The 141,871-nt window shown below is 46.5% G+C and overlaps 4 protein-coding genes, 2 long non-coding RNA genes and 2 pseudogenes across 22 annotated transcripts in view; 2 read left to right on the plus strand and 6 right to left on the minus strand.

Annotated features, from left to right (window-relative positions):
- Window positions 1–6,116: 6,116 nt before the first annotated feature.
- LOC118609995 lies at window positions 6,117–7,583 on the minus strand. The gene is made up of 2 exons (XR_004953629.1): window positions 7,242–7,583; window positions 6,117–7,080 (listed from the first exon to the last, which is right to left on the minus strand). It is a non-coding gene; the product is annotated as an uncharacterized LOC118609995 (long non-coding RNA).
- Window positions 7,584–7,607: 24 nt separating this feature from the next.
- BCL2L1 (BCL2 like 1) lies at window positions 7,608–50,851 on the plus strand. 9 transcript variants are annotated; one of them, XM_016148846.2, is made up of 3 exons: window positions 7,608–7,719; window positions 9,227–9,920; window positions 48,260–49,659. In XM_016148846.2, exons 2-3 carry the CDS (start codon window positions 9,357–9,359, stop codon window positions 48,395–48,397), a joined length of 702 nt encoding a protein of 233 aa, XP_016004332.1. In that variant the 5' UTR covers window positions 7,608–7,719; window positions 9,227–9,356; the 3' UTR covers window positions 48,398–49,659. The 9 variants fall into 9 exon arrangements, with proteins under 9 accessions (XP_016004332.1, XP_016004334.1, XP_016004333.1 ...); XM_016148848.2 differs by having other exon boundaries at window positions 7,618–7,719; window positions 9,245–9,920; XM_016148847.2 differs by having other exon boundaries at window positions 7,621–7,833; window positions 9,245–9,920.
- On the minus strand, window positions 41,931–43,935 carry LOC118609996. The gene is made up of 2 exons (XR_004953630.1): window positions 43,623–43,935; window positions 41,931–42,311 (listed from the first exon to the last, which is right to left on the minus strand). It is a non-coding gene; the product is annotated as an uncharacterized LOC118609996 (long non-coding RNA).
- Window positions 50,852–51,539: 688 nt separating the features above from the next.
- Window positions 51,540–51,658, plus strand: LOC118610541 (annotated as a pseudogene).
- Window positions 51,659–62,941: 11,283 nt separating this feature from the next.
- LOC107512889 lies at window positions 62,942–71,052 on the minus strand. 6 transcript variants are annotated; one of them, XM_016148855.1, is made up of 6 exons: window positions 68,631–68,705; window positions 67,519–67,600; window positions 66,067–66,231; window positions 65,127–65,258; window positions 64,543–64,646; window positions 63,305–64,208 (listed from the first exon to the last, which is right to left on the minus strand). In XM_016148855.1, the coding sequence occupies exons 2-5, from the start codon at window positions 67,598–67,600 to the stop codon at window positions 64,555–64,557; spliced, it is 471 nt and encodes a 156-aa protein (XP_016004341.1). In that variant the 5' UTR covers window positions 68,631–68,705; the 3' UTR covers window positions 63,305–64,208; window positions 64,543–64,554. The 6 variants fall into 6 exon arrangements, 5 of the variants coding, with proteins under 5 accessions (XP_036085436.1, XP_016004339.1, XP_016004338.1 ...); XR_004953631.1 differs by having other exon boundaries at window positions 63,326–63,422; window positions 64,050–64,646; XM_036229543.1 differs by lacking the exons at window positions 64,543–64,646; window positions 68,631–68,705 and adding an exon at window positions 70,961–71,052 and having other exon boundaries at window positions 62,942–63,422.
- A 13,289-nt stretch (window positions 71,053–84,341) lies between these two features.
- Window positions 84,342–85,537, minus strand: ID1 (inhibitor of DNA binding 1, HLH protein). The gene is made up of 2 exons (XM_016148856.2): window positions 85,010–85,537; window positions 84,342–84,794 (listed from the first exon to the last, which is right to left on the minus strand). The coding sequence occupies exons 1-2, from the start codon at window positions 85,430–85,432 to the stop codon at window positions 84,753–84,755; spliced, it is 465 nt and encodes a 154-aa protein (XP_016004342.1). The 5' UTR covers window positions 85,433–85,537; the 3' UTR covers window positions 84,342–84,752.
- A 22,506-nt stretch (window positions 85,538–108,043) lies between these two features.
- Window positions 108,044–141,871, minus strand: part of HM13 (histocompatibility minor 13) — a 38,704-nt gene continuing 4,876 nt past the window's right edge. The window contains exons 2-13 of one of the 4 annotated variants that reach the window (XR_001597428.2): window positions 137,931–138,029; window positions 132,943–133,025; window positions 127,554–127,642; window positions 125,738–125,823; window positions 125,508–125,633; window positions 124,666–124,723; window positions 121,692–121,775; window positions 117,114–117,150; window positions 115,228–115,330; window positions 111,240–111,325; window positions 109,328–109,530; window positions 108,044–108,469 (exon numbers count right to left, since the gene is read on the minus strand). Coding sequence is in view for 3 of the 4 variants with exons in the window: in XM_036229544.1 (XP_036085437.1) it covers window positions 108,370–108,469; window positions 111,240–111,325; window positions 115,228–115,330; window positions 117,114–117,150; window positions 121,692–121,775; window positions 124,666–124,723; window positions 125,508–125,633; window positions 125,738–125,877; window positions 127,554–127,642; window positions 132,943–133,025; window positions 137,462–137,590; window positions 137,931–138,029 (1,134 nt within the window). In the remaining variant the exon portion in view is untranslated. Of the gene's footprint in view, window positions 108,470–109,327; window positions 109,531–111,239; window positions 111,326–115,227; window positions 115,331–117,113; window positions 117,151–121,691; window positions 121,776–124,665; window positions 124,724–125,507; window positions 125,634–125,737; window positions 125,878–127,553; window positions 127,643–132,942; window positions 133,026–137,461; window positions 137,591–137,930; window positions 138,030–141,871 lie in introns of all 4 variants that reach the window. The other 3 variants (XM_036229544.1, XM_016148860.2, XM_016148857.2) reach the window with 3 other exon arrangements.
- LOC118610453 lies at window positions 113,281–113,399 on the minus strand (annotated as a pseudogene).

The following is a 141,871-nucleotide window of genomic DNA, read 5'->3' on the forward strand; positions in this document are numbered from 1 at the left end:
TTTTAAAAAATATGCAAAACAATACTCCTGTGGGTATATATAAGTAATAACATGTAGCACTTATCATATGCCAGGCACTGTTTGAAGTACTTTACACACATTAACTTATTTCATCTTAACAATAACCCTATGAGGTAGGTAATATTATCATTTCTATTTTATAGATTAAGAAAATTTAGGCTCAGAGAGGTTAGGCGACTTCACCAAGGTCACACAGTTTATCTGTGACACAGCCAGGATTTGAGCCCAAGAAGGCCAGCTCTAGAGGCCAAATTGATAACCACTGCCCTAAACTGCCTGTCCTAAACATGGGTGTATACACAGAGAGAAAGGTTTGGAAGAATTCAAAGAAAATGACGAGTGTGGGAACTTTCAAGGTGCAGAACTAAATTAAACTTGTGGACAGAAAAGATAGATCATTTGAGCTATATCTTTTAATTTTTTAAAAAGAATGTAGCCATGTATTATTTGTGTGATTTAAATTTATTGTTTTTTATAATGGAAGTCTAGTAGGGGAGAGATGTCCGCAGAGAGGAGGAGAAGCCAGTGGGGTAGAAAGTTATTTGGGCTCTTTAAGCTCTATTTTTAAAAAGTGAGAAAGAAGGAATCAACCCTTCCAAATCCACTCCTTCACACTGTGTCTGTCACTCCCTCTACCATTTAATCAGTCGTCACCAGGCCAGAACTCTGGACAAGCCTTCTAGCTCTGTGGAGGCTTCTACTTCAAAAAGAACAGATGCCAGCTGGTCACTGGCTCTAGGTGGCAATGTAACCATCAGATACCTCCAGGTGAGGTGGCTGTGATGACCCAAGGACACATCCCTGTAGAGAGCCAAGTCCCTGTAGAAGGTTACTGGTATAAGCCAATGGTGACAGCCATCAAAAGAATTCCTGGGGAAGGGGGCACCACTCAGTCTCCCACAGTTGCCATCCAACCAAGCAAAGAGAGCTCTGAGCATGTTTCCTAGTCTCTTCTTTTGTGGCTGACGTGGAATCTATTTTTGGGGAAGGATTACAGAGACTTTAGCACACTGTGATTAAAAGTAATAGACTACAGGAAACAACCCAAGTGTCCACTAGCTGATGAATGGATAAGTAAAATGTGGTAAATACATACAATGGAATAATATTCTATAATAAAAGGAATAAAATACCAATTCATATGGCAACACAGATGAACCTAAAATATTATACTAAGTAAAAGAAGGCAGACTCAAGATGACAGACATTATGTGATTCCATTTATATGAAATTTCCAGAATAGGCAAATTCACAGAGACAGAAAGCAGATTGCTGGTTGCCAGGGCATAGGGGTTTGAGGGATGGAGAGAGACTATTGATACAGGTGTTTCTTTTCAATAAGTTCATGTAAGATCAGTGGTAGGCAGGCTCAAGTGGTGCCTTTGTCTTCTTTTGGGAGTAGGAAGGAGGAAATCTCTTGAAATTCCACACTCTGCATTTACAGTGGTCACTGACTTATTGCCTAGGTCAAGGTTCTTTAATATTTCAGATTTTTCCATTTAAAAAGTATTTTTAAATTGCAAAATAGTACATGTTTATGATAGCGTCAGAGTATATGGTAGGTACTGTACTACTTCATTTAATCGTTGTAACACCCTTACCAGGTAAGCGCTATTATTTCTGATTTACAGATTTTAATTTATTTCTCGTTTAGGAAAAAAAAAAGTGCAGCTCGTGACCAGTATTAATTTAATTTTACATAAACACACTCTTTGAGGCTAAAGCAAATCTGACCGGTTTTCAATGCAAAAATAAAATATAAAAATTGTTCTTTGGAGTTATTTCTGAACAGAACTTGTCTCTAATCCTAATGTAACAGAAATGTATATGATAATCAGTATTTAATAATTTTTTGTGTGTGTGGTAAATTGCAAAGCACAGAACAACACAAAGCAGAACATTATATTCTGCACAAAAATATCACGTTTCTCTCCAGATCTTCTTGCCATTCTTGTCCTTGTGCGAGCAGCAAACTTTGCAGCCACCAGTTGGATTCTGTTTCCCTGATGTTCGGTGGTATGCTCTTGGGGAAATGTCCTCCAGACGAGTGAAGAGGCGTGACATCATCAGAGCATGGATAACCTCGAATATATTGCTGCCCTGACTCGTAATGCTTTTCCAGCATTCTTTCAATCAATGTTAGTCTAAAGTTTACATAGCTGATGGTGTGCTCAGGATTGTCTTTCCTGAACAGGATGTAGGAGCTCAGCACTGTAATGTTTAGATGATGGCAAAAGAATTTCTTATACCAAAACTTGTGCCTTTTGCATGCTGTTGGCTAAGAAGTAAGCGTCTGATCAGCCGAGCCCACTGCTCCTATGTTCTTGTTATAATCCTCAATGACACATGGCTTCTCAGTCTTCTCATTTCTCTTGTCTACTTCAGTCACAGTATCATTGCTGAATGTTGATAGCAATGTCACCTTCTGTTGCACCATTTCAGTACCATAAGTTCACCACAGAATCTGGCTACAGTTGTCCCCTTTGCCACCCTTTTTTTCAGATCATCCGGCATCTGTTTTCCATTCAACTGAGCTTTCTCAACTGCATCAGACCTGTTTTGATATAATTCTCTGAAAAGTATGGGAGATGTATGGCAAACTTTTAAGGGTAAGGTGAGGACTGTAATCCATGAGTTATCTCAGGGTAAATGCTGCAGCCACAAGCACGGCCAGCAAGTATTTTTAGGGCAAATGGGAAATGGGTAAAAAAAACTGAAGCTCAAGACCACACAGCACAGTTAAGATTTGCAGCCAGATCCATCTGGGTTTATAAACATGAAGTAAAAAGTGAAAATACCTTATTCCTCCCATCACATGCCATCACCAAGCCCACTCCTCAGTTTAAAATGAGTGTTAGAAGATGAGTGGGTATCTTTTAGAGATCTTTTAATGTAAATATTAGCCCTCATATATAGCTATATCTATATGTGCACATATATATGTACTTTTACATTTTTATATATTTATATTTGTTTATATATTTTCTACTTCTTGTTTTAAAAGTAATGCCATATTTGTAATATTTGAAAATATTGGAAATAATAAAGAAAAAACTATACCTAGCCTTTAGGGGCAACATCTCTGCTATTAACATTTTAGCATATTTCCTTCTTCTTTCTAAAAAATGTATTGTATTAGATATTGAGTAGTACATATATAAAAATACACATGCACATATATGTAAAAAGAATAACAAGACAACAAATTCCGTGTACACATGCACAATTTAATTTAATAAGAACATTTCCACGACCTTTCAAGCTCCCAATTTTATCCCGTTCCTTGGTTTACCCTGTATGCTGCCCTATTGGTGTGTATCTTGAATTTCAAGTTTATTATTCCTTTATAATAACATGAGACATAACATTATTATATAATAACATAATAACATGTCTTTATAATTTCCCACATATGCATATATCCCTGTATTAGCTATCTATTGCTGCAGAACAGATTACCCTCAAATTTAGCAGCTTAAATTTACAAACATTTATTACCTCATACAGTTTTTGAGGGTCAGGAATCCAGCTTAATAATCCAGCTTAATACAGTTTCTGGCTCAGGGTCTCAAATAAGATTGTAGTCAAACTGTCAGCTGTTGGCATTTGAAGGCTAGACTGGGGTAGGATTCTCACTTGACTGCTGGGAATTTTCATATTCTCACCACACGGGGGCCACTGCATAGGGTTGCTCACAAGACGGCAGCCGGCTACCTGCACAGTGAGTGATGAGAGACACAGACGACAGACAGACAGACAGACAGAGGTATAATCTAGTCTTGGAAGTGACAGATCATCATCTTTGCCATTTGCTATCAGTCACACAACTCTGGTAACAATGCGGGAGGGGATTACACAGGGGCGTGAGTACCAGCAGGCAGGGCTCTTTGGGGGCCATCTCGGAGAAGGCTGCTACCGCAAATCCTCAACAGATGTTGATTAGTTTTGCCTGTTTTCAAACTATAAAAAAATTAAATCAGACTGCATTATATTTTGCAATTTTTTTTCATGCAATGTTTCTGAGATCTTTCATACTCTGTGTAGCTAAGTTCTCTTATTTTCTCACTGTATCATATTACTGTGTATGAACAAATAGTAATTTATTGAATCATTTGCTATAATGGACAATAGGGTTGTTTCCCAATTTTTGCTATTCCAAGTAGTAAAGGCTGTAACATTCTTATACTTGTGTTATGCACATATGCAAGAGTTATTTTGGGGCATATATCGAAGGATAGAATTGTTGGGTCATAGATCATGGATATCTTCAGGTTGACTAGGTAACAATAAATTTTTTCTCTAAAGTTATTTCACATTCTTGAACCACACTCGATTTAATCAGAAGTTCTAGTTTTGCCAGTCTAGTAGTGTGAGATGGCATCTCACTGAGATTTCAATTTGCATTTTCCCTAGTGAGGTAGAGCATCTTTTTAGATTTAATGACCACTCTGGTTCTGTTTCTCTTTAGCGTCTGTGTGAGGGGGTTCTCCATTTTTGTCTTTATTATATTGATTTTCCACTCTTTTTCCTATGCATAGTATTATTTAGAGTTGAGATCATGTCACACATCTAGTTTTGTATACTTTTATTTCCACTTAACATTATACCATAAGCATTTTCTCATCACCTAAATCTCAGCAAACGAGTTTTTAAAACACTATTTTCCAATTTTAAAAACATAGTCGTTTAGATAATACAGAAAAATATAAAAAATAAAATAAAATCATCCATAATCTTACTATCCAGTAATAACCACCTTTTTGCATTCTGCTATAATTCCTTCTTCTATATTTTTCACATAATATAGATTTTTTTATAAATTATAATAATTCTCAGTATAGTTTTGTAACCTATTTTTTACAAAGTGTTATGTTTTGAGCATTTTCCCACATCATGAAATATTCCTCAATTACAATTTTAATGTGTGGATTTAACCCTAATAAAACATCATCCTGTTTATTGAACTTCTCAGTTTTAATTTTTCTCTCCTATGTTATAAATAACCTATGTTAAAGATAAATATTTAGCTGCATTTCACTACTTTAGATTCCAATCAAACATCATTTATCCCTGATCTTTCAAAAGCTGTTTTCAAAGCTCTTGATAAATATTGCAAAGTTCCTTTTCCAAAAGACTCTATTTACCTTTCCAAAATATAAACCTCTTCCTATTCTGTTTCAAAAGTGTGGCTGGCTCCTCCACTGCCTATTTAGTGTCCTGCACACTTGGATACACATTTACAGTCAGTTTCCTCTACCACCAAATCCCTCTTAGCCATCCGTTTATTTCTAGAACACACCATGGGCTCCCACGTTAAATCTCCGTGCTTTTTCTCATGCAGGGTGTTCCAACTAAAACGTCCCTTACTTCTTTTCTCTCCTAGACAAAATCCTATTCTCCTTTTAAGAGCCAGTTCAATGAATCCCATGTCTCTGGGCAGAATTGATATGCCCTCTGCTGGGCTCCCAAAACACATCATAGACTTCCATAATGTTAATTTTAACATTGAAATAATCATGACACCACAGGTTTTTAAAAATGAAAGCAGATCATGTCCTACCCTAGTTTAAATCCTTTCCACGAAACATGATAGAAAGTTCAAAAATGGAATCGAATACACTTGGGAATGTAGATTTATAATGGGGACATTTCAAATGAGTTGGAAAAAGATGGTAATATTGGGTAGCTATTTGGAAAAATTTTTTGGATTCCTGCCTCACACCTTACACCAAAGTGGATTTATAATGGAATAAAAATTAAAACCTAGAAGAAAACAGAATTATTTTTATAATATTGAACTAGAAAAAGTCTTCCTAAGAATAACATAGAATTCAGAAGCCACAAAGGAAAAGATTGATAAATTAAAATACATACAAAATTTAAAAGTTCCATGGTAATAATTAATAAACTGGAAAATATTTACAACTTATATGTAAATAAAATGATAAAAAATTCCTATAAATCCATGAGAAAAAAAGTTCAAGAGAAAGACCAACTGAAAAAGGACAAATGAAATGAATTCACCACAGCAAGACCCTCAAAAAAAGACTCATAAATATGAAAAATTGCTCAACTTCACTCTTACTAAAAAATAAATAAAAAATAAAAGTAACTCTTGGCTTTCATCTAATTGGCAAGGAGAAAAAGTTTTGATAATACCTGTGTAGTTCAAGATGTGAGGAAATAGGCACTCTCATACTTTTATTGATGGGAGGACAAACTGGTACTACTGCTATGGAGAGTGCTTTGCCAATATCCATTAAAACAAACCAAAAGCAAATCCATATACTCATTTACTGATAATTCCACTTCCAGGAATTTACCTAACAGATAAACTCCCTCATATGTAAAATAACAAGTGGATAAGTTACAGTCTTATTTGTCGTAGGAGAGGATTGGAAACCACCTAAGTGTTCCAAAATAGGGGACTGGGCAAGTAAATTATGGCATGTCTTTATAAGCTGTTGTGTGGTCATTTAAAAATTTGAGGTAGATGCAAATTGTAGAGCTCAGTAAAAAAAAAAAAAAAGCAATATATAGAAGCATTTATAGAAAGCTACCCTTTGTGTACATACAAATTTCCTTATGAAAATAACGACTGTCTCTGAAAGACTGCAAAGGAAAGGATTTAAAAGTGATGATGACCTCTGTGAGGGGGACTGGGAACTGAAAAGCAGGGTGGGAGAAGGACTTACTTTTTAATTCTACGTTCTTTGGTATGTTTTTAACACTCAGTGTTCTTATTAACCTATTTTCTGATCAATAAATTCACACAAAGTAAAACACTTTTCAACATTTATTCTCAAGTCCAATTCACTCCCATGGGCAACTTTCCACCCTCCTTTTGCACCACATTTGCCATCTCTCACTATCTTCCAGTCACATTGCTTCTTCAGTTTCTGGAACCTGACAAGATCTTCCTGCTTTGGGACATTTTCCACAAGCTGTTCTCTCTGCCTAGATAGGTATGCTCTAGGCTCTTTTGGTGGGTTGGCATTTTTTTATACTTCAGGTCTTGAGTTCTATGTCATCTCTTCAAAGAGGACGTCGCTGGCCACCCTACATAAACAATTGTTGAATAAATGCCTCTCTCCCTCACAAGGCAGAGAGGGCTGGGCTTACTTCCCTGACCACCTAAAGTAGCACCTTCTCCCTTCACTCTCTTCATGACAATACCCTGATTTACTTTCTTCATAGTCCTAGTCACAATTTGAACTTACCTTGTTTGTATATTTTCTTAGTAGTTTACTGCCTCTCTCCATCTCAAAGGTTTAAGGCTCCATGAAAGTAGGGACCACGTCTTGTTCTCAACTTTATCTTCAGCAACCCAAACAATTTAATGAATGAATTTATACAGCATATACTATGGATCATACACTCTTCTATGGGCTTTACAATTAACTCCTTTATTCCTCACAACTACTCAGTGAGGGAGATTGATTTTGACTGACTGAATGAATGGAAACGTTAATGTAAACGTTGATTTATTTTTGCGTCTCGGGATTTCCGAGCTCTACCGGAAGGGGCGCTCTCTCCCAGTCTAGTCTTTACGCCAGCCCTCAAGGCACTGCCTTTGCGTCTCCGGCTCGCAGGCGCTGTCGCGGCACCGGAAGTGACTGAGCTTGCAAGTTCCCCCGGTCTCTTCAGGGGAAACTGAGGCCCGCTCGTTCGGAAGAGACAGCGCGAGCCACCAGCCAGGTAGGCCGGCCCGAGTCTGCTGCGCCGAACTCGGCCGCGAAGAGCCCTCGCGTCTGGAAACAACCTGGCCGACAAAGGGGGAATGTGGCCCCCCACGACTCGCGGGGCTCGCAGGTGAGCGCGCCGCCTCCTCTGTGTGTGGCAGGCGTTGCACCCAATGGGAGCCCTCGCCGTCCCGCTTTCGTGCCGACTGGGCTCTCTTATTGGCTATGCCGGGGCGGGCCGCCGGGGGCGAGACCCCTCCTTCCAGAAAGGTCTAAGGGGCGCCCCTGAGGGAGAGCGGTTGCCTAGCAACGGGGCGGTGGCCAGGCGGGTACCCGGCCCCGCGCGCCAAAGAAGCCGCGAGGCCGCAGCCCACCCACCCTGGGCTCCGGAGAGGTGCAGCCCCCGGCCCCCAAGCCCTCCCGGGGGCGCCAGGAAGCCGTCTCAGGCCTGGCCCCAGGAAAACGTGGTCTCAGCCGTGGGTGCCCTCGAGCAGGCCTCGACCCTTCTCCCTTACCGGAGGAGAAGCCCAGCGCCTCACTCTCGCCCCGTCTTTGTGCAGGGCGCCGGCGGCCATTGTGTCCGTGCGGGAAATGGAGGACCCGGCAATCCCCCACTACCACCGCCGCGTCCAGGGCCTTTGGGGAATTCAAAGAATCCCAGCGGCGTTTCTAAGGGGTGCCCGGCCTTCAGCCTCCCGGAAAGGCCCGCGGATGGCCTTTCCGAAGTCAGACCGCAGATCCGAGGCGTTTCCCCTTCTCTCTATCCCTCATCGAAACGTTGAGTCCCATTGAGAAGTCCCTTCAAGGTTTCGGAAGCCTCACCCTGGGCGGGTACTTAAATAGAAAAAACAAACAAACAAAAAACAGAAAGAAAACCTAAGCCCCACACAGCCACCTCTGGGAGAGTTCTCCTGGCTCCCAGTAGGAGGCAGAGGGAGAGCCAAGGAGCGTGCAAGAGCGAGGGGGCTGGGCTCCCGGGTGGCAGAAGGCCGCCCTCGTTCTGGGCGATGGAGGAGGAAGCTAGCGAGGCGGCCGGTTCCTGAGCTTCGTAATTCCTGTGTCGCCTTCTGGGCTCCCAGCCTGCCGGGTCGCATGATCCCTCCAGCCGGAGCTGATTTATTTGCCAGCCGCCGTGAGGCCGGTTGAGTTACCGGCATCCGGGCTGCCACCTCCTCTCCCGACCTATGATACAAAAGATCTTTGGGGACTGCACCTGCCTACCGTCGCCTGAGACAGATTTGAATGTAGGTGGTGCGGGGGTGGAAATGGGGGCAGACTGCCCATGGGGGTGACTTTCCGAGGAAGACATTTAGGAGAAAATGGTGTGGCTGGGGTAAAGGAGGCTGGTGTGATGATTCAAACCCCACTCGTGCTTTTAATTTGACTTCATTGAAGTCTCTGGAAGCTAGACCCACACCTTCTTAACAGTAACAAAGAAACCAGTTCTCAGACCTGGAGGTGTAACGTACCTGGAGGGGTTGTAGGTTAAATTGTATGCATATTAACTTTTTTTTTTCCTGAAGCTCTTTCTCTCCCTTCAGAACCTTATCTTGGCTTTGTATCTTAGAAGACAAGCTCTAAGAGGAGACCAGACTCAGTGAGTGAGCCGGTGTTTTGGACAATGGACTGGTTGAGCCCATCTCTATTATAAAAATGTCTCAGAGCAACCGGGAGCTGGTGGTTGACTTTCTCTCCTACAAGCTTTCCCAGAAAGGATACAGCTGGAGTCAGTTCAGTGATGTGGAAGAGAACAGAACTGAGGCCCCAGAAGGAACTGAATCAGAGATGGAGCCCCCCAGTGCCATCAATGGCAACCCATCCTGGCACCTGGCGGACAGCCCCGCAGTGAATGGAGCCACTGGCCACAGCAGCAGCTTGGATGCCCGGGAGGTGATCCCCATGGCAGCAGTGAAACAAGCACTGAGAGAGGCAGGTGATGAGTTTGAACTGAGGTACCGGCGGGCATTCAGCGACCTGACATCCCAGCTCCACATCACCCCAGGGACAGCATATCAGAGCTTTGAGCAGGTAGTGAATGAACTCTTCCGGGATGGGGTGAACTGGGGTCGCATTGTGGCCTTTTTCTCCTTCGGTGGGGCACTGTGCGTGGAAAGCGTAGACAAGGAGATGCAGGTTTTGGTGAGTCGGATTGCAACTTGGATGGCCACTTACCTGAATGACCACCTAGAGCCTTGGATCCAGGAGAACGGCGGCTGGGTAAGGACCACGCCCCTTGTGTGTCCCTTTTCCTTGGCATCTGGTCAGAGATCCCCAACAGCCTTTCCTCATATCTTTTTCTGTTGTGCTGGGTGATTATATTGGACATGTTTAAGGAGACGTGACTAGCCTCATTGCACCATAGAGGTTAGCTGTTCTGAAATACAGATGACCTAGTTCTTAAAGGACCAGACATCTTTCATTCTGGTCACCCTCATGACCCCACTCTTTGATACTTGTGTTCCGGTTTCTCAGCAGAGGAAAACAGCCTGTGTGTTAATTTGGCCCAAAACCCTTGAGAGTGGGAAGTTAGCCAGTGTTCCCCTCACCCTGACATAATGGCTCACTATGTAAAGAGGTGATGAGTATAATGCCTAGAGAAAAAAATAAGTATCCGTGACCCATAAACTCTTCCATTCTTATTCCCCCAGGGATGTTGATTCTGCCCTGGGCTTCCCTCTTCCAGTTAAGTTCTCTTTATTTCAGGGTTTGCATATCTGATACTCTCAGAAAAGAGCATGACCAGGCAGGAGTTCCCATTGGCTTGGATGTCTGAGGATTGTCTGATTTTAGGGTAGGGGCCAGTTGTGTTTATGCTACACCCCTATGTTCATTTGCTCTAAAGTGTGTGCAACTTTTGCATGGTTGGCCTGTTTGTGGATCTCTTGCTGTGTCACGCATTAAGCCCTGGACTTTGTACCTCACTGCCTGGGGTCTGTTGGTGAGCTCCTGCTGTTGTGCCTGTTGCTTTCTGGCCAGGGCCCTGGAGCCTCTTCACTGAAAACTGTTTGCAAGCAAAGCAAGAACCCAGTCTGAGGGGGGGGGTCTATGGGACATCAAGATTTAGTGACTGACTTTGGAATCAACCTGACTTGGGTGCGAGTTCCAGCGCTGTCACTTAACTACTAGCTCTGTGACCTTGGACAGACAATTTTATCTAGAGCCTCAGTTTCTTTCATGAAAAAGATGTGGCAAGCCCTCCTTGCCTTACAGGGCATTGTAAATCTTGATGCTAATGTGAGCACAGTGACTGACACCAAGTTTGCTGTAGTAGTTGTTACTGGTCTCAGATGTACTTTCTGGGCCCAGCAGTCATGCTTTATTGCTTTCCCAGGGAGGGAGAATTCTCTTGCCCATCACCAAGTCAGGATGAGATGGTGGTGAGAGATTCTTCACCAGCGGTCATTGTAGGCAATTGTTGCTCTTCTACAATGAACTCAGTCCTATTTCCTTGCTGTCCCTGCCTACGGCAGATGCAGGGCTTATAAGAAGTATTCTGTCTCCTCAGAAAACCTCAAAATTTGGCAGGCTGGGGAAAATAAGTCATCTATTGAAGGAGCTGAGGTAGAAGGGGCCATGCACCAGGGACTCAGGAATGTCAAGAATGCAATTATCCTTAGGCTAGGCTTAGGGCGTGGCAGGCACTTCAGTTTACCACTGAGCTAGACTCTGAGTTTGCCCTGGAACCCCACCCTCTGTCTTATTTCCCTTCTTTGCAACTTTATCAACTATCCCCATTACCAGTTCTTGTAAAAGGCAGAGGGGTCAAGTCAGTAGAGGTCAGTGGACTGGGATGAGGTTTGGGGAGGTAAAGGTGGAGGGCTCTCTTGAGCTAAGGCTGACCAGACTTGAAAGTCATTCTGTAAATGAACTCCCTGGGAGGATAAATGATTAAATAGTTCCTGTTGGTTTGTGTGCTGACCTCTCATTCCCTCCTGCTTTGATTCTCTTTGGGGGCAAATATTTGTTCAGCTGATTACTGGAGGGACCTGATTGCAGTGCTTCAGACACACCCTCTGAAGGAAGCATCTCCTAGTAGAGACTTGGGCCATTTGCCCTCTTTGCATGATTATTGTCTTTGGCCAGTGGTCCTAATACCAGGTGGGTTGTTGCCAGGTATTAACAAAAGGCAATCTGGGAGAGGTGCCTGGTTTGCCTGGCACCAGAGACTTGCCAGTCACCCAGTGTTGCATGTGGAAAGAGATTTTAAACACAGCAGTGCTAGGTAAGTTCGTTAGAAAACTGAATGGAAAATCCATTTTTTCTCTCTTTGTTCAGGACAGAGCCTGTTGGACAACATGCCATATGTTACTTCCTCTTGCTGAAAGTAGGGTTGTGTGCAGAAGAGCCAGTTATGTCAGAACCATTTCTGGTCATGCATTCTCTGAGGCCAGAAGTTAAAGAACATTTGACTCAGAATCCTTTGGCTAGAAGGTGCCTACCCACTTCCCTCTCAATACTATCCTGTTTGAGCTGTAGACAAGCTGCTGCAGTGGCATCTCATAACCTTCTTGGAGGCTATAGCTGGATGATTCATGAGTGTAGAAGTTATGGGTCATTCCATCCTTGGATATACTCTAAGTTTAACAATTCTACAGGAAAGAGAAAGGAAATGAGCCTTTATGGAGTACATCTTATGTTTGAGACATTGTGTTAGGCCTTTTACTTATTGCAACTAAAATTTATCGAGCATTTGTTGTGAGACATGTACTGTGTTAGGTGCTGGCCATAAGCCAAACATGGTACCTTCCTTTATGTATTCCACACAATAACGTTCCAAGGTAAGTAGGTTTATTCCCAGTTCACCTGTGAAGCTCCTGGTAGCCAAGTGACTGGCCCCAGGTGTTCCTCAGCCAGTTAAGTGACAGAATGAGAATTTACATGCAGGTCATCTTGACTCCAAGGTCTAAACTCTTTCCATCCATATCAGGTTTTCCTAGGAGTAATAACGTGACCCCAGCACACTAACACAGAAAGCCAGAGATGCTCTTGGGCCATGCTCGCTCAGTTCTGTAATTTTGGCATTCAGGTAGATGCAAGAACAACAGGGTCTTTGTTAACAGTTGTGGGCTCCAAAAGGCTTGTAAGTAGCCTCAGTTTCTGGCACTGGTAAAACTCAAGTGGGTATTGGGTTTGCCTAGTCATAGTGGGCTGCTTTAATTTTTTTATTGTTAAAGTTCTCTCAGGACCTACCAATATACAAGAATCATGAGTACACGGGGAGAAGGTGGCTTGCTTCAGGTATATCTACTTACTTTATGATGGGTGATGCTCCGAGGACTGGAATTCCAGACTTGTAGCCACACCACCACCTGCCTGGAGTCACCTGGCAAGATGCTGAACCTCTTTGTCTCTTGCCCATTCATCTTTCCCACCTGTAAAATGGGATAATGATAGCCACCTGCCATAGCTTGACTCTAGTAAAGGATCTAGAACAAAGGCCCTTCCTGGGCCTTAATTGTTGGGTGGAAGCACCCTTATCATGAATAGACTACCTGACTCAGAAGACTAAACTTAGCCTCAGAGTTTCTGAAGAAATAAAGTCAGCCCTTGAGATATTCACCCAGACTGGTATGTGATGTCACCTTCCCTGAAGGGACAGAGTGTTTCTGGGGCTTTCTGATAGGAATGTAGATGGTTAGTGGTAAGGACCCTGGTGGGCCAGGCCATTTTGGAATTGCTGTCCCTGGAAGCCTCATAATTAGATGGAAACTCCATTGTTGAGAGGAGTGAACAGTGTGTGGGGGAGAAAACATAATTTAGCCTTTCCCAGACTGCATGGCTCTGTGGTCTTCTAGTTTCTATAGGTTTCTTCTTGCCTCTTCTGGCTTCTTTGGCATGAATACATTTAGCTAAAACACCTCACCAACCTTTGCAGATCTCAGCCAGCTGTTGGCAGATCTGCGGTTTTCTTGGGGGAAACCCCATTAGAAACCCCAAACGTGGAAATTTTTAGTAATCTCATTCAGGTCCCAAAGTGAGATAGAAGTGTCTTAGGGGCTCCCCCTGAAGGCAGCCAGTTCTTCTGGATATACATTTGCGGTTGCTCTTAAAATTCTGTCACCATCACAGGGTTTTCCAGACTTCCTAGAACTAATAGCCCAGCAGCCCCATGGAGCCCTTCAGCTTCTGGTAGAAAATTACCCAGGTATATTTTCAGGGGACCCCAGCGGAACTCAGAGGTTTTTCTTGACTTTTGTGTAGCTAGTCACCGGATTTGTTTGGGCTGCAGGAAGCAATTGTTAGCTGTTTCTTCTCCAGCAGGTATCTGTTCTGACGCCAGTGGGCTTTAGCATCCTCTTTTGTGCCCAGCCTCCCTGCTTTTTCCAGCACCCTCAGCCTTTCATCATGGGGCTTTCTTTTAGCAGCTGTGGTTTTGTCTGGTTTAACATGGATAGGTTTAGGGGTAATTCCCAGTGAGCTGCTCTTCTACAGAAACATAATCTGCTACTACCTTAATTAGTAGGGCCCTGTCCCCACCCCCAACCTCCAACCTAATTCCATGGAGTTCTCCCTGAGGACTTCCTCTCTTTTCTTTGAAGGAGTCATTCTGCGCCTGGATCCACTTGTCTTCTGTTCCTTCAGCTGACAGTCTGTCTTCCCCATTCCCTGTTGGCAGACCTGAGTCACACAATTCCACTGGGCCTTTTTGTTTAGCCTGGGGAAGAGAAGACCCAGGAGAGTATGCTCACCAGTTTTCAAATATCTGAAAGAAGAGGAGCTAAACCTTTTTTTATTGCTATAGTACCCCACAGAACTTAGATAAATGAGAGGAAAATAATAGTGGTAGAGTTTAAATTAGTAGAAAGAAGACATTTCTAAAACTGCCATATCTCTATCAGGTTTGGGAGCTTCCTGAGGATCCTTGTCTGTACTTGTTTATACATAGTGATTTCCTCAGCACTGAGCAGAGGTCTTAAGACATAGCAGGTACCTGAACTCAGGAGATGCCCATTAAAGTTCTGAAGAAGCAGACACTTATCAAACCAGAATAATAGTAATAGGAATTCCCCTTTAATTACTTAACAATCTAACGTTGATTCAAACGGTATTTACTGAACTCCTACTATGTGCCATGCTGTCCTAGGTACTAGGGGTACAACATTAAATAAAACTAATTTTCTGTTCTTGTGGAGCTCACCTTCCAGTGGGGAGAGACAGACAATAAACATGTACTGCATGTATACATATATATAGATACAGCTATAGAGACATAAATAAAGATAAACACACACATATACACATATTATTTTACATGTATAGATATAACATTTTAGGTGATAATGCTATGAAGAAAATAAAGCAGGGTGGTACATCAGGCTGAAAAAGATGACGTGACTTGCCCAAAGTTACATCAGGAGGAAGATGCAGAGCTTGGTCTTTTAAATCTGGACTTGACCACTTACTTGCTGTGTGATGTCGGGCAAATCTTTTAACTTGTAAATGGCTGTAATTACAGTGCCTTGTTCTGAAGATTCAGTATGTTAGTTCATGTCTTACTGCTCTCAGAAGAGTGACTGTTAAGGATCAGCAGCAAACAGCAGCTGCATCCTAGAGCTCCTTCAGTCGTATCATCTGGCTTCCCGTTTATTACATATTGATTTTTTGCAAATAGTGTTTTCGCAGAAAGAAACTGCCTTTGGAACCTTCTGCTACTTGGTTTCATCCCTGATGAGACTCTCAGGCCAAGCTGGAGCCTTACAGCTACAGGGCTTTTTGGGTAGACTCCAGAACTCCCCTCGGAACTAGAGGTTTTTCTCTTGCTCTTCAGGAAATGCCATTGCTATGACTTCCACGGACTGCTTCCTGTCCCAGCCCAGCAGCCGGATTCCAGCTGGCAAGAGCCTAGAAACTGGAAAGTAATGTCCCTAAAGGCTCCCCACTCCACAAACTACTTTTTTTGGATATGTCCCTCCCTTTCCTCTTGTCAGTTACTTTCTTTGTTCCTTCCTCCTTCATGCTTCACCTAGCTTCTCTCTCCAGCCCTGATCATCCCCTTCAGATTTAGAAAATGCATTTCTATTTAGTTCTGTCAAACCTTTCCCCCCTCCTTCCTCCACCCCACACTGGGGGGTGGTTAGAACTCTTGGATTCTCTCTATAGCTCTGTCATTCAGTAGTAGTTTTAGTCTTGGACTCCCCCTAGAGGGACTTTAAGCCTGTCATTTATAGTGCCTCGTGTCATCCATTAACCCTCAGTTCCCCTACGGGTCCTCACCCCACCTCTGCACAGAATGGAGGCTCCCGAGAGAGATCTTAGAGGTTTGGCACATATAAATCCTGCCTCTTGGAGATTGATGACAGAGAATAGAGTGAAGTGGAGGCTGTCACCCCCTCCCTCTGGTCACCTTTCAGGAGAGAAGCTAGAAGGTTGAAAACCTTGTTGGACAGTCATCTGAGGAATGGGAGCTAGCTAATTTGGGAGGGGATTGGAACACACTCAACTATGCCTCAGATCCTTTGTTCCGCTCTTGAAAGAGAAACATTCCACTCCCTCCTCCCTGGCCACACACACGTGCCTTTGTTCCCCTGAGTCAGGCGGCTGGGAACACCGTGTCCCTTCCAAGGAGCCTTATTGCCGCCCCAGAGGCTGGCCTCCTAGTCAGCAGGACTGAGATTTTTGCTCAGGAGCCTCCAGCCTTGTGTCCTTTCCGCAGAAAAGTTCTTCTCTCAGAGGCTAAGAACTTGCCTACAAACAGCTGCCCAGGGACTTCCCTGGAATTATTCCATGGGATGCCCATGTCCCAGGATTAAACAGTCCCTCCCTTTTATTCCACATGGTGATTATTGTTAACATTACTATTAATAGCACCGAACATTTATCAAGTGCTTATTCTTTGCCAACCATTGTTCAAAGTGCTTTACATGTATTAATTTATTCCATTCGCACAGCAACACCCTGAAGTTGGTACTATTATTATCCCCATTTACAAATGAGGAAACTGAGGTACAGAGAGGTTAAGCAGCTTATGCAAGTTAGCACAGTTAGTAAGTGGCAAAGCCTGGGAGGGTGGCTTCCAAGCTCCCACTTTTAAGCACTCTATTGTGTCCCTTTCCCCTACTGTACCAGTGTCTAGATAATCTTTGGCATTTGCCCAATGCTCACTGTATGATAGGCCTTGTACCAACATCTCTGTGCTGCCATCCCAACAACCTTATCATTATAGGCACAGATTTGGGAGGGCTCAGTGAGCAGGAGGTAGAGTCAGAATTCAAAACCAAGTCGCTCTTACTCCAAAGCCTGTGTTATCTCTAATCCTTAAAAACCCTACAAGGTAGGTGGTGTTATCTTCATTTTATGGTTGAGAAGGCTGAGGCTTGGGGAACAGTGACGTGCTCAGGGCCTCACAGACTAGTACCTGAAGGACTTGGCATTCAAACTCAAGGTGTTTGACTTCACACTTTACTATCTTATTAGTCTGTAGCATGATGATAATTGCTTTTATGTGCATGATAACACTTTATAATTTACCTGGCTCCTTTGCTCACATCATTTCACAAAGAGGTAGGTGAGATGGGTATGTTCAAGCCTATTTCAGGGAGGAAACTAAGGCACAGGGACTTATCCCACAGTAAATGGCAGGGTCAGACTTAGAATTGGTGTTCTCGCTTGTAAGGCAGTGTTATCAATGTTGCCTGCCATTCCTAAGGCTAGATTCATTGCCAGAGCTGTCTTCAGAGTTATGTTTCATTTGTTAAATCAGTCAACACTGATGAATGCTTTATATGTGCTAAATGCTAGAGACATTGTGGATACTACAGTAAGTGGGACTGGTTCCCACCCTTCAATGGTCTGTTTCTATGCCCCGTACCTTGGGCCTGGCTGGCGTCCTGCCATCTGATTTAGGCTGTGTACACCACCCATCTGTCCCTTTGCTCCCACACACGCCAGGCAGCGTTCATTCTAGTTAGAGTGTATTGATCACCTTCAGCACACCCATAGAGAAAACTCTGGACTCCGATTTGAAACTTAGCTTGATTTCTTGTTGGTGGCATAACACTAGGCAAATCAGCTTCAAATTCTCATTCATAAATCTGAGAGATAAGGCTTAAACAAGAAAGTGAAACACAAGAGTTTTTTAGTAATAATAACATACTCTGTGTTGAGTGCTGGCTCTGTGCCAGGTGCTATGCTTATGCCTTTGAAATAATCATCTTGTTTGGTCCTCACAATTGCTCTGGTGTGAAGTTGGAGAACCCAGAGCTTTAAGAGGCTCTATAACATGTCCACAGTAACACATTGTAAATCTTGCTCTCATATATCTGGTGCCAAAGCCTGTCCTCAAAACCACTGTGTCATAGCTTCTTTGCAGGGCCAGAATGGCTTATTTCACTCTGAGTACCTGGCACAGGGCCTAGGGTTGGGCAAGGGCTCAGCCAGGGTCTGCTCAATGAACATGAAGGATTGTTATTATTCGATGTGGCTTAGGCTGCCGAAATGTCCCTGTCCCTAAGGAAGCAAACTCATTTGAAGTGGTAGGAATAACCCCAACACATGTGTTGAATGGCTTAAGGCAAACTGTGCCAAATCTGTGTTGTTGACTCCAGAAGCAGAAGAGGACAGACCCTCTGGCCTCATCTTACAGGTGCCCTGGACCTCTATCAAACTAGCCCACTTCCATCATCAGCTACTCAGTTCATGACTCGGCCCAGAGGCCTCCACCCTCAACCTGCATCATCAGTGTGCACCCCTTCCCTCGAGAACTGCATCACCAAGCCAGACCCTCTTCTATGCCAATAGTGGAACATGTCGGAAAGGAGAGAAATCACTAGAAGCTTGAAAAATAGTTTTCTCACTGTGGCTTTGTATAATTCACATGGAGTCCTCAGTTTCCTCATCTGTAAAATGAAGATGACAGTCATCCCTAAATGAAGATAACAGCAATTATTTCTTTCTCATAGGCTTGCTATGTTTCTTCTGCCTGGATCACACTTCCCTTAGATCTTATCATTTAGGTCTCAACTCAAATATCACCTCACCAGAGGCCAGCATATATTTACATGTTTACTGTCTATCTCCTCCAGTAAAACCTAAACTCTGTTAGTGTAGGGGCTTTGTCTCATTTTTTCCTTCATCCTGTCAACATCTAGCAGTGTTTGACACATAGGAGTCACTCAGCAAGTATGTGTTGAATGAGGAGTGAGTGAGTGACTCTGTAGCCCACCCGGCACAGGCCCTGACATACAGTATGCTCAGTCAGTGTTAGGCATCATTGGTACCTCTTAGGCAGATGTGGGTCATGAAGGCTTTAAGTAGGTAAAAAGAATGTGGTAAGGGTGGGCTCAGTAGGTAAACACCCAGCTGTCTGATGGGTGGAATGTATTTGGAGCATTTGGGAGACAGGAGGCAGACTGGGTGAAGAGGGTCTTGGTTGTCAGTAAAACTAGTCATGGAAGAGGGTACGGTGACTGATGTTGGAGACCTCTTAGTAGAGGGCTGGGGATGGTTGACAGTAGAGCTGAGCCCAACACCAGAGGGATGCACGTAGGTTTCTAGTAACCCCTGGAAAAGAGAATCCCTTGCCAACCAGGGCTCAGCAGACAGAGCTGCAAGGGGATAAAAGCCAGAGGCACCTGTGACCTTCAGGTAGACTGCCCTGGTTGTTATTTTGGGGCTCTGGGCCAGGTGCAGATTTAAAGGCTTGATTGAAGCCTTTGGCAACTCTGGTCTCAGCAGGGTAAACATCACCTGTCTCCTGCCACCTGTGGCAACAATGCCAGAAAGGTACCCTGGGCAGGCCCAAAGAGTCCCAGCTTTCTTAACTGCCCTCCTGAAGAAATACCCCCCACCCCAGGAAAGGCCACTCCTTCCTTTCTGAAGGGCTCAGGTGCCAGTAAGGTGCCTCCTGCCCTAGAGGGCCCCAGTGGTTCTGGCCCATGGAAGGCAGGGGCGGGGCTCTGGGAGCCGTTGACAGCTGGGCCCAGCTGGGGGGAGGGGTCAGTTTGGGAACAGGTGCAGATTTCGGGGAGGGTGGGGCCTGAAGGGAAGTAGGGATCTTGGTAGGCTGCAAAATTTCCCTCCCCATCCCCCAGCTACAGCTGGCTTCTCCAGGAACCTGATGACCTAGTTACAATGCTTAGAAATTGTTAGCTTAGCTTGCAGTTCAGGGCTTTGCCAATCTTTCCTCTCTGAGACTTCTTGGGTCCAAAAGGTGCCTCGACATTCCCCCAGGGGGGTTCCATGTGAATGACATGCACCTGATCACATGTTCAGGCTTCTTGCCTAAGAGAGTAAAGAACCAATCAGGATTTTTTCCCTTCTTCCCTTCTCCCCTGGTGCATCTCTCTCTCCCTCCCCTCATCCTCATCCCAAGGAGGAAAGACTCCCCTACCCCTATTACCTTCTGTCTCTCTCCGGCGGGGGCGGGGGATTGGTAGGTGGCAGATGGAGGTCACAAACTTCTGCCCTGGGGTAGCTTGAGCATACCTAACCTTTCCTACTTTACCTTCCTATCTCAGTGTGATGTTCAGACCTGTTGGAAGGGAGTGTGGTGGGATCTGTTGGGGGCTCTGGAGGCACCAGCCCTCCAGGCATTAGCTGCTTCTGGTGTTCCTGATGTCTGCCCCTCCAGTGCCTCCCTGGGAGAAATTCCATCACTGTTAAGAGTCAGGTACAAAATTCAACAAATCAGTACTGAATCCTACTTGCTCTATAGTTATCCTTGGGCAAATTAGTCTCCCCCAGTCTTAGTTTCCTCATTTATAAAAAAGGGGATAATAATATATAATGCTTTTCTTGAAAGGCTTTTATAAGTATAAAAGTAACTGGTAAAATACATAGAGCACTCAGCATGGAGCCTGGCATACAGTAATTACTATTCAGTATGACAGCTACCATTACTGCTGTAGTCAAATTGCCTTCACACGTGATCAAGTCGCTGTGATCACTATTGGAGCTACTCTTCAAGAGCAAACTTTTAGGCTGACAGAGTATGTAGATATCTTTGAAACTAAGAGCTTGGAGATTTTAAGGTTCCTAAAGCTGAGAACTATGGCTCGTAATCTTGTGCTTCACCTTCTCTACCAGGGCCTGGAGTCATACTTTGTACACAGTAGGGGTTGGCCAATGTTGCAGGCTAGGCTTTTGGCAATGGAACATATTTTCTTCGATCTTTGCCAGGTACCTCCAAGGAACAGGGACTTCTGCTTTATTCACTGCTATATCCCTAGATCCTACCACAGAACCTGGAACACAGAAGGTGTTCGGTCATTATGTGTTGACTGGAAGACTTAATGAGTTGAGTATTTAAAGTGTGTAGGAGCACACCTAGCACACAGTAGGTGCTTGGCACATGTTCGAGTGATTAAACAAGATACTGTAGGGACTCTGGAGTTTTTCCAGGATGACCCACTCCTTGTTTACTGTGTGGCCATAAGCCTCTTGCCCAAGCTCTGCCTGTTGCCTCATCTGTTGAAGAAAGATAACACCCGCCTTGCCTCCCTCATGGGCTAGCTGCGAGGCCCAAGGAGATGATAGATGAAAAAGCACTTTGAAAACTATAAATGTTTGATCTTGTTGCTGCTCCTTGACTGAGGTCACAGTTATAGCTGTATCATTTCTTCATTCATTCTTTCAACTAATGAGCATTTTTTGAGTGGAAGCACTATTGTATCTTACTTATCTGACTTCATGAATTTAGGCAAGTTACTTCTCTAAGCCTGGACTTCTGTAAAGTGTAAATAATACCCATTTCACAAGACTGTTGGGAGAAAGACTAATAAGCAAGGCGCTTTGAGCTTATTGAGGGTAGAAACTGTTTCTCTCACTCACTGTTAGCTGCTATTAGGCCTCGCACTTGGAAGCTGACTGTTTAGTGACTTGAGTTAACAAATGTTCATAATGATGAATGGTGTGTGTTAAGTGTCCTGCACAGTGCCTGATGTCGAGTAAAAGCTCACCAAATGCTGGGTCTTTCCTTTTCCTCTCATGGTGAAGTTTGGTCATTTATTGATTCAGCCATTGGTTGCCTTCTGCAGTCAAATTACCAGGCAAGGCCAGGCCTCTGAGTATGACTCACATGAGAAGTAGAAATGAGTATTAACTCCTACCCCCCAGGATGGGAGCTCTGACCTGGCCAGGATCAGTGCTGCTTAAACATAAAACTGAGACACAGCAGGCCTTACCCCACACTTACCTCTAATTCAGAACAAGAACACCCACCTCTTTGTTCTACTTGCTTTTGGTCTGCTACTCAGCGAGAAAAATTTCCCTTTGCTTACAGCACCCACATTCCTATGGAACCCTAGGGGTTACCATACCAAGGAAGTCCCCAGGGAGTTACTTAGACATGGCCTTTCGGTGCAGGGTTCAGGGAAGAGTCCAAATCTAAGGCTCAGGGTCTCCTGGGACAGGGTCAAGCAGCAGGTGCAGGCATGAGGCCCCAGGCTGGTGGCTAAGTGATGAAACTGAGAGGTGTATGGGGCCAGACAAGAAGCCAACCTTGAGGAAATGGCCTGCCTGTCTGCAGGTGTCTGGGCACCTGGGGGCAATTTCCGGGTCTGTTTTACTTGGTCATAGTTCCAAATTAGTACCCTAAGCCTTAGTGAGTGGAACCTGTTACTGGAACTCCGATGGGTTACAAACCCATGGAACTTCAGAGCAAAGCCTATACAGTTGGCACCCAGGTCAGTGTCTTTGAATCCTTCTCAGACCCCATCAGGGTGAAAGAGGCTCTTCCTCGGCTCCACAGCTTCCTCTGTGGGGTCCCCACTGTGTGTTGGGCACTGTGCTGGAAGCTTTTTAAGAGGTTTGGATCATTTTGTTATTGCAGGTGTGAGCTGTGGGCTCTAGAGTCAGAAAGAGCTGAATTTGAGTCTAGGCTCCATCGTGTACCACCTGTTTGGTTATAGCACATTCCTTTCCTGAGCGTCAGTTCCCCTGTCTGAAAAATGGAGATAATACCTGCCTCTTAGAGGTTTTGTCAGGATGAAGTGAGATCATACATGTCAAGCTTAGCGCAGATGTTAAAAGTAATTTTAATAATAGCTAATGTTTATTGAGCACTTAACACTTCAGTGTTTCATATATGTTTGGTTATTGAATTCTCAAAATAATACCACTGAGATAAGTACTCTTATTATTCTCATTTTACAGAAGAGAAAAATGAGACATAGGGAAGTTGAGGAATTTGTCCAAAGATGCATAGCTAGCAAGTGGTGAAGTTATGATTTGAACACAGGCAGTCTGGCTCCAAAGCCCACTTTTTCTATTTCAGGATAAGGAGGGCCTCATAAATGTTGCTGCTGTTACTTTCATATCTAGCATCCTAGTTGTCTGTGGTTTTTGGTCTGTCTGCTGTATTCTGAGCTCAGTGAAGGCAAGAAACCCATCTTAATCACCTTGCATCCCCAGAGGCCAACATAGTACTCATAGTACTCATTAATATTTGCTTAATGGCTGAGAATATTCCCTCTCTTCATTAATCAATCAGTAGCTCTTTATCGACCATTTCCTGGCTAGATTTGAGCTAAATCCTGGGAGGAATGCAAAGTACAACTGTGCCTATGTAAATGGAAGATTGGGTGTGTGTGTGGGAGGGGGGAGCATTCCAGAGTACTGTGTCATTGGCAGAAACTTCCACACAGGAGGCAGAGACAATACAGGTGATTTAGGAATATTTTCCAAGCTGGGATTCCCACCCCTCCCTAATCGAGCTACTCCCTCCATTTCCTGCAGTACAAAGTGACATAGATTCCGGACTCTTGCTCCAGGCAGAAACGGATCCTTCTGTTTACTCCCTCTCTAGTGAGGAGAATGCATCCTCTTTCTTGCTCAGGCAACCAGTTCGTGGGAGCCTAGAATGACAGGGAAAAAGTTAGACATTTGGGGCTGGGAAAGGACCTTTAAAAATCACTCCTCCGCAACACTTCAGCCAGAGTGATCTTTTAAATACCAAGTTCAGAATTTATCACAGTCTTGCTTATAACCCTCCACCCACTTGGAATAAAACCTGGAGTCCTTACCAAGGCCTCTCAGGCCTGCATGATCTGGTGTACTGGCAGCCTCTTCATCCTTCATCCCTCTCCCCCTCTCTCTTTGCATTCAAGCCTCGGGGGCTCCTGCTGTTCCTGTTTCTTGGCACACTTGTCCCTCCCTGCCTTAAGGCCTTTGTAGTTGCTCTTTCCTCTGCCTGAATGCTCTGCCCCTGGTGTTTGCTTTGCTGGTTCTTTCAGTTGACTCAGCTCATAGGTCACCTCTTCAGAGAGAATCTCTTTGACTTTTGGTTTAAAGTAGCTAAGCTACTTCTAAATCACTCCAGTCTTTTACCTTCTTGTATTTTTGTCATAGCACTGAACTCTATATGAAACTTTCTTTTCGTTTACTTGTTTTTTGTCTGTCTCTTCTACTAGAATATAAGCCCTATGATTATAAGAACTTTAGCTTGTCCATCATTTTATCTCTAGTGCCCAGAACTGTTCCTGACAGGTAGTAAACATTTAGTGAATGATTTCAGAATGAATGATTGAACAAATGAACAAACCTAAGACATTTTCATTTTATACCTGTTGAGGCGTAGCTAAGAGAAGCTAATAAAAATTGAGGGTATTTTTTCACTTTACTTTTTGAATGCTAAGTGCCAAATGTGCTAAGTGCACTCAGTGATTTACATGCATTATTTTTGTCACTTATTTTTAATTATTACAATCATTTGGAAAGTCATCTTTGTACACTGTTGTAGCATTTTAAAGAAAACTGGACCAACTTTTATTTTTTATTGGAACCTCATTCTGTTTTACAAAGAATTGGAGGCAACTTAGGAAAATTTATAGAACCAAAAGGATAAAAATACCTAGGGGAGTCAGGTGGAAGGAGGGTATGGTTAAGCAGACAAGAACCAGAACTAAGATTAGTTCACAGAAATGGATACCACACAAGTCCCTTTGAACCGAGCAAAGTTTTTCTACCATTCTTTATGATTGATAACTAAATTATGCCCAGATTCTTAAAAGTGATGTTTAAAAAAAAAAAAAAAAACCCGGTCATACACATGACTTCAGGATTGTCACAGACTGCATGTGATAGTGCCAGATTTGTTGGCTTCCTCACTGCCTCATCAGCTGGGCTCCTGGACTGAAGCAGCATGATCTCCTTTTCTCCTCGTTTACCAGAGAGGCGAATTCAGCAGGGAGGAGCCTGGCCCTCTCCCCAACTCTCTCTGGACCCGGCTAACTTTGTTTCAAGGAGAGCCTTTTTCCCAAAAGATTTATTAACTGAAATATCGTCATTGAAAACTTGTTCTGCTCTCAAGACACTTCCAGTTAAATTAAAGAGAAAAGACATAATGCACATAAAACGAGATTTTGTGAAAGGCAGCAAAAATGCCAAATGCCAAATAAGAGAACCACTTCACAGAAGAGGTAAGATTCGTGCTGGGACTCACAACAGAGGCAGGGAAAAGAGGGGCTGGTGCACTTGACAGGGGTCTATGTGAACTGAGATGAGCAGGTTGGGATGGACTCTCAAGAGCCCCATAAGCAGTGGCAGGCCAGTGTGTTGTATGTGTGGAAGGGTCTCTCATACTAGGTGATAAAGCCAGAAAGGTCAGCTGGAGCCAGATTTGCGGGAGCCTCAAGTGCCAGGGAAAGATTCCAAGGCCCTCCTCGGCAGCCCTGGTATCCCAGTAGATAAGTCATTGCCAGGCACGGGTGCCCATCCTGGCTGCTTGTTGGTCCACAGATTCCCAAGTAGCAGTGCCAACACCTGAAATGGAGCCAGGACCTTGAACTGTTAGTGAGCAGAGGAGTAAGTATGGGGGCATTGTCACTTTGGCCTTTGGCCATCCCAGGTGCATTCACTCATTTGGTGATTCAGCATATGTTTATTGAGCACCAACTACAGTCGACCCTTGAACAACTGAGGATAGGAGGGGGAGTGTGGGAGTGCCAACCCCAACCAGTCAAAATCCACATAAACTTGTCAACCCTTTGCATATATAGATTCCCAGCTTCTGATCAAAAATACTGTGTGCCAGGCCCTGTGCTAAGTACAAGGAGTGCTGCGATGAATAAGATAGTCAAGGACACTGCTTTCATAGAACTCTTATATTAGTGGGGGAGACAAGTAGCCCGAGAAACAAACAAGATGATTTCAGATAGGGTTAAGCGATGTAAAGAAAATGAAACTGAGTGATGGAGTGTCTAGGGAAGCAACTTTATACAGGGAGGTCAAGGAAAGCCTCTCTGGGGATGTGACATTTGATCTGAGAGTAGATTAAGGAGAAGGAGCCAGCCTGGGAAGATTTGAAGCAAAGATTTTACAAACAGATAAGCAAGGCAGGATTGAACTTGGCTCTTCTGAATTTTGGGCCCATGTAGATACTCTGCTCTGACACTGATGGGCCCAGACTGGGGCCTTTATTACTCTTTGTGTTACAGATGAAGATCATCTTTCACATCTTCCTCAAAGAGATCCAAAAGGAATAATAGTGACGACTATTTATTGAGCACCTATCCCATGTTAGGTATTCTGTATGCATTTTCTCATTTAATTCTCTCACCTGGCCTGGGTCTTTTGACCCCAGTTTCTTTTCCAATAAGGTAACTGAGGTTCAGAGAGATGATGTTCCACGCCCAGGATCCTGCAGCTTGTACGTGGTGAAACCTGGATTTAGACCCAGATTGGTCTGGCTCCAAATCCAGGCTTCTTTCCACTGCTCCACCCTCTGAATAAATGAAGCATTGTTAGTTCAGGACATGCACAAAGCTGCTTTGCAAAAGGAGAGTTGGTGAAGCGTCTTGGAATGAGAGTCTCGAAGGGTACCTGCTGCCTTCCCAACTGAGAAGACTCTTTTTGTTCATCTGCAGGAGGGTGCCTCAGAGCTCAGGTTTACTACTGGCCTTTGGCAGAGGCATGTTCAGACTTAGCCTGCTGAGTATCCCCCCAGTTTCCTGCTTTCGCCATCTCAGCTGCTGGTCAGGAGGTTTGGGAAGGTGACATCATCTAGCTGAATCAGCTGCTGCTTCTAGACACATTAACAGGAACTGAAAGTCATTGCCCTTTTCTTCCCACTCTGCAGATCTCTTCCAAACAAGCTGGTGTGTGGGTATTTCACCTGTCCATGGGGTCTTGACTGGAACAGTCCTCTTGCTTTTAAAGATCTAGAAGGTACATTTTCTTGGAGAAAGCTGTCCTTAAGTCTTCTCAAGCTAAGGGAACAGAGAGTGCCCTTGAGGGATAGGAGGATTCACATCACAGGAGGGCTCCCATCCCTCTCCTCAACCTTCATTTAACCCTGTGACTTTGGCAAGAACTCCTGACCCTTCTGATCTCGTTTGGCTAAATTCAAGGCTTAGGTCCAGCACTGTAGGAATGGCAAACAAAATGTTATTTGTGGATTTTGAGGTTAAAGCATTTATAGTCTGGTCAAAAGGACAAAAAGACAGCTTAGATTTTAGAGCAGAGCTGCCACCACGCTATGATCTATTGGATATCCCCCTTAACCCAATTACCGAAAAGGAAAAAATAAGTAAAATATATTTTAAAAAAGAAAATCAAAAGAAAGTATTAAAAAGATGGCCCAGTGCTGAGTAGGACAGTGTAGCTTACTTGTTATGTGAATTTGCTTCTCTCAGCTTCACTGTTTTCATATGCAAAATGGATGTCCTTAGGGTATGTGGCTTCTTGGGCTATTAGAACATTACAGAACATACAAAGCATTCAGCAGTGTACCCAGCCCCCAGGGAGTGCTCAATGAATGGTAGCCCTGTAGATAGATTCTTAAAAGAGGGAGAAGCCATTGGGAAAGACCGGGAAGGCTTCTTGGAAAAGATGAACTTGGAACTGGACTTAGGAGCCCGTATAGGCTGTGAATGGTTGTTGGCTGGAAGCAGCCTGTTCACATGGGAAGAGAACAGACTTTGGATGCTGACAGCCTCCTGTGTAATCGTTGACAGGTGACTTTACCTCTTAGAGCCTCAGATTTCTTCTTTGTAAAATGTGGGTACTGTTGAACTTACCTCACAAGACTATCGAGGGGCTTAATGAGGTGCTATATTTATAATGGAAACTTCTGAGTAGAGTCCCCAGTATGTGCTGTTGCTGTTTGGCAGAAGAAATAGCCTAGTAAAAAGGCTGGAAGTGGGATATGAGAGGTCACAGCTATTGTTCATTCTCTCTCACCTGGACAACTCAGCTAGCCATCTCCCTGCTTCTGTCCTTGCCCCCTTGAACCTATTATCCACATAGCAACCAGTGATCCCTCTATTTTAGTAGAAGTCAGAACCTGTTGTCCTTCAGTTCAGAACCCTCCAGTGACTCTATTCATGAGAATAAAAGCCAAAGTTTATACAGTACAGGGACAGATGGAGGACAGTCCCCCAGAAAATGAGTGCCCAAGGCTCATTTCTTCTCAGAAGCAGCTCTGCTCTAGCTCCCATATCTTTGTGTGTGTGTGTGTGTGTGCGTGCGTGCGTGTGCGCGCGGATGACAGACACAGTGGTGATGGCACCCCCAGGACATTTCATAATAGTGACGGATATTGACTACTGCCTTGGGGCTACCAGAGGTCACCTTTGCTGAGAAAGCCAAAGGCACTCAGGCAGGCCTTCTTCCTCTCTGAATCTGAGTCATTTACTGAGATATGTTGGTCATTCATACATTTTTTCATTAACAAATATTTATTGAGTACTTGCCATGTGTTAGGCATTGAGGGATAGGTTGGGCTTACGTCATGAACAAACCAAAGTCCCTGTTTTCACTCCGTGAGCAAGGGCAGGATCAAGAGACCACTAAGAAGCTAGGGAGGTGATGATGGAAGTTTATAAGAGGGTAGAGGTGGGGTAGAAGCGGTGAGCAGTGGTCAGATATTTTGAAGGTCAGGCCAACTGGATTTGCTGATGATTGAATAAGGAGTGTAAGAGAAAATGAGGGAGAGGAGTCCAGGTTTTTGGCCTGAGCAACGGGAAGGAGCTTGCTGCCATTTAATGAGAAGAGGAAGATGTCATGGCCAGTTATGGTTTCCCATGAGGACTGTGGACTTGGACTGCCTGCATTCAAGTCTCAGTTCGCTTGCAGTCTGACTTAGGGTATTTAATTTTACCCAGCCTCAGTTTCCTTAAATGTAAATCTCTTGGTCTAGGCCATAGGCAATTGGGTGCGGGGTAATTGTGGGTAAATGGGGGTAATTGTATAAAGGGTTTAGGATAGTGCCCGGCATATAATAAGGCCTCAGTAAGAAAAAGTTAGCTGCTATCATTATTGTGGAAGGCAGGGAATCCCATGACCAAGCAGGCAGCAGGTCCCACCCCACCTCCCCCACCCTTTCAAGGAGTCTACCCTCCAAGGGCAGCTCAGACACCATCTGTCCAGCAGAGAGAAGTCACAGGGAGACAGCTTTTGGGGGGCATTAAATAGATGAGCCCTTCCCAGGAAACCTAATCTCATTCTCAGCAGGTGTTAATCCTAGCAGCCCCCTTGATATCTGAGCCCAGCCCACCCAGTTCCTTCCCCACCTCCACTCTTGAGTCCTAGACCTTCTTCCCCTTCTCACCAGCTCCAAGCTACCACCATGATACTTCCTTACCAGATGGAATGACTCTGACAGGAGGAAGCCACCATCCATCTGACTGGGCCCAATCCCTCACATGTATCAGGTGACCAAGGTCTTCAGGTGCCACCTGTTCAGAGCCACCTCTCCCACCCCCACCCCAGCATACACACGTGCCAGTTCCTGGGCGTGGAGCTTGATCCGGGCAGATCCAGGCTGGAGCCAGCTGGAGCCAGGGACTCCCACTGTGCCCCAGCTGCCGCCTGCCCTCCCACCCACAGGCAGAGAGAACAGGCTTAACTCTTTGAACACCACACATGTAGCCAGGGTTTGTGGTTGCAGTTCTGGGTCTGAGTATTGCACTGTTCCAGCACACTTTTTTTTTTAAAGAAACTTAGCGTGAATATATCTAATGCATACGTTTCAAAAATAGGAAAATGATCACCTGTTAACTAATTACTCAGTTTAAGAAATCAAACATTTGTGAATACCTTAGAAATTTCCCGTATGCCCCTCTCCCATCACAGCCACCCTTTACCCATTCTCCTGACATTCGAATCGTATTTATCATTCCCTTGCCTTTAAAATAAAGTTTGACTGCATATATATGTATATATATATTGTCTTTCATATGCTTTCAATTTTCATTTCAATATACTATGTGTATTCATCTGCAGTTTGCTTTTTTCATTCAATATTGTGAGATCCATTGATGTTATGTGTACACCTATAGTTCATTCATTTTCATATCCTTTTGTATGATTGTGTCTCAAGTTGTATATCCATTCTACATCAGTGGTTATTTGGGTGGTTCGCTTCTTTTCGCTATTTCAAACAATGTGGTTTTGAACATTCTGTGTGTGTCTCCTGCACATGCACATGTTCAAGAGTTTCTCCAGGGTAGTGGTTTTGAAGACTGTAGCTGAACCTTCAGAATTACTCCCAGGCTTGTTAAACTAGTTTGCTGGGCTCCACCCTCATAGTGTTTGATTCTTTCTGTTTAGGTTGGGGCCCTGAGAATTTGCATTTCTAGCAGGTTCTCAGGTGATTCTGCTGCTTGCAGGTCCTGGGACCACACTTCGAGAATCATTGCTGTAGGGTAAAAGGTTTATCCTGGAGTAGAAGTACCTGATGAGAGGTAACATCATATTGTTTTTCTATGAATTTGTAAGAATTTACGCCACCACCAGAAGCATATGAGTTTCCTTTGCTTTACGTCTTTGTTAATACTTGATATGGTCAGACTTTAAAATTTTTATAGAGCTGGTGGGTGTGAGAATGGTATCTTGTGGTTTTAATTTGCATTTCTCAGATTGCAAGTGGGGTTGAGAATCTTTTCTTACACCTATTGACCATTCATATTTTTTCTTTTGTAAAATACCTGTTAAAGGCTTTGCTCTGTTTTCTTTTGATTTGATTTTTTAGGAATTCTTTATATATTCTGAATACTAATCTTTTGTCTACATGTTACAATTGTATGCTTTCAGCTTGTAGTTTGTCTTTTGAATTTTTAAATCTACCTTTTGATGACTAGAATTCCTTAATTTTAACATAGTTGAGCCTTTTTTTCTATGATTCACACCTTTTATAGTTTGTTGAAGAAATCCTTCCTTAACCTATGGTCCTAAGTACATTAGTCTATATTTTCTCTGAAAGTTTTAAAATTTTGCCTTTCATTTTTAAGTCTTTAATAGATCTGGAATTGAGTCTTGTGTGTCACCTTAGTATTTTTGTTGGTGGAATACCTTTATTTCAGTAGGTTTTAGATGTCTGTGAATCTGAATTATTTATAACTTGAGTTGTACATAGACCTTATTATATACACTGCATTAATCTTTCATATTCAGCAAAGGTGCCCTCTTTGGGAAAGAGTTTTGATCACATTTAAAACCTTTCCAAGATTTTTGTTAGATTTTTCCAATTTTAGATATCATAATGGTATTGTGGATCTGTTTTTTTCTTCCTCTTTAAGATTCCTTATCTTTTCAGAAATACATGCCGACCTATGGCTGCAGTTTACTTCAGAATTTTACAGGGGTGAGGGAGTGGTTGGGGAATAGCATTGGTATTGAGTTGTTGAAGCAAAGGGATGGGTAATACATGGTGGTTTATTTTATCATTCTGTTTACTTTTGTACAGAATTCAAATATTTTCATAATAAAAAGTTAAAAATATCCAAGGACTATTTCCAGGGTTACTTATGAGGTAAAAAGCATCTTTTCTTATGTTTTATTAGCCATTTGTATTTCTTCCAGAGCCAATTGGGGCTCCATCTTTTTCCAGGAATCCCTGATAGAGTGTTCTTAGCATACAGATAGGAGATTAATTGCCAAGGAAAACAAGAGTGGGAAAGAAAGGTGGAAGAAGGGTGTTTCTCAGGCCTAGTTGCCAGCTCTTCCCCTGGAGCCTGACAAGCCCCACTCCCTCTAGGGCCAGGTTCCCTCCCATCCCTTTTATCTTCCAGAACTGTCAGGGAGAATTTTTATTTGACCAGAACCTTCTTTCCCTGTTATTCCTCCTGGACAGACAACTCAGAGGATAGAGGAACCTCATCCTGGTTCTCTTCTAGCACCCAGGGACAAAATGTCAGAGATGATGGCAACTCTAATGCAATTGGTCACATAATAGTGGTGTTATTTTGGTGCTGCTGGATGCAAATACCAGAGTTGTCATTTTTCTCTGACAGTGTAATAATTGGCCAAAGAGTCTGTCTCTGGAGAATCCCAACTGCTTCTCATGGGAGTCAGTCAATCTCAATCCCTCTCTTCTCTCTCTCTCTCTCTCCCTCTCTCTCCCCCTCTCTTTCTCTCTCCCTCTCCCTCTCCTCTCCTCCTCTCTCCCCATCACCCCTCTCTTCCCCCTCTCTCTCCCCATCGTCCCTCTCTCCCCCCTCTTTCACTTCTCTCTTCCTCTTTGATTTTTTATTTATTTTCTTGGGATAGGTATACATTCATGTGGTTCAAAATGTGAAAAGAACAGCTGTCCCTCTCCCACCCCTGTATCCCAGCCACCCAGTTCACTTCTTGGAAGAATAGACTGTAAATACAAGCAAACACATATATATTTCCCCTGATTTTTACACAAATGATTGTGCACCATGCACACTGTTTGGTACTTTGATTTTCTCACTTACCTCTTAGAGATCGTTCCGTATTAGTTCATCAAGAGCTTCCTCAGTCTTTTTAATAGATGCATAGTATTCCATACATGGTATTGTCCTCTACTTTGTCAACACTTTTTTGCAGGCTTTTGCAATTATAATAGTAATACTCAGTGAACAGCCCTGTATAGTTGTCGTGTGTGAATACAGTGTATCTGTGGAGAATAAATTCTTAGAAGTGGAATTGTAGGATCAAAGAGTGTGTGTACTTATGATTTTGATAAATAGTATTGCCAACCTGAGCCTGTATCTGTTTACAGGAGCATCTTTTCTTGAGCACCCCTGCCACCCTTGTCTCTCGATACAAAGATAACACTTCCATGTATCAAGCAAAATTGTTACTGCGTGCCAAGCACAGCACATTATCTGGTAGTATAGCCACCAACAAGAAACGTTTATAAATGAGAAAACTAAAGCTCAGAAAGGTTAAATACTGTGACTTGGTCGCTGACCCAAGCTAGTCAGTGGCATAGCTGGGATTTAAATCCAGGTTTGAAGCCTCTAACACCTGTGCTCTTAAAGAGCACCTTTGACTGCCTCTCAGGAAGAATAATATATGGTCTGTCTAACACAGATTCGAGAAGTCAGGCTCAGAGAGAGTAATTGGCCAAAAGAACACATAGCCGGGAAGCTATGGAGTCCGCATGGGAGGGCCACATATGTCTGATCTGTGGTATGGTCTGTACTAAGCTGCCTCCCTTCCTTTCATGAAGTTTCCAAATCTAATTAGGATTCCATCAAGAAAACTTTCTTCACCCTGAGCTCCAATTGCTATAGTCAGCCATACGTCACTTTTTCTTGGTGTGTAACTATTGGCTGTCAGAGGGCCCCATAGACATAACCCATCTATGATTAATATACTAATGACAATATAGTTGATACCATTTGTTGAGTACCTACCATATGCAAGACGCCATAAGGTGCACTCTGTTATATTTTTAACTCACAACAGTACTGCTTGGGAAACATTATTGTCCCCATTGTCCACATTAGAAAACTAAAAGTAACAAGTTATATAATAGTCCTAAGGTCATATTCTAATAAGGACAAAATCCAAATTCAATTAGACTCAGAAGCCCTCATTCACTCACTCTAGTGTCCGTGGGTTTCCCTTGGCTCTCTCTGCCTCTTCCACTTTTCTCTTTGTTTGGTGCTTTCTCTAGAGGTAAATCTAGCTCTTTATGGTCACATCGATGCTTTACAGGAAAGGGCCTATAGCTTCCATTTGCCCCATATCCTCTACCCCTAGTGTTTTAGACAGGGTAGCCAAAAAGTGGGATGCCACATGACACCTGAGGATTGGTGGGTGATCATTGACAGTGATGCTCCTCACTCCCCTAACCCCCCACCTCCCACAATACTGTTTCAGAAAGGACCCATCTCCCAGTCATTTAATGGGTGCTCTCTAACCACCTTTTATGTGCTCACTGTTGCAATGAGAGAGAAGAGGAATATAAAATAGAGGCCTACCTAGCTCTCAACAACTTAGGTCATGAGACTGCAAGTTCCAAAGTGAATGAAAGACTACAAGGGTTAGAGGAGTTCAGAGGAGAGAGGAAACATAATGTAATTATAATAGCAAACATCGAGCACTATAGGGTATGTAGGTCTTATGCCCATTTCGTAAAATGCGGACCCTGAATAGCCCAGAGTCATACAGCAAATGAGTGTCAGTGTCTGAACCCCACCACAACCTCTCAGGGGACAGCACTGTGGGCTCTGTGCTGGGTGGCCTGGAGGCTCCTGGTAAAGTTTCTCTGGAAGGGTGGACCTTCCAGAGAAGGGAGAGGCTGAGGTGTTGTAGAATGGAAGGCTAAGAAGTGGAGCCATAATATCCCTAAGATATTACAGCTCGTGCCTTCCACTCTCTTTTCCAATGTGGGGAAGCCCAGGCTTGGGCCGCAGAGTCATAGCACAGGATAAATAAGGTTTGTCCAGTGCTGCTTTTTGTCCATACATTATCTCATTGAGCCTCTGACTGTGCTAGGAAGTAGAGGAGAGCTTCCTCTTACTGTAGAGGGAACTGAGGTATTCTACTTTAAATTCTATCCATGCTGCCGCCACATTCCTATGGTGGGGAACACAGGCTCTACAATCAGACACACCTGAATTTGAATCCCACCTCCTCCACATTGTGTCTCTAGAATAAAGGTTTACAAATTAGGGCAATTCCAGGTAAAGAACAAGCCCTTTGGGAAGCAGGCATATGCTAAGGGATGGACAACATAAAGAAGCATAGAAGCATAACACCCAAGTTCTTACAGTGCTTTTTTTCAGTGCACTTTGGTTTACATATGAAGAAAGTGAAGTGCCCCCAGGGGTAAACTGACTTCTCTAGATCATACAGTGAGTTAATAAATGGCAAAGTTGGGATTAGAACTCGGTCTCTGGTCTCCTAAGAGAGGTTACTACTTTTTCCTTACACAGCACTGCACCCCTGAGGGGGTGCAGGGTAGAGTCCTAGGGATTGGATCGTAATACTTTGGAGCTAGAGAGGGCCTGAGAGGTCATCTGGTCCATCTTCCACACTTGGCAGATGAACGAAATGAGGCCCACGGTGTTTGACTGAAGTGTCCATCGCCAGATAGAGCAAGAGTAAAACTCACGTGTCCTGACTCTAAGGTCCCCAAGTCCTTTTTACACTGCCTTGCAAAACTTCCAAATTGTCTTTTTCTATGCAAACCTGAAGCCTCACTCCAAATGCCAGCAGCAGTTTACAATTAGAACAACTGGTTTGGGAAATGTGTTTCTAAATACTGTGTGTGTGTGTGTGTGTGTGTGTGTGTGTGTGTGTACGTACGTGTATGAGTACGAGTGTGTTTGTCTCTTAATTCTTTTTATTATTTTCTTAAATTTTATTTATTTATTTTTTAGGCGAGGCAACCCTTAGTTGACCTCACAGATTGCAAAGACCTTGTCAGCTTACAATCCCTTATTTTTTTATTTTTTACACCTGCAGCACCTGGTCTTCCTAGGTGGTCTCCCATCCAAGTACTAACCAGGCCTGACCCTACTTAGCTTCTGAGATCAGATGGGCTTGTTCAGGGTAGCATGGCCATAGATTGTGTCTCAATTCTTAGTAAGGATGATATACTACAAGTGGGGGGCATGTCAGTAGAGGACTGTGGTAGAAAAAAAAAATTTACAGTCTCTGAAATCTAAGGAGGTCCTCAAAGCCAGGAAACAATGTGGAGGCCAGCTTCCTTGCCTATCCCAGCTAGCTCACCACTTGTCCTGCCCCCCACACAACAGGTCTTTAAAAAGCCCAGCCTTCCCTTGGCAGCTGCATCTGGTGAACACCAACGGAAATCCCTGGTATTTTTCTTTGCATGCAACCAACCATGGAGATGTAGGTCAGGCATTGCTGGCCTGGCAGTTACAACAACTCTAGCTTTACCCCCTGCACCTGCAGCCATGTTTGCTGAGCCCAACAGGGGTGGGAAAAGGATATTCCCCTCCAAACAGGGATGGAATCCTCAAGAGTCTGTGTGGGCAGAGCTGGCTGAGACTTAGGAGGGTACTAGAAGAGACCATCTGGAATGTGGGGACTAGGAGGGTGGCTCTCTCTCTTTCTCCCTTAATATCTGATACCTGCTGTGACTAGTAGCAGGGTTGGCAGTGCCTCTGCTCAGCTCAGCTCAGCTCAGAGTCATCATCACTGATGAAGACTAGAAAGGTCCCATTCTCCCCCTGGTCTCCCAGGCCTGCACGCGAACCCCCACGCCTGTCTGGTGTTTACAGGATTGAAGTTGCCACCCTCTGGGACCTAGCCTGTTTTCATTTCTGCTCTCAGCTGTCTGGTCTCCATGGACCTCACCTACAGGTTTCTGCGTGCCCGTCCCCCACGATGCAGTCTCATGAGGCCCCCCCTAACCTCGTGCACTCCTCTTTGGCCTTTGTTCTCTTCAGCACAGCTGCCAGTTCTGTGCCTGCCCCTAGGGAGAGCTTTCCTGGCCCCTCAGACAAGCTTTGTTGGTCCAATCTGGCTGCACCCTTCCCAAGATTCAGTCTCTTTGTCTGCACCCTGGGGGTGTGGGGCTATGATTCTAAGACACAGAGAGGGCACCTGTGTGGCTGCTCTGGACTGGCCTTCTATTGGCTGGCTATTCTGTCCTGACCTTTTTCTTGCCCTGGGCCTTATGTATCTCCTTTGTAAAGATATGGGACCAAGATTGGTACATGTAGTATTGGTCTTCAAGATAACTTAAAGGTAATATGCAGATGGAAATTTTTATTTTAATAGCATTTTTATTTTGATTTCCATCTGTGGCAAATGATACTGGTTTTCTATTTATAGTAGTAATGATATATTGCCTTTTCATTTCATTTATTTAGCAAATGCTCAGTGTCTACTGTATGCCAAGCACTATTCTAGTTACTGGGGATATCTGTCTCCGCGGAGTTTACATTCTGAAAAGACAGAGTGATGGCAAGGCGGAGGGCCAGAGAAGCAGCTTTTGGTAATTGTTTTTAATAAAAGAGTGGTTGGGAAAGGCTTCTCTGAGGAGGAGGCATGACCTGAGGGAGTAAACTATGTAACAATATGTGGTAAGAACATTCCAGGCAGAGGGAACAAGTAGAGAGAGCTCAAAGTGAGAAGGATATGCTTGGCTTGTTTGAGGAAGAGCAGAGGACATGAGTGTGGCTAGAACAGAATGAGCAGAGGAGAAAGTGGTAGAAGGTGACGGTTTGTGTGCGCCATGGTGAGGCATTCTGGCTCTTCCTCTAGGCAAAGTGGGAAGGCAGTGGAATATTTTGACCAGACAGGATCTGACTGCTTTTAGAAAGACCATTCTGGCTACTGTATGAGACCATAGTGGGAGGTAAGAAGCTGGGAGACCAGTAAGGTGGTTGTTACTGGCAGAAAATGATGTTGGCTTGGACCAAATGATGGCGGTGGAGGTGGTAAGAAGTAGTGGATTCTGGATTAATTTTGAATATAGATCCAAAGGAACTTGCTGACAGAGCAAAACTACAGAGGATTTAAGGGTGACTCCAGGGTGTTCCAGACTTTAGCACCTGCAAGGACGAAGCTACCACCATTTACTAAAAAAAGGGAAAGATGCCGAAAGAACAGGTTTTGGCGGGGAGAAGATGCTGTAAGAATTTTCAATATATTTACTTGAATTTTTAAAAAGTAAGTCAGTTGATAGAAAAATGTTAATAATAACAGTAATGATGATACATGGATGGATAAGGCCAACACAGTGATGGCTGATATTGTGGATAAGAGTAGACCAGATGTGTCTGTGCTTCCTTCCAGCTCTAAAATTCTGCTTTGGTGATTTCAGATCTCACAGTCTCCCATTCATAAAGAACGATAACTTGAGACTCAGTCTAGACTGTAATCAATACAGAAGGAACAACAGGGGAGGAATCCCTTGGACCAGGCTCACTTGTTGTTAATTTGGAAAGACTTGGGAGGATCTTGCACACATCTTGGCCTCCGGGCACTGCCTCATTCACTCACTCACTCACTCACTCACTCACTCACTGACTCATTGAGCATCTTCTGCCTAGTAGGCCCTAGACACAACACAGATCTGATGCTCGCTCCCTCCTAATATAAAGCAAGCTATCTCTACCTCCACCCTTACCCTACGCCTGGCTTCTCCATGGCCCTGCACTTACCTGGAGCTTGGGTGATGTGTTTGCTGAAAGTGGGCAGCCGCAGCCCAGACAGACTGTGTCCTTTCCTTGGTCTCTGTCCAGTCCCTCCTTCCTTCCTTTTATTGCCGTCTATCCTTCAGAACCTGGGAGCAAATGGCTTTGCCTCCATGAGAGCAGAAATAGTTTTGTCTTATTGCATTCCTGTAGTTATCAAGCTGGAAAAAATTTATCAGACTCTTCTCCTGGTTTTTGTAGCTGAGAAAAAGAAGGCCCGAGAGGCAAGAAACTCCCAGAGTCCACATCCCATTCATTAGCAAATTCTTTCATCTCTGCTTTTAAAAATAAATTCTGAAACTGACTGCCTCTCACCAGCTTCCCTGGCTGGCACGGTCCTGGCTAAGCCACCATCGTATTTCTTTTGGATGACTGCATCAGCTCCCCACCAGACCTCTTGCTGCTTCCACCCTTGCCCCTGAAGGTCTCCACCCAGTGGCCAGAGGGACCCTGTTAAAACCAAAGTCAGATCACGTTCTCTCCTTTTCACAACCCCACAGTGTTCCCATGTCATTCAGAAGACAAGCCAAAGGCCTTAAATGGCCTTCAAGGCCCCGAACAGTCTGGCCTTTGGCTACTGCCAGAACCCATTGCTACTCTTATCCTGTCATTACTTGGCTTCAGGCACTCTATTTTCTTAACTGTTCCTAGAAGACCCCAGTTACGCACCTGCCTCAGGGCCTTTGCACTTGGTAATCCCTCTGCCTTTCCTCAGATCCTTGCAGTACCTGTTCCCTCACTTCATTTAGGGCTCTGATCTAATGTCACCTCCTCAAGAAGCTTTCCCTGACCACAGGTTCTAATCCTGCCTTCTTTTATGTTTCTCTCTAACCCCTTTTCTCGTTTATTTTTCCTTTTACCACTTATCACCATCTGACACCTTTAGTTGTTGCCTGTCTCTTCCCATTAAATTATAAACTCTCATACAGGTAGGAGTTTTCATATGATTTAGTCACTGCTTTATCCTTAGCACTTAGCATAGTATCTGGCATTTAGTGGGCACTTAATAAAGATTTATAGAATGAATGAGTGTCCAGAGCTAAGCAGGGCAGTTTGTCTGGTCCTTCCTGCAACCCCACAGGTCAGCCCACAAAGGGGTCATGGTCTATCTTAGGAAACTCAGCTAATAGCTCTACCAAAGCTACTTAGCATCACTTTTGTTCCTAAGATAATGACCAAATAATGGGAGGGACTCACTGCAAGGACTGGCCTTGCAAAGGTTGGGTTGGGGGTGGGGGAAGCACAGAGCAGCCGTCAGTACACCTCTCTCTTTCTCAACCCTGAGAGAAACAGGGGGCATGCCTCTTCCCTGTTCTCAAAGTTATCTCTGACTTCCAGGGCCCAAAATAGCAGATCCCCAGTAAATAGTGGGTGGGTAAAATGGGGAAGCCAGGAAGAGCGTAATAACATCCCTTTGCATCTAGCCTATGGCACTGACAAATTCAATATGCTGTGGAGTCAGACACCTCACTCAGTAACCAGTGATCTCAAGCAAAGTCTCACCTCTCTGAGTCTTAGTTCTGTCATTGGTAAGATTGCAAGATTTTGAGAATTCAAACAGAGACTCGGTAAATATTAGCTGTTACTTTTTTGTTTGTAGCTACAAATAATGAGATACACCATGAGACACACAAATGGGACTACTCATTTTTAGCTATTAAAAAAATAAACAGCTAACATTTATTGAGCACTTTCCATGAACCATTTAATTTTTGCTGCCAGGCCTACGAAGTACAGTGTTCTCACTTACAGAGAGGACACCGAGCTTGGAAAAATAAAGTCTTGCCCTCGATCCAGCAATTAGGCAGTCACAGTGCTGGGTTCAGAACACACTGTCATACTCCAGGGGTCTGATGGGGGAGTGGAGGGAAGTCAGTTCCCTTTTCTGGGTCTCATTTTCACATCTCTCTGAACCACAAATCATGGCACATGATTTATGGGTGGTCCTCATGCAACATCAGGTGGAACTGTGAGTTGCTACTGGGCCTCCTGGTGGTGGTGGTCTTCTGCAGCTTCTTGGTTCTCTGGGTGTTGACTGTGAACAGCAAACCTCCAGGCAGCCCCTGGCTCAGTGTCACCAGCTATCTACAGAGGACTCCAGCTTTCTTGGCCCCATCTCAGATAGCTTGCTGTTCTGCACCTTGAGGGGGCTGGTAGACTGGGGTGGAGATGAACAGGGGAGAAGACTAAAGGAACAGGAATGTAGGAAATGCAGCCTCGTGGGAGCCTTTGGCTCTGAGTTTTTGGTTACAGGAGTGTGTGCACGCGCGCGCACAAACACACTCAGATGTACAGAGGGGAAGGATGAAACAGAGATTTGTTCCCACCCCCAAATCCTTCAGAGCTGTTGTCTTCTGCTGTGGAATTCCAAACATTTCCGATCAGATAAAGGTGGCCGAAAATACCAGGGACTTGTCTGGACTGGTTGGAGGCAGTGCTGGGGTGAGGAGGTTGAGGCCACGGGGGCAGAGACCAGCAAGGGTGCCCTGAGTCACATACGCTCATTGCCCTTTTCCTCTAGAATCTTGAGGATTTGAAGGCAAGGCTCTTGAAGCTTTGAGGTGAAGGAGTATCAGACTCTTGTGGCAACAAGTCCTTCAGCTCCAGGATGTTGCCTCTCACCTTTCACACTAATTACTGGATCTTGTAGATCCAGTAAAGAGAGAGAACCCAAATAGTCACTTATTCATCCATATGTGAGTTACTTTCATCTTCCTCGCACTGCAGAACTAGTAGGAGCCCTTTGAGATGATCTCCTTTATTTTACAGATGAGGAAAGTCCCAGGCTTTCCCAGCATCCCAGACGGGACTGGACTCACCCCAAGCAAACCAATGATAAAGCTGGGACACGAAACTCATATCTGCTTTCAGCCCAGTGCTCTTTTCTTTACAGCGTGCAACATTGACCACTGCCAGATGAGAGAGTGGGGACAGCTTTGGGGAAAGGAGGGAGTAGCAGCTTTAGACTATGGAGTACTTGGAGTGATAGACCCCAGAGGAAAAAGAGTTTTAGGGAAGGGGCTCACCCCAGAAACCAAGCTCCTGGTCCTATAGGTTGTTATTGCAGTCTCTCCTGTCTGTTGACTCAACACAATGCAGAAGATGCCTTTTCCAGAACCTTTCTATAGCTTCCTATTCCCTTTCTGGGCTGGGAGAATTTATTTATTTGTGGGGGCAGGTGGCAGAGGGGAGTTGTCCTGGGTACCCTGCCCAATCACCTGGTGTCTCAGGTCCTTCTCCTGGTTTTACCAGGCAGTGAGGATGGGACTGAAGAGGGAGAAAATTGGCCTTTCTTCCCTTCCCTCTTTACTGTTTACGAGTAAGCCACACTCATCAACACCTTCTTTGGGCTTAGCACTGACTGGACTAGTCCTGAGGGACACAATTCATGGTAAAAAATGAGTAGCTCAGTAAACGTTGTGAGAGAGCTCAGCAGAGGGATCAGCATGGACAAAGGTCTGGGGGCCGAACAGAACACAGCATGTGAGGAATGAAGCAATCTGACCTACACAAAGCAGAAGAAACCCTGCAGGGTAGAATAAGAACAGTAATAGCTGCCATTTACTCAAAATCTACTAAGTGCTTTTCTAAGAGCTTTATATATATTGAATCCTCATAGTGTTCTTGTGAAATAATTATTTTTAATCCTCATTTTACAGATGAGGTCCACAGCCAAACATCTTAGTATAGTTGCAGGACTCATTGGGTACCTGCCTGTTCTTTGCCCTGGCAGCCCAGCTTGCGGAGAAATGGAAGTTAATTTGTCACCAGTCTTGGCCTCACCCAGATGGCGCCACCATTTTACAAATAAGGAAACTAATAGAGAGGAGCAGGACCTGGTCCCAGGGCCCTGAGCAAAGCCAGCAAAACTTCCTTCACCAGCCCGTGTTGCCTTCTTGGGCAGCCCACCATTGAGACAGAGTTGGAGAAGAGCAGAGGAGGAGAGAGGACCAGCACTAAGGCCCAGCCATCGAGGGGAGATAGAAGGAAAGAGGCAAAGGCCTCCATTAGAGCTGTCCAAAGATGAAATGTTCCACCAAGGAGGGAGGGAGCCCCTTATGACAAGTATATAAGCAGGGAATGCCCTAGAGAGGATTGTGAACTCCCACGGGTATGGACCGTTTGGAATGAAACAGATCCACTATGTGACCTGGATGCTCCACCTTTCTGAACCCCATCTGGGCAATGTCCATGTTAGAGATGAGTTTGAGCATCACGTGGAGGGTTGGATGGTGTGTTGTCAGGCCACTTTGGAGTTTGACTCTGTTTCAAGGGTGAGCCTTGGTTCTTCTCACCGTCGACACTAGAAGAAGAGTGAAAGGCTATGGCAGAATAGGGAGTCACCGGGGATGTGATGAAAGGGGATTGAGGTGAGGGAAGCCTCATAATCCAGGGAATGGATGCATATGGGCATGTGCAACCACCCAGGAGCCATTAAGTGCTTGAGCCAGACTGCCTGGATTCAGATCCCAACTCTGCCATTTATAAACTCTGTGACCTTGGGAGGGTAACTTGGACTCTGCGACTGAATCCTCATCTGTAACATGGAGAGTAATAATAGCACTCACTTCATGGGGTTATTGTGGGGATTGCGTTTATTTCTATACACAGTGAAGCTCTTAGCACATGGAAAGTGCTCAGTAAATATCAGCCATCATTCCCAGGGAAGGAGGTCATGAGCCCTGGAATGAGCATCTGTGCCCCCAGTAAATGTTTTTCTGAATTCTCTCTCTCTGCCTCTAAGGCTAGCACCGTGGTTCTGAGCTGAGGAGGTGGAGAGCCCACGTTCACACTGCCAGGCCCGATAGCTTTCTCGATTCCCCAGCTGAGGTGTTATCTTCTCCCTGCACAACCACTTCCTTTTCTGAGAAATGAGCACATCTGTCAGCCTTAGCTTCTTAGAACTAATGGTGGGGGAGGAGGCAGGGGAGGAGAGGCTGGCAGCTGACAGGGACAGCGTTGGAGATTAAAATGAAGTATGCTGTGAGGTTGCCGTCAGATATTCCCTAAAGCCCAGATGCCTTGGGTGCCCCCATGACACCCTCTTCAGCCAGTAACACCAAGGTCACCTTGCTTTACCAAGTGCTTTCATCCCCTAATCTCACCACCACTACCTTGTGCGTGGGCTCAAAGCAGGAGAAACTGAGGCTCAGAAGTAGAGAGGCTTGCTATGGTGCCCACAGCTAGGCTGGCTAAACTGAAGTGTCAGCCCCAGCAGTCTGGCTACCCATCCCACCGAGCTACCTCTCTGAGTTGCCCACATCCAGGCCCATGTTCCCCTGGGAAACCCAAGGGAAGTGGATTCCAACCACAAACCTCACTTCATCCAAGTCTCCGCCTGTAACTCCCTGCCAAGAGAGTGATAGTCCTCTCTGTTTGCCACCCCCACCCCCCGCCTTCCTGCCATTTTCCAGGAATCTCCTAATAAGGCCTCATTGGTCTGTCTGTCCAGCAGGCATTATCAGCCTCTCCCCCAGGGAAACTGAGGCCAGGAGCAGAAAGTGACTCTGCAAGTGATCCATGGCCCACCCATGTAGGGCCATAACAAAGCCAGTCCTGATGTCCCTGGTACTTTCTCTGGGCTGCTAGGAGCCCCTTTGTCTTCTCCACCTACCTCTTTCCCGAAATAACCAAACAGGAAGGAAGCGGTGGGCCTGGGCCCTCCAGAGTCACCCTAGAGGAAGGAAGGGCTCGTCTGGCACAGGCACTTACTTGTCCTCACTGAAGCCAGGACGGAAGAGTTTCACTTTCCCTCCTGGTTTTCGTCATATCCTTTTCCTGTGGCACCCAATTGTCAGCTGGCTGCGGGCCAGAGCTCATTCAGCTGGTGGCCTCAGGCCACCTTCCCTCTTCTACAGGACTCAGGACTATAGCTCCGGCACAGAATGTGAGGTTTGCTTCTGTATATGCTGGGACTAGAAACTGGCTTCCTCACTTACCCACTTTGGGCAGGTCTCAATATCTCTGAGCTTCAATTTACCTGGGATTAGAATGAGGACCTCCTTCTGTAACAGAAGTGCATGCACCTGGCCCACAATGGAGCCAGATTGTTGGTGCAGGCAACCCAGCCAGGTCACCACATTCACTTAGAATGGTACCTTCTGTGTTCCGGGTATAGTACCAGGTTCCGGAGATACAAGTGACAAAACCACACATGGTCTAGTTGGAGTTACAGGACAAAAAATAATCACTCAAGGGACCATGATTATGCATATAATCAGCAAATACGGCCCAGTCAGGGTAAAGTACTTTAGCTCAGTGTCTGGCACATAAGTTATTATTTTGTTGTTATTTAACGTGTGAGGACACTAGGAGTCAGGTGAAGTAACCTACTCAAAGTTTCACAGCTAGGAAGAAGTGTAGAAATGCAGGAGGTGAGAGAAAAGAGTGGGAATTAGAGGACTGATCCATTCAAGCAGGGGCTGCACTGCAGCCCAACAGGATGGGTGGTACGCTGGCACTTGGGCCACTGCCCCAGGGACATTGTTGTGCCAGCCTTTTTCCTGACCTCTCCAAGGTTGCAGATGGCTGCAAGGTGACCTGCATTATTCAGTCAGCTGCTTCTGGACAGAGATCTAGCCAAAGTCAGTATATATACCTGTCTGAATTGGCCCCTGGCTTCATCACACTTGATCCCTGAGCCCCCCAGATGGATGAGGAAGACTGACTCACAGACAGAGGGCCTCAACCTAGGGACACCCTGTCTCTCCTTTCCACCTCAGGGCCTTTGCACTTGTTGCTTCTGCTGGAACATGCTTTCTCACCCAAGATTATTGATCCTCCTTTGGCCACCTCTACCTTGTCATTCAGGTGTCAGCTCAAACCTCACTTCCCCAGAGAGAACTTCTGAAATTATTTTGTTTCTTATTCTCTCTGCTTACCACTAGGATAGTGTTTTCTCAACATTTTTTCCTTATCTCCACCCCCTAAAGAGTCTTTTTAGACATTGTTTACCTAATTGCCCTCCTATGACATTTGAATACCACAACTGTACTGTGTAGCTCTGCATGTGCTGTGGCCCCTTGGAGAACCACAAGCCACTGTAATATCCAAGAGTTTTTCACTTCGCCCCACTGGAGGTGATACCACCCTCACCAGGCATGCATGGACTAGAACACAAGTTCCATGAAAGCAGGAACTTTGTCTGTCTTGCTCACTGCTATGTCTCCAGTGCTGGGCTTGGAGGATGGTAGGTACTCAGTAAATATTTATGGTATGAATGAAAGTCCATAAGCCTTGGGTGCACAAGGAGACACTCTTCCCAGAGTTGAAGGAGGGACTAGTAAGGATGGTCTCTTGGAAGAAGGGACTCCATAGAGGAGTTTTGTAAGTTCAGTAGGGCTTGGCTAATTGAGAAAGGGAGATGCAGGAAGGGTGACCAATTAGAGGACACTGTGCTGGCAAAGACAGGGACAGGAAGCAAGGTGGAGCATGTGGGGTAGCTGGCATTCCTTGTGGCCAGGACTATGGGAGGTAGGACCTTGAAAGTAGATCCGGCCTTGACTTCTCCTGGGGACCCTGGTTCTTGTCTCACCATTCTGAAGGGCCCTGATGCCACGTTGGGGGACCTCAATTCCTCGTCCAAGCTCTACCACAAACCATCTGTGTGACACCGTAGAATGGGTAGGTGGGTTGGCCTTACTGTGAGGTCTGCCTGGCTAGGAGTCCATGATTCTCCCATGGGGGTCATTAGCCACTGCCTTTCCCCAGTGGCCCTGAAAACCTCCATCTGGATCCCCATGGTAGCAGTAACAGCTGCAAAGAGACACTTCCCTCATTTGCTCTCACCTAAGGATGCAGTCTCCCTGGCCTGGGTCTCCTGAAAGCCTTTGTGACCTCAGAGAGCTCCCTGGAACTCACTCTTATATCTTACCTCCCTGCCCGCCATGCCAGCTCTGGCTAAAACCAATGGGAGCCACTGAGGAGTGAGGGGGGGCTTATCTCTGCTTTTCCAGACGGGCTGCTTTGCAATCCTGTTTATTTATCCAAAGCAGCCGCCCACTGAGAAAATGGCTGTGTTTGTTTCCAAGTGTGTCGTGTGAACTGTGGGCTAAATATACCCACACCACTGCCTTTCGGGCACCCGCCCTGGAACAGCACGCCCCATTTTGCTCATGCTCTCTCTGCAAAAGCAATCCCCAGAATCCAGAGTCGTTGGAAATCCTCCTCCCTTTTTCCCAGGAGAAGGATCTCGTTGAAGTGGAGACAAAGGTTGTCCTGGTCAGGAATGCACGCATGGGGGCTGGGCAGGTCAGAGCCTCATTCTCTATGGTACCAAAATGAGAATGTTCCCTCCACCCTGGAATGACTGTTCCTGGACAGTGAGTGCTTTGTGCCCTTGCAGGGACAGAGCCTGTTTACTCCAACTCAGCCCTAGAGCTGAAAATTTCCTGTGGCTGCCAACCCTCTGCTTCAGCTAAGTTCCCATCAAGGGAGCCAGGCCTCTCCCACTTTGGCTACAACCCCATTGTCCCTGGTTTCTTGTGGGACATTTGGCCCCTTGGGATAACCACGGCCTCCTGGCCATGACCTCACTTTTCCCATGGTCCCCACAGCCCAGGACTCTCCTGCATCACATACTCATCTTTTTTGTGACTCCACCTGGACCTGCTTCTCTTGGGATCAGAAAAATTAAAACTGTAAGAATTATCTTGTCTGCCAACACCCATGGAGGCTAGCCAGGAGGAAAGGGGAAAGACAGGGAAGCATTCCACACTAGCCAGGCCTGAGCAGCAACAAGGCCAAGAGTTAGGAGGCTGTCTGCTGCTACTGCCCCGCCCTTCTCTCCCCAGACCCAAGCCCTACCTCGACCCCATCCCTACATCCCTTTATCCAGGACATTCAGTGTTAGTTAGGACAAGTCCTCCCCAGCCCCCACATAAAAGGAATGTTGCCGTGTAGCAGCACTCCCTTTGGAGCTGGGCAGTCCTGGGTTCTGATCCTGGCTTTGCCTTACTGTAAACTTCAGTTGTCTCATCTGTGAAATGAGGTTCAAATCTCTAGTCTGGGGATTCTATTGAAGGTGAAATGAGATAACAGTGCCTGGCAATTAGTAAACATGCAGTACCTTTGTTCTACTCATGTACTGACCACCAACTATGTGCCAGTTGGGATCAGGTGGAATTGTAAAGCCAGAATGTGAGCTCTTGGTGGAGAGGCAAGAACACAGGCTCTGCAACCAGCCAATGATTCGTTCCCTCCCCACACGCACACAGGACACTGATTTCTAGGTGCCAGACACCAGGCTTAGATTCTGGTTCCACCATTGACAAAGCTGAGAGACATGATCAAGTCCTGTCCTCAGAGGCCCAGCTTCCTGGTCTGTAAATAGGAAGAGACAGCCTGCTCTGCAGCATTGTTGGGAGGATTAAAGGACAGATGGGGTGGGAAAAGTCATCTTTAAAAGGTACTCAAGCTCTCTACTCCCTGCCCCACAGGCTGGCCCCACCCTGGGCTGGGTAATTTAACCCGAAGCCCCTCCCCCCCCATCATGTGCTTACCTCCTGACTAGCTTGGGGCAGAAGGCTGTGGCTCATCTCCTCCTGGGCCCAGTCATACCTCCTGGGGTGGGGGACAGGACCTCTTAGATCCATCCCAGTCCTGCATGGTTGTTACTTTATCTACTCTGCCCTGCCCACCCCTCAGCCTGCCCTGGGCTGAGACACCCTCCAGAGGAAGAAGGAGCCTCTAGCCAAAAGTCCCCAAACTGCTCTGCCTCTGAATCACTCTGGAAACTTACCCTGTCCCTTTTCTCTCCCTCCCTCTTCCATCACAGCAGTGGAAAGTCTAAGGCCTAGTGGTTCCACATTACACTTGGACTCTACTCCAAGCTCCTCTGTGGCTTCCAGACCATACACAGTCCAGCTCTCGCTCACCCCTGCACCCTCACCTCTCCTAACCCTTCCTATTCTGCTCTCTGCTCCAGCCATTTTGCCTCCCGTCATTCCCTGGCCCTGCCCATCTCTTTCTCACCTCAGGTTCTGGAATACCGCTTCCTAGCTGTCTGACTTCGGACAAAGCTCTTTCCTTACTTTGCACCTGTTTTCTCAACAATAAAATGGGTTGGTCATTCCCAACTGGAGATCTGGAAAGAGGGCAGCCCTCAACCCTTTATCTGGCCAGAGTAGGCAAGGGTAGCTATAGTTTTTCAGATCACTCAAGGCCAACATATTCAGATGGCCCCCCCCCTTTCTCCCACCCATGCTACCGTTTAAGGACTCAAACAGCACTTTTCCTTCTCTCTCTCTGCAGGACACGTTCGTGGAACTCTACGGGAACAATGCAGCAGCCGAGAGCCGGAAGGGTCAGGAGCGCTTCAACCGCTGGCTTCTGACAGGAGTGACTGTGGCTGGCGTGGTTCTGCTGGGCTCACTTTTCAGTCGGAAATGACCAGACACTGACCACCCACCCACCGTCGTCCCCCCCACACATCCCTCTTTCCAGCCACCATTGCCACCAGGAGAACCACTACATGCAGCCTGTTTCCCACCACCCATCACAGGGTTGGGCCTAGACTTGGTCCCCCGCAGTTAGTTTTCTAGAATCTACCATGCTTCAGTGAGAGCCACCTTCCCTCACACCTCAGTTCTCCTGGCCTCAAAACCCACTAATTTCCCCCAAAATCTGCCCCATGGATGCTGGCAGTTTTGGGGCGGGAGTGGGGGGGTGTGTTGTGGCTGGGGGCCGAAGCGTCCTGCCTACCCCTTAACCGCCCCGAGAATGGTTTCCTTCTAGGGAGCCGGAAAGTTTTCTGACCCTTTTTTCCAGAAAGACTAGATTGCCTTCGTTTTGATGTTTGTGACCTCAGAATTAATCATTTCTTATTCCCGCCCCCTCAAGGACCTGGGCTCCCCTTCCTTTCATCCCCACCCTCCAATAGCCACTTAGGGGCCACTTGTGACTAATTAGAGATTCAGGCTGCTTGGGATAAAGAAACAAGGACCAGGACCCCCTCCTCACCTCTGGCCTGGCCAAAGTCCCTGCCCCCAATTTCAATGTCATCCAGAGGCCTCTGTCTAGAAGCTAGCCCCAGCCAGGAGGGAGGGGGCTATAGCTGCAGGAAGCACCCCATGCCAAAGCTAGGGTGGCCCTTGTAGTTTAGCACTACCCCAGTTCCCTTCTCCCCTTCCCCTGGCTCCTTCCCATGATTGTGACTGAGGGACCAACTGGGCCCAAGACAGGTGCCCCAGAGCTGTTTATGGCCTCAGCTGCCTCACTTCCTGCAAGGAGATCAGCCTGTGGCATGCCTTGGGCTGCTGCTCATGGGGTCCAGGGGTTCAGGGGCCTTGGCCCAGAGGCAAAGGAGAGCTACAGGGAGCAGCTATGGGAGGCCTAGGGTCTTCCCTACCTCAGGCAGGAAGGGCAAGACGGAGAGCCCTGGTGCACGGGGTGAAGGTAGGGCTGGCTGGAAGGGCCAGTCCTGCTTGGCCTAGCAGATTGTGCCCTACCCCCCCGTTCAGCCTGGGAAGCCAGGCTTCCAGGTCTTAGCGGCCTGGCCAGGAACCTTTGAGGCTTCACTTTTTCCTCTGCTCCATCCATGGCCTGTCTCATCCCTGGGATCCTGGCCTAGCTCTGGCCACCCAGGGCTCTCTGCTGTACATATTCAAGACTAGTTTTTATTCCTTGTGAAGATGATATACTATTTTTGTTAAGCGTGTCTGTATTTATGTGTGAGGAGCTGCTGGCTTGCTGTGCGTGTGCACGTGGAGAGCTGGTGCCCAGAGATTGAACAGCCTGATGCTCCCTCCCCTTTCCTGGTCTGGGGAAGCCAGCTGGGGGTCCTGGCTCCTGAGGGGCACCTGTCCCTCTCCCACCCCCTACCCCACACTTGTTCCAGCTCTTTGAAATAGTCTGTGTGAAGGTGAAAGTGCAGTTCAGTAATAAACTGTGTTGACTCAGTGAACAAAAAGGGTCTGGGTTCTTGTGTGCTCTGAGATGAGCAAGAAGGAGTTGCTTGGCTAACAGGCTGTGGGACAGCAGGGTACTGGTGCTGGCTCTCCTGCCCCCAGGGGAGGGCCTTGGACAAGTTCTTTCTTTCCTCCGGGCCTGAGTTTCTCCACCTGTTTATTGACAGGGTTTTTACTGAGCACTTGCTGTGTGCTGGGCACTGGAGCTGTGTATGAACAGGACAGAGTTCTGCCCTCAGGAGCGGACATTCTAGTGGAAGAAACAGACAGCATAGTCCAGTGAACCAGAGCCCTTGCCTTTATGGAACCCCTATTCTCTTCGGGGAGACAGACAGATAAATACAAGGATAGCTGTTGCAGGGCAAAAGTAGAAACAGGATGACCATGAGAAGCATGGCAAGACTTGAAGGACTTAATGGGAAAAGATAAGAAAGGTCAGACTTGAGATAACATTTGAAGGATAGATCCTGCAAGACTAGCTGATGGATTAGAGATAGCTCTAGAGAGTGAGAGGAGTCAAGAGTGATTCAAGTTTCTGGAATGATGATGCCATTAGTTATAAAATGAAGCACATGTCTGAGGCCAGTGCTACCCAAGAGGCTCATTGTGAATGTTCTAACAGCATTTAATGTGAGACCTGGGTTTGGGAGTCAGGGAGGGCTCACTGGAAGAAGTGACCTCAGAGCCAGGGCCTGAAGGATGTATAAGAGTTAACTAAAAGAAGTGGGGAAGCAAGAAGAGTGGTCCTGGTGAAGAAGCAGCAAATATACAGGATGAACATAAGTTTTCTTAAGGCTGAAAAAAAGTTGGTGTATCTGGAGTTGAAGGGGCCTTGGGTCACAATGATGCCAGAGAGATGGGGTGAGGGGACTGAACTTGACCCTGAGAGCAACCGGAGACAGGAAGATTGAAGTCAGGAAGGATATGCCCCCCCCCCCAAAAAAAAAAAGCCCCAAAGCGCCCTCTGGCTGCTGTGTGGAGGAAGTTCTGGGGTGGGAAAAGAAGCCGTGGTTTGCTTAACGCTCCAGTTCAGAGAGTGTATCCTGGGCCGCCATTCCTGGTCTTTGGGCAAGTCATCAACCTATGCCCTACTTGTCCCTTCTATGAAACAGGTATGATGGCAGTACCCACCTCAGGTGACCGTGGTCAACACTGAATGAGATAACCCAGTGGAGCTTGAAAGAGTACTGGATGTTGGGTACTGGAGAGGGGGGGGCCTGCAGAGACCACCCCGCCATGAGACAAGTTACCCGGCAAGAGGGGGAAGGTATTCCTCACGAAGTTGCACGTGGCTGCGTCTGAAGGTGAGGTGGGGTCTGGGAAAGATCAAGGACTCCAGGGGCTGCGCTCCAGTTGGGGGCAGGCCCAGAGGCAGGGCCTGTTCCGCTTTCAGGAGCGAGCTTGACTGCCCCCTGGTGGCCGAGGCATGCGACCTGAAAGCCACTCCCACCCCAAGGTGCCCTCTCTCAGGATCCATGACCTGTCTCTCGCCTGGCCAGCTTTCCCACTGTCCTCCATCCTACCTGCACATCAGAAGGTCGCCTGCACTTCCAACCCTTGGATACTGGATTCAGAGCTTGCCATGGGCTCAAGGTCACCATTCTCCTTAGTTCAAGACCAAAGCCATCTACGGCTGTGCCACCCTGAACACGCCCGGTCTTATCTGATCTCTGAAGCTAAGCAAGGTGGGACCTGGCTAGTATTTGGATGGGAGACCACCTAGGAATACTGGGTGCCGTAGGCTTTAAAAATAAAAAACTTAAAAAGACCAAAGCCTCCTGCCTCCCACCCACCCCTATGCCCACAAAGCATCCCTGTCCCCTTACCTAGCCACTCAGGTCCCCTCCCAAGATTCATGATAGTCTTCCAGAAATGTCTTTTCACATACAGGCAAATGTATAGATATCAATATGTTTTGGTTTTTTTTTTTTTTTTTTTTTTTTTTGCACAAGCGTTAACACTGTGCCTTAACTTTCTACACCTAAATAATGTATCTTATAGAACAGTGTTTTCGTGTTCATATATGAATCCCCAGGTACTCATGGTAGCTTCATTCTTTTTTCTAGCTGGGTAATATTCTGCAAAATTTTAAACCAGACCTTTAACTCAGTAATTCCCAATCCTAAATGTTTATGGCACACACACAAAATACTGGAAAGGGAAAGCAGGAAGGGATTTCAGACTGTCTATATGGATCCTAAGGAAAAATTCATCTCACTTCTATATATCAGAAGCCCTCATCTTTTTGGTACCAGGTACCAATGCTCTTAAGAGAATCTAATGCCTTATGATCTGAGGTGGAGCTGAGGCGGTGATGCTAGTGCTGGGGAGCGGCTGCAAACACAGATGAAGCTTCTCTGGCTCACCTTCTGCTGTGCAGCCCCATTCCTAATAGGCCATGGACTGGTACTGGTCCACAGCCCAGGGGTTGGGGACCTCTGCTATGTATTGTATTTTATAATGAGAAGAATGAAAGACGACATATTTCCCAGAGAGGAATGAAGTATTAACTTTGATTAAAACATCCAAATACATTATTTTGAAATTTATTTCTTAAGAAACTTGATCTTGTTCCTGTGAATGCAGCTTTTTATATGAGGTTTCATTATCAAAATGGTTCACGCAATCCCTAACCAAGGCTTATTAATGATGATCTTCAAATTCTTGGTAGTCAACATTGACAAGAGACTTTATAACCTCAAATGGGTGATTTAAAAGATTTTAAACCATTTCAAAGCTTATAATTAAAATATTTAAATATGCCAATATTTCTTTGAGAAATATAATGCAATCAAATGGCTTTCAAATCCAAATGAACTTCATTTTGGGAATGTTTAAATAATGATGTGTTCCAGAACACAGGAAATGACATAAAGCTTTCAAGCTTTTTTTTTTAAAGAAAACTATAACATTAAAACTGGACAAGCCTGTATAATACAAAGGGAGGGAGAGAGGAAGAAAAAGAAAGACAAGGAAAGAAAAGGGAACTCTAGGCCAATTTACTTAGAAACATGCTGTTGCAGAAACGGTGCAAAAATCACATGAGAAACGAAGCAGCACAGGGAGGGAGAACCCAGGTCTATTATGCTGGGAGGTCCCAGAAGAGCTAGCACTCTGAAGAGCTGGGCCAGGAACTCAGTTGCAACTTTGTTTATATAATGCTTATTTGGCATGGGCTGATTGGTTAATTTGTCCTCAGACGTTGCAAACCGGGGAGTTGCTATGTATGGTTGCAGGCAGTTACAAAGAGTTATAAAGTGTGGGAGTTGCTATGGGGTACAGGCAGTTACATTTGTTGCTTAGAACAAGCAAAAGGAAAGATGAGTCTAGTTAATTTTGAGTAAGGCCTATATAGCAAGCATATGTTCAGAAACAGAACAAAGAGCTGATAAGCCTTTTGAGTGCAAATTCCTCTTCAATGCAAGCCAAAGTTCTAAGTATAATATTAACAAATCAAATCTAACAACATATTAAAAGAATAATACGTCATGACCTAGTAGGGTTTATTCCAGGTAAACAAGATTCACTCTATTAGAAATCTTTTGATGTAATTTATTGTATTGAAATATTAACAAAATCCTTATATTTCAGTAGATATCAAAATAATAATTGGTAAAATTTAATACCTATTTATGATTTTAAAAAATCTCTTAGTAAGCCGAGTTAAAAAGTAGCTCTGACTTTTTCATACGCTTCCAAATTTGTAAAAGTTTAAGGTGATGATTTGTACATTGCTTGTGCAATGTTTAAAAATTCACGAGTCATGCAGCAAAATCAGTAGCTTATAATCGAATTCATTACATAATGTCCAGCTCTCCATTTTTCTCTCTCCACCATCACAGCCTTTGTAATGAGGCAAAAATAAAATTTTTTCTTAATATGTATAAAATAATAGAAGTGAACTCATGATCTCTATAAATTTGTCTTCTTTGATTTTTAATAAATATCCATGCATTAAAATTCTGAGCATACAGAGGATTAAAAATTCCTCCTAAATTATTTAAACCATCCCATTTTAGTAGGTTCACACATAAATAATTAGCTTGAATAAATCCATGGTAAAGAATCTTGTGAATTCTTATGAAACTTAAATAGTTTTACTACAGAGTTTTAACATGTCAATCTTAAAATTCGAAGAAGTCATTTGTAAAACACTAAGATACCAAGAAAGTGGACATAAAGTAAGAAAAGGATCTTCTGAAAATAAAGAATATAAACATAATGTAGTGACCTAGCCAACAAGATGGTTTGTAAATTTGTTGCTGAGTGGGAAAGGAACAGGAAAGCTTGGCTCAAATTGCACTGAGGTAAAAAACAACCTCTCCCCAAGCAAAATAAGGCTGTGCCTTGTCCTATTGCATCGTAAAAAAAATAATAATAATAATAAAACTAATGTGAAGGCTCTTATTTGCCAACCATGTATGTGGTGGCACATGCCTCTGCAGCTGGTTGGCTGTCCCTGTTAGACACAGCAATCTCACCTTGGCTTCCTGCCAAGCTCCCTAGGCACCTGGAAAACAAATTTCTCCAGTGGCTTCATGGACTTTGCAGAGGGTCCTTGTGGAGGGTGGGTGGCCTTCCCAGGTGGGTGGCCACATGCTCTGCAGGTGACCACTGCAACAGATTTTCAGGAAGGAAGAGCCCAACCTTGGCGGTGCTCAGCTCCTCCTGGTGGAACAGCACAGGCAGAGGAGAGACACACTACTGTAGTAGTTAGGAACAAGACCCTGCAACGAGACAGCCTTGGGTATTTGGGTGCCCTTTGACAAATGACTTCTCTGAGCCTGAATTTCTTCACCTGTAGAATAGGGATAATTATACCTATCCAATAGGGTGGTTATGCAGACTTAATGCAGATTTTATGCTTGTAAAGTGTTTTAAGAATGGTATCTGGCACTATAAATACTACATAAATTTTATCAGGCTATGCTATCAGACCCCCTACTCTCACCATCAGTGCTCTAAGGACCCCTGAGGGGACTAATCCAACTGTCCCAAACTCTAACCTTAGTATGGATATCTCCCAAAAGCAAAGCCAAAAATAAGGATTTAATTTAAGTAGTGATCCCAAGGCAGTGGGGACAGTGAGGCAGTGAAGGACAAGAAGCCAATATAGGATGCAATGACAAGTAGATGGCCACTTCGGGCAATGAGGTTTCTTCCCAGGCAATGAAAGACCTATGGGGCATTCTAGGTGCAAGAACATGAGGTATTTATCCACCAAATCCCATCCCTCATTGGCTGAGGGCTGCTCCTAGGTTATTCCTCCTCAACATTTGGCACTTCTTGCCTGCCCCATGCTTGGGCCAAGCATAAACTTATGACCAAAGAGACAAGGCACCTGTTCCCTTGAATGAGACCTGTCCACCAAAGCTGCACACGACCTCTGAATGTGAGTTGAAGGCACATAGCTGAGGCACCAACACATCTGACACAATTTGTGAAACTTCGTAGCCCAGCAATTGGGACACTGCCTGAGGGAGGAACAATTAGGTAGTTCTCAACTTTTGCAACCCAGAACAATACTGCAATAAACAGCCTCGTTGTGTCCATCATTCTGCGTGCATAGGTGTGTATCTACAGGAAATTCAGAACTAGAATTGCTGGGACAAAGGGTATATGCGTTTCTCATACTGATGGAGACACCGAAAACTGGCATCCTTTGAAACTGCCTGTCTCTTGCACCCTTGCCAACATCTGTTAACACTCCAATTTTCGTCAGTCTGCTTGATGAAAAAATAGTATCCCATACTTTAAAATTTCATTTTCAAAACTCTAATTAAGGTTGGCATCTTTTAATAATTTGAAAACCATCTGTATACCTAATAAGTTAATGAATCTACAATGACCAATGAAAGCTGCAAATAGCAAACAAAGACAGCAAGGCATCATGTGCCTCCGGGCCAAAGAATACAGAATACCCATGAAATATTCCTGCCAAAAAAGTCAAATCTGAATCTGATCAAAGCCCCTAAATATAACCGCCACTGATGGAAAATACAGGGAACAGAGGGGCACAATAAATGATGTAGGAATGTCATCAGTAAAATGCAAACCGGGAGAAAATCCTCAGGACAAATGACCTCGCTTCTGTACTTCCACTTCTGGGAAGATGGAGCAAATGTATTTTTCCCTATTTCTCGTGCTAAGTCAAACTAAAAACCCTGGACATTGTATATAAAACAAGCATAAGAAAACTGACAAGTTGAGAGAAAGCCAATCCACCAGGGACCTCAGGACCTCAGGAACAACACAGTAGTGAGTTCCTTGGATTTTCTTTCTGCCTCAGAGATCCCAGACTTGGAGCCCAAGAAGTTGGATCTGGCTACCCAAAAAAGCCAATGGGCACAGGAAAGAAAAAACAGCCCCAATATAAACCTACTCCCTCTAGGCAAAGGATTAGGAAGGGAAAAACGTAGCAAGACAAAATTGTTAGACAATAACAGCTCTGCTCCAGCCAAACACCACCGAAAGAACTATGGCTGCACACGCATCAGCAAAGGCCAAGTGGGGAGCCTAGACTTCCACCTATATGAGTCAAGGTGACCTGACCCCCCCCGCCCCCGCGCCAACCAGTGTGGGGTGTTGTGAGATAAGGCCAAGGAAGCAGAGACTTTCATCTCCGACCTCCCAATACAAAAGTGGGTAAAGGGACATAAAGGATGATAAGGTTTCTACACTTCACTCAGTTTGGGAAACGGATGACATCAGTAGACCGCGAAAAGTTAGGTATACGTAATGTAATACCTATAGCAACCACAAAAAAAAGCTATACAAAGAGACATAGAGACACTATAGATACATTAAAATGGAATTCTAAATAAACAGTCAAACGATCCCCAGGAAGGCAGAAAAAAACCAGGGAAATGAATAACAGAGGACACACTGAAAACAAAAAAATGGATGATTTATCTTAACATATCAATAATTATATTAAGTATAATGGTCTAAATAACGAATTAAATGACAGATGTTAGTAAAATGATTTTTTGAAATCAACTCTATGCTGTCTATATCTTACTTTACAGGTTGAAAGAAAAATGATAAAAAAAGATATATCCCGCAATCACTAATCAAAGAAATGCAGCAAAAACTGATGCAAATCAAAATAGAAACAAATTCACAATTAATACCCTTCTCTCAATATTTGATAGAACAACTACATGGAAAAATCATCAATGAGAAAGAACTCAAAACACTATCAATCAAACAGGATCCAATTGACATTTATCAAACACTCAACACATTCTTTCCAAGTGTCCACTAAATATATACCAATACAGATTACATTCTGGGCCATAAAACAAACCTAATGAATTTAAAAGAACTGAAATCATACAAAGTATGTTTTCTTTGGAATCAAACTAGAAATCAGTAACGGAAAGAGAACATGCAAATCTCCAAACGCTTGGAAACTGAACAACACATTTCTAAATAATTCATGGGCCAAAGAGGAAGTCTCAAGGGAAATAAAAAATACATTGAACTGAACGAAATAAAAATACAACATATCAAAAATTGTAGGACACCGTTAAAGCAGTGCCAGGAGAAAAATTTATGCGTTAAATGCATACATCACAAAAGAGAAACAGTCTCAACTCAATAATCTGAGTTCCCACCTCAGGACCTAGGAAAAGAAAAAGAGAAAAGTAAGCTCAAAACAAGCAGAGGGAAGAAAATTATAAAGATAAGAACAAAAATCAGTGAAATTTGAAGAAATTTGAACTCTCAATTAAGGTAACTACATAGGTAACTATGAAAGTATTGTATTTTTAGTTTGTAACCCTCTTTATTCTCTACATGATTTAAAATATAAATGCATAAAAAATTATAAATCTATTGAAGCTAAATTGGTACCAACTCAAATTAGAGTGTTATAAATTCAAGATGTTAACTGTAACCCCCTTTGTGAACATTAAGAAAATATCTTTAAAATATACACAAAAGGAAGTAAAGAAATAGAGGACATAAGCAAGATTAGAAACAAATTAGACCTAGCAGACATCTATAGAACTCTTCACCACTAACAGCAGAATACTCGTCCTTTAGTGCACATGACATTTTCTTCAAGATAGACTGTATGTAGACCACAAAACAAGTCTCAATAAATTTAAAAGACTAAAATCATGTCATATATCTTCTCCAACCACAACGAATTAAGCTAGATATCAATAACAGAAGGAAAACTGGAAAATTCATAAATATGCAGAAATTAACATACTGTTAAATAATCAGTCGACAAAGAAATCACAAAGGCAATTAGAAAATACATAGAGACAAATGAAAATGCAACATACCAAAACTTATGGGATGCAGTAAAAGCAGTGCTCAGAGGGAAATTTATAGCAGTAAATGCAATGTAGATGAAATGGGCCAATGACTTGAAAAGAACGAGCTATCACGAGTCACCCAATATGAAACAGATCATTTGAATAGGCTTATAACTGTTAAGAAAATTGAATTTGTAATTTAAAAGCTGTCCCCGGCAAAAACCTCCAGGCTTGAATGATTTCACTGGAGGATTCTTTCAAATAGTTGAAGAAGAATTAACAGTATTTCTACACAATCTCTTCCAGAAAATAGAAGAGGAGAGAAGAGAATTGCATTGATACCAAAACCAGCCTAAGATTCAGGTTACCAACTGTAATCTTTAGATTTAAGGTGGATCCTCAATCCAAGAAATTCGAATAAATAAAGCTTTTATGAGACAATTAGAGAAATTTGCATACTGACTGGATGTTTGCTATTAAGGAAATATTGGTAAGACTTTTTAGGTATATTAATAATATTTCAGTTATGTATATTTAAATAGTCTTTATTATTTAGAGTCCCATACTGAGATATTCGTTAATGAAATTATTGACATCTGAGATTTATTAAAATAATTCAAGGGTGTGGGTAGGAAAATGAGTAGATAATTGTGGATGACAGAAGACATAGAGTTTGTTAAACTAGTTTTTTCTGTATGTTTGAATTTTTCCATAAGAAATTTTTAAGCCTTTTTTTCTGTAATCTTCCTGATCACGACCTTTGTTCACTTTCTACTGCATTCTTGTTTTTCTTACTGATTTGTCAGATGGATTTTTAAAACATTATCTCTCATACATATAAATACTTGTTAGTTCATTTGTCGTTTGAGTTTCTTCTTTTTTCACAGAAAATGATGGTATTACAAGGTATTTTGACCCAAATGTTTTGACCTGATAGATGTATTTACCCCAAGACTATTTTGACTGAGTTTTGAACTCAAATATTTTTATAAGTACACTAATCCTAATACAACAAACAGAGTTTTCTTGAACAAGCTGCATGAAGACAATTTAATTCCTTGCTCAATTATTTTACAACCAAAGTTAAATTCTTTCTAATGTTTCCTATTTTAAATTTAATTTTACAAAATTATTTTTCTCATGACAATCACTTGGTTTCATGAAGTAAATGCCACCATGAAAATTTAATTCTCCTCTGTCATTTTTAGTCTATATCTGATTTCATCGGTTTCCTGCCATTGTGTGTTGTCTGCTATGTCCATTATCTCTAATTGGTCCCATTTTTTTTTTCCAGGTCAAATTTGATTATCTAAATGTCAAAACTTTATTCTCTGTATTTTAGTCAATATCCAATTTAACGTGGTCAGCTTTAGTTTCTGTCGACTTGATTTTGTGTTGGTTATTTCTATACATCTGTGGTAGGTTGTGTTCTTTGCTCACAGTTTTACCTTCCTTCCCCATGCTTGCCACAATCACTCTGCTAGAGGACATGTTTCTGCCCATCAGTGTGGGGCGTGACTGTAAATGGAAGTCCACATTTTTCAAAGATGACCAAAACAATAATTCTCATCTCATATGCATCTCACATTTTACATTGTGACCTTGATGTATCCCCCTCAAGTCTGTGTCCTCTCCCTCTTGAACCTGGGTGGCCCTTTTTGTGAGTGGCTTGACCAACAGGGTTCAGCAGAAATGATGCTATGTGTCTTCTGAGGCTAGATTATAAAGATGCAAAACACTTGCCTCTGGCTCTCTTGGAATCCATTCACCATACTCTGAGGGAGCCCGAACTACCCCACACAGAGAGACCACCTGGGGATGTCGCGAAGAGGTGTGTCCTCGTTGACAGCTCCTCTATCATGCCATGATGATCCTCAGTACCACAGGGCCTTTGCACATGCTCTCTGTGCCTCGTATGCTGTTCTACCACCCCTTTCACCTAGATGATACTCAGTCATCCTTCATATCTTAAGTCTGAGGACACTTCTTCTGAGAAGCCCTCCCTGAGTTCTCTAGATTAGATCAGGTCCTCACTATCAGTCCAAGTACCGTGTACCTCGCCTTCTTGACCCTCATTTGTGCTATAATTTATTAGGGTGACCATCTGACTTTCCCCATTCCAGACTTTCAGATTCATGAGGACTGGAATAAAGTCTTATCACTCTATCCTCAGAGAGCCTGGTACATAAGGGCTGAGTGCAATGCATTCTAGGGATGAGTCAATTTTACCCAATACAGGACTCCTCTAATGTGCATTTTTTTTGCTCTAGGGCTCCCTGTTGGTCCGCCCAAGACTATCTCAGAATTGTTGTTCCAGTTATCAATTTATTGCCTTTCAGCTCCAAATTCACCTGTTAGTGCCTGCTCTATGATAATGAACTGGACCCTGAGCATGGCTTCCTTTTTTAAAACATAAATTTATTTATTTAAATTAGTTTCAACAATACAGTACATTAGTTAGACATCTATAATGTTCATAAAATGATCCTCCCAGTTGCTCCATACCTCCCCTGGCCCTCCAATTAGCCATCATATTAATACTAACTACATTCCCTCTTCCATGCTCCCTGTGCCCAACTATCACCTACTAATTTGTACTTTTTTAACCCTTCCCCCATTCTTAGTAATTCTTTGTATTAAACAGCCCCTGTTAAATTACACTCCAGTCACTCACTGTAGCCTCCTTGAAGTCCCACAGACATACAAACAAGAATCTCACCTAAGGGTCTTTGCACTTCCTGCTCTGTCTTTGATACAAGTCTTCTTTCCTCATTTCATTCAGATCTCTTAAATGCCAAACCCCCCTCCCCTCTGTCTGTTACCAAATTGTCCACTATTATTTGTGAGTCTATTTTTGATTAGTTTGTTCTTTTTGTTCCTTAGATACCGCATATAAGTGAAATCATATGGCTTATTTCACTCAGCATAATAACCTCTAGGTCTATCCATGTTATTGCAAATGGTAGGATTTCATTTTTTTAAAGGCTGAGTAATATTCCATTGTATTTATGAACCATAATTTCTTTATCCAGTCGTCTGTTGATAGGCATTTAGGTTGCTTCCATATCTTGACTATTGTAAATTGTTCTACCATGAATGTTGATTGGAGTGCGTAGATCTTTATGAATTATTGTTTTGGTTTTCTATGGATAAATACCCAGAAGTGCAATTGCTGGATCAAAGGTATATCTATTCTTAATTTTTTAAGGAACCTCCAGACTGTTTTCCATAGTGGCTGTACCAATTTGCAATCCCACCAACAATGCATGAAGGCTCCCTTTCTCCACATCCTCGCCAACACTTGCTGTTTTTTTATTTATTGATGATAGCCATTCTGACAGGTGTGAGGTAAGAGCTCATTGTGGTTTTAATAGTATTGCTTCCTTTACAGTGAGATGCTAAACTCTGCCAGCAGAGGGTGCTGGAGGGGACACTTCAAGGGAAAAAAGGCTTCTCTTTCTGGTTCTAGTACTGTGCGTGCGTGCGTGCGTGCGTGCGTGCGTGTGTGTGATCTTGCTCCTGCTGTGTGGTTGGTCAGGGGTGTGTGAAGACATCTGGTGGTGATCTGCCACAGCCATGAGCCCAATGTTTATAGTTTGTCAGCAACCTTGTAGCTCCCCAGCCTGGAGACATCTTCTTGCTACCTTTCTAATGCAGGTACCACAGACTATGGGCCTCACATCTGCAAAGGGGCCCCAATCCATTCCCCTGCCCACTAGCCTCAGCTCCCTTGGGCCTCTGAGGACTTCAAAACTTGCTTACCCAGTGACTATGGACCAGCTGTGGCCCAGGCAACCGAGGAAAACCCTCTGCCATTCAGTGGTCTTCAACTACACCTCCGATGAGGTCTGAATCCCAGTTGGGGAAGGCATCACCCTTCCAAATTTGTCCTTTCTTGGGCATGTTCCCTGGGATACCCTTTAAAGTTATCTTCGTATCTTTACTCTCTTATGTAAGCTTAGAAATTCTTTGTATTAAACAGCCCCTGTTAAATTACTACATTGTTTCTGGCTTCTGGTTGGACTTATACAGATACAGTACAGCGGTCAAAGGCTCTTCCTACCCAATCCTCCTTTCCCTCTCTCCTTCCACAAGGGTCAGGCCTGCATCGCAGTCTAAAGGTTCTCACCACCTGCCCCCTCTCTCCTGTATCCATCACAGGCATTATCCCCAACAAATCTCCTCACCTCTTTAATTACTTCTTGGCATTTGCTTCTCAGATGACCCAGACTGATAAAACTTCCCAGCACGCTTAGAATAAAGCCCCATGAGACCCTTCAGAATCTGCTTTTCACCCCAAGACCAACCTGCTCCCCCGACACACACCTTCCTACTACTCTCTAGAAAATTCCACTCGTCACTCACTGTAGCCTCCTTGAAGTCCCGCAGACATACAAACAAGAATCTCACCTAAGGGTCTTTGCACTTCCTGCTCTGTCTTTGATACAAGGCTTCTTTCCTCATTTCATTCAGATCCCTTAAATGCCACCTAAGAAGACTTCACCCAACACCCCCGATCACCTTGTAACTGTCTTTTTTGTTTTGTTTCTTCATAGCACTTATTACGATGTAATATGCTATATATTACTTACTCATTTTTCTGTCTCCCCCATAAAGAACTGTCTCCTCAGTGAGCCCAGAGACTGTCTGCCTTGTTCACTGCGGCAACCCCAGGGCCTGGATTAGTATACCCGGCACACAGTAGACACTCAAGTATTTGTTAATTGACTGAATAAAGGAGTGTCCTTGCCTTTTCTCAAGTTGTTCCCTTTACCTAGAATGCCTTCCCTTCTCCTTCCTGCCTTTCCTAATCCCACCTAGACTCAGTCCGAGCTCCTACTCCTCTAGAAAGCCCCCTCTGACAAGCTGAGATCTGAGCCCTGAGCCCCTGGAAAATGGTTTGTTTTTGCCCCTCACCTACTGTACTGCCTATTTGTAGGTATAACGTAGACTTTATGGCAGGCAAAGACTGAAATGGAGACTAAAGGCAGAAGAGAACAGGCCAGCTTTATTGGGGTGAAGGAGGGGGGGTGGGATGATCCACAGACTCCGGAGCCGGGTAGAGCTGCCGGGAGATCAGCCTGGAACGTGCGGTGCAGCGTCATTTCTTCCACTCCTTCTTTTCATAGTCCCACTGGGAGGCCAGGCCTTGCACCGGGTTGCCCTTCATATCCAGGATGCGCTGGAGCTGCTGGGCCTTCCACTCATCCGTCAGAGTGATAGGCTTCTTAGGGAACACTGCAAGGAAGGCATGGGGTAGGGACAGGGGCAGCTCGGGACCCTACCAGGCCCGCTGTTTCCCGCTGAGCCAGGTTCTCCATTCACGGGGTTAGAGTACCTGCACTGACACCCTGCCAATCTCCCCTACCAGCCTCCCTCCTAAAGTTCCGCTCCAGGGACCTCTGTGTTCTGACCCCAGCTCTGCCTTAGACTCACAGTGGGCCAAGGTCCTTCCCTTTTCTGAGCCTCAGTTTCCTCTCCTCTCTGTGGCCCAACAGTAACAAGAGTACTGGTTTGAAGTCGGATGGCATCCAAATCCCAGTTTTACCACTCCCTTGCTGTGTGATCTTGAACCAGTCACTTTATCCTTCTGAGTCTCAGTTTCCTTACCTGTCAAAAACAGGTCCTATCCACTAGGGTGAGTTTGAATGAATTAGTATTTATAAAGCAAGTGACACAATGTGAGACATATATTAAGTCCCTAATACATGCTAGCTAGCTACTATAATTATAATTACTGAGTTTGTTCCCACTTATTGGGAAGGGTCCGGGATGAGATCATTTCTTTTGCTTCCTAAGAGGATTGATAGAAGGAGATAGGGTAAGGGGATTCACTTCAAAAACCTGGGGAGAGTGATACTTAACCCAAAGGATGGAGCCAAGAGGCACTTTAGGTGCCTTCATGTGTGGATCAAGGAAGGCCTGGGGGCCAGAGCACAGACACTGCTCACATCTGACTTCCTGGTCCATCTGACCCTGAGGCTGATTCAGCCTGTTGGACCTCCGCCCCTGGTACTTTCTATCCTAGTGGGTGGACAAGAAAGAAAAGATCTTTATGGGTAGTTATTAGTACCAGACATCAGGCTAGACTAGAATTTTTCCCAAAGGCTCTCATTTCATCCTCATGCAAGGTAGGAATTCTCATCACACTTTTACAGAAGAAACAAGGCGAGGCCAACTGAGGTGAAGTCAAGTGAAGCTATTGGTCCAGGGACCACACTTTGAGAATCACTCTTCTGTAGTATGAAACAGTCAGCTAGGTACCCAGCTAAATACTACATTTCCCAGCTTCCCTTGTGGCTAGACATAGTCATGTAATCATTTCTAGTCAATAGAATTTAGCAGAAGTGGCGCATACAATTTCTGGATCTTAAAGAGGAGTGTGTCCTCCCTTTCCCTCTCTTGAGAATGTAGGCTTTATGGCTGGAGCTGGAGCAGTCATCTTGTACATCAAGAAGAAACCTGCATGTTAAGGACGGCAGAGCAACAAGACAGAAGGAGCCTGACATTGTGGCGTACCCTGGCCTTTTCTGTGAGAGAAGAACAAAGCTTCTATTTGTTTAAGCTCTTGTATGTTGGGGACTCTTTGTTACGGCAACTGAAACAATGCACTGAAAAAATTCATGGCTAATAACAGCAATCAGTAATGATACCTCATGACTATGTGTCAGGCAGTGGCCTACAGCTCTCTCTCATTAAAACCTCACAAGAGCCCTGAGATGTGGGCACTGTTAATCTCATTTTTTAGATTTGAGAGAATAGAGGCCCAGAGGGGAAAAGTCCCTATATTCCCACCCAGGCAGCCATGCTTTGCCTACATCTCTCTGGGGGACCTTTCAAAACTCTTCAGACGAGTTCCAGCATAGTTCCCTTGGCCGGTGGCTGTGGCCATAAGGGCATGCATGGCCCAGGGCTGCAGCCAGGTGAGGCACCGCCACGTACCGTAGACTCGCTGCCACCAAATAAGCAGAGCTGTGAATCCGCAGAAGAAGAAGACACCACCCAACACTGTCTTCCACTCGTTGGAGTGACGGTTCATCTCCGCAAAGGTCTCATGAAACTGGAGTCGGTACACTGGGGACAAGTGAGGGGTGAGGAGGCAGGGGCCTCCGTTGTAGCCATTCCAAAGACCCTGGACCAACTCTTGGTCTCAGGGACCTCCAGTTTCCCCCTCCCTGTAGCAGATACTGTTCATTTGGCAAATTCTTATTGAATATCTACTGTATGCAAAAGCATGGCCAGGGGCTGGTGTCAAGGCTACAGCTATCAGTCAGCCCAGGGCACTGCTGGTGGGCAGGACTGGGGGTCACACATCCCTCCCGCTTCCCAGACTCAGGCCTCTACTCCTCTGCCCACCTCGCCTGCCTCTCTCTTCCCCTCACACCACGCGGTGATGCCTAAACCTTCCATGCTCCCCTACTCCCGTCTCTCCCCATGACGTTCCCACTATCTAGCAGCACCCTCCTCCTCACTATTCAGGGCCAGTTGCAATGCACCCTCCTCTCGAAGGCCCTCCAGGATTCCATTTCTCTCTCCTTTGGATCCTCACAGCCTCCTGAACACACTTCGCCCTAGTCATAAATCCCGTATTACAGTATTTAGGTTTGTGCCAGTTCCCTCACTGGACTGGGAGCACCCTGATGGGTGATTCACTCCTGTGTCCCCAGCATCACTTCGCATTAGGCTGTACACAAATAGTTGAGTGAATAAAAGAATAAATGAACAAATGAGTGAACTTCCCCCCTCAGGTATGTACTCAGGTGTTTGGGAGTTTCTGGCTGTCTTGAATGGGGGCTCTCACTGCCCACTGCTCCCTGACAGGACCTTCTTTGCAAAGTCACCCCAGCCCACTCTCCCTGGCCAGCCCCACTCTGAGACCTACAGGCCACCTTCTCGGCTTGGCTCAGCTGGGTCCAGCTGCCCTTCTCCTTTTCCTTCAGGGCCCGCTGCTCGGCGTTGAGCTCTGTGCAGAAGGGCTCGTCTGGCATGGGGTAGGAGCGCTGGGCATGGTAGTTGGTATAAGGGGGCATCTTCCCCTTGCTGTGGGCTGCAGGCACAAGGGAGAAACTGAGTTCAGGCTTTCCCAGGGACATCCCAGCACTAACCACATTAATAGAGAGGGCTGCATTTGTTGAGCCCTTACTGTGCCAGGAGCCCTTCTAAGGCCTTCAGGTGAGTTGACTCATTTACTCTGCATCACTCTGAGCCAGGTGATTCTGTTATCTCTGTTTTACAGATGAAGAAACTGAGCAGCTGAGTTGCTGAAATTCACAGGGCAAGAAGGACCAGAGCTAGGGCTGCAATTCAGCCCCTCTGGCTTCAAATCTCATGTTCTCTGGGAAGATCTGAGGGGGTGGGGGCAGGCATGTCAGGCAGAAGCAAGAGGTGGGCAAAGGCTCAATGAGATGAGCCTGAGATGATATGTGTGAAACTACTCTGCAAACTGGAGGGGTCAAAGGCATGGCTTTGAAGTCAGCTGGGATTGAACCCCAGCTTCTCCCCATTCCCTTTACCTCACTGTGCTTCTACTGGCACACAGTAAATACTCCGTGAATTATCTTGATAAATAGAGAGATTGGTTTACTACTGGCTTCCATTCCTGGACACTTTCCCTGATGGCTAAGCCCTCAAGGGCTCTGTATGGATACCCAGAATAAGGCCAAGCACTAGGGGGGGTCTTGATAAAGCTTCTTCTGTTTATTGTTGCCAGAGATGTCTACAAAGAGGCTATTAGAACCACCTCGCCAGGATAGCATTGGAACTGCTTTGGGCAAGTAGTCTTGGCTCTTTTAATATCTAGGTATCTGTTTCTCAGTTTGTTCATCTGACAAATGGAGATAACAGCACAACATCAACTTCACATGGCTGCCGTAAAGTCTAAATGTGTTCATGTTTACCACAACTTGGGGGACGTAGTAAAGGCTCAAGAAATGTTATCTGTTATTATTCTCCCGAGGGTCAGGAAGGCCCTTCTGCTATCTCGCTGAAGTCTCTCCTGCTTTGGGCCTCTTTCTTCTGACTAGCACTGCCACTAGGGTCTGGAAAGGTCCAAGGTTCTGCCAGCACCCTCCACCTTAGAACACAAGGCCTTAGGGGCCTGAGGTATGAGAGCCGGGCTCTGGAGAAGCTTGGATGGAGAGGGCTGCTATCTGCTCGCCCTTTGAGCTCCATTTCCTGGAGGAATGTGACCCAGAGCCAAGGGGTAATATTGTAGGAAATAGTTTTGGGGTAGGCCAAGGGCAGCAAGAAAGGGTCAAGGGGCAGACTGCAGACAAGACTCCTGTCCCTAGCCATGGAGTTTGGCAAGGGAGCGGGGTGTGGATCCAGGTCTTACCGGTGCCTTCTGGGCTGTGTATCCCTCGCACTCCCAGTCTTCCTTTCCTCAGCACCAAGCTCCAGGCAGCTCTGAAGAACATCTGGGGTGTGTGTGTGGGGTTAAGTCCTGCACCTTCATTGTCTTCTGCCCCCACCCCTCAGGGTCCAGACTGAGAAATCATTTTCATGAGTGAGAATCTAGAATTCCAAGGTCACTCACAGGCCCCTGACTCTAATTTTATCTGCTATCCCTATGGGGGTAGATGGAGATTCTAGACGTTTGAAGCCCCCTTCTAGGACTTCCCTTCACCATCTGGGAAGTGGGAGGAGGCCTAATTCTTAAGGCAAGATCTGAACAGTTTGGGGCTGGGGGTCTGGGTTCCGCTTCCTGCCCCAGCTCATCCTGGCCACGCTGAGGAACCTCCCTCTGTTGTTTGCCTCACAGAAGAAATGGGGTGAGAATCCAGGTAGGGAGGGAGCAGGTCCTGGGGCTTCCTCTCTTCCCCCTACAAGGCCATCTGCCATAGTCTCTGCCAGCTCCTCTGGCCCCCACCCCTTCCCCCCTAATTGGCTGCCTACGTGCACAGAGAGCCTGCTCTGCTGGATCTAGCGGGGGAGGAGGACAGGATGAGCCCAACCCCCCATGGGGGCTGGGCAGTCTCAGAGTCAGGCATTCTATGGGGGTGGGGAGGACTTTAGCAAAGGACAAGGACCAAACTGAGTCAGAGGGAGGAAGAGGAGCACACATCTGCGGAAGGTAAACGGATCTCCCACTTCTTCTGGACAGAGAAAGCCCCACCACCACACACAGACACACATTTGTGAAAAGGGAGACCCAATAATTAGGAAGAACACATACAACAGGTGGTAGGTGTGAGGTCACCCCCACATCTGGGAATGGAGGGCTCCTCATCAGTGATAAGTGCGCAGGAGACAAAAGGAGTAGTCTACATTTGGGGAAAGAGATGGCGCCCCATTTGCGGACAGAGGATAATTCTCTAGGAGTCCTCAACTCTGAGCTGCCAGAAGGTCCCCTAACCCTCCTCTATGGCAGGGAGTACATGGTCAGGAATCCAAGGCGCAAGGCCCCCCAGCCCCAGCTAGGGAAGTGGGCTCTCCCACCCCACTTACCTCGTGGCTCTGCTGCAGCAAGAGCGAGAGCCGGGTTGGCCGAGTGAGTAATGGGAGAATGGGCAGCAGAGGGACTGGAGCGCGGGCGCCCTCGCCCTCCCCAGAGCCCGCCCCACAGACTTTCCCAGGGCCGCCCCTGCGTGGGAACGTCCTGCCTCAAAGGGGCGTGGGAGCGCCCAGCTCGCGTCCCAGGGGGCGCTCAGCCCACAGCCTGGGGAGAGGGAGCGCTAAGTGACTCCCTGCCCAGGAGGTCCTGCCTCTGAAGACCCCCCCGCAAACTGCACCCTGGGACACAACTGGCTGTGTGTCCTGGGCTGGTCCGGCCATCTCAGTTGGGTAGTTCCAGGAGCTGGATCTTCCTGCCTCCACATCTTTGCTTATTGCTGTTCTTTACATCCGAAATGCTCTCTTAGGGCCTTTGCAGACCCAAGTCTTGCTAACTTTGCAGGACCAGTGCCTACTGCTCTAAGAAGCCCACAAGCATCTAGAATCCTACACCCCCATCCCCCAAAGAGAGGTGAAAGATGCCTCCCTCTGTGGTTCTAATCATAGCCGGGGGGACTTCAGCAAATGGCCTAACCTCTCTGAGTTCCTGTTTTCTTTTCTATAAAAGGGAGCTAATGATAGTTCCTACCTCACATAGCTGTTGTAATTAAACAACACAATAGATAAGCATTAGGTACATTTATTTTAGAATTATTTGTTAAGACCTATTAGAGCTGACATTGTCTGTCATTTACCAGGTTAAATGCTTGGGGATATAGAGTCAAACAAAAACCAAACACAGTCTCTGCCCTATAGTGCTTACAATCCACTTCCGAGCACAGTGCAAAGGCCCAGGGGCAGAAAACCACAGATGTGTTCAAAGAACAGAGAGAGGCCATTTTGGCCGGTGTGTACAAAGGGGAGAATTGGAGTGGGGCTGGACCACCAAGCAGGGCCTCATAGGCCATGGTGTGAATCTTGATGTTAAAGATGGGAGAGCACCAAGGTAAGTAGACGAGTGGTGTGCTTAAATGGAACAGAGCATGAGTTCAATAAATGTGGCCTGAGATTGTTAGAATATAGATGGTGAACTGATGAGTAAAGGCTGTGGGTCCCTGCAGTGGCCTGCGACCAGAGCTTTCTAGGTCTCCCAGCTCTGGGCCCACAAGATATGTCCAGTGCCCACCCATCTATCAGGTTCCGGTAGCCCAGTGAGGCCATAGGGACCCACTCTGGCCGGTGTCTGGAAGGAAAGGGGCTTAGTCCCCAGAGGTAGATGAACCTAGAAGGGGAGGGTCTCAGGGGAAAGGGCTAGAGACACTCTAGAGTGGGCAAGGTTGATGCCACCTCCATTCTGGACCACAGCAACCAAAGACACAAAGTGGTGAGAAGGTACTCTAGGAGTCCCCTGGCTCTCCAAGAGACCCCCAGCTCCCAGGATAGCCATAGTTACTCCTGGGAGCTGCTCCTCCCCCTTCCATGTGACCAAGGGAATTCTAGATTTGAGAAAGCTCCAAGAGGACCACCTTACTTCTTGGATGTTGCCCAGAGTGTGCTGAAGAGTTGCCCTATGGACAGAGGACAAGTGAAGACCTTCCTTCAGGCAATCTGGAGAGAGCAGGTCTTGAGTCTTGTCATACCTTTCTGGGGCAGGTGGGTGCTGGCTGCACCGCAGTGAGTGGCTGATGTGTAGGCTCCACTGCTGCCTCGCTGATGACCAAATAGTGCCATTTCTAGGCCTCAGTTTCCCCATCCCTCCAGGGATCAGGACTCTCTGCTCTGCCCTGCCCTCTCCCACCACCACCACCACCTCCCACTTCGCCCTGTCCCCTCCCCCGCCCCTGTGGGAACTCCAGATCCCAGATGTGGGTGATGCTATGATAAGAAACATCTGTTGGGGAAGCTGAGGGGGATGGGGTGGAGGCGGGCCCCCACTGCTCAAGGTTGACAGGGCAGCACCACCTCCACCAGTATCTGAAAGTCCTAAAGGTGGGAATAGTCAGACTTTCTCATAAGGCAGGTCACTCAGGGGTTCTGAGGCAAGGAGTCTTCCCTGGGAAACTTGATGGGCATAGAGGGGAGAAGGCTCCAGATAGGGTACTACAGGCCACTGACTGCGATGGGCCCTACATGTGAATGCAGGCTGAGGTTGTGGAAACAGCAGGGATGGGAAGTAAGAGAGATCGGTCCCTTTCCTGCTGGCTCTGCAACTCTGAGCCCCAGCTCTCACTCACTTGATCAGATTCAGAAAGCCCCCACGATTCTGCCCAGACATGAGTCACGGCCTCAACATCCTGCTGGTACGACCGTCCCCAACCCCCACTCAGGATTCACGCAGGCCCCACCTCGGGTCCCCCATCCCAGAGGGGATACTGAGGAAGACCCAGACTTCATGCAGGACTCGAAGGCGAAACTACGAAGAAGTGTTGGACGAAGCGTCACGGACCTTTACCCCCAGACACTCTGGAGACCCCGGAACCGGTTGAACTTGGGGAGGTCTGCGACAGAAGGGGCGGGGCCAATAAATGCGGGGGTTGGGCCAGAGATGGAGGGTAGTGGAAGCCTGCGAGAGGGTGGGGAAAGGTAGGAATGGGCGGGGCATATATTAGGGGCGGGGATTACAGTGTGAGAGTCGGGCCGGGGTACCGGAAGGAAGCAAAGCACAAAGTTGGTGGGGCCAATTGGGCGGGGGCGGAGCCGGTGAACAGAGGGGGCGCGGTCCAGATTGAGGGCAAGTCCTAGCCTGCTCACCAGCAAGAATTCGGGCTGACGCACGGACTCAACTGAGGCACTGTGACTCCAAAACAGGCCTGCGGGGCGACAGGCAGCGCAAGCATGAGGGTGCCCAGGCGGCAGCGCAGGCTCGGAGGACGTCGCGCGAATACCCCCAGCTCCATGGCCAGGCCAAAAAGTGCTTATGCAACTGTGGACAGGCGGACCAGGTCAGAACCAGTGCCGAACCAGGGCTGCTACGGGGATGACCGCTAATGGTGGGTTTCCCGGCTCAGGGAACGAGCGCGTAGCGCGATCATGGACAGGTGAACGCCCTGGGCTGGATTTCGCTGGGATGGAACGAGACCGATGGCCTGGAAGATGGAAATCGCCTTTCGACAGGTCTGAACTCTGTGCACAGGTCCCACCCAGGACAGACGCCTTCCGAGAAGAGGGCAGGGCTGAGGGAGGGATCCGGCTGGTGGCCGCCGGGGCTGCATCAGCGATCGTTCCCTCACCTGGGGCACGAAGTGAGCGACACTCTGGGTGTTCAGCCGGAAAGGGTATTCCTTGCAGAACTGCAGGGGCGCTGTTTCGGGACGACCCCTTTCGGCTGTCACTCGTGGCCCTTAATCCCCGCCCTCAAGACGTCAGTTCTCTCGCCCCACCCACAAGCGGCCCTTATTCTAGGTCCTGGCACTTGCCTTGTCGTTCATACTACGTAACCTACGTCCCGCATCTCCTTCCTCCTTCCTAGGCCTCGAGGTGCTGTCATCCATCCCTGGCCCCTCGGACAGTCATGTTCTGTTCCTTCGGGGCTCCACCTGGTCGTCCAGCGCTCTGCCTTCTCCAGCCCTGTGTCCTGTCAGTTATCTCTGACCCCACCCGACCGCTGGCTTTTTCTCTACCCTGAAAGGTTCCCCCTCAATCGCTCAGCCCGGCCCCACCCCTTGCCCTGTCAGTCACCCGGGCGCTGCTTACACAAGCCACTCTAAACCCTCGCCCTGGCTCCACCCTTGCTCTTTCGGTCAAGTCTGGTCCCGCCCCCATGCAACGACCACCTCCCCTCCCTACCCCGCCCTCGCTGTCTTCCAGGCTGGGATCCAGCTCACCAGTTTACGCCCCAGACGCGTAACCGCAGATCCTCTGAGGTCCTGCCCTGTCAGTCAATCCTCTCCAACCCATGCTGACTCCAGCCTGGCCCCAACGGTCACGCAGGCCCCAACCCTGTCTGACGCCTGTCAGTCCTTTGCTTGCTCAGGTCCGGCCCTTACCACGCAGTCTGTAAGGGTATAGGCGGGAGTCTCCACGCAGAAGGCAACTGCTGCGACGGAGGAGGCGAAGGCGTCCCCCAAGCGGGACAGGACCGTGCAGCCCGCACGTTCTGACCGCGGTAAGGGCGCGGAACGGCCCGACGGATATCCGAACTCGCCAAGAGTGGATAAAAGGGTCTTGGGTCCTCATCACCACCCCCTCCCCTGAGCAGATGTATGCAAACGACATGCAAACAACTTCCCAGATAATATCAGGGACGCTGAAGCTGGGTTCCTGTGAGGCCCACGTCTAAGATTCTAGTCCCAGCTCCATCTTCTGGTTTCAAACGCTACCCCACCCCACCCGCGCCGCGCTTCCCCAAGACCTCAGTTTCCCCTTCTCTACAATTGTCAGTCACACCCAAGCTCCGCTTAGGGCCTGTGCGGGTGACGTGATGGTCTGAGCAGGGATTCTCCAAGAGGTGCCCACAACAGTGACATTGCAGCCAAACTATGGATTAGGCTATAGGTGGGGGTAGGCATCACTGTGAAGTCCAGCCTAATACTCTGCTCTGACCAGCAGCATCGCTACCAGAGAATAGTCCAACTTTGACAAAGGCTGAGGTGGTGAGATCCTGGGGGTCCAGGGGATCAAATCAGCCCTGAGGGGAGGTACTAGTCCATTCATATCAAGCTCTGGGACTCCTCACTAGCCTGAAATGGTCTTCGGCTTCTGCTCTAGGTATTCCAAGAACTTCTGCATCTCAGGCCAAACCCGAGGTGCACAGGGCAGGATGTGAGGTACCTTGGCCAAGGACCCAAGCCAGGGCCCTTCTCTCCCAACCGGCTCATAAGCCTGGAGTTATGATCCCTTGATGTGGCCCAGGAAGTTTATCATAATCATGTCCTCAACAATGTCTCCAATTCACATGCTGTTTTTACAATGTGACTGTCACACTCCTGCTGGAGGAGTGGGATCTATGTCCCCATTTTTTGAACCTGGGTATACCTTTATGACAACATTAACATAGAATATGGTAAAAATGGTGCTAGGTGACTTCCAAAGCTAGACCATAAAAATATCATGTACTCTCTTGGGACACTCTTGCTTAGAACCCAGGTGCCATGCTGTGAGGAAACCAAACTAGTTCATGTGGACAGACAATACAGAGAGGTCATGTGTAGGTGTTCTGGCTGCCAGCCCAGGTGAGGTGCCAGCCTACAGCCAGTCTCAACTTCTAGACATGTGCATCTCCAGATTCTAGCCACTAGCCATAGAGTCCCCCTCAGCTGCCAAGTCTTCCCAGCCAAGGCCCCAGACATTGCGGAGCAAAGATAAGTCATCCCTGCTGTGCCCTTTCTGAATTCCCTACCCAAGGAATTCGTCAGCATTAGACAGCTGCTTTATACACTAATTTCAGGTGATTTGTTATGTAGCGAATAGTAACTGGACTAGCTATCAAATGTTATTTTGATTTCAATATACCTGACTCCTCATTTGACTCAGTTGTTTCAGAACTTGTACAAGAAAGAGGGTGTTAGGTATTGACATGCCAAACCCCACTGCCCTTCAAATTTCAGCTCAAATATCATCTCAGAGAGACTTACCCTGGCCCCTAAGAAAGTGTATTCCTAATCACTCTAGAATTATTTTCTTCCCAGCACTTTTCATTTTCCAAAATTACACACATGGAAACACACAGCCTTCTTGGAAATCTACTCATTCTGGTCCTTCCACTTCCAGACTGGGGTAAAGTGAGATTTGGCTGTGCAATAAACCAAATGTCTGTGACCCCTGAAAATTCATATGCTAAAACTTACCCCAGTTTTGAGGAGGTTAGACCTTCGGGAGGTACTTAGGTAATGAAGGTGGAGGACTCATAAATTGGATTAGGACACTTATAAAAGAAACCCCAGAGAGCTCCTTCGACTCTTCTACCAAATGAAGTTACAATGAGAAGATGGCTATCTGTGAAGCAGGAAGCTAGCTCTCACCACATATGGATTCTACCAGCACCTTGATCTTGGACTTCCAGTCTCTAGAACTGTAAAAATAAATTTTTGTTGTTTATAAGCCATTCAATTTATTGTATTTTGTTTTAATAGGCAAACTAACTAAGGTTGTTAGATTGGTACCCTTACTATTTGTCATTGGTGCTATTATCAATGGTACTTTAAATTTTTTTTCAATTTCCAGTTGTTCATTGCTTATTATATAAAAATGCAATTGATTTATATATATTGACCTTATATTCTATGACCTTGCTAAATTCATTTATTAGTTATACTAGTTTGCTAGGGCCACTGTAATATAATGCCACAGCTTAAACAACAGAAATGTATTGTCTCACAGTTCTGAAAGCTAGAAGTCCAAAATCAAGGTGTCTGCAGGTTTGGTTCTTTCTGAGGGTATGAGGAAAGGATCTGTTCCAGGCCTCTGTCCTCTGACTTATAGATGGCTGTCTTCTTCGTATGTTTCTTAACATTGTCTTTTCTCTATTAGACTCTCTGTGTCCAAATTTCCCCTTTTTATAAGAAGACCAGTCATATTGATCTTTTCAAAGAGCAAGCTTTTAATTTTGTTGTTTTTCTGTGTCCATATCATTGATTTCAGCTCTTTATTTCTCTCTACATGGTTTAGGCTTAATTCGTTTTTCTAGATTCTGAAAGTGGAAGCTTATATTGTTGATTCGATACCTTTTCTCATAAGCATTTTAATTTTAATTCTATGGAATTAAAAAGCAATTTAATTTTAATTCTATAAAATTCACTCTTAGCTCTGTTTTAGTGCATCTTGCAAATTTTGCTATGTTGTATTTTCATTTTAATTCAGTTCAAAATGTTTTCTGATTCCTCTTGAGACTTCTCTGACCCATGGGTTATTTAGAAATGTATTGTTTCCAAATATTTTGGAGTTTTTCCAGACATTCAGTTCTTGATTTCTAATTAAATTCCACTATGATCAGAGAACATACTTTATATCATTTAAATTTTTAAACATTTGTTCAATATAAAAGGTTCAGAATATGGTCTATTTTAGTGGATGTTCCATGTGTATTTGAATAGAATGTGTTCTGTGTTACTATTAGGTAGAGTTCTCTATAAATATCTATTAGATAAAACTGGTGGATAATGTTGTTCGGGTCTTTAATATCTTTGCTGAATTTCTGTTTTTTCAGTTACTGAAAAAGAAATGTTGACATCCACAAGTATAATTGTAACTTTATTTCTCCTTTCAGATCTATCAGTTTTTGCTTTATATATTTAGAAGTTTTGTCGATAAGCACATACACACAGAATTGTTATATATTCTTAGTGAATAACCCTTTAATCATTATATAATGTCCTTGTTTATCCCCGGTGATATTACTTGTTCTGAATTCTACTTTGTCTGTTATTAATATAGTCACTCTTTTTTTTTTTTTAATTGGTGGTTCCATAGTACATCTTTTTTTTAAATCTTTCTTTTAATCTACCTATATAATTGTATTTAAAGTGAGCTTTATGTAGGCAGAATATCATTGGGTCTTATTTTTTTCACTGCAATACGACAATTGCTATCTTTTAATTGGTGCATTTTTGTAATAATTAATACATTATCCATAAGAGCAAATTTATGACTACTATTTTACTGTTTTTTTAAAATCATATCTTCTTTCCCCTCCTCCATTCCTCCTTTCCTGCTTTCTTTTAGATTATTTGATTTTCTTAGTATTCCATTTTCATTTATTTATTATTTTTTGACTACATATCTTTGTATTAATTTTCTCTAGAGTCAATGGTTTCCCTAGGGATTTCAATATACATACTTAACTTTTGATGGTGTATTTAGTGTTAATAATTTACCACTTCAGGTAAAATATAGAAGCTTTACAACTATACAGATGTCTTTACCTTCTCCCCTTCTATGTTATAGTTGTCATAGGTATTATATCTACATTCATTGAAATGCCAGAAAATGTTATGCTTCTTGCTTTCAAGGCATATATATTTTACAGAACTTGACAGAAGAAATATAATCTATTATATTTACTAATATATTTACCTTTTTGTAGCTCTTTATTTCTAAAGTTCCAGTTTTCTCTGTGGGATCATATCCCATTGGCCTGAAGGACTTCCTTTAACATTTTTTTAGAGCAGGCCTATTGATAATGTCTTTATTTTACTTTAACTCCTGAAGGATATTTTTGCTACAGAATTTTGGGTTGACAGTTTTCTTTGATCACTTTAAAAATGTTCTTCCACTGCCTTATGGCCTCTATATTTCTGATGAAAAATCTGCAGTCATTTGGATGCATGTTACCCTATTTCTAAAGTGTTTTGTTTTCTGCTTTCAAGATTCTTTGCCTTCTTGTTGGTTTTTGGCTATTTGATTATGAGGTGTCTAAGTATGGTTGTCCTGTTTGGAGTTCACCAAGCTTCTTGAATCTGTAAATTTATGTTTTACACCAAATTTGGGGAAATTACAGTCACTATTAAAAGATATTTTTTTCCTGCACCAATAAGGGGCTCCTATGACATGAATAGTAGATCTTTTGATATTGTCCCATATGTCACCAAGTGTCTGTTTAACTTAAAAATATTTTTTTTCTCTCTGTTCATTAGATTGGATCACTTCTATTGATCTAACTTCAGATTCACTGAGTCTTTTCTTTGCCACTTCTCTCCTGAGATTGAGACTACCCAGCAAACTTTTAAGCTCTGAGATACTGTATTTCTAGAATGTTCATTTAGTCATTTAGCTCTTTTTCTTTTCCTTAGTATAACTCAGGTGTTTTTTTTTTTAAGTCATTTTATTAATGTATAATCGACATACAAAAAGCAGTAGATATTTAATGTATACAACTCGATGAGTTTAGAGATAACTATACACTAAGGAAATTCTCACTAGAATCAAGGCCATAACTTTATACATCACCTCCAAAAGTTTTTCCTGCCCTGCTCTTTTAATATTGATTTCCTTTTTGTGGTAAGAGCACTTAACATAAGATCTACCCTCTCAGCAAGTTTTTAAGTATACAATACAATATTAACTCTAGGCCTTCTGTGGTATAGTAAATCTTCTGAATTATTTGTCTTGTATTACTAAGACTTTGTGGATGTTGACCAACGCTTCCCCATTTTTTGGTTCTCTTTTTATAATTTCAGTTTCTTTGCTGAGAATGTCTGTTTTTTTCCATTAATTTCTAAATAGCTGCTTTGAAGTCTTTATCTGACAATTCCGACATCTGTGGCTTTTCATGCCTGGCATCTATCGATTTTCCTTTTAGATTTGGTCAGATGTTCCTTGTTGAGTAATTTTCCATTATATCCTGGATATTTTAGGTATTACCTTGTGAGACTCTGGGTATTGTTAGAAGCCTCTGCAAATTTTTTTTTTTTTAATAGCACACAAACATAGTTAAGTTCACACTGCATGTTCTATGTCATCTTTTGTGGGTAGTAATTCTATATATGTTTTATTTTTTAAGATTTGCTATGCTGTTTCGATCTGCTAGGTGCCAGAGTTACTCTTAGGCATTGGTTTATATGGTGGTTCAGTAATTTTCAAAGCCTTTGTCATCTTTTCCAGGGTATGTTCCATCCAGACAAAGTTTGCGGTCAAGTCCAGGACTTGTGTTGGTTCATACACAGAATCAAAGGGTTCCCTTTATCCACCTTTTCCTCTCCAGGATTTTCTCCACATTCCCTGGCTGCCAGGGACCCCTTTTTTCTGGTCCTATAGTCATAAATATGACATTATCTTGGAGTTTCCCCCCCCCTTTGTATTTAGATCTTTAATAATATACAACATAATGCAAAACAAACAAAAGGGACTGATGTCTATGACTAGGTGTTATTGTGACATTCTCTCAGAGTTTTAACTGCTAGCGCTGTATCACAGTTCTTCGCCTGCCCTCAAGGCAAAGCAGCAAGAGAAAAGATAGAAAAAAGGGGGTTTGAAGGATTCCTGCACTGTTCTCATTACAGGGGCTCCTTTCCCATGTTCTTTTCTCCAGAAGGTAGGTTTTCTCTCTTAGGCCTTTTCTCTCAACGGGATTGGGAACTGCAGCACAGATGGGGCTGCCCTTGGGCGGGGCCAGGTGACAACAAAAGTTAAATAAAAACAATAACAAGAATTCTCCTCACACTCTTGAGCTCATGGGAATTCCTTTTCCTGGATTTCTGGCCAGAATGTTTAGACTTTTCTACAGAAGTTTTTGCTGCTGTGTCAACTGAGCAGTTTCCTGACTCAGGAAATGTGGGTCAAAGCAAGAAGATACAAGAAGAGCATTACCAGGAAACTCCCTACTGCCATAGTGGTTGTTTAAGTTTTGACTTTTCATCCCAACCTGCTCTCTGTTATTTACAAAGTTCTTCCTTTCGTAGTTACTTTTTCTATTTGAGCAGAGTGTTTAGTTGTAATCATTGGAGAGCTAGGCTGTACAGGCTTAGCCTTCATTAACCCCAGGGGCATACAGGGGCTTCAAAAAAAACTAATATTCTATTTTTGAAGCAGGGTTGCTGGTGTTTAAGTGTTTGTTTTATTATTCTCTTTAAACTGTATACATTAGTAATATCTACTCTTTTGTATGTATAATACATTTCCTAATTTATAAAAACATTTCAAAAATTTGCCCATTACCTCCTTTTATGGGGGCAGGGTAGGGTTCTCAGAGGGAGTGATCACACGGCAAGGAAGAAGAAAGAGGATGCGAGAGTGGGGGAAAGAGTAGCTAAAGCTCTGATCAGAGGAAGGCAGAGGGTGGAGATTTCTGAATTCGTCGCTTGCTGTGTACACATACACAGACACATTCACATACTAGACACAGAAATACTCTTCCAAAACGCACACAGGTCTAGATGCAGTTCCCAGAAAGTCCATTAGAAGCCGCCAAGGCACCAGTTTTCGCCGCCCTCAGGAATCAGGTCTCATTTCTCGCCTGCGCTAACGCACTTCCGGATCTTCCCGGAAGGGGGCGCCAGTGACCCGAGGAAGGCCTGAGTCCGCATGGCGCCCTCGTTTGTTGGTGTGCTAGTGAGCTCAGCGGCGCACTGGTCCACGCCACTTTCCCTGCCGCTCGAAAATCCAGGGTTTCAAGATGAAAAAACGAACAGCACCCATAGGCATGATTCTGCTGCGCCCCCCCGCCGCCTAGCCTTCAGGCTTGGATCCTGCTGTGACCACTCTGTATCTAAAGGGGAGAATATAGGTTTTTGGAGCCTATGTTTTTTGCAATCTTGATACAGCATTTTGCAGATTTTACAAGAACACACACCAAAAATCTATGAACACATTTGTTGGGCTCTTTCCAGATGAGGAGACTTGAAGTTTAAGCTCCAGTAATTTTGGGGTAAATTCACCTCTGCTTCTACATATGTGTATTGATTTACTGTCTCCTGCTAGAATGTAAGTTCCAAGAGGGCACGATTTTTATTTAAATTGTTAGCTCCTGCAGCCTCATTGGTTCCTAGCACATGGAGGAAGCTTTATAACTATTGGCTGAATGAACCAGTTGGGACTAGTAGTTTTCTAGGTAGACAGGACAATGGCTAGGCCTAGGGCTTGAGGAGTGAATGAGATCCTAATGATATCACTGAAACCTCAAAAAAAGACCATAACCTTCATTTAAAAGCTGAGGATTCCCAGGGCCAGGGAGGTGCAGCAAATGTCCAATCAGAAATGGCACAGGGCTTAGAACCCAAGTCTGCCTTCCCTTGTTCCTTCTTGGCCTCAGCTACCACCCTTCCCCTCAGCCACCCCTTGCACAAGGCCCTGATGCAACCCCGTACTGGCAGGGGCACCCCTCTTGGAGGCAGCGCTGAGGGAAAGATTTTGCAAGAGTTGGGGCAGGAAGCTCCAGCCAGAGCAGTCCCTGGAAGATAAGGGTGCCCCGCCCCTTGTGGGCCTCCAGGCCTTCTGTTCCTCTTTTTCCTTCCCTTCCCTTTCCCGGAAAGCAGCACAGGGACCCTGGCCTGGCCGTGACTCACCTCCTTTCCCTCTGGCAGCCAGACTGGGATCCCAGGCCTGCCTGTCACAGGAAAGACTTGCTGTGTGTGACACTGGGCAGCAGGGAGCCCTCTCTAGCTGACCGTTTCTGGAGCTAAAAAAAAGTAGTTGGCATGAAGAAAGGTTCTATAGTTGAGCCTTAGTCTCAGGAGGCAAAATGTGAGGGGCTCTTAGAGTACTCCCCTATTAAGACAACTTTGAAGTCTGGGGTGACTCAGATTGGCAGGTGTAAGGTTGGTGTATGTGAAGCACCCTCAATTCCTATGGAGGGGGGAGTGTGCATCCAGAAGTCAGGGCCTGGTGATCCCTCACCTCCAGGACAAAAGCAGACATGTCCACAGTTTGGTTGGTCTCTACCTGGTTCAAGAGCGGTCCCAGCTGTGTGATCTGTCTTCTTAGAACCAGGTCATGCAAGACCTGACCCAGGACCTCTTAGAGATAGATAGCTTGGACCGTTTCCATCTTTCAAGGCTCTGGCTAGATTTTTTAAAATTAAGAAATGCCAAAACAAAACATGGGTTGCGAAAATTGTGATATGTATCATATGCCTTACATTTTCCTGGTTTATGTGTTTAAAACAAAAATATATTATGACCATGTACGATTTCAATTTGAAATAAGATGAAAAAGGCTAAATTGGACATTCTGAGGGAACATGAAGCCCCTCATAACCCTGGTTTGGATCAGCCTAATTTCTAGAAAGTCTTTTAAGTTAATGTCCCAGCGTGGCGGTGGGTGGGTCACCTCACCTCTCTGATGCCTCCTTTTTCTCATCTGACAATAACAATGCGCCCACATACCTGACAGAGCTGGTGAGACAACCCCTTTAGGAAGAGCTCAAAACATTTAACACCAACATATACTAAATGTCCACTACGAGCCAGTCCCAGTGCTAAGCTTTCTATGTGCATGGGTTCAATTGATCCTGGAGGCCAAGTTTCTGAAGCCCATTTTCCAGATGAGAAAACAGAGGCTCAGACAGGTGAAGTGATGAACAGGGCTGATTCAGAGGCTGTGGTCTACCAGCCTCCCTACTAAAATGTTAGCCTATTATTACTGTCGTTGATGCTGTTATTGTGATTATTAAAATGAGCATCCAGCACTGCTCCCACACAGCTGTGAGGGTTAGACGAATTAATTTTTTAAAAGAGCTTAGTGTAGTACTTGGCACATGATAAGCACTCTATAAGTGTTTGTTAAATAAAGTAAAAAATACTTCATGTCTTGGGCCACAGCCTTGAGGAGGCAGGGTCCAATGTTCAAGAAACTTTGATCTGGTGTTTCTGAGGGCCACCACCGCTCCTTGCCTCACCCCATCCTGGAGGCGTTAAGGAGTTAATTATTTCCCAAGCAGGGGCAGAAAAGAGCAGTTTTGCGTGCTACACGTGCGCGCGCACACACACACGCACTCACACACTCACACACCAGCGGCTTCTGTCCCCCTCCTCCTCTCCCCCTGCGAGGCCAGGAGCCTCTTATGCAAGCCGCCGGCGCCCGCCCGTTCCCAGGCCGGGCTGCAGCTGCGGGCGGAGGGGCAGGGCGGGGGCGGCGCGCTGTTTGTCTAGCGCGGCCGTGCCAAAGGCGGCGGGCCCCAGACAGCCAGGCGCCTCCGTACACCTGGGGATGCTCAGGTTAAATAGCTCCGCATTCCTCGGGCCCAGCTGATGGAAACGCTCCCAGGCCGCCGCCGAGCCGGCCTCCAGATGGGCTGGGCCTGGGCCAAAGGGGAAAAGAGGGAAACGTGGAAGCCAGAGTGTGCCTGAACGGTTGGGTGGGGGGAGGGTGGCTCAGCCTCGCCACAGCCCTGTCCTCCCCTGGAAAAAGGCCCTACCGTGTGGGAGTGCACGCGGGGGACACGCCCCCACCCCCGTGGGTGGGCTTGCGAGTGGGGGCCCACACATGGGAAGGATTGGGTGCACACGTGTGCTTCTGAGGACACTCCAAGGACACAGAGGCGACAATTAATAATAATTTACAACTAGCAGACTCTACAGGCTAAGTGCTGTACTTCATTTATTCTCTACGATTGTGTGAAGTTAATGCTATAAAACAGCAGCGGGGTGGGGAGTTGATGGAGAGCAGCAAAAGACTAAATTATCTCCAAATATTGTGTTCTTTCATAAAGTTCCAAATTTGCTTGGGGAGGGGGTGGTACTTGGCTTTTCTGAAATTTTATTTTTCATTTATAGTTGACATACATTATTTTCAGGTTCAACATAGTTATTAGAAAAGGGGTGGTATCTACCTTAATTTTTGTACTCAACAATCTTTAAAAAAAATTTGTTTTTCATCCTCTCTGACCCTCTATTTCTGTTGTGAATCTGAGATCAGAATCCTGCCTTTAAGAAAAAGAAAAAGAATAAAAGAACCCTGCCTTTAGTCCCCACACAGGGATCCATGAAATCCTCTACGTAAAGGGTTGAGCATACAGTAAGGCTCGTGGTGCTAGGTGCTATTTATTTTATTTAACGGTATATATTAAGTCCTTATCCTCTCTGGGGCAAGTGCTCTGCTCTTGAGGACTCAGTTTCTCCCTGTGTAAATACATGAGAGCTGACCATGTATGGATACTTGAGGGTTGGTGTCCCCAGGGCCTAACAACTGCCAGGAAAGTTGTCACTTGAACTTGTGAGGAAGGGCTTGCCTAAATACAGCTGCCCTCACCACCTTAACCCCTGACCCGCAGAGACCCAGGAGTGCCAGCCTATCTACAGAACAATTACATTTAGGAAACCACTGTGGTTCTGCAGCCCCCAGACACAAACCCATCCATTAAGCCAGATCCATGCAGAGATGCCCACAATGCACTTAGGCAGAACGCACAAGCCCAAACAGCTGGAGGATGCACATTTATCTGCAAAACACACGTGCTTACATTTGCCCTTCTGCTTACACCTCCTGCATATTCCCAGGCCTGTACACCAACAGAGGATACAGCCCCATGGCCAGGGCAGCAGTGGTGGTGGGGGGGGGGGGGGACACTACCAGTTCACTCATATGCACTCTCCCACGAGTACAAACTCTCACATGTGTCCAGGCAAATAAGCCATTGCCAATGGCTTATTTTGCTCAGGAGCGGAGGACTTGCTTACTCCTCAGAACCCACACAGGAGCCCTGGGGGAGAGAGGCGGTTCCTGTGAGCTGCTGGCATAGTCAGGGCAGGGTGAGGGAGCCGAGTCCAGACCCAGAGCAGGTGGCCCTGCAGCTGTGCCCAGGATGGCCTTGCCAACTTGCTCACCCACTTGGACAAGCCTGGAAGGCCCAAGGCAGCCTGCTGGGACCCAGGGTTAGGCTACCCATTGGGGGAGGCACCTCCTACTGGGGAATGGGGCAATGGAAATCCTGTGTCAGACAAGCTGAGGCTCTGTGCATGTCTATGTCCCTTTCCTCTGGATCTCACTTGATCCGTCTTGGCAAAGATGCAGGTGGTCCAGTGACCTGGTTCTTCAACTTAAATAGCTTATTGAATACTCCAACCCCTAAAGGATCTTGGCAGCTTGGTCTGCAGTTTAACAACCAGATGACCCAGCTAGCCCAATGACCACTTTGAGAAACCCTAGAGAATTTTATGACACTAGGGAGCAGGAAAATAGCCAGGGATGGGGGAAAGAATAGACCTTTAAAGACACCGGAAACAGTTCAGGTCTGTAAAAGTGACAGTCCAGATGTGGCCTTCCAGTACCCCTCCCCCCAGCACCATCTGTGAAAAGGGTCAGGGGTCAACCCCCTCCCAGCCCAGGCCCCTCCCCTCAACCCAAGAACACTGCAACTTTACCATCTAAAGTATTTGTTTAATAACAACAACAGAAAAAACCCCACAGAACTATTGTAAAACAATATTCTCAGTCGGTGATCATTGTAATATACAATACAAAGCAATTAATTTCCTCAGAAATCTGAGAAGCACCAAACGTGACCATTTTTTAAAATGTCTGCTTTTCAAAAAATAGAAACACACGGGGGGCAACACCCCCAAGTCTCTGGTGGCTGATAAGTGTGGAGGGAGGGTCCGCCTGCCCTCATCAGTCCCCCAGCCCTGGGCTGGATCTAGCGAGCGCCCAACGGCCGCTGATCTGTCTTGTTCCTCCCCAGTTGCGGCGAGGCGCTTGAGAGGACCAGAAAGCACTTATTCCTCTCGCCCCCTGGAGGGCTGGGGTCCGCAGGTCCTGGAGGACCACGCTTCAGCGACACAAGATGCGATCGTCCGCTGGAACACAAGCGGCCTGTGAAAGAAAGAGAGAAAAGAGGTGAAATGGACAGGTTGGAGGGAACAAAGCTGCAAGCCACACCTTCCCCGGGAGACACGAGGGAGCGCTTTTCCTGATCTCCAGGTACCCGAAAGGATGGGGCGGACGTAGAGCCATGTCCCACCTCCCTCTCCGGGCCTCAGTTTCCCCATCTGTATTAGAAAAATGATATCGTCCAATTGAAACCTCACCTCAGCTGCCAGGGCGCTGATCTCGCCGTTGAGGGTGCTGAGTGGAGCCCGGGCGGGAAGCCCCCGGCTTCCGGGGGTCCCGACCTGAGATTCCGAGTTCAGCTCCAACTCCAGGTCCCAGATGTAGTCAATGACGTGCTGGAGGATCTCCACTCTGCTCACCTTGCGGTTCTGGGGCAGAGTGGGCACCAACTCCTTGAGGCGTGAGTAGCAGCCGTTCATGTCATAGAGAAGCACGTTGACCTGCTGCTCGTCCAGCAGGGCGGGCAGGCGCGCCCCAGGGCCACCCGCGCAGCGCGAGATGGCCACGCTCTGCTCCGACAGGCAGCGCACCACCTCGCCCGCGCCTCCCGCTGTCTTGCTGGCCTTCAGTGCGCAGCTTGGGCCCGCGGCGGCTGCGGCGCTGCCACTGGCAACCTTCATGACTCTAGCGTCGGGTAGAAGGAGGCAAAGTGAATGAAGGCGTGCACTCGCGGTGCGCAAAAGAGACACAAGAGTTAAAAAGACGGTTGTAAACTGCGCGATCTAAGCCTCACGGCCCTTTATTTATAGGACCCTGAGGCGGCCCCCCCCCCTCACCCCGAGGGGCGGGCTCAGACGTTCAAAAGCAGCCAATGGGCGATCTAGAGGCGAGGCCTCGAGAGATTTTGGGCCACGCCTCCTGCTCTACTAACTAGCCCTAGAGGAAAGGGGATCCGAGTCTCTGAAACAGAGAGTGGGAAGGCGCGGGTTGGTGTGGCTAGTGGAGGCGAGGGCTACCTTAGACTCCTCCGGAAGGAGGCAGAACCGATATTATCAATAATGAAAAGGTTTCAAGAATCACTTTTTCTGGGTTCAGTTCCTCACCTCTCCAGTTCCGTTTTACAGATGAGAAACTGAGGTATCGATGGAGAAGCTGCTGGCCCTCGGGTCGCCCACAGAGCTCAGTCCCTAGATTTTCGAACTCTATTAGGAGATGACCTTTGGGACCCTGATCTCGAGAATATTTGGGCCGAAATTTAAAGAGGTCACTCCTTTACACTCTGTTCCCAGGACTGTTCTCTGCCAGTTCCCAGAGAATGTTGCTGGTTAAGTTTCCTGGGACCTGGGAGACTTAACCAGACCCTTCGGGGTAGGAGCAATTAACCTGAGAATGTATCTTTCTAGGATTGGGGTCTGGGCCTCTGGTACCTGAATCAGATAGAAGAATCCCAGAGTAGGGCTGCATTTTCTAATCTACCATAAATTTTCAGCCCCTTGCAAAAAATCGCCAATTCTGTATCAACTAGTGATTTTTAATTTTTTCTCCCTTTTTTTTGGCTGCTTCCCCACCCCCACCTCTACCCCCCAAAGACCACGGATCAGGGTCTCCCACGGCGCGGCAGCTGTGGAGCTCTAGTCTTCCCCTCCAACCCCACCCCCACCCCCGCTTCCCGGGCTGGTCTGTGTCAGCGTCTGAACCAGCGGCTCAGACCGTTAGACGCCAGGCCCGTGACGTCACCCATTCATAAAACCGGGACGGGCTGTCAGGCTGGCGCCGCGCGGGCGGTCGCCATGGAGACGACAAACGGGGCTCCGCGCGCTCCCCTCAACCTCCGCCCCGCCAGTCACCTGCGGACCTTGGGCCGGGCGGGAGGCGGGGGAGGGGGTGCTGGGAATGCGTTCCTTGTGGGCGCGGTCGCCGGGCAAGGGTTACCTTACCTCTCCGCCCCACACCTGGAATCTTTCCGCCAGGCCCACAGCTTGAGCCTCTTGGGAGGTTTCTTCGCCGCCCCCCTTTCCATCCCCAGGTCCCCCTCTAGCCTGGAGAAAGAGGCCCGAGTTTCTATTGCATCTCTGAGGCTGGGGGAATTTAGTTGAGTCTCTGGCCCTTTTGAGCCCTAATATCTCCCTGGTATTTCAATAATAATTACACAGTTGACGATTTATTGCGTTCTCACTTCGTGCCAAGTAGGCACTGAGTGAAGAGTTTGCTTTTATCTTTTTCTAATCTCTGTCACAACTCTTGAAGAGAGGAACTGTTTGGTTTCTTTATACAAAGAAGGAAACTAAGGCTCAAAAAGCCTCCCAGGAGCCACAGTTATTGTAGTGGTTGCATTATTATAACATGAACACTTGGTTGTAATGCAGTCCCATATTATCAGGGCAGGCAGTCTGCCTCCAGACCACTAGATTGGCCAGAGGTAGGGAAACTGAGGCTTAGAATAGCTACCCAAGACCACACAGAATTAGCGGGGCTAAATTCTGTGGCTCAGGTAGGAGAGGGTGATTTTATGGCCTCTCCCCACCTCAGTAATTAATTCACTGCATATTAGCATGTTTCCTTTTCCTACACAAGTTTGGAAGAGAGGAAAACAAACTGATCCTCTTCCTCCACACGAGGAAACCAGGGAGACCAACTTTAGAGGAGAGAGACATCATCAATTAATTAGCTGGCTTCCCTCATCCCCTTAGGACACCCTGCAAGCTCTCCAAATGCCCTAGGCTTGTTTAGCAATCCTCTAATGATTGAAGAGAACATTTCGCTGTGCAGAATTGCTAAAGAATTGGAAGGACAATGACCAACAAGAGGAAATTAGAATATTAATTCATTATTGAGTCTTTATTAATGCTACTTGCTGGAATCAATTCCAGAGACACTTACAGACAGGGGCACAAAGATGTCTGCTCAAAGATGTTCACTGAGGTGCTGTTTGCAAGAGGGGAAGTTGAGGTAACCTAAATTCCATCAACAATTGAAATATATAAAGGATAAATAGAACATCAGTGCTTTGGAATGGCCCTGCAGCAGGAGAAGTATGGCGCTTGAGAGAGATCTATCTTTTATTCTACCTTTGGTAGAGGAGCAAGAGTTAGACTGGGGTATTAAAGTAGGACCTCATGTATGTAAAAATGCAAACATCCTCCTCCTAAGTACACATGTATCTGGAAATGAATTTAAAACGAGAGGAAATTATGCTGCGGGAACAAATTCAAACACAAGACTGTGCAATTTCTCTTACATGAAGTTATAGAGCAGCCACAACTAATGTGTGGTGAAAGAAATCAGAACAGTGGTTGCCTCTGGGAGTAAAGAGAGGGAGTTGCCAGAGAAGGGGTGTGAGGGAACTTTTTGGAGTAATGGAAGTGACCCATATCATAATGAGGTGTGGATTACATAGTGTATGAATTAGTCAAAACACATTGAATTGTATACTTTGGTACATTTCACTTTATTTAAATTATATCACTATAGAAAATATTAGAAAGAAGAATTAAAAGGAGGATGAACATTGAATCACTAATGTTACCACTGTGAAGAGGACTGAGGGGAAGGAGAGCAATGTAAAGTCAGAATTTCATGTTGATCTCCACATAGCTTTTTTATTTTTTATTTTTTTTCTTAAACAGTGTTCTTAAAGTATAATTGACATGCAAAAACTATATTTTAAAGTGTTCAACTTGGTAAGGTTTTTTTTTTTGGGGGGGGGGTAAGTTTTGATATATACCTATGAACCATTACCACAATCAAGAAAATGAACATATACTTCGCCACTCTAAAAGTTTTCTTCTGCCCCTTGCAATCCCTTCCTCCACACTTTCCCACCCAGTGCCCAGGCAACCACTCGCCTGTTTTCTCTATACTAAACTTTTTATAGACATGAAATACAGCACATATAATGTATAGATAGTTTATACTCTTTATTGTAGCTTTTTCAGCCTTGTTTCTTTAACTCAGCATAATTGTTTTGAGATTCATCCATGTTCATTCCTTTTTATTGCAGAGTAGTAGTAGTGTGTGGATATATCACAATTTGTTTATCCATTCACTTGTTGATAGACATGTGGATTATTTATAGTTTTTGGCTAGTACAAATAAAGCTGCTATGAACACTTGTATACAAGTGTTTATATGAATCTATGTTTTCATTTATCTCAGGCAAGTACTTAGTGATGAAATGGCTGGGTCACATAGTAGGTATTTGTTTCACTTTGTAAGAAACTGCTCAACTGTTTTCACAACTGGGTGTACCATTTCACATTTCTATCAGTAGTGTGGAGAGTCCAGGTCCTCCATGTCCTCTCTAATAGTTGATGTTATCAGACTTTTTCAGCCATTCTGATAAGAATGTTGTTGTATCTTGTTGTGGTTTTAATTTGTACTTTCTGAATGACTAAAGATATTGAGCATATTTTCATCTGCTTATATGCCTCTTATCTTTGGTGAAGTGTCTTTCACTTCTTTTGCTCATTAAAAAATTAATTTTAGATAACTGTAGATTCACATGCAGTCCTAAGAAATAATAGAAACCCCTTATATCCTTTACCCAGTTTCCCTAATGGTAGCATCTTCCATGACTACAATACAATATTACAAGATTTCATGTGAAATTCAGATTTCAGCTGATTGGCAAGTACTCATTTGTGTTTGAGTATTCAGTTCTACGCAGTTTTATCACATGTAGATTCCTGTGACCACCGCCATAGTGAATATGCAGAACAGCTTAATCACTAGGATCCCTCGTGCTATCATTTAATCTTTTGTCCAATTCTTTAAATTTAGTTGTTTTTTTATTGTTGGGTGTTTTTTAAGCTTGCTATTTTATTTTTGTTATTTTTCATTTTTATTTTTAAAGTTTTTTTTCTACTCTGCCATCTTGACTGGAACTCTTATATTGGGTTTTGAGAGTTCTTTGTATATTTTGAAAACGAATCCATTATCAGATATATCATTTACAAATATTTTCTCCAGTGTGCGCCTTGTTTTTTTCATCCTCTTAATGGTGTCTTTCGAAAAGCAGAAGTTTTAAATTTTGACGGAGTCCAAGAACCAATTTTTAGTTTTATGACTCATGCTTTTCTTGTCATATCTAAGTAATCTCTGCCTAAGCCAAGTTCACAAAGATTTTCTCCTATATTTTCTAGAGGTTTTATAGTTTTAGGTTTTACATTTAGGTCTCTGATCCATTACACAGATATTTCTTGACTATATTTTTAAACGGAAGTGTATTTGTGTACTACTTTGTGTAATAAAAAGCCAACTTGAAATGTTTAGCATATGTCCTTCTGGCCTGACTGCTGGTTGGCATGAGGTGGAATGTCAAAGACAACCTGCAGACAAATAGGAGAGAAAGAAAGTCAAGGGACAATTATGACCACTGATTAACATTCATGTACATCCACCTCCTGCTGGGTCCTGTGCTAGCTACATCAAGACTAAAACATTTCCTGCTAGGTGCCTTAGCAACACAAAGAAAGGGTGAGTTCTTCCTAGGAGGAAATCAGGGAGGCTTTCTAGAGGAGGTGACTCCTATGGGAATTCTATGTGGGAAAGGCACAGGGGTATGCCTGAATGAAGACATGTGAGGGGCACATATCTAAACAAACGTAAAGCTTTGACACTTTGAGGAGAAACTTTTGGCTGTGGAATAGTTGAAAGGGCTGGGCTTGGGGTCCAACAGGTCAGACTCAAACCTTTGTTGTACTGTGGGGCCTGGAGCAAGACCTTTCATTTCTCTGAGCCTCCTCTTCCTCATTGGCAAAATAAAAGAAGTTTCTACCTCCTTAGTTTACTGTGAGAAGTCATTGAGATTAGGGTCCCAAAGCACCTACCATGGTCTTGACACAGAGTAGGTAGGCGTAGATAGGAATAGTATCTGTTCAATTTCAGGCCAGGCCCCTGGAACCCATGTGACTGCAGTTTACTTTTGGGGATTTTTAGTGAGCTATGTGAGACCGGCTTTCAGACCCCCTGAAACATTTCCTTCACCGTGCTCCCCTCCAACTTCCCAATGACAGCCCCCTATACACATACCCATCTTAAGCCTGTGGGAAAAAGTTGGCTTCATTTCATTCCAGAAAGTTTCCAGTACTCGCAGGCATTGGTTTTTATCTCTTACATTTTTAAGGCCTGACAAGGAATTTACATAGACGCCTGTTTATCTTGTTGCCAAATGGGCATTTTTCTGGCCTTCTCTTTGGTAGCGTGACTTGAGCGTGACTTTTCCTCCCAGTCCTATATACAAGGGAAGGAGACCCCTCTTTTGGTGGCCAGGAAGTTTGGAGGACTTATTAAATAAACTCTTATGGTCTCAACTCAGGGTTCATGCTAGTAGCCTCTTGGGAGGCCCTTTATACACACCTGGCAACCTCTGATTTTCACAGCTGCTCCCTGGAGCTGGTAGCCGCTGTATTATTATAATGCACTATTTCACATTTGGGAATATCGGAGCCCAGAAAGAAAAAGGGACCAGCCCTTGACATCTTCAGATCCTGACTACCAGTGACAAGTTGTAACTCAGTTTTCTCCTCTGTAAACTGGAGCTAATGCTTATTCCTCTTGGTGGAGTGGTTGTGAGAGTGAAATAAGCTATGCCAAGAGGAGACCGCAGCACCTGGTGATGAATGGGAATGTCATTTCTTGATTTCTCTGTTACCACATCTCATTTCTGCCTTCAAGATCCCTCCTCTGGCTTCCAGGGCTCAAGGCTAAGACTCCCATTTTCTAAGCGCTCACTCTGTATCAGGCATGATTCCAACTATTAACCTAAGATAGATAGTAATATTATGTTTCCTTTACAGCTGAGGCCACTGAGGCTCAGAGAAGTTGAGTGGTTTGCTTCAGATCACATAGCTGGGATGTGGCATTGAACCTAAGCAGCCCAGCTCCTGAGGCAATGGCCGTGCGGGGGCGAAGGGCTTGCAGACACGCATGTCTACATTGCAGACTGCATCCCTGTTGACGAGTGTTCATGTCCAGCATGTTTCCCACTGCCCCTCCCGAGAGTCTTGGCCTTGCAGGCTCCAGGGCGGGCCTGCCCCGTGCCACGTGACCTGTTCTGGCCCTGGCCCGGCAGCTGCTCCCCAGATGTGCCCACAACGTGGTCTTCCAGCCGCCAGGCCGGCGCCTCTGGGCTGGGACTGCCGGAGCTGCGGGGGAGAGACCTTTGGCTCTGGCTGTCCCCGCCCCCCCCACTGTCCTTGTAACAGGAGACCACAAGCGCCCCCCTCCACACTCTACCGCAGAACTGTGAGCTTAGCCAACACTGCCTTGCTGCCCATCACATTGAGAATAATATCCAAACCCTTCCCCAGCCTGTGGCCCCTGCCCACCACAGCCAACCACATCTCCTGCCCCTGCCCTTCTCTTACCGGCCATGGGCGCTCCTTTCCTGAACTAGCATGGTCCTACCTCAGGACCTTTGCCTTTGCTATTCCCTCCGCCCAGACACTCATCTAGATATTTATAAGACTTCTTATTTTTCAAATCTCAGGTCAAATGTCACCTCCTCAGAGGCCTTCTTAGAACCTCCTGGGCTATTCACTTTCTTTCACATTCCCCTGGTCTTAATTATTCCTAGAATTTATTATCATCTGAAGTGATCTATTTTCTTGGGGATTGTCTATCCTCTTTCACTCCCATGCCCTCTCCAAGCTGCAAGCTCTAGGAGGGGAGGAACTAGGACTCCTTTGGTTCGCTGTGTCTCTTGAGCTGAGCACAGGGCCTGGCTCAGAGAGGGTAAGCAACTTGCTCAAGGTCACACAGCATAGAACTTAGAATGGAGTAATATATACAGGCATATCTGCTGAATTAATAAATTGTTAACTTATGTTCCTCAGTTTCCTCATGTGCAAAATGGGGACAAAATTTGACCTTACCCCAGAGTTAAGACATTTCAGTGCTCAGCACATGGTAAACACTCAGAAATGGGTGTTATTTTCCACTCAGGGTCTTATTTTCCATCCCCCAAATCCAGCAGAAGGCTGTAAATGGGCACATGAGGGGTATGGAGGCCTCAAGTTCTGTGTCCTTAACAGGTTGTGAAACTTCTGCCAAGTCTCTTTCCCAACCTGGACCTCAGTTTCCCTATCTGCAAAATGGGGACTGTCGCCAGCCCTCTATCTTAAGGGTTTTCTACTGGACTCCTGAGTCATTTCAGGGATATATGGGTCCAGGCTTGGGTCCATATTTGCCTCCCATCCTGTTTTTCAAAGAAGCCCCAGAACAATAGACAGCGAGGCTGGAGCCTGCCAGTCTGGGCTCCTCCCTGGTCTCCTGCAGTTGGAGGGGGTGGGGCCTTCCTGTGACCTTACAAAGGACCACTGCTGCCCTGAGATCTCAGGGGCCAAAGGGAAGAACAGAGTCAGGGCTCCAGGGAGCTCCCATCTTAGGTCACTCAGCACAGGCCAAATCTGTAAAGGCCACACAGAGCAACACGAATGCACACACCTACACAAACAACACAGCACATATATGTAAACTGACTCAACTGATGTATCTGACGGCAACACCTTAATACACACGACCAACAGAACGGCCTGCCCAAACACAACACAGCAGTATACCATTACATTCGATCAACACTGCCACCTCAAGATACACAACCAAAACCCAAACCTGCACAATCAACACATCAATAAAAATATAGAGACCAAGGAGGCAACATATCAAAACACCTGTCTGTCTCACCTAACAGAAACTCAATAAAGCAACACCCCACAATATTCTCAATAAACACAACATAGATATACACACTCTATACTGCAACGTACATTCACCAAACATAACATACACTTACACCCATATCAGTACTGCTCACACCAAGATGCGGACACACATGCCCACATCCTTAGAGAAAACAATCAAATGTAAATTGACAAACCAGCTTCTCCTATGCAGCTCCTCCCCACCATGCACAGACCTCCCAACACCCACCTTCACCAGATCAAAGACTCCATACCACCTCCCACCCCTTTAGGTCTTTTTAGATGTAGACATTACTCCCCAATACACAAACTTCAGAATCTTGCATAAGCCCCAAGGACACAAAACCACTCAACTACACCCACCCAGGAACTCATGCAGGAATATAGCCCTGGGCTCTGTCCAGGGCAGAGGTGTGGGAGCTGGTCTGACTCTGGAAGCCGCAGAGACTGGCACCACCAGCTAGGTGCACCCCAAGTCAAAGCCCTCTGCAGAGTCCAGCAGAGAATACCACCCATGCTTCAAGGCCCGTGTAGGACCACTGATGTGGAACAAGGGGAACGGTGCAAGAGGTTTCCAGTGGGGGCTTCGGTGGCTTCCCTCTTTGCCCACTGGCGAATGGACAGGAGGCTTCTGAGGCTCCTTTCCTCTGCCTAGTGCCCAGCCTGGCCCTCCCCTTGACTCACCTGCTTCCTATACACCTGGCTCTCCCTCTTGCCCTGGGGCCCGGAACAGGAACCAGGAAGTCTCTGGGTCTGCCCAGCTCCCTGCCCACCCCAAAAGGCCTGGAGCAGTCCCCACCCTCTCTGCTAACCCCAACCCCAAGTACTCTGTCACCAGGGGGTGGCACCTCCAGCTGCACCCTTGCCTCAGGTCACAGGTGTGGCTGTACTCAATAACTATGACTCATGACTATCCCTTAAGTCTTAAAACAGCGGTCCCCAGCCTTTTTGGCACCAGGGAAGGGTGCTCCTATGAGAATCTAATGCCTGATTATCTGAGGTGGAGCTGACGCTAGCGCTGCGGAGCAGCTGCAAATGCAGATGAAGCTTCACTCACTCACCCACCGCTCACTTCCTGCTGTATGGCCTGGTTCCTAACAGGCCACGGACCAGCCCGCGGCCTGGGGTTTGGGGACCCCTGTTTTAAAAAGTCTTATTATTTTTTGCCTATGCAAAGCAGAGCGTTTCTGGGTAAAAGGAAACTGACATTTCAGAAACACTTAATGAAAAGTGTTTCTCCTAGAAGACATTAGAGTGAGGTCCCTCAGAGAGCCAAAGCGCCCTTCGGTTAGCATCCAGTCCACTGCTTATGAGCTATGTGAGTGTAAGTCCCTTCATTTCCTCATGTCTCAGTTTTCCCATTTGTGGAAGTGAGGATGGTATGTGTAATCTATCTCTATGAGGATTAAATGAGTTAAGTCACATAAAGGGTGTAGGACAGTGCCGGGCAAAGTTAATATTCAAAGACACTAACTGTTATACTTACTGTGACTATTCTACCTCTCCTAGGGCTAACCCTTGTTAAATATTCGGGTATTTAACCATTGAATTACAGAACTTCAGAATCATTAAATGCTAACCATTTCATAAACAATTGGTGCACACCTACTTTGCACTAGGCACAGCTTGACAGAACAAGAAGCCAGGTTTGCGCTTCTGGGGAGCCATGGTCAGTGGGAGTAATCAAGTGGGAATAAACACCACTGGTCAGGTGGTCGGTTCCTGGGGACCCAGATGCCACGATATGTGGGCTGCTCCCATCCCAAGGCGGCACGCTGTAGAATTTTGAAAGAAGAGCCCCTTATCGTGAGTAGATGAAAAGTACCTTCTAGGAGCACGTTCTGTAGCACCTCTGTGCTCCCCACAGCCTGCTCAGTGGCCCTGCAAACATGGTCCCTGCATGGTGAGCTCACAGTCTGGTTGGGGAGTCAGTCACCTCCTAAGTTCCCAGTGCTGTGGTGTGGAAGCACAAGGGGCTATGGGAGGCATGGCCTGAGAGAGAGACCCCAGTCAACTAAGGAAGGTCAGGGAGGCCTTCTTGTAGGAGGAGGTGACATCCTAGCTAAGAAGAAAAATTATGAGGAAAGGCAAGGCAGATAGATGCTCCTGAGCCCCAGTATTGTACATCTGGGATGTACATAGGATACAATTGCCACATCAAACAGTAAAAACTTCAAAGTCTAATAACATAAAGTGTGATAAGGATGTGGGAAAACAACTCTCATCCACCTCTGGTGAGTGTGCAAACTGGTATGATCACTTAGGAGTTCAATGTGGCAATATTGAGTAAAAGTGACCGTTGGAACACCCTATGACCCAGCAATTCACTCCCACGGATATTCCCTGAAAGTCAGGCACACAGGATGTCGAAGACATGGGTGAAAATGCCGCAGCTGTGTCTACAGCAGGAACAGACCTAAAACTTCCTACTTGTCCAACAACAGGAGAACAGGGAAATAAAATGACAGTGAAATAGTATGCAGCTGTCAACAGGAATGAACTAGACCTGTCTGTATTTTGTTGGATACACGCAAAAATATGATTTTGCTCAGGGAAAATGCAGAATGACTTTTTAAAAAGTGTACATTTAAAAACAGACGAAGGATGTTAATACGTTTATGTGTAGTAAATGTATAAAAAGACATGGCCAGGAAGAAAACATGCCCAAGTTGTGATGTTAGTTAGGGGTATGCGGGAATTGACAAATGTCTTAGAGCAAAGGGCAGGGGGCCTGGTGACCAGGAGGCTAGCATTATCTGTACAGTAGTATTCTTTAGAGAAGATGGGAGGGGAGCAATCACAGCAAACTGCCCAAAGTCCTTAATTAGTTCTGGGTGGTGGGAATATGGTATTAGAAACACAAAACGCTATTTTTCTTGATAATTTTTACATGTCACAAAATAAAAAGGTTAGCAGAGAGAGAAAAGGGCATTTCCAGGCAGAAGGGCCAGCATAATTAGAGGTCTGGGAGCCAAAGATAGAGGGGTGCGCAGGGGAACTCTGGTGTTGGGTGTTGGAGGCTGAGGTGGGATTGGGTGATAGGCAGGTTGACCAATGGCCCTGGGAAAGGTGGGAAGAGCGCCCAGTCGCCTTTTGCCCCAGCAGCCTGGGCCTTGACTTTGGGCCCGGCAGGGCGGTGAGAGGCCCCACACCTCCAGCTTTGTTAGGAGCGTGCACCCATCTGAAAGGCATTCCTGGGCACGGTGCCGCACCTCTTGGGGACGCCTAGAGGCCGGACCAGCCGCTCTGGGCAGATGGGCGGCACTGGCTTCCCATTCTCGATCCGTGGGAACAGAGCCCAGAGGGCGGGGGCGGGGGCGGGGGCGCAGGCAACCGCCCCAGGGGAGCGGCTCACAGATGGGGCGGGGGCCGCGGGCGGCGGCAGATGGGTGCGAGGCTGGCCTAGGGCCGGGCGACAAAAAGCTACGGGCAGATGTTCTCGTCCAGATGTTCGCGGGATGGGGGTAGCCTGGGAAAAAACAGCTTGCTTTCCCGCCGCTCTCCCCCGATGGCTGCTTGGGGCGGGTCGCGAGCAAGGTGCGGCTGGTGTGGCCACTTCCAGAGGCAATGGGGAAGCAAAGAGCTGGGGACAGGTTCTAAGGGCGTCTCTTGTGGAAGCATTTTACCACCTGCTGCCCAGCAACCCCCACCCCAACCGTCCCACCCTTTTCTGTGAAGTACCAGAAAGATATCTCAGGAATCTGGTTTGAAGCTCGTCCCCCACATGACCTTCTCCCCACACTCTTATCATCATCACAGCAGCAACAATGATTTATTAGGTACTTAGCAGGGCTTTAAATCATTATCTTATTTCGCTCTCACAGCTTAGGTGTGCAAAAGGTGCTCTGAGTATCACCTCCAATTGAGGGACATTGAATGTGGAGGTCCCAAATGATAAGTGGCTTGGAGAAGGTCGCAGCAGGTGTGTAGCAGGGCTAGGGTTGGAATCCAGTGTTCTCGAAGCCTTCAGTTTCCGTGTACACCTCGTGTAGCTTCCTGTGTGCTAAGTGCTTTACAAACCTTACTCTATTCAGTCAACAAGTATTTGTGGAGCACCTACTGCAAGTCTGGCTCTAGGCCAGCACTAGCATATTATAGTAGACAAAACAGAAGTCTGTCCTGTGGAGTTTACATTGGGGTGGGGGTCACACAATGAACAGGGTAAATGCAATATATCTTGTCTCATCTGGTAAAAAATGTTATGAACAAAAATCAGTCAGAAAAGGAGAGGGTAGAGAGGGCTGGGGTGGGGGTGGATTGTAATCTTAAACGGGGTTGGGGGCAGGTCAGCAAAGGTCTAATAAGGTGATATTTTGGTAAAGAACTTGTGTGCTCTCACTTCCTTCAACTATTTGGGGAAAAGTATTCCAGGCAGAAGTCACAACCAGTGCAAAGGTCTGAAGCAGAAGTGTGCCTGGTGTATCAAGAGGCCAGTGAGACTTTAGTTGAATGAGCAAGAAGTAGGTGCTAGGAACTGAGGATAGGGAGGTGACCTAAGGTGGGAGGGGAGAGGGCATAGCTGGATCCCATAGGACACAGAGAGGACTTTGGCTTTTATTCTAGGTGAAACAGGAGCCATGGGAAGGTTTTAAGCAGAGGTGGATAGTGACCTGACTCATTGCACTGAATCCCAACAACTCTGATCCAACTTCTGCAAAGTTATTATCCCCACTGTGAGACATGCCTGTGCTTCTCCATTTGTGTAAGGACAGCAGTTCCTTTAGATCAGAGTTTCTTGGAGGATCCTTCGGGGTGGGGAGGATCCATTGATGCATTTTTTAAGGGAAAAGGATCTGCAACTTCTGATACATTGCCAAAGGGGTCTGGGAAGACTATATAAAGTGTTCAAGAGCAACCAATTAGAAACGACCTAAATGTCCATCAAAAGGAGAATGGTTAAATAAACCATGTGGCCTGGGAAATTATGAGATGGCACTTCTACTTCCAGGAATTTAGATTAAGGATATACTCAAATGTGTGAAATGATGTCTATCCAGAAAGAATAGTCAGTTGGAAAAAGCTCATATGTCCATCACTCACAGGGTTTAGTTGAATAAAGGCTATTTTCTCCATCTAAAGGAATACATGTAGCCGGAGAGAAAAGGAAGCTCTCTGTTATCCTGATCTGCTAAGGTCTCCAAGGTACATTGTTAAGTGGAAAAATGCAAAACAAAACAAGTTGCAGAGTGGTATGCATAGACTGGCACCACTTGTGTTTAAAATGAAAGAAAAAGAAAAAAATATCATATTTGTATCTGCCTGTATCTCACTAGGAGACTGGTCACTGTGGCTGCCTCTAAGGAGGAAAAGGGAGATGTTTGTACATTCGAAATTTTGTTCCATGGGCATGTTTTATTTATTCAAAAATGAAATTAAATTGAAATTAAAAGGAGAGGTCTGGACCCAGAAAAGATTAAGAGAGAGTGCTGTGTCCCTGGGTTTTTGTCCCGCTCTGAGGTCATCTGGTTTAAGGAGTGGGAGAAACTCATCTGGATCCATGATGGGTCCTGAGGATTGCTTACAGTCAGAGCCACCTGGGGCCAGAAATAACAACATTTCTAGAATTTATTATTTTCTTTAATAGCTTTGAGATCATTACTATATTGAGATATATATCTTATTATATTGAGATATAATTCACATATCATACAATCCACCCATTTAAATATATCACTCACCCATTCAATGGTTTTTAGTATAATCATTGAGTTGTACGATCATCACCACAATTAATTTTAGAACATTTTCATCACCCAAAAAAGAAATTCCATACCTATTAGCAGTTACTCCCCATTTCCCCCTACCTCTTGGCCCCTGGCAGTCACTAATCTCCCCCTACCTCTTGGCCTCTGGCAGTCACTAATCTCCCTATTTCTGTGTTTATAGATTTCCCTATTCTGGATGTTTTGTATAAATGGAATCACACAATATGCAGTCTTTTGTGACTGGCTTTTTTCATATAGCATAATGTTTTCAAGTTTTCTCTAGAATATACTTGTTAAATGCCCAGAGACCCCACCAAGTGGTAGTAGGGGTTTCCTCTGGGGGTGGGGTGTGGGATCAAATAGGGGACTATGATTGAAGGTGGATCCTCCTGTTTTGTTATATGTACTTTTGTATGATTTGCTTTTCCATAATAATGTATTCCTTATATTAAAGCTGTATAAAGTGACAACACATATCCATTACAGAACATTCGGAAATATAGATCAGCTCTAAACAAAATTAATGTAATCCTTAATCTTGTCCTTACATCTATAAATGCATAGAGAAAACTTCTGTTTGAATATTTAGGGAGGGGCTGAATTTGGGCAAGGTGCAGGAGAGGCAACTTCTGCACAAGGGAGCAGCAATGGTGGGATCCATAGATTTCCACAATCCCATTTAAAGAGGCAATGATCCGATTGTGTTACTTGCTATAACTGGTAAATATCCCTTCTCCCCGAGGCCTGCTGTGAATACCCTTCCCTTGCTCCCTCCCTAGTTTCTGTGACTTATCACAAAGTAGAATTATATATTTATTTGGGGAATCATTTATTTATTCTTGAGCATTTTAGTTCCTGGAGAGTATAAACCAAATAGGAATAACAATTCCAGTATCACTCAGTTAACAAACAAGCAGGCGGGAAAAGTTTGGAATCAGGCAGGCAAGGCCTGGCATACAGTAGGTACTTGATAAAATATAAGCAGTGTGGAAACAAATTCCATTACCAGAGAATTAAGATCTGTGTTTAATTTCTTAGTTATCCCACTCATTCAGTACTCAAGTTATTAAGCACCTACTGTGTGCTAGGCTCCGGTCAAGTCCCGGGGTGATAGAGATGCATAACATTTAGGTCTCCTTCCCTTCCTAGCTTCTGTAGGGATTTTCATGGTGCCTTTACCAGGATCATTATCTAATTAAATCATTGTGATAATAATGATGGCAATGATCTAATGCAGTCGTTAAGATTTCAGGCTCTGTGGTGAGGCAACACTGGATTCAACTCATGGCACCACTGCTTGGTGACTGCAGTGCTTTGGGCACACAGTCCATCTTCCCTGGGCCTCAGTGTCTTCTGCAAATGAGATCCTGGTAGTGCCACCCACAGGGTGAGGGGGGATGCATTTTGACAATGATGCAACATGTTTCACCCTGCCTACTCCAGCATAAAACGGTGGTGATTACTGACAGTTTATCATCCATCCCACTCTCCATGTGTCTACAACCCACAGTTCTTCAAGCCTGTCACTTACCACCAGTTCCATTGGGATCCTCTCAGCCACATTGGGCCTTAGGGACCATCACCTCCATTTTGCAGATGAGGAAACTGAGGGTGCAGACTGTTAAGGATGGTCAGGGAGTGGACAAGGATGCTTTCAACTGTCTGACTCCCAGGACCAGGGGGCAAGTGGGGCTGGGGGCAGGGAGAAAGGAACTTTTCTCTTCCACCCTCCCTCCCTTCCCTGGGAAAATCCAACAGGTGGTGGGCTGAGGCGCTGGGGGCCATTGTGCACTGGCCTGGGAGGGTCGGAGGGCCCAGTGTGTGTCTAGGAGAAGATGGATGCCTTCATTACCATGTGAATTCTGGGAAACTGCCGTTGGGGCTGAATGGTGGGTGGGCGTGGGCTGAAGGGTGGGTGGGGGACTTTGGCGTTCTCAGGCTTGGACCACACAACGGCTGGGAAGGGGGTCCCATGGAATCCTGAGAGACCCATTAAAAAAAAAAAACAGATAATGGGATTTCCCTTCTTGTTTAATTTCTTATTTTAGTCTATCTCCATCCTGTGGGGCTTAAAAGAGGCACAGACTGAAAACAAAAAGATTTTTTTAAAGGGAGAAAAAACCTTTTATTTCCCCTCTCAGTCACAACTTTCCCACCAATTGCTCTGAACATTTGGGCCTGAACGGTTAAAGTCCAAGCTTTTCCCAGCATGTGCACAAATCTGCATCTCTGTGGGCCATTTCCCAGCTTTATTTACTGAATGGCTTTTTCATTCATGTAAAATATGTACTACTTAAATCCAGGGTGATTAGCGGATAGTTGCTGAGCAAGTTGGGAGGAGCAGGTTTTAGGCACAAAGGTGTCATCAGTTTGGATGTAGCAGAAAGGACTGGTCAGTGTTTGCAAAGGAGGCAGGTGGTGGAATGAGGAAAAAAGTGATCCAAATAACAACAATAACTAGTGACTAGGTATCCTCATTTTACAGATGAGAAAACGGAGGCTTCCAGTTAGTTGGTCAAAGCCACAGATAGCAGTCAGAACTTTGAACCCTGTTCCTCTAACTCTAGAGTCTGTGCTTTTTCTCGCCTCCATGAAGCCAAAACAGTGGAAGACAACGGGGAGGCCCGTGGAGACACTGAGGCTGGGGAATAACACAGGTAGAGGGGATCACAGACCACAGAACAAGACCTGGGACACAGACTCTTACACACACATGGGCGGAAAGAAGGTCAAACCATACACATTGACCAGCTCATACAAGCAAAGGCTTTCTGAAAACCCTTTATAAACCCAAACACTCCCACAGTCATGCAAGATCTCTCTCTCTCTCTCTTACACCCCATCGCAGGCACGTGCTCACAAACACACACTCTTAAACACACCAAGACAGATCTAGACGCATAAGTATGCGTTCACAAACACAACCAGAAACGCATAAGAGTTCAATACCTGCTCTCACACTTACCTACACACTTATACAAACTCAACACAGATTCTCACAAGAACACACACTGTCACACTCACACCTAATTGCACAAAAACCCTCTCAAGTGGAAAGAAAGCACACAGGTCAAGCAGAGAGGGGTTCAGCCTCTCCCCCATAACTCCATACCTTGGCAGCTGGCTTTACCAACCTTGGCCCCTTGGGTTTTCTCTACCCTCCCCCCTCTCCACACACACACATTGTCTGTGTACCTTCTGCTCCCCACCCTCACTTCAAGGCTCCAGCTGGACCCTGGAGTAACCTGAGAGCAGGTGGGCACCAAGCAGCAAGGTATGGGGGGGGGGGTGCATCTGCTTGCTGGGGACAGGTACATGGAGGTCTTGAATGCAGCACCAAGGGGCTCAGCTTTATCTGGGTCCCTTCCCTTTTCCCCCCAGGGCTGGTCCCAGGCAGGCACAGGGCTGGGCCATTCACAGCTTTAGGGAGGGAAGGGCAAAGAGGGAAAGAAGGTAGGGCCCATTACGGACTCTCAAAACCCTCATTCGCTGCCACCCAGGGGTCTGCCTTCACATGCAGATTGCCTGTTTGCCTCACCTGGTCTACTTTAAAATGACAAAGAGGTTGGATGTTGTCTGAGTATTAGATTAGAAGACAACTGGCCAAAATGGGAAGAGGAAGGTTGTCGACTGTGGAAGCATTAATCGTTGTCAAAATAGTATCCACCAGTAGATGTGATTTGCATTAAAAAATACATAATAGGCAAAGAAAATATTTGTAATTTATGTTAAGGGCAGTAATCTCTGGGTGGCAGGAATATGCTGTTTTATTCATTTTAAAAAACATTCTAATTTTTTAAAAGGCACAGATGCAGTAGCTTCTGGATAATAAAGTTTTTCTAAATGAATTGCAAAGAGATAAGGTCTCATGTGAACCCAGAACTTGGAAAGGCTCTGATTGCTATGTGGACCAGTCCCTTCTCTGTGTCTTTATTCCTTTATTCAGATGATAGAGACTCACATGGGGTGTGAGGTGTTAAGAATGTAATGCATGTAAACACTGGGACTAGTGCTTGGCACAATAATAGTAGCTGCTGTTACTTTTATTCTGCCATGAAGGTTTCTGTTTACACTACCCAGTACAGATTGGACACCTCCTGGGTACCTGCTAGGTTGAGTGTGCATGAATCTTCTAGGCTGGCCCATGTCCGTATGCCTATAGGTCTGCATGTGCATATATGTGTACCTTGTACACACCCAAAGTGTATACATTGCATGAGGCATATTGAACTCACATGGGGGCATCAGGCACAAGGGCATGCAAACAAGATTACAGGTGTTTTGGATCTGAGAACACTCTGGGGGTTGGGAATGCTGTTCTCAGTTCTCTACCCCCAGCACTCTTATCCCATTGGTTCCCTTCAGCTCAAGGCTGCTGGGAATTAAGGCTTCTTCCTGGCACCCGACCAGACCCAGGGACCTTGAGAGGTCTTAGGATATTTTTAAGGCTGTCAGTAGTAACTATGGGTCGAACAACCTCCAAGGCAAAGGCAGAGGAAGTAGGTAAGTAGAGTTGGTACACCTGGGTTCATGGCTCAGCCATGCTACTGAGGGACATCTGGATGGTCCTGGCTAACCCCTCTCTGGCCAACTTTGAGTCCTCAGTCTCTCTTGTTCATCCATTCCTGTGGCCATTGCCCTTTTATCACTCAGAACATCACCATTAGTAGCCTGGAATTCTGTCCCTGGCTTTTTCCATTTCTAACGCTCAGAAAAGACTTTGTCAGTTCCCTGCTCAGAATCCTTCTTTGGTTCTCCACTGCTTCCAGGATAAAGACTATGCTCCTTCCCTGGCCTTGTCGGATTTGCTCACCTTTCCTCAACTCTCTCTTCTTCACTCTGCCGGCCTTTTCCCTCTACTCAAATGGGGAACCCTTCTTAGAAGCAACGATGAAGAGTTAATGAGAGAGGTGAGCTTCCTCTCCTCATTCTTCTTTGTATTTTATTTGGAGTGCAGCAAATTTGCATTAAGATCTCATCTTTGCCATTTTCTAGCTCTTTGCAACCCTGGACAGGTTTCAGATCCTTAGTTTTGGACGCCTCCTTTGCCAGATAAAGATACTTCTTTTTGCTAGGGTTAGATTTATTTTTATTTTCAATTGTATTTGTTTTTAAAGACATGTTCATTTGGCTCAAAATTTTTAGTAATGTACAAAATATACAAAAGATTATATATAGAGCAAAAATTTCCTCCCAAGTTCTTCCGTATCTTCCCTGGCCTCAAAGTTCTCTCTCTCTCTCTCTTTTTAAACATTTTGTAAACTCTTCCATAAATATAATCTATCAAGGACCTATTTACTCCATGAATATTTCACTCAGTCTTCACAGCCACTCATCAGGTAGATGAGGGAACTAAGGCTCGGAGTGGAGCAGCCACTGGCCAGGAACCACGTTGGTAACCAGTCAACCTAAAATAACGTGAGCGTGTCCATTTATGGAGTGCCTACTATGTGCCAGGTCCTTAGGACTAACCCAGACGAATAGAGTGCTCAAATAGAGTGATCTCCTGTTTTGGGTACTTATCTTGGTGCAGAAGACGATTCATTGCTTATGCCCCATCTTCTAGGTAAGAAAACCAAGGTACAGAAAGGTCACAGAATGATAGCACCCCCGTATTACTGATGGGGAAACTGGGGCACAGAGAAGGGAAGCGACTTGCCCAAAGAAACCAAGCTGTTGGCAGAGCCCGGATTGGAGGGCTCACACGGCCTTGCGCGTCCCTACACGCAGCCGTGCGGCCCCTCCCCTCCCCTCCGGTGGGCGGACCCAGTCAGGGCCCCGCCCCTGCTGCCGGCGGCTGCGTTCCAGGCAGCCCAGGCGGCCGTTTCCTGCCTGCTTTGCTGGGCGGGCGGCCGGCCCATCTGGCGGCCCCCGCGGGGCGGTGCGGGGAGGCAGCCCAGACTCGCTGGAGCCAGGCGCCGGCCGGCCCCCCTGCCCGCCTGCAGAGCCCAGGTGTGGCCGCGGCGGGGGAGGGGGTGTGCCTTCCTTCCCGCTCGGCCCTTCCTGACGCACCCTGGCAGGGTGCAGCACCTCCCGCCCCTTCTCAGCCTCAGCCTCCGCCTCCCACGACCCGGCCTGGAATCGAGGGAATCTGAACACTGGAAGAGCAGGGCCGGCAGGGAGCCACAGGCCTCGCTGGCCTCTGGTACCCACTCCTTGTGAGACCCCGGGCAAATCTTGCCTTTTTTGAGGGGTTGTTTTCCCATTTGTGTGAGGACAGCTGGACTCTGACCTCTTGGATCTCACAGGCTCTAACCTTGCCTCTTAGGGCCCCCAAACAGCTTGAGGTACCTCTCCAGTCTTAGGTTTTGTCATTAACATTGATTAAACGTTATCGACTTGGCCATTTCAAGTCTGTCTCCCCATCAAAACTCAGCTCCAGCTTGGGCACTTGCCCTGTTTCCTGCTGTGCCCCGTGACTTGCCTGGTGCCCAGCTCCTACCTGGTGGTGAGGCCTGAAAGGGCATCTCAAGGCTTTACCTCCAAAAGCTGGAGCCTTCCCTGGGAGGTTCTTATCCATTTCACAGCTGAGGAAACAGAATAGAGTGGGCAGGCCTGTTCCAGTCTCATAGTGGCAGCTAGCCCTGCTTAGTCAGGCGCTTACTTTCTTCTCCAACACTGCCCTCAAGAAAGGGAACCTGGAATCCAGTATCCTGACTTATGTCAAATGGTGATCATTACGGTCTTGGAAGCCAGGCACCCTGGGTTCAAATCTCCTCTGGAGACTTAATGTCTCTCTACTTCAGTTTCCTTTATCTAATAAAAATGACGGTACCTACCTGTTAAACAATGTTCCTGAAATACACAGCATAATGCTAGACACACAGTGAATACAAATGAGACAGCATGTGACTGGTGATCTCAGCAGGGCTGGTCTTCCCCTTTGCAGCCCTCTCCCACCTACTAGTCAATCAAGGGAGACCAAGGCCACAGGGGCAGAACTTGGGGGTTTTGGAACAGTTTCCTAAGAATCTACCCCCACCCTGGGGTGAGGCTGGCACTAGGCCTACTCAGGGCCCTGCCTAGCCACCCACCCCCACCTCTCGGGCGTGCAGGCCCAATCCGAGCCCGGCCTGGTGCCATTTTTCCATGGGACTCTGGTGGTGGTGGTTCACATCTGGAGTCTAGACTCGGAGGCTCTGCAGGCCGGGCCTACCGCCCGGGCTGGGCCACCGCTGCCCGCTGTTTGCTCAGCTGAAGCTGGTTAATTGGAATTAGAGTGGCCTCTGCGGTGCCGGCTGGACGGGCGGGCCCTGGATGGCCGCTGCAGAGGTCTGTGGAACATCTGGCCGGGCCAGGATGGTCATTAGGTGGCAGGCACTCGGCGCCACTGCCACCTCAGCCTCTGCCGGGGGCCGGCGGTGACTCAATGAGGCCTTTGTGGGCCCTGGGCCGCAGAACCAACCGCACTGTGTGCCTGGGCTGCCTGCCCCATCTGCCTCCCTCAGAGGGGCCTTGTTCCAGGACCACATGGCCTCCCCTCTGGAGGCAGCTGGAGTCGGAAGAGATCCGAGAAGTCCCGGAAAGGGACCCCCTGGCTAGGAGAAGCCTTTGAGATTTCCTGCCCTTGCTTTCCCTTTTGAAGAATCCTAGTTCCAGAGAAGGTGGATGGCTGGCTCAAAGGCGCCCAGCATACCAGCCACAGTGACTTAGACCCAGGAGTCTAGAGAGAAGCTTCAGTCTTTGGGAACTTTGGAATTCGATTTGGATTGCTTTAGGCCAAGTCCATGTCTGTAGGCAAGCTGCCTCAATTCTCTCATTTGCGCAATGGGCTAATTCTATCATCCGAGCCCAATACTGTAAGAATTAAGTGAAATCCTGTACTGAGGTGCTTGATACATGTAACTGCTTGATACCTAGGGAGGCTATTACAATACTTTTGATTTTCTGCTCATATTTATTCTGTATGCACCTCCAAACTGCCTGGAAGCCACTGCTATTTTCAGCCAGTGAACCTGAAGCCTGGGCAACAGAATGCCCTAGTGGACTGAGTCTCAGGCCAGTGGTCACCTCCTCCCATCTGTTTCTCCACCCAGTGACCCCACACCAGGCAGGTGGATGAGGGCTATGCCCACTCCTCACCTGTTCCGCTGGGGGTTCTCTTGCAGGCCAAGGCTGCTGTCTTCTGCAAACCTTGGAGAAACCTGGCCCCGGGATCTCTAGCTTTCAGGTCTAAATGGCTTCTCAGAAGCACTAGGCCCAACCCCTCCTCACCCCAGCTCTCACAATGGCCCTGGCTCTCATGCTGTGACCAGCCTCACTGTGCAGAGAGAGATGGCTCCTATAATCAGAATCCTTCTGGCCTTGCAGTAGTCATTTTGGGAAGAACCCTGGGAATAGGAGTGATGGGTCCTCATCTCCAGGGTGACCTAGAGTCTAAGTGCTCTCCAGCTGAAGCCATGTAGATACTGGGACCTAGGAATAAAATCTAAATTTGTCCCTGGGGCCCACAAGGCCCTGACCATTTCTCTGGCTTTATAGATACTAGTCCCCTTGATGAGTGAGATCAGCCTTTTGGTCCGCCCCCACCATGGGGGTGGAGGGGTAGAGAAAGAGCCAGCACCTGTACCACCCTTGCTGCCCTCTAGTGTTGTGTGGAGTGTGGTGAGTAAAACTGGATGACTGGAGGGGCGAGGAGGGATCGTGGGCCCCCTCTGCTGGCCAGAGGGCATCCTTGGGGTGCTGAGCTGGCACACTGGCTAGGTAGGCCATGGGTGGGTATCCAAGATGAAGGGGCCCAGAGGTCAGGGCCTGCCTCCCCACAGGTTGCAGTAGTTCAGTTTCCAGGAAGGGGGGCTTACAGGAAAATTTCTGGGAGGGTGAGAGCTAGTAAACCCAATGCAAGATGCTGGGTGCAGAGAACCTCTCTAGGAGCACAGCGGCCTGCCCAGGCAATGGGATGAGTTTTTAATGTGAGGCAAAGTCAGTCCACAATACAAAAATCTAAAAATCAGACCCACTTTCCCACCTGGCACCTGGGGGAGTGGGAGAAGTTGGAGGCTTCCTTTGCCTGCAAGGGATGGGGAGGGGCAGAGGAAGGCCAGAGGAGGGGGAGAGGGAACCAGGCCACAGAGGCCTCATTGGCGGGATCCCTCTGCTCCTGCCCCTCTCTGCAGCTGCCAGCCTCTGGTGCCCTCTGCACGTGCAGGCCTGTGCTGGTCCATGCCCACCCGCCTGGTCCGACCCTCGGAAGGTCTGGTACCAGACGCATCATTTCTCCTTCTTCTCCAGCCCCTTTGATGTTGAGGCCTCTGTTCCCTCTTTGGATTCTGTTGCGGCTGCTGGATCCTTAGGATTTGACTCCTCATAACTGACCAAAAAACCAAACAATAAATAAAACATATTTAGAGGAGAGGGAGAGCAGAATCTTGGTGCCCACCATCCACAATCCCAGGAAAACCCCTGGGCTCATGAGGGACATCAGCCCCGCATCCACTGCCCAGCATCCTCCAGTGTGTGGCCACGCCCCACTGTGTGCCCTCAGATAGGCGGCTCTGCTCTCCCTGCGCCTTCTGGTACCAAGAGGTGGCAAAGTCAGTGGCAAATGGAGGAGAGGTTGGGCTTGGGCAGACCAAATGCAAGCTTCCTGAACCTTTTGCTGGAAACAGTGGGGAAACAAAGGGGTAGCCAGGACAAGGCTACCGGGGATGTGTGGCTTCCCAGGGCACATGGCAGGAGTCAAACAGCTCAACCCTAGAGCTGCAGGCGGGTGTGTGTGGGGGGGTGATGCTCTACTGGCAAGTGGCAAGGTGCCACTCTCAAAGGCGGACATCTTGGCTTAAGCGCTTATTATGGGCTCCACTTATTGAGCAACTGAGTTCATGCTAAGGACATTACCCACATTTCCTCACCAGATCAGCCCTGTGAGAAAGGAATGTGCCCACTTATAGATGAAGAAAGAGAGGCTCCGAAAGAAGAAAGTGACTTGCCCAAGGTTATATATGTACAGCGAGTAGTAACATTATCTACTACTGCATGACAAGGGTTGCTGACATCCCTTGATATCACGAGAGCCCCACGTGATTGGTCATAACACTGAGGTTTGGGTTTGCCTCGCTTCCTGGCCCCATGCAGTGACTGCCTGATGGTGGTGGAGGAGCTGCCTCTTGCCACCTGACCCTAACAATGCTCCCTGTACCGTACAGTGGAGCTGGGGTGTCTGCCCTACCTTGGGCCTCGGGGCAGTAGGGGGAAGCGGGCAGGTGAGTACCCGCTGGGCATTACATGGCGCTGGGATTCTGCGGGCGCCGGCGGCGAGGGCCAGCTAGCTTCTGCTGCATGGAGTCGGCCAGGCTGGCGGGGGAGCCCGAGACCGTGGGGAAGTGGGTGAGCCTTGGGGTATGAGGCAGGATTTCCGCCGAGGACTCGTAGCTGTGTGAGAGACAGACAGAAAGACAGAGAAAAAGAGATGGCAAGGAAAGGACTAAAGGGGGACAGACTTCTCTTCCCAGGAGTAGGAAGTGGAACCATCTTACTTTTATTTCTCTGAACTGTCAGGATCTCTGGAAAGAAGCTGGTATTATTTAGAGAATAAAAGAGAAATGATGCACCTATATAAGGGGATGCTAGGCAGCTGTGCAAAAGCACAGGATTTCCTAGACATCTGTGGGCTACTGTGGAAACATCTCTTAAATATATTATTGTGTGAAAAATCAAGATGCAGAATGTTCCAATAATGCCATCATCTGTGCAAGAATATGCATCCATATGTTTGCTCTTAGGTGCAAAGATGTCTCTGAATGCAGAGATACTGTGACTGAGCTGGCCTCTGTGAGGTGGCTGGAACACTGAGGGTACTGTCCCTCTCAGAGCTATGAAATTTTACCTATTTGAAAATAAATAAATGAATTTAAAAAAAGGGGGAGTGCTGATAAAGGGAAAAGTAGAACAAAGGATAAGGTGGAGAATTAGGGAGCGAGATGGACAGAAAGAGGAGAGAGACGACGTGTTTTTTCACCTCAACATAAGATGGGGCAAAGCGCCTATGTAGCCAAACATTTAGGGAAACCAAGAACCAATGGGTGAAGGGGGTACCTTCTGTTCTGGCTAGGGGTGTTCAGAATTTGACCCCATAAAGACACAACAGGACTGGGATAGAGGAGGTTACCTCAAGGGATAGGGTGGGGCTGAGACTCAATGAGAGCCAGCGAGTGAAGCTAGGTGCTGACCTCAGGGATCAGGTCCCACCCCTACCCCCAAAGCACCCCCAAATATGCCAAGTTCACCCAAAGACTTGTTTTAGAGTCCACAGAACTTTGCTAGGCCAGGGGATAAGGACAGGCAGGCTGGGAGCCTGGGGCTTCTAGGCAGGGCAGGTATGGGGGAGGGGGGAAGGGTGATTCACCGGTTCCCCTGCAGGCAGCCAGGTGCACAGAAGGCCCTGGCAGGTGCTTGAGGGACAACTTGAAGGCCAGGCAGGTAGAGCTGGGTGGAAGGCCCCTGAGTGGGCAGTTTCAACTGCAGCTGGCAGCTATTTCTGGGCCCTTGGCGGGCGGGGTTGGTGGTGCTGCAGAGCAGACACCTGTCGGAGTCACGCAGGCCTTGGGGAACGGGTGGAGCCGTGCACAGGGTGTGGCTGTGTGAACATGGCCATTGGGAAGGGGTATGAGACTAAGAAGCCAGCTAGCTGTGGGCTACAGCCGTAGAGGCGGCTGAACAGGGGGCTGACACTTGGTTTATAATCTGGGGCACTTTCTTCCACACTGGAGTCCCCCCATAATACTCCCATGTGAAAACTGACGTTACGGGAGAGGAAGGACATGCTTAGAGTCACAAGGTGGCACACCTGGCTGGGAACCTCAAAGTCCTGACATTAGGGCCTCGAGGGGGGAACTTCTACGTCAGTCCCTTCTAAAGACCAGCTGGCCTCTGGCTGTGGGAGCTGCTTAGAGAGCCTCGAGGTCTTGTCCTCCACTGGCTCCCTGCAGTTCACCACACTGGTTAGTGGAAAGGGTGAGAGGCGGGGCTGGTGGTGGGAAAATGTTCCTCTGGAGATGTGTACGAACAGCCCCAGCAGGCTCCACCAGCTGCCTACGGGTGCACCTGTGTCATGCAAGTGTCTGCCCCCTGCCCCCTCTTACCTGAACATCTCTGTCACTTCTCCCTTGGCCAATGCCACCAGGACGGGAAAGCCAATACAGGCGGGGACCAGGTATAAGAGGGCAGGCTGTAAGAGGACACAGGGTGGTGAGGTGATGCTGGGCAGGGCAACTGCAAGTCAGTGGCTGGGCCTGAACCCAGGGCTCTCAACTCCCAGGCCAAGGATGTTCTTCCCTGGGTGGGGGTGGAAGGGGGGGGGGAGGCAAGAAACCCAAAGAAACTCAAGTATGCGATGCTTTAACGGTGCCCAGGAGCCTGGCTGGCAGTGTCCCAATCACCCGGGACACTGGGTTCAAACATGAGACCTGGGTTGGTCTTATTCCCAGGGACCCTGCTTCCTGAGGCCTGAGGATGCAAGTTTGCATTTTTAACAAATGTTCCAGAAGATACTAACATAATATGACGAGGATGACATGGCTGCTGTGTGTGCAGCGCTTGCTTGGCCTGTACTGAGGTCTCCCAGCTGGCTCTGCTGGGATTCACACGCATGTGGACTGGGTCCAGAGCCTGTGCTGAGGCTCCAGGTGAAGCTGAGTTTGGAGGACAGGACAATTATACTAACAGCCCTTGTTCACAATGCACCTACTGTGTGCACTGAGCTCAGGCCTCCCAACGGTGTTTCAGTCCATTTCCACGTCCCTTATGACTGTCCTCCTTGTAAACAGAAGGCTGATGCTTTTGGAGAAGGACAGCCCAGGCCTCAGAGGTCTAAATGGTAAACTGCACATTGAACCTCAGCCATACTAGACACAAAGCCATTCTTTTCCTTGCAGTAACTGAAAGTTGAATGTGACTCTACTGTTTGACCCTCCTTAGCCCCGAGTGGCCTGCAGCCTCCTTGAGATGTAACCCCTGCTTCCTTTTCCACCTTCACCTGACCTGCCCTACTCAAGCTACACTGGAATCATTTCAGTCTACACTTCACCTCTAGCCTCAGGACCCTTTGCATGTGCAGTTGCTGCTGCCTGGGATGTGCCTTTGCCCGGATCCCTTCTTCAGACCTCAGCTCAGCTGGTACTTCCACGGGGAAGCCTTCCTGTGCGTGGACTCAGGCCCTCCTGCTGCACACACTCAGGACTCCTGGCAAGTCTTCAGAGCACTCTGGCAATTTGGAATGGAACACCCCTGTATTATGGACTGAGGTTTCTCCCCTGCTGGGCTGGGAACTCCACAGGTAGATTCCTGGCACTCAGAACAGGGCCTGGCAAATACTAAGCAAAAGGCGTCTTCACAGGTGCTTGCAGAGTTAAGAGGGTGTCTTGGAGAAGACTGGGTAGGGGAGAGGGTGAGGAGACACTACTCCTGAGGCAAAGCCAGACCCTGGCCAGGGGACAGGGCTCCATGGCCTCCTGAGCCTGACCTTCACATTATTTTTTAGTACTTGCCATGGGTGGGCTGTGAAACATACTATTTCATATTATATTATCCTTAAATCTACTTTACAACCTAATGTAAATATTAAGATCTGAGTTTTACAAATGATGCTACTGAAGTTCAGACAGGGGGCAATGACTCGAGCAAGGCTGCACAGGGTGTCTGTAATTTGGACCTGGGCAGCTGAGCTTCCCCCACTCCATCAGGTCTTTGCTATGAGCTAGGCTTCAGGCCATAATAGAAATCACGATGACAAAGGTCCACACCGAAACCTGTGAGAGACCATCAAAGCAGTACTGGAGCTGATGAGAAGGGCTCCCTTTGGAGGTAGTGAGTTCGTGATTATCAGGACACAAATCTATTATTTTCTTTCTATTGAAGGCACAAGGGACCCTCTCCAAAGAAAGTCAGTGCTAAAGAGAAGCTGGGACATACACTTCAGAGTGGTGAAATCGGGGTCAGGACACTTGGCTTTCTGTCATGACTTGGCTTTACTGTGTGACCACGGCAAAACCACTTCCCTCTTTCTCTGTACAATGAGGACACATCATCTCTAAGGGCCTTTTTTTTTTTTTTTTTTTAAGGTGAGGCAACCCTTGATTGCATGGAACTTGTCAGCTTACAATCCCTTATTTATTATTTTTTTTTACGCCACAGCACCTGGTCTTCCTAGGTGGTCTCCCATCCAAGTACTAACCAGGCCCGATCCTGCTTAGCTTCCGAGATCAGATGAGATCGGGCTTGTTCAGGGTGGCATGGCCGTAGACAGGAGTGTTTTTTTTTTGATAGAGGCTAAGTGAGTTGAAGACCGTATAGGCAGAGGAGACCCCTACCTAAGAATGCTGGCGCTGGGACTGACTGTGTCTTGGAGGGAGAGAGACCTTACAGAACAGGTTCCCCTTGTGTCCAGGATCCCCTTCCCAAGCTTTTCAGGAAGATGCTCACGTGGATGATGGGGTGAAGGGCGGGGCTGCTGCTGGACAGTAGCAGAAGCCTGGGGCCCGAAGTCCAGGGCTCCAGCGGGGACCTAGCGTGACTTACTGTGTGACCCAGGGAAGTCTCTTTTTCTTTCTGGGCTATAGTGTGCCCCACAAAGAGAGGACCACCTCTCTTGCCTCTGTCCAGCTGTGTGAGAGGGCTCTCAATGGAGTCCTATGTTTAGTCTAGCCAAGGCAGAAGACAAGCCTGCTACCTGGTGGCTGTAGGGGGAATGGCTCTGGGCTTGGAATCTAACGGGGGCTGAGAACTGGAGACCTCCAAGGAGTTTAAGCTTGTCCCCCAATCCAGGTCTAATCAATCACTCTCTGAGACCTTGACACTCAGCTGTAGAGACCCTGAGGCCATTTGGAGCAGAAGAGAATGAGAAGTATCTCCCTATTGGTTCTTGGTTTCTCCACCTTTTGTAAAATAAAAACACCACTAACATCTACTTTATAGATACTATAGAGATGTAAACATTGTAAAGACTAAATGAGATAATGAGCAAAAGGGTTCAGCACAGTGCCTGGCACAGTGTAACTGCTCAATAAACAGCTCTTGCGATGGGAAGGTGGTTCCTCTGGAGAAACAGCAACAATAATGACAGCGAATACTACTTGGGCCAGCATGGTTCTAAGTGCGTTACTGATATTCACTCATTTTATCTTCAAGTGACTCCAAGGTGACTACTATTATCCTCATTTTCTGCTTTTATTCGAAGAGGAAAATCAAGTGTAACTTCAGCAACCTGCCCAGAGGCCCGCAGCTGGCAGACAGTGAGGTCTGGATTCCCACAGGGGCTTTCTGAGTCTCTACTCTCCACTGCTTTCCCCAGGGCCACAGATTCAGAGCCTGGGCTTGGTTTTCACATGACATAGGTATGAACCTTGGCTCTACCACACCCTTGCCGCGTGGCACCTGAACTCCACTTTCCTTATCTGTTCACAACGACCCTCATGAAGTACCGAACAAAGCCTGGCTCATGGGAAGTGCTCTTATTTCCAGTAGAGAATAATCCTGTCTGCTCACTTTGCCCTCCCAGACTTCTCCTCTTCAGGCCAGTGACAACAGCTCTCAGCCCCCACCCCACCCTGGTTCACTCCGTTGCAGGTCAGTTCCCATCCTGGTGGGAGGAGGCAGAGCCTGCTTGAAGAGAGGGGGCTGTGCACCTATCACTCATGTGGTGGGGCAGGCACTGGCTGAAATATCTACCACTCACCCCAATCCTGTTCTTCTGTCTCCCCGAATACCAAGGCTGATAAGCCACATCCTCTCTTTCCTAGATTCTATATAGCTAGGTCCATGGGACATTGATCTGGGCCCATGAGATGTGGGCAAAAATTTGCTGAGAACATTCTGGGGACGGTTTTGCCTTCCTGATGAAGGCAATGGGCATGGCTGGGGTCCTTCTCCCTCCTTCTTTTCGCCACTAACGTGTGTGTGCTGCCTGAAGCAGAAATAGTTGCTTTGCAGCCACCACGAGTAAAAGGCTGACAGAATCATAGATCGGTTTGCTCTGATACCACTGGGTAGTGCCTACCTCTGTATGTGACAAATACACCCTAGGATGTCCCTGTTACTTGCACTGAAAGCATTCGTGATACACTGAGTGCTCACCTGGGCGTGCTTGAAGATGTGCATGATGAAGATGGTAAGGCCCAGGCCAAATATGTATGCTGCAAAGCTGGTGTAGAAGTAGGTGTGGGTGTTCTTCTTCAAGCTTCAGAAGGAGGAGGGAGAAAGAGAAGGAAGGTTAGATGCAGGCATCCCTTCTGAGAGGGGAGATAGGAAGACCCTGGAGACTGTGGGGTGCCTGACAGCTCTGGGCTGGAAGCCAGGAGTGGGGCGTGCACTCTGGTATGGCCCAGTCTTTGTGTCTTTGGACAAGTCACTTTCCTTCTCTCAGCCTTGGTTTACTCATCTGCAAAATGGGGAAACCACAGCCATTTCCTGGTGGTCATGAATATCAAGCACTATAAACCTAGAATAGTGGCTGTTAAGACTTCAGCCAGCATAGAAATCATCAGGAAAGCCTGTTAAAAAAAAAAAAAAAAAAAAAAAAAATAATTTTAGGGGCAATTTCTAGGGAGTCTGAGTTAATAGGTCTCGGAATCTGAATTTTGAAAAAGCCAGGTGAATCTGATACAGGCATATCATGCTTTGAGAAACACCGACACAGAAACTCAAAAGCTAAGTCATTACTTCTAAGCGTAGTGCATGTCACAGCTCTGTAACTGGTTGTGAATACTAAACAGATGCGGACTGTGTGGATAAGACGCCAGTGACTTCCTTGAGACAATTCATCTAAGATCAGCCCTAGAACAGCTGAACCACACATGCAGCCTGGCATTGCCATTACATGATTTCCCTTTACGGCACCGGCTCATGACCTCTGTGTGCCCCCAGCACCTGTCTGAAGGGGCTGCTTATCCTGCAAGTTCAGAGCAGGAATGAGATTCTGCCTCTGAGGCAGCTGAATCTGTGTTTCTAGCGAATGGCCCAGGGACTCTGGTGGGTTTCTCACTGTATCACCCCTGAACAGCCAGGAGCACAGAGCCAGCTGGCACAGACGTGCCTCTACTCATAAACTAGCCAAGTCCCCTTTGGAGGGGACCTGGCTAGTTTGTGTGTTCCAGAGGTCCAGAGGGGTAGGAAACAAATAGACATATGTGGGTGGGGAAAAGTTAAGTTTTACATGCAAAATGGATTTCAATGACTCTGGTATTGAGTTTCTCAATACCACTGTTAACATTATTACTGCCTTTGCAATTACTAGGCAGAGGAATGAAGAAAAATTCATAAACTACCTCAAAATTAAGTGCACACACAGCAAGCCCTCTACTGGAATGACTGAGCGCCACCTGCTGGTGGCAGCTTCAGTTGCTCAGGTGCATTAACTCAAGCGAGACCTTTCTTGTGTTTTAAGTGGTAACCCAAGCTGGCCCCCTTCTCTCTCCCTTGTGCTCACTTTCGACCATGCACTTTAAAAAAGTCTGAGTAAATAGTGGGCAGAGAACAGCTAGAGCAACTGGGACTCGATGACCTGACCCCCAGACTGATAAAAAATGATAATGAGGAGACTGCAGCTGGGTTTCCCTGAGAGCTACTGAGGTCGGCCTGTGCTCAGCACTCTCCAGACTTGCTTGATAATCCTGAAAAAGGAACTCTTGTTTACTAATACAAGGATGAGAAACTTTAGCTCAGAAGGTCAGGTGCACTTGCCAAGGTCACACGGGGAGAACATACTATGGACCTTTGGGGTTTAAACTGCCTGGCCTGTGGTTCTTATTTTTTGGCCACAGGCTCTTTGACCACTTAGAACATCAAAATGCAAAATGTAGATATAATCGGAATTGCTTTGGTTGCTGTGGGGGTGGAGGATCTGGTCCCCTAGTTACCTCCTCTGGGCTCCAGAAAACCACTGGAGAACCCCTGGAGAACCCTCACCTGGGGAAGACCCCTCACTTGTGAGGCCTGAGGGTTAGGAGTCCTAAGTAGCTTACCTGATGTCAAAACGTAGCAGCAAGGCGATGAAGATCCCTGTGGGGGAGAAAGCCAGGGTCAGACAGTGGCAGAGAAGCCAGTGCCTCAGGAGACGGAGCCCCTTGCCTGGGTTGGAGAGGAGCAGGGTAATGAACTAACATGCAGCTGGGTCCCCAATCTGGTGTTCTCAGTCATGGAGAAATCATCAAGGCGAAGGGTGTGGCCACTGCTGCCAACTGCCAGCAGAAATCCTGTTTCCCTACTATCAGGCAATCTAGAACAATGAGAAGGTCCTAGGATTTTGCTTTGGCCTGGAATCACGTTGACCAGGGACCACAGAGCACCATACTGTCACACTAGCTCCATCTACCCAAATGTTTATCGAGGGCTGCTAAATACCAGGTACCACAGGCAGTATAAGGGTATGCAAAACCACTGCTTTCACAAGCTCAGCCATGGGGATAAGGGGTATACATGCTGCTCAAACAGTAACCAAAGTCAGGTTAAGATAACTGTGAGAGGATGCTTCCTGTGTGGAAAGGTGTATTGAGATGAGACCCAGGCTGGAGAATGGGGGAGGATGAAGTAGGGCTTCTTTGAAGAAGCGACACTTGCCAGGGAGAAGGAACAGCTTGTGCAAAGATCCTGAGTAAAGAAGGCTCAGGGGGTTGGCAGGGGTCAAGATGCCAGTATGGTTGCAGCCCAGAACAGGAGATGCAGAGGATGGACCAGCCATGCAGGGTCCATGGGATCAAGGAGGAGCTGGGTCTCTATCCTAAAAGGGAAACACTGGAAGAGTTCTAAGTGGGAGAATAACCTAAACGGATCTTACAAAAGACCCCTGTGGTGGCTGCAGGGAGAAAGCAGGAGTAAGCAGACCATTAGGAAGCTTTGTGGGAGCTCAGGAGCGGGTGGTTAACTCTGTCTACCCACTGGACTCCTATTTGCAAGTCAAACCCCAGCCCAGGCACCCAAGAAGCCTGAGAGTCCTCTAGATAGTCTCCAACCTCTGTACACGGCACACACACCATTTCCATCTGCATCTGTCTTCCTGAATGACTGGTCTTTGGGCTCAGACAGGACAACAGCTGAATCTCACTTGGTTGAGAGGAGGCTCTCAAGAACCAAAACATTCTGCATAGCATTTTTCAGAGAACTAGAACAAATAATCCTAAAATTTATATGGAACCATACAAGATCCCGAATAGACACGGCGATCTTGAGAAAGAACAAGGCTGGAAGTATCACACTCCCTGATATTGAACTATACTAGGAAGTTACAGTAATCAAAACAACATGGTACTGGTAGAAAAACAAATACATCGACCAATGGAACAGAACAGAGTGCCCAGAAATAAATCCATGTCTATATGTTCATTTAATATATGACAAAGGAGACAAGACTATACAATGGAGTAAAGATAGTCTCTTTAATGAAACTAGACTACCTTCTTACACCATATATAAGAATAGACTTGAAATGGATTAAAGACTTAAATATAAGACCTGAAACCATAAAACTTCTAGAAGAAAACATAGGCAGTAAACTCTCTGATACTGCTACTAATAATTTTGGATATATCTTCTTGGGCAAGAGAAACAAAAGAAAAAAATAAATGGGATTACATTAAACTAAAAAGTTTCTGCACAGCAAAGGAAACCATCAAGACAACCTACTGAAAGGGGAGAAGATATTCACTTATAATTCATCTGATAAGGGGTTAATATCCAAAATATAAAGAACTCATACACCTCAACAACAAAAAAACAAACAGTTCAATTAAAAAATGGGCAGAAGGCTGAATAGATATTTCTCCAAAGAGGAAATTCAGATGGCCAACAGATATATGAAAAGATGCTTATGGTCACTAATCATCAGAGAAATGCAAATTAAAACCACAATGAGATATCGCCTCACACCTGTCAGAATGGCTATCATCAATAAATCAAAAAACAAGTATTGGCAAGGATGTGGAGAAAAGGGAACCCTCATACACTGTTGGTAGGATTACAAATTGGTACAGTCCCTATGGAAAACAGTCTGGAGGTTCCTTAAAACGTTAGAAATGGATCGATCTACCTTATGACCCAGCAACTGCACTTCATTATCCTGCTCCAAAGAAAAACAGAACAATAATTTGTAAAGATCTATGCACCCCTATGTTCATGGCAGGGCTACTCACAACAGCCAAGATATGGAAGCAACCTAAGAGCCCAACAACAGATGGATAAAGAAGTTATGGTTCAGATATACAATGGAATGTTACTTAGCCAAAAAACAAAATGAAATCTTACCACTTGCAATGACATGGATGGACCTAGAGGTTATTATGCTGAGTGAAATAAGTCAGACAGAGAAAATACCATCTATTTTCACTTCTATGTAGAATATAAGGAACAAAAAGAGCAAACAAATGGAAGACAGACTCACAAATACAGAGGACAATATGGTGAGGGCCAGAGGGGAGTTAGGGGGCTGGGAGAAAGGGGTGAAGGGCTAAAGAAGTACAAATCAGCAGTTGATAGATGGTCATGGACATGGGGAGCACAGCACAGGGAATGCAGTCGGCAGTAATGTACTGGCTAGGTGTAGAGCCAAAGGGGTGACAGAGTAATTGGGGGGATCATTTATAAACTGTATTATGAATGTCTAACCAATGTATTGTATACTCGAAACTAATAATAAAATAAAATAAAATAAAGTAATATGCTAAAAGAATCAAACATTCTGTGCTGCATGCTTACATTTAAAGAGGGAAATGAATTAGTCTTTACTGCAGACTGTGTCAGTAGCGGGTTCGTAGATGGGACAGTAGACAAATGCTGCCTTTCTGGGAACTCAGTGCTCCCTGGTGGCTGAATTCTGCCACTGTTCTCCAATGGATTAAAGGGTCAGAGCTCTGCCAAGAGCTTCACTCATCATAATGCATCCAGTCCTCAAAACAATGTCCTACATAGCAAACCATTCTTCTTTGAAGAATGTCCCTGAGGTTCTATGAGGGCGAAATCAACTTACATTTATTGCGACTGCTGGAAAGACTTAGCTATATGTGGGTATATACAGATATGCAGAGATGTCCCATGTAGGCCTCAAGCCCAGAGCTATGTATGACTAACAGGGACACTGGGGAAGTCTGTGTGGGTACCTGTGACACTAGGCTTCAGAGTGAGCTGAATGCTTTATGGGACTCTGTTTCTTCTGTCTTGTGGAGCTGCTTCTTCCTGGGGAAGAATGTCTCCCTGCCTCACAGCACTGCAAGTATGGAAACACCTGGTTTCAAGATCATATCCGTGTCCCTAAGGCTGTAGCAAGTCTCTCTGAACCTTTGTAAAATGGAAATGACTTCATGGGTGCTAATAGTAGCAGAGACAATGTATGGAGTACCGAGCACAGTGACTGGCACAGGAACAGGTGCTTGACAAATGGCAGCTATTGTGATTATCTTACTGTTGTGATGACTAAAGAGCAGTTGACAGTATAACCTCTTTTGACAGACAGACTTGGTCTGGGTCCTGGCCCTGCTCCTTATCCGTGTGAGAAATTAGGAGAGCCCCTTTGCTTAAGCCTCAGTTTCCTCATTTGTACAAGAGAGAAAGCCTCTGCTTTACTAACACACATAGCACAAAATAAAAGTATCACAACAGAAATGCCTGTACCATCCCAGGTTACTAGAACTGCTATTAATTTCCCACAGTGGAAAGTAACAGGCTTTTCATTTGTTCCAAACTTTCTTCTTTTAAGCAGGCACTGGGGTGCTTTGAACCCTCTGGGACTAGGGGAACAAGTACGCTCTTTGGATGTTCATTGCCCCTGTCACCAGGCCCAGATCTGTAGACACACACATCCAGGCCGCAGCCCCTGCAGCTGCCCTCAGAGTGGCAGCCCAGCTTTGCCCTAAGTCTCTTGACTGGGCTTTTGGGCTGCTGATGCTCCCAGGTGAGGCAAGGCCACAGCTCCCAGGGATATGTGCCCACAATCAGTCCTGCAGACAGGGGCACCTGTGCCCACATCCACAGGTGCCCTCACTAGCACCCACATGTAGATAATGGGTCAAAGGCTAGGTTGTGCAGAGAAGCAGGTGCGTGCCATGTCCTTCTGCCAAGAGCACACACATGGGAGCCCACATACACGGTGATGCCATATCTACACGCATAGGCATGTTCTCCCCTGAGCTCTTCCAGCACTGAGAGAAGAGGACCAATGGGATTCTGGTAGTTCTAACACGATACTTGTAAACATTGGCAAAGGGAGTGCACACATGTAGGTAAGAGGCGTCGGGTTCCTTTAAGACTATCATGAAATGTGCTTTTTCACAGAGTGAATTTCAGTCTGTTATATACATTTATTTTTGTAATTCTTGAGTAATGTCTGTTCACCCAAACCAAAAGCTTCGTGAGGACACCCTTCCTCACTGCTGTCAGGGCCTGGCACACGACTGGCATTCCGTAATGTTTACTGAGGTGGACTCTTTCGCCAAACCCTGGGCTGACCCTGGGGTGGGAGTGTGGCATCACCTTCTCTTTCCCACTGGGTAAGGCTGTCTGTTTCACAGTACTCCTTGATCTGGGGAATCCTTCTCCCACCCTGGCCCGGTCACCTGGAATGACGATGTCGCCGAGTCCCAGCATGGCAAAGTTGTCTGCTTCGAGGCCCTTTTCCAGCAGATCCTGGGGAAATACCACTGCAGGGGGAGGCAGAAAGGCAAGGGGTTGGTGAGAGCCCAGCTCACTTTGATTGCTAGCCCCCCACCTCTGTTGTAGGAAACTCACACTCCTGAATTTCTGGGTGGGGGCTGGGATAAGGAGGTGAGAGAATGCTGACAGACTGAAGGGCAATGTCTCCAACTGGAATCACAGCTGGTTAGAGTGCAGAAGACTTTAGAATCATCTAGACCAAAGGCTTAATGCCTTTCTTGAGCTATAACACATACCATACAATTTCAATGCCTTTATGCTGTGGAACACTGGTTAGATAGGATCGGTCCTAAAGCCAAGTAGATAAAAGGGATTAAGGAGCCCAAGCAGTGCTGAGATCTAACAGGCATTCTCTCTCACTATCACGGGGTATGAATAGTGGGGGCCCTTGTTCTGAAAACAGGGGGAGCCTAGGCTATGGATTCTCTGTATCTGCTGAGGGAGAAAAGGCCACACATCTACAAGTTCCTTGCTTAAAGCCCCTCATTCAGAATCTGGCCAGCTTGTTTGGATAAACACAGATTGAGAGAAATGCTTCCCTGTGTCGTTATGGCAAGAGGCAGCTGTAACTAAATTTTACCTTTAGGGCCTTGTAATAGAAGAGCAGTTAGGTGAGGGCTTCAGGGTCAGACTGCATGGGTCTGAATCCTGGCTCTGCTGTGTGACTTTGCATAGGTTACTTAACTGCTCTGTGCCTTAATTTTCTGACTTGTGAATAAGAATAGAACTAAGTCTATAGGGTTGTGGTAAAAATTAGGTGATTTGTACATTGTTAACTGCTAACTCTTGCTGCTCACGGTGGTAATGTGACCCAGCGCTGGCCAATGGTCTATAAGCAGAGGCAGCTGGGGGCTGTGGGGAAGCTTGTGCTTTCCTAATAAATGTAAAGATGTCTTTCCTTGTTCGCTTTTTCTTGCCTTGAATGCAGTCACAATAATTTACAGATCTCCTCCTTCAATCCTCTCAATCTTGGTAACATTCAAATCTGAGTGGCAGATGTAGAAACCAGGACCCAGAGAAAAGTCTCTTCCTTAAGGCCACACTGCCAGCAGGTGTCAAGTTGAGGATTCAAATCCAGGAAGCCTGCCTTGAGCATATGTGCATTTAACCACTCTGCTATACCGCCTCTGAGCTCCGCTGCTAGAAACTGGCCTTCTCCTCTGGCCAGAAAACCAGATTCTAAGCACCAGAAACCAAATACGATTGAGTCATTTCCCTGTTCTGGGCCTTTCAATGGCTCATCACTGCCTACTGGGCAATGTCCAAGCTCCCTGGCATGACATCCTTGGCTTCCCAAATCTGACCCCTTTCCTGCTGCTCCCCTAAACTCAGCCACATTCCCTCCCAAGTCTCTGCTCCCAGGGCACTCCATGCATTTTCCTGCCTCCAGCCCTTTGCTGAAGCTATGTTCTCTCTTTCTAATGTCCACACTGACTCTGCATGCTTGGTAAATGAGTATTCATTCATCCTTCATGACCCAGGAAAGCTTTTCCTGATACTTTGGCTGGGTTCACCCAGCATCTTGCTTCTTACTCTGGAGAACTGCCCTCATCTGACATCCTTGGTTCTGGGGGGCTGCCGATACAAATACTGTGCCTCCAGGTACTGGAGAGGTCAGTGGCCCAGGCCTGTCCATCCTGATCCTCCATCTCTCTGGTGGGAGTACCTGCCTCACGGGCCAAGCCTGGCCCCATATATTTATTCAAACCAAAGTTGGGAAAAACTTGTTCTCCTCTGGGGTTACTGAGCCAGGGCCACAGCATTTCGTGGCAGTGTGTGGCCATGAGGCCCTCCTCCTTCATGGAGAACACTCATCTGTAGCAGTGGAGGATGAGACTACGAGAAAGAGTTATTAATTGAGTCTCTGAGGCCAATTTCACCCCAACTGTCTGATGCTGTGAGCCAGTGCTTTGCACGGAGCTCACTGACTGTTGATACCTTCCCCACAAAAGCCTCCCCTTCATCCCTGCTGTCATGCCTGATTGAGTCTGTCCTCCTCTATGGGTATCATGGTCCCGGGGGAGACTCTTGAACAGTCTGAGGCTTAAACTCTAAGCCAATCATGTTTTTCCCATCCCCACTGATGATGACTCGTTTGGGCTTGGGCCTGTGACCCATTTCTGGCCTGTGAAATATAAGAGAGGCTGCCGGGGAGATCTACGGAAAGAGAGACAAAGTTCTCCCCCTTTCTGTGTCTGAATGTGGCTGTGAGGAGTCAACGATGGGGACTGCGGCAGCCATTTTGGGACCACAGTAGGAGGAGCTTAAGGGACAGGAGGCATGCTGAGAATGGCGGGGCGGGAGGAATGACGCTGCCCTGGCTCTTGGCGACTCACCAAGAGTCATTAACCCAAACCCGAGATACTCTACCACTGACCACTGGGTTTGCTATAGTGTGTGGTAATGAAATTTCCGAGCTGTTTAAAAATGCTTGTAGTTGGATTACCTAATATTCTTAAATGATGGACGCACTGAAGAAGAGAACCAGGGAAGGGTAAGAGTCGTGGGCAGACAGTACCTGCTAGCTAGGCACTCAAGGGAGCCAGTGAAGGCCATTTCAGGTTTCTTCTGGGGTAACCCTGTGCGCCCTGCCAAGGTGCGTTGGACACCCCCTCTCTGTGCCTGCTCCCATTCCAGCTCACCTCACAGCACACTGCACTGTGCCCAGGTGGCTGGAGGCCAGGGCCTGCGCAGACAGTGGCTGTGCGTGAACATAGCTTGATGATTCAATGAGGACTAGGAAACAAGGCCGGAGACACAGAACACTTGGAGGATAAGGTTCGTGGTGAAGAGCAAAGGGACAGGCATGACCAAAACGAGGAGAAGGGCCACTCGGGTGGGGGCAGAGGGGCTCTTGAAGCAGGGGTGGTCACTTACATTTTATTGGTGCCTCAAAGGACCTGGCCACTGTCACCATCACGTTGGTGCCAAATACCTAGAAGAAGAAAAGAGGAGTCTGGAGGGAGGGGAGGGCTGGGTGGGACAGGATGGCTGTCTACAGGTTCCTCAACATGCTGCCGCCTGAGATCTGCAGGGGGCGGGGCAGGGAGTGGGGCAAGGAGCTGGGAGGGGCTCTGGAGCTGACGTGAAGTTGAGTAGGTGGCCACCAACACCGGTCATATGGGCACTTCATGGGGCTCTGGTTCTGGTCAACAAAGAGAGGCAATTCAAACGAGTCGGAAGAGGGCTTCTGATGCCCCAGCGAGGCATCCTGTTCATCCAGGGCCCTGCCTCTCCCAAGAGGGAAAGTCCTCCAGCACCACCTACTTAAGGGGAGAAGAGGGTGCCGAGGCCAGGGAAAGGGTGCCTGAGTCAGGCTGACTGAGATGCCTCTCAGCGTGAGTGTTGCAGGTCCCATAGCCCAGGCTGTGTGCAGCCACAGTGTCCTGTCAACAGCAGACTTTGTCCTCACAGCTCAGTGCCTGTGCTGGGCCTGAACTTCTCTTGAGACTCCACTTGCTTGCTGGGGAGACATGAGATTAAGTAAGTAACACTGCTGCCAGGTCCACTGTGAGGATGAGACGAAGGTGGCTGAAGGCACTGGGTATAGGGCAGGCTCTTGGCAAGGAGGGAATCTGCTATCTCTTCTGTTTCATGGATGAGGGCAACTGAGCCCAGAGAGGACCTGCCCTGAGTCCTTGACTTCCAGGCCATGGCTGCTGCCCTCCCTCAGATGACTGTTACCTGAGCCAGAGAGGCAGGAATAGGAAGAGACTCACCCAGAAGACATCGTAGATGAAGAGGCCGCCCAGCAGGATGCAGCCCGTGCTGACGTTGTTCAGGTGCAGGAGCTCCACCCCGTTAAGGGAGAAGGCCAGGCCAAAGAGGTTGTTGGCAATCCAGTGCTGGGGGAAGGTGGGAGTGAGACCGGCTCGCTATGCCCCCGGCCCTGTCCCTTCTGGTGCTCCCTTTGCCCATCCCCACCCCATTCCAGGTCCTGGCTACTTACCTTCCTTAGCAGGTACCAGACGCCGACGACGCTGCTCAGGCCCAGGCACACCAGGTCCTTGGTGTCAAACTCATAATTGATGATCTCTGGGCAGAGAGGCCGGGTAAGTCCACTCCCCGGGGCGGGGCTGCCCCTCCCACCTGTCAGCCCCTGGACGGAGGAGGGCATGGCTGTGGGCACTGTCAGAGGCTCACAGGCCAGGGGTGCTCAAGGGAGCCACCCCCAGCCCCTCCACTTTCCTAGAAGGAATGCAGGCTCAGAGAGAACACAGGCCTGGTGCAGGGTCAGTGGGAGGTGACTGGTGGCACCAGAAGCACAGGCCCTGCACTTGTGGCGGGGAAGGGTGACCTTGGGGGAGGTAGTTCCTCCTCTGAGCTCGTGTCCTCATCTGTAAAATGGGGATCATGGCACCTCTCTGACAGGCTGCTGTGGGGAGCAAGTGAGATGGTCCTTACGAAGCACTCAGTACACTGCCTGGCACAAAGTGGGTGTTTGATCGATGCCAGCCGCCGCTGAGCCCAAGTCCTTAGCAAGGTCCCAGTTCCTTCATGAATCTTTCTACTTTGCCACCAAAGGAATCGAGAAAGTCCTTGATCCTTTTGCTAGTGATTCTTTCCTCTTCTGCTAGTGGCAGTCCTCTGTAACTAGCAGAGGAGGAAGAAGAGGTCAAGCCCTAGAGAAAAAGCAGGAGGGAGCCCCTGAGGAGGGAGTCTCGTGGAGAGCCCTGCGGTGGATTCCTGAAGTCAGAACCATTCTCTATCACTTCCAAGATTCCCAATAAGAGGTGGTGGAGCTCGCCCAGGGACACAGGGCGTAGCCCATTCTTTCAGATTCCAGAGTACGGCAGGCTGCTGGTTGGCTCCAATTTCTCTTTTTTCCTCTGTGGTAACAGCGCCCTGATGATTTTTATCTGGACAGAGGCCAACTAGCTCGCAGCCACATTTTCCAGCTTCCCCTGTAGCTAAATGGGACCGTCATCCAGGTGCCTCTCCTGTCTGGTGGGACTGTGAAGTGACGGAACACCATCCTGGACCAAGGGCCAATACGTGTGGCAGAGCACGAGGCAGATGGAGCCTGGGAACCGGAAGACTCCATGGTGCAAGCCTTTTTTTTTTTTTTTTTTTTAATTCAACAATCATTGGGCACAGATGCACCAAAGATGTAAAAAAGAAGCATTGCTCTCACAGGGCAAGGCATAATGGGCTAGCATCCAGTAAGAGAGAGCATGACATTCACAAGCTTAGACTTTTATATGAGAAACACCTTCCATTTGGTCAAGGCACTGACAATCCTGTTACAACATTTGAATCCATATTTCAACTAATCCCTAAAGCCCTGGCTTTCCCTAGTTCCCCATAGTTTTCATTTTTTAAAAAGCCGTGGCACTCCCTTTTTCAAATCTTAGGTGGGAAACTAATCATACTAAAAATAGCACGGTAAAAATAGCTAAGATATCCAGCTTTTGCAGAGTGTTTACTATCGTGAAGTAGTGTGCTGAGTGCTTTCTTTTTATCACCTACTCTCAGTTCTGACAATGTGCCTATGAGGGAGGTGCTAGATCATCATTTTCATTTTACAGATGAAAAAAAAAAACAAAAACAACCCCAAATAAAAACACCCAAGGCTCAGAGAGAGAAAGGCGCTCGCCCAGAGTCCCTCGTGCAGGCAGTGGCAGAGCTGGGATGTGAACCCAGGCATGTGACCCCGGAGCCCACCTTCTCCATTATTTGCTCCACCAGAGAGCTCCAAAAGCAGACAGACAAAGGGGAGAGGAGGAGGAAGACACCCCAGGCGGGGGAAAGTGGCCAGCACTGACCTTCTTTGTTCTCCCCAGAGCCCTGTGTGAAGAGCAGCTGGTACTGTCGATTTGGGAAATTGGCTGGAAAAAACTTATTCATGAAGGGGCTGGAAGAGAAGGCAAAGCAGATTGGCAAACACAGCCGCTAAGGGCAACCACAGCCCCAACACCACCCCACGATGCCCCCATTCACAGCTGTGATCTCCAGCATCCTCACAGCTGCCCCGATAGGAATTATTGTGCCCATTTTACATACGTGAAAACAAAGGCCCTCAGACGGTGAGAGACTGCTCGGGGTCACATAGGGAGTCAGTATCTGAGCTGAGACATGAACCTTGGGCACTGGACTCCTAGTGCTTCCATACTGTCTCTTGGTAATCACCCAAGAAACACAAAACAGAGGTAGACTTTCATATAAAATGCAGTTTTCAGGAAAGCAATGGAGTCCAAAGTCTGGTCCATGCACAGTCTGTATGAGAATCCCTTGTCAAGAATGCATATTCCTGGACTCCCTTCCAGACCTATTAAGTCAGATAACCTGATGGTCACCCCACTCTGTGACTTGTGAGGCCTGAAATTTTGGGCTTGATCAACCAGAGGCATTATAGCCCCTAGAACTGGAGCGCCCTCACGCTGACTCCAGGCGGGCTTGGTCTCACTCCTGGAAGCACTCTCTCTCATTATGCAGCATACTCTGTACCCTGGCCAGGCAGGGAACAGAATTTCTTTTCTGGATCACCTTCAGAGTAAGATCAGCATATCAGGCCTCTCGGCCCAGCCTGGTCCTGGGGTGGGGAGGAGGATGTGGAGCAGCTATAAGCTTGGGTAGCCCAGCCCTGAAGCCTACTCTTCCATATACTAGCTGTGTGATCCTGGGTGAGCCCCTAGTGGCCTGTCTCCTCAGCTGTCTATGGGGATAATACTACTACCTGTCTCAAAGAGTTACTATGAAGCCAGAAGAGAAGGCAGGGGAAACATTTAGTCTAGCACGGGACGCACAGCAGAGATGTAAGAACTGGGAGCTTCCCTCTTCACTGGAGCTTGGCCAGAACCTGAGCTCAGAAGTATTCAGCAAGACCACATGCACTGACACGACTAATGAGACAGGCAAATCCAGGGCGGTGTTTCCAACTGATAGGTAAAAGGAGGCAGGCCATGAGTTACCCAGTGCACAGTGGTAAAGGCAGGGAAAAGAAGCCATCTTTCTAAGACCCTGGAGCTTGGAGAAAGAAGATGCAGAATTAAGAAGCACCTCTGGGCCTCAGTTTCCTCACCTGTCAAACAGCCAATCCCTCCCAGTCTGCAAGGCTGTGGCAGGAATGATGAGAGGGCTTTGAGAATAGAAATGTGGGAAGCAAGAGTGGGCTTCGACAGCAGGCTCTGAGGAGCTGGGAGGCAGAAGCTGGGATGGGTAAGGCTGGAAGCTACTTTTGGCTCAGCCTGCTGAATCACTTTTGGGGCGGTCTGAAGCCAGAGTGTGTGTGCAGAGGCAGAGAGAGGCTTGAGGAGCTAAGTCCCTCGCTCCAGTCTGGCCTCTTCCATAGAAGCTTGATGCCTGGTTTATCAACCAGCAGGTTAAGAGCATGGATTCTGTAGCCAGACTTCCTGGGTTCAAATCCTGACGGCCACTTATTAGTTTTATGACCTTCGCAAAGTTACTTAACTGCTCTTTGCAACTGTTTCCTCACTTGGAATACCATAACAGTATCTTTCTCGTAGTTTTACTAAGAGGATTAAATGAATGCTTGGCACTCTGTAAGATTAACTGCAGTTTCAACTTCAAGTAGGAAGTCTCTAGACTGTCTTTATTATCCCAAGAAGAAAGCGGGTGCTGTATAACACAGGGCAAGAGTCGAACAACTCGGCTGGTGTGAGTCTGAACTTGAGGGGAGGGGTCTTGTCTCATTACCTTCACCCCACCCATGCCGGGCCAGGTGCTGGGAGGCAGCTGGAATATACTTGCTGAATGCTTCTGAATGCAGACTTTTAGAGCAGGCAGATTCATTCCGGCCCTTGATGGCTCACGTCAAACCTAAAGGTCACTGCTTCCTGCTGGGAAACCACATCCTGCTGCCCTTCTCCCCTGGGAGTGGAAGGCAGGGTCACTGAAACTGGTGACATGGCTTCCTCTTACTGGAGTGGCAGATTTTGGCATTAAGGATCTTTTATTCTCTAGAGTTCAGCTGGGTGGGGCGTGAGTTCACAGGTGATAAAAAATAAGCTAAGGTTCCTGGGCAGGAAGGATTTTGGCATGGGCTTGGCTCTTGGTGACTGTGTAAGATAAAAGGTGGGCTGCAGCCCCTGCCTTACGTCAACACCCCAAGCTGCCGTTTCTTCCCAAAGAGGCTTGAGGCGGGCTGGGGGATGGTGGTGGGGGTAGAAGGGATCCCACAAGCCCAGGGGCTGACGAGGGTCGAGGCTCAGGGCTTACAGCCTTTCAGCAAGCCTCACCTATGCCAGTCCTCAGGAGACCTCAGGCCCACCGGTGGAGGGCGGCCAGCCCATCCTCTTTATGTTCTCTCTTCCCCTTCGCTTCCACTCAAACTGGAAAGAATACTGGCCGTGGAGTCAGGCAGACCCAGGCACAAAACCTTACTTTGCTCCAGCTGTGAATCCTGGTGGCCTACGAACCCCGGTCTCAATCCTTCGGACTTTCTTGTTGGATCCTGAGGAAAGGCTAAGTTTGTGGATATAAACACTTTGCCAAAGATCCTAACACTGTACACTTTTTTGTTGAGAAAGTATTTAAAAAAAATTTTCAATTTGATTGAAGAAAAGTAAATTTAATTCTTGGACCAATTTTCTAAATAGCATGATTAAATTATGTCCCTCCCTCCCCCCAACTAAAATTACTTTCAGGAAATTTAGTTCTTTTCAATGCAAATTTTACAATAATGATTTCGTTCATCCTGGTTTCTGGTCCATATCATCTTGAAAAGAGAATAGCTTTGACCCCATACAGTGAGTAACTCTTCTGCCCATAGCTATCCATTCATTATTTTTATAAGGTCTAATCTTCCCAGGTCAAGATTCATGCTCTAAATTTTATCAAGAAAATGATTATTCTGACAATTGTTAGTTATAAATTTTACAGTTTATACAGTTTGCAGTTTAGCTGCTGTTGGTTCTATTTTCTGTTGATAATTTCTATCAGTAAAAATTATGAATCCGTTAAAAAGCAGATGGACAATTGTTTCTTGGGTAGTCCATGACAAATTTGGGACAATGTTCCTCAGTTATTGTTCCAAAGGAAAAAAAAGATATCTCTGATGTCAAAATGATACAGGTTCAAAATATTCTGCTTGGGCAGTTGGATTCTCTCTCTTGTAGGGTTGTTGGGATAAAATGAAATAACCAATTCCTTAGCACATAGCCTACCAGTGGCTTTCAAAATAAATTGGGTTCTCTTACTTTGTGATGGTGGCTGGGCTGTGGGAGGGCTGGAGGTCTCAAGCCTCTCACAGATGCTGGGGTGTGATGGGCGAAAATTGGGGGGATCCTAATCAGCAGGGAAACAGAAGGACCCCAGTGCCTGGCAGTGACTACCCCCATCTCATGCCATGCTGGGTCCATTAGGAAGGGAGAGGTCTGTCCTTTGAGGAAAAGTAACTGGGTCTGACACTATCTTGCCAGGTCCAAGTCACTCAGCTTCTCCAGGCCTTTGATTTTTAGGATGGGGGTTGGACTAGAATTCTCCCAAGGTGACTAGACCAAGATTTTGTGAGTGAAGGTAGATATAGTTGAACAACACTGAATTCAGTCAAAAAACCAGAGTTCAAGTCCCAGCTGTGACCTCAAGCTGTGATATCACTCAGTGTATTTGGCACTGTGCTCTAGGCATGTTACAGACGTGGCTCACTTGATCTGTCCCATGCCCCTGCCAGGAGGCACTTGGGAGTATTTCTGTCTTATAGGTAAAGAAACTGGTGTGCAGACAGCTTGAGTAGCTTACACAAATTATGGAGCCGACAGAGCCAGGTCATGGGTCCAGGGCTGTCTGCCTCTCAAGTTCACACTCCTGACTACCACGCTTTCCTGCCAGTGTGCCTAGAGGAATGAATGAGGCCAAACTCACCTTAGCTTTCAATGCCTTTGTGAGCAGATTCTGTTCTTTCTATCTTTCTAACTACTCTAGAAAGATCCGGACTGTGCCCTCACCGTACACGGACTTTCTAGCTCCTGGCCTGGTCTCTCCCTCCTCTGCAACTCTTCCAGGTTTCCTACCCTTCCAAGATGAGTTTGAGTTATATTCCTTCCTCCTGGGAACTTTTCCCACTCTGTTGGCCACCTCAGGGTGCATCAGTGATTCTCGGCCTGAGGCTGTACCACCTCAAGGGGCCCGATGGAAACAGATGGGGATGGGATGCTTTCGTAGTCACCATCTGGGGGAAGGGCTGGAGGCGCGATTCCAATTTTGGTAAGAGGGCTAGGGATGCCGGATGTTCACAATGCACAGATAACTGGCATGTCTAAAATGCCAAGAACAACCCTATCTGAGGATCACTGGTCTAGGTCCTTCATCCCCACTGAACTGACACAGCATGTGGCGATCTGAGCAGGTGGCGGTGTAAAGAAGACAGGCTCTTGGGCCACACAGACCTCGGTTTGAATCTTGGCTCTGCTGTTTATTGGCTGTGTGATCCTAGCAAATTTCTTAACCTCTCTGAGCTTCAGTTTCTAAATGTGACACAGTATTAAAAGCAAAAAGCAAAAGCTAACCATATAAGGTTACCTGGCAGGTTAACAGAACAACAATAATAATGACAACAAATAGCAATTCCTGGGCACACTAAGTGCCAGGGTACTGTGTTAAAAGCTATCCACGTGACTCATGAGGAAGCTACTGGTATTTTCCTCCACATTCAGGTGACGAAATTGAGGCCAGAGAGATTAAGTAACTTGCCCAAAGTCACGGGGCTATAAAGTGACAGCGTCTGGATTCAAAGTCAGGTAGTCAAATTCCAGAGCCTGCACTCCTAACTTCTCACTACACTGCCCCTCTCTCACTAGGAAGGAAGATCATGTGGAAGGCAACTTGCTTAGTGCTTGGCGCAGCAAGCTACAACATGTGGCAGGGGGCTCTGGTATTACTCAGCTCAGTACTGTGACAAGCGACATGATACCACTGTTCACAAATGTTACTTTCCCAACAACCGGGGGATACTCTTATCCTATGGATAAGAGTACTCACCAATACTCCTATCACTTCTTGTAAGGAAACCGTGGCCCAGTGAGGTTATGGTTCTCATCCTAGGTCACCCACGGTGTGACACGGGAAGATTCCTCTGGGTTTTACAGCCAGGATTCAAACCTGGCTCTGAATGATGCCAAAGGTTATGTTCTCATCCAAGACCCTGTACTGGCTCCCGAGAAAGCTGCTTCAAAGGCTGCAGAGATGCCTTCTGACCTGATGGTGTGGGACAGGGCCAGGATTCCCAGCACGAAGAAATACATGGACAGCAAGAGGTTGATGTACTCCTGGGAGAATATCTGAGGCAGAAATACAAAGAGAAATAGGAAGTCAGGGTTGCTGGTGGCTGTGAGGAAACCAGAGTCCTCCCTTCTTTCTGGAGGTTGGTCGTGCCTCCCTGAAGTTGAAGAACAGGGTCGGAAAGAATCTTTAACACAACTAGGGGCTTCTAGTTTGTGGCTTTAGGGAAAAAAGAGAAGAACCTCAGGCTGGCAGATGCATCTCCCAAAAGAGTCTGTGGGTTTGAGCTTGGTGGCTCTGTTATCTGGAGACAGACAATACCATGTTTGTGCCCAGAGTCCGGCATGGGAATCGTGGGGGAGGGGAGCTCTCTGAACCTCAGAAAGCACTTTTGTTTCCTTCTCCCTGCTCTAGGGAGCCCCACCAGCGCCCCGAGCATGCTGCTAACGAGTCACCTGTGCCCCACTCCACATAATGCTCTCCTGGACAACCCCTCCCATGGTGTTGGCTGGAAGTTGTGCCTGCAAGCCCTGACAGATGCTTCTTGGTCTTATGGTGTTAGGTGAAACAGAAATATTCTCTCTCACAGTGCTCCAAAGTCAACTGTCACGTTAACTCTGGGCTTTGGGAAGGCTCTGCCATGTTGCTCCATGTTATTCTGAATCACCTTTTGAATCTGTCATTGTGAAGGTCTCTAATTGGGGGGCGATAATATGCTGTTGTGTGTGCCACAGGGACACTGGGCACTCTCAAGAATAGCTGTTTGGGATCTGTTTAAACCTGCCTAGCTGATCACATCATTCCTCTGCTTAAAGCCTCTCAGCAGCTTCCCTCTGTTCTCATGGCTCAAGGTCCACAGCTTCACCTTGGCCTCCAGGGCCCTCAGGGTGACCGCTGCAGACCTCAGCCGCGGATCATGCCATGCCTGTTTTCGCCCTACGTGCTGTGGCCACAATGGCCTTTCTGTAGGGCCTTAAAGATGCCACGTTCCCACCCACGGGCAGTCTGTGCACATGCTCTTCTGCTGCCTGGGTGCACTCCTCCTTTCACCTGGGCCAACGCTGTTCACCCTTTTTTTGATCTCAGCTCAGAGCAGCTTTCCTCGACATGACCACTTCCTTGTTAATTCGGTTCATGTCTACTGACTTCCTACCACACGTAGGGCATCATGCTAACTACTGGGGCTACAGCAAGGACTAAGGCAGAGAAGTCCCGGCCTTCACAGAGTCCCTGTGGCAGTGAGGGAGAAGGAATCTCATAAGATATGAGTATGCAAATATCATCAGGTGGTGATGGGAGCCAAGAAGAAAAGCAAAGCAGGGAAAGGAGATGGAGAGAGAAGTGGGGAGAGCTGCTATTTAGACAGTTGGCTGGGGAAAGCCTCTCAACGGGACAATATTCACTTCATGTAGCAGTAGGACCATTACCTATAGGAGCGGCTGTGAGGGTATCTGGGGCAGGAGCATTTGAGGGAGCAAGAAGGGTAAGTGCAAAGGTCTGGAGGTGGGTATATGCTTATGTGCACAGGAAACAGTGAAGGCCTGTGCCTGAGGGAGTGCAGGGGAATGTCAGGAGACAAGGCTGGGGTAGTAGGAGGGAGACAGACCCTGCTGTGCTGTGAAAAGACTTTAGATTCATCTGGGTGAAACAGGCAGGAACTGGAAGGCTGAGGGCAGGGCTGTGATGTGATGGCCTGGGAGGGTCCCTCTGCTGCCTTGTGGAAGGCAGGCTCTACAGGGTACAAGTGGAAGCAGAGCCCAGTGAGGAAGGCACTGCATAACCCAGCAGAGGGAGGATGGTGCCCTGGGCTGGGATGGAGGGATGTGATGATCAGTGGTCAGATTCCAGATCTGTTCTGGAACTGGAGATACAGGAAGTGCTGAGGGGCTGAGAAGGAGCAGGATGACTCCCGGGGTTTTTGGCTGAGTGGCGAGGTGGACGGAGGTGCTAAGACGGGTGGCCTCGGCAGGAGCAGGGGTTCTCTCCAGGCTGATTCTTCTGTGCTTTCCTGGTGCGACAGACTTTGCCTTCACAGTACTTCTTAAGACTGTAACTTCACATTTACGTATGTGAATATTTAATTGGCGTATGTCTCTGCTACTTAACAGGAAGCTCCTTGAAGGCAGAGATGAGTTGGCTGTTTCTCATTCTGGTGTCCCCAGCATCTAGCACAGGGGCTGGTACATAGCAGGCACTCAGTAAATGTTTACAGAATGAGTGACTGGATGAACATCCCAGTGGCCTATAACGTGAATGCTACAAGAAAAAGACCTGTGAAGAAAGCATGTGAATTGTGTTTTACTTATGACCACGTGGTGTACCTCTCACGTGGTGTTCTTTCAATGTGGGGCCTTGGGAAAAATTTCTTTCTGGTCGCACCTCTGAGTTTCTGGTTGGCTTGACTGTGTGGCCTAGGAATTGTGCACCGAGCCTTGCTTTCTTTGTGCCCTGGCTGCTACACAGTTAAATTTTTATAAGCTGCCTCAAAGAAACCAGTTTTAGATGAAGTAGAATCGAGATTTTATGATTTTGAGAAATGTTACCAACTCCGAGGCCCCACTCAGGAGGAGAAGAGGAAAGGGGTTGAGTTACCCCCACTACTAAGCAAACCAACCAACCAGCTAGCAGTCTGGAGTTCGGGAGGAATCTGGTGGTTGTGCCGTCCAGGCAGCTGTCTTTCAGAAATGTCAACGTGGACACTCTAGAGACATGGGGAAGAAGTATACTGTGTCCTCTGGCACAAGACAGGCTGGGGCTTACCTGCCAGGAGAGGAGGACAGGCTGAGCAACAGGCAACGAGTGCCTTCAATAATAATGTGCATACCCTCTGCTGCCAGAAATTCCTTCCTGGGGAATATAGCCTAAGGAAAGAATCCTAAATACTAAAATGTTACAAGGTCTTGAGGCAAGGGCCTGGGTGTGGATTCCTGGCACTCAGCACAGCAGAGACTTGAAAAACATCTGCTTAAAAGCCAATTCAGAGGCAATGGGCTAGATGTACACAGAACCACAGAGATCTCAAAAGAACAGGGGAAAGGAAAAGGAAACAGGGAGATGTACTGCACAATTCTATTTATGGAAACTAGACTTTAACTCAATACACACAGATGTACCAACATCATAGATTTTACAAGGAGACACACATCTAAGGACATAAATCAAACCATTAGGGCAGGTGCCACCGGCAGAGAGACAAATGGAGGTGGGAAATGGAGTTGGGCATCAAGAGTGGAGGGGGTAAAAAAAAAAAAGAAGGGCCTGGCATGGATAGTGTGCCACGAACAAAAGCATCTGATACAGTCAACTCTTCATCTGAGGCGTGTACACACACACACACACACACACACACACACACACACACACACCAGTGAATGCCTAATGTTATTTGATGTACTCTTAATTTATGAGTAAAAATCAGAATGATTTTATTCTGTTTAAAGTGAGGGGGATGCTGTAAGTCAACTGTGGTGTATCTGCTTGTGGGTATCTTGAAAGTATTTAGTCCTGATCCAACAATGAGGGAGCGGTGGAACAGGAAACAGGCTTTAGCAATTGTTTTTGTGTCACTCACAGACTGGTAAAATGGTAAAAATAATCTGGATGCTACATAATGCAGGTGAGGGTACAGGGAAGCCAGAACACTCATGACATAAACTGGTACGGTCTCTCTGGAGGGATGTGGCACTACCTGTCCAAATGACAAATGGAGATGCTGTTGGACTTGGTCATTCTACTGCAGATACATCTGAAAATGTGTGCCTGTGCCAAGATGTGCATGACGATGTCCCTGGGAGTACTGCTGTGATGCCCCACCATTAAACACCCCTCAGGACACATTCATAAAATAGAACTATGAGTAACTATTAAAAAGAATGAGGTAGATTTGACTATTGATATAAAAATATATCCATGGTAAGAATTGTATATTTGAGACGTGAATTTATTTTTAAATTTTAATATAAATGTAGATCTGTGCATAAAAGAAAGGTTCACAAGAAACTATATTTGAGAGAGGATTATGGCTCATTTGTACCTTCCCTTAGATTGAAAAATAGTTTTTCAACTATGTACATGGTATTTTTAAAAATGTCAATTAAAAGCTGTCCTTGAAGAATTTTCAATAACCAGGAAAAAAGTGCTTCTGATGTGATATTAAAAAAAAAAAAAAGGAAAAAGGACCTAATACTACAATTATAATTATGTTAAAAAATATGCTTATTAGAAGCCTGCAAGAGATATGGCAAAACATTGATAGGGATTATCTCTGTATTTTTCCCTCTTGACATTTTCCCCTCTAAGTTTTCAGAGTATATTACTTTTATAATTAGAAAATAGTGTATATTTTTTAAAAGTTTAAGGACAGTTTGCAGTAACATGAGAAAATGCTTATGATGTTATTAACATGGAGTGAAAAAAGCAGCTACAAAACTGAATACAGCACGTGGTCACAGCTACGGCGAAACCATGCACGGGGAGAAACAGTGGAAGGACACACCTCAAAAGGGAATCTGTGATTGTCTCTGGTAGTGGGGTTTTGGATGACTGCTGTTTTCCCCTTTTTACTTTTCTGTGTTTTCCAGGTTTTCAACACTGAGCCTGTGTAACTTTTATTGGGAAAATAAACCTCGATAAATTAAAAAAAAAAAAACAATTAGTATGGTAGAGGTATGTCTGAGACACAAGCTATACCCCATCCCAACATAAACAGTACAATGAAACTAAATAGGTATTACGAAAACAAAACAAAAAGCTCCGTGGAGAAAAGCAGTAAAGACTGGTGGGACAGAGCTCCCAAAACCAACAGCGGCTGTCTCTGGGTAGTGGGTCTAGAGGTGAATTACTATTTTACCCTGCTCTTTATTTTCTATACATGAACATGCATGTCTCCTGTGATGGGAAAAATAAAACAAACAAAAAATACGATCATTGAAACCAAATGACACAATAGGTGGCAAAGGACTTACTTTGAAAAAGAGGTAGAGCCCCAAGAGCGTGCAGCTGGCGATGATGGGGAAGCGGGCGGCGTCCCGGCTGGTGATTGTCTCGGGCATGTCTGAGGCGTTCTAGAGGAGAGAAAAAAGGTGCCTACTGAGCAGGGCTGTGGTTCTGGCCTCCAAGGGCTGGACACTGGTGAGAATTTGGTGCTGGAATAGCTCATCGATCTCCTTCCCCCTCTCTGCCCTGGTTCATTTACGTGGCTCAGGGTTCCCACGTTTTCCTGACTCAAGGCTTTTGTTCATGTTGTTCCCTCTGCCCAACCACCTAGAGTGAGATGCTCTAATCCCTCTATTTTGCTATTGAAGAGATCTGGATCCTGACAGGAACAGTCCAGGGAGGACCCCGTGCACATGTGAGAAGAGCTATGGCAGAGGCGGTGACGGTATGTAATAACTAAAAGAAAAAACTCTGGGAACGGGTGACAATGAGCTGTCCTAGAATCCATGAGAACTGTTTCCAATTTTCTTATGGGGTAGCTAAGAGGTAAATGTGATTAATCTTTTATCTAGTAGGTAGTGAGTGAATACTAAGTAGAAATAAACCAAAAACCAACAAAACTGACAATGGCTGAACTGACAATGGCTCAACCCACACATGGGAAGATACCAATAGCAAAGAAAAGCAAATGAAAACTGAATCTGGTAGGAGTGAAAGCCACAATTAAGTTTACAATGGCAGATGCTATAGTTGGCAAGAATGTGATCTGGGCAAAGAGCTGACAGAGGATAAATATTTACATAAAAAAGAACTGAATGCAATGAAAATAATTTTAGTTTTATAAAAATGGAAAAAAGCTGGAAATGGAGTAATAGTGCAACGGAGGAATTAAACGGCTTCATAGAATTCATACCAAAAGACTTTCTAATGAAAATCCATCAATAGTAGAAGTCTGGTTCAAATTTATATTAAAAACACAGAGTGAAAAGCTTTCAGGATTATGATGCTCTTCATGCCCTCTCCTAGGCAAAATCTTCATTCCTCAGGGACCCAGCAAATGTCCCCGCCACGAAGCTTTCTGAGATTTCCCCACTGGGATAAGCCTACTTTCCAACCCCAATTCTCACTGCACTTTGTATGTCTAATTCTACTTTAAATTATAGCTACGGGAAGTCCTAGCAAGGCCATATTAGACTTCTGCTCATGTCAAAGGGAAGTTCTTTCCACAAGAGGCACAGGCTCATCAGAGTGCCCAAGAGTTCACCATCACATCCATCCTCTGAATGAGGCACCGGCATCCCTGGGAGAAGGGATCACGTGCAGCTCCTGTCTCATTACAGCTCACGGCTGCCTCTTAAAAACCAACAGGACAAAACAAGGTAAGGAGAAAGCTGCCTGGAGAGGTAGATTTTGGCCCTTGTTTCCCTGGAGAAGGCTGCAGTAGGGGAAGGAGATGGGGGCCAAAAGCAGCAAGCCCGTGAAATGACCACCAGATGGAGAGGTGGGGAACTGGGAAGCTTATATGCCCCTGGTTTGCATACGAACTGGTTCAGCCTTTTGGGGAGGGCAACTGGGCAGCTGTGTCAAATCATGACTTGCACATGCCCAAGATACAAAGATTGACAACAGGAATTACAAATGGCTCTTAATCACAGGAAAAACGTTCCTCACTTTTAATAAGAGCTCGAATTGCAGTACATGAATATCAGAACGACAAAAATCCAGACGTTTTGATGACACACTGGGGTGGTGAGGCTGAGGGGAAACAGGTGCTGCTGACCCGCACTGCGGACAGGAGGGCACGCCAGTCTTGCTGTAGACGGCACGCTGGCAACACGTGTCAGCATCACAAATGCACATAACTTTTGACCAAGCAATTCTACTTCTGGGAATTTTTCCCACAGATATAATTCGCACATGTAAAAATGATGCATATAAAGTATAGTCAGCCAAGGTATTCATTGCTCTCTTAATGGCTTACAGGGTGACTGACATTTACTCATCTGTCAAACAGATGACAATCTCTAGCTTTACTTACCTCTAAAAGGGCCAAGCGCCTCAAACCAACTTAGATATGGAATGTGAAAGAGCCCTGTGACCCTGTGAAGAGCCGTGATTAACAGGGAGGTCCTTCACCAAATCCCCCCTACACATGCATGGCTGAGGTGGCCCAGGAACAGGGCTGGGAGGTAGGCGCTCTCCTCTGGAGCTACCAGAGGCAGCTCTGTGTGATCACTCTCTGGCAGTGTTGCTGGGAGGTGGCGATGGGGTGGGTGGGTGAGCAACACCAACACTGAGAAGCAGAGTCATCGTCCTTCCCTCTTCTCTCCCAGACCTTGGTTTCTGCTTTTGGCAGTAGAATGCTGAGAGGCTTGGGCAAGTGCCTCACCTCTCTGTGTACCTCCCTCCACAAATTCTATGTTTCCTGTGTAGCAATAGTGTGACCACAAAAAAATACTAGCTCCTGATCTCAAAGAGTTCACAGGCGGGTAGGCCAATACCTTGACATGTAAATAGAATATCACAATACAGTGTGACACATGACAAAATGAGACATGCATACTGGTGTGATACATGGTTTGAGTGCCAAATGGTAGAGAGCGCTCTGAGGCCAGAAGGCCCGTTCTGCTACCCAGCTCTGCAGTTGTCCAGCTGTGGGACTTTGTGGGTTATTCTCTCTTAGAGCCCCAACTCCCTCAGTTGTAATACGAGTGGCAGGATTCTATGATTTTTGCACTGGAAGTATTTATTGCTGTGCATTAAGCAAGTCACACAAGCTGTATGAATGGTTTGTATTATTATGTACAAGGAAATTATGAGAAAGCAGACAGGACACTATCTCTGCAGGAAAAAAGGGAGTGCCAGAGGTTGTTGGAGCAGATGTCACTTAAGCAAGACTGAAGGTCAAGCACAAAGGTGTCCAAGCACAAAGATGTGAAAGTACACAAGGGACTCTGGCTTCGCCTAAAACCAGTGTTAGGGCTCATTTCCACATAGTCCTTTCAATTTAGCCCAATATCCGGGGCGGGAAGAGGCTTAACACTATTAATGACAAATCAAAGTTGGACAGATGTTCCACCATAGAGAGGAGTCTGGTCTTCTCCATGGGTGACTGTTATATCCTATACTGCAATGCTGAGTCAGAACGGGAGACTTGAAATCTGACTGACAACAACAAGGGTAACATTTACTGAGAACTTTCTAGGGGCCAAGCACTCTAGATGATTTCATTCTCATGAAAAATGAAGCCAGGACTTTTAATAGCTCCATCTCATAGATGAGGAAACTGAGGCTCAGAGAGGTGAAGTAACTTGCTTTAAGGTCACACAGCTGGCGAGTGGCAGAGCCAGGATTCACACTGAGGCCATCTAGTTTGAGCCCAAACTTTTGGTTATTACTTCCCAAATGGCCTCTACCTTTCCCATCTGGAAATTTCTGCTGGAAAGTTGTGACAAGATGCGCAGGGAGCCTGAGACCTTTCTGAGGAACAACTTCCTGTAGGCAACAGAACAGTTAATCTTCATAGTTACAAAAATACTAAATGTTGTTAGAATTCTCTACTAATTCGACTTGGATTTTTTTAAAAGCAGCTACTGTTATGCAAATGCTAGAGCTCCTGAAACAAACAAACAAAAAAACATAATTAGAGAGTGGAGGTAAAAGCTAACACAAACAGTAGAAATAAATTTAGCTTCCAGTGATATTCTGGATGTCAGTTATCGGGGCGGAAGCAAAAGCAGTGAGGGAGGACAGATGCCCAGCCTAAAGCCACTGGCTCTCCTCGAGCTCTGGGAGTACCGCTTCCAGGCCGTGCCCTAGAAAACGCCTGAATTCATGGACCACTCTGTTACTCTGTCACTCCACCTAGAGACCCCAGGGTCCTCACTCCTTACCACCACTTTCACTCCATCACCTCACTATGATTCTGCTTCCTAGCATTTCCTGAACTGGCCCCCTCGCCCTATTCCTT

This window comes from Rousettus aegyptiacus, unplaced genomic scaffold (assembly GCF_014176215.1).
Source record: "Rousettus aegyptiacus isolate mRouAeg1 unplaced genomic scaffold, mRouAeg1.p scaffold_m13_p_12, whole genome shotgun sequence".
Lineage (NCBI taxonomy): Eukaryota > Metazoa > Chordata > Mammalia > Chiroptera > Pteropodidae > Rousettus > Rousettus aegyptiacus.

Coding starts and splice junctions, on each gene's coding strand:
- LOC107512889 (XM_036229543.1), bottom strand. CDS start 67,600: ATGTTCTTCAGAGCTGCCTGGAGCTTGGTGCTGAGGAAAGGAAGACTG. Junction 66,232..67,518: donor ACACAGCCCAGAAGGCACCG/GTAAGACCTGGA, acceptor TTGTGCCTGCAG/CCCACAGCAAGGGGAAGATG. Junction 63,423..65,126: donor TTGGTGGCAGCGAGTCTACG/GTACGTGGCGGT, acceptor CCTTCCTTGCAG/TGTTCCCTAAGAAGCCTATC.
- ID1 (XM_016148856.2), bottom strand. CDS start 85,432: ATGAAGGTTGCCAGTGGCAGCGCCGCAGCCGCCGCGGGCCCAAGCTGC. Junction 84,795..85,009: donor TCAGCGCCCTGGCAGCTGAG/GTGAGGTTTCAA, acceptor TTTCTTTCACAG/GCCGCTTGTGTTCCAGCGGA.
- BCL2L1 (XM_016148846.2), top strand. CDS start 9,357: ATGTCTCAGAGCAACCGGGAGCTGGTGGTTGACTTTCTCTCCTACAAG. Junction 9,921..48,259: donor TCCAGGAGAACGGCGGCTGG/GTAAGGACCACG, acceptor CTCTCTCTGCAG/GACACGTTCGTGGAACTCTA.